The sequence below is a fragment of the Lactuca sativa genome, chromosome 8, assembly GCF_002870075.4.
Source record: "Lactuca sativa cultivar Salinas chromosome 8, Lsat_Salinas_v11, whole genome shotgun sequence".
Lineage (NCBI taxonomy): Eukaryota > Viridiplantae > Streptophyta > Magnoliopsida > Asterales > Asteraceae > Lactuca > Lactuca sativa.
In genome coordinates, this window is record NC_056630.2 from 654,541 (window position 1) to 798,719 (window position 144,179).

The window sequence follows — 144,179 nt, forward strand, 5'->3', positions numbered from 1 at the left end:
GTTCCTAGAGATCTTTGTAGCGACTGCCAGAACCTCGAGGTGAATCTACTATCTCGGTCCGAGATAATGGATATTGGCACACCATGCAGTCGTACAATCTCACTGATGTATGTTCTAGTTAGCTTTTCCAGTTTATCCATTTCTTTGATTGGTAGGAAGCGCGCGGATTTAGTTAACCTGTCGACGATCACCCAGATGGTGTCGAGTCCGCTTGCCGTCTTGGGTAACTTGGTTATGAAGTCCATGGTTATCCGCTCCCACTTCCATTCGGGTATTTCCGGTTGTTGCAACAATCCCGAGGGCTTTTGGTATTCCACTTTGACTTTGGCGCAGGTCATACATTTTCCTACATAGGTAGCAATTTCGGCTTTCATGTTTAGCCACCAATGCAGTTTCTTGAGGTCCAAATACATCTTATATGAACCGGGATGTTTGGAGTGTCGTGTCTTATGGGCTTCGTCCATGACAACTTCTCTGAATCCGCCAAACTTCGGCGTCCAGATCCGATTCATGAAATAACGAACTCCGTCATCCTTCACTTCAAGATTCTTATCCATTCCTCTTAAGGCTTCCCCTACCACATTTTCAAAATTCAAGGCTTCTATTTGAGCTTCCTTGATTTGCATGGACATGTGTGAATGGATTGTCATAGTTAATGATTTCACTCGGCGGCCCGAGTATTCCTTCCGGCTGAGTGCATCAGCTACCACATTAGCTTTTCCGGGATGATAAAGAATTTCGCATTCGTAATCGTTTAGTAGTTATACCCACCGTCTTTGTCTCATGATGAGTTCTTTCTGGTTGAGGATATGCTGGAGGCTTTTATGATCGGAGAAGATTGTATACTTCGTGCCGTAGAGATAGTGCCTTCAAATCTTTAGAGCGAAAACGACTGCTCCTAGTTCGAGATCGTGTGTCGTGTAGTTTACCTCGTGCGTCTTCAGTTGTCTTGAGGCATAGGCGATGACCTTCCCTCGCTGCATTAGAACACATCCAAGTCCTTGGTTTGACGCATCACAGTAGACCACAAAGTCTTATGTTCCTTCTGGTAAGGTTAAAACAGGTGCACTGCATAGGGCTTGTTTTAGTGTTTGGAATGCGATGTCTTGTTTTTCTCCCTAGTTGAAGGTTACACTCTTCTGAGTCAGGGTGGTAAGCGGCTTAGCAATCTTTGAGAAGTTTTGTATGAACCTTTGATAATACCCGGCGAGGCCTAAGAATTGCCGGATTTGCGTTGGAGTCCTTGGAGTTGTCCAGTTCTCGATTGCCTTGATTTTGGAAGGGTCCACGTGTATCCCCTCCTTGCTGACCACGTGACCTAGGAAATCTACTTCCCGAATTTGAGATTCGCACTTTGAGAATTTTGCGTATAGCTTCTCTGTCCTTAATGTTTTCAAAACTTGTTGGAGGTGTTGGCTATGTTCTTCCTTGCTCCTTGAATAGATGAGTATATCTTCTATGAACACGATCACAAATTTATCCAGGAAGGGACAACATACTCGGTTCATCAAGTCCATGAACACCGCTGGTGCATTTGTCAATCCAAAGGGCATCACTACAAACTTGTAGTAACCATAGCGAGTTCGGAATGCCGTTTTGGGAATGTCTCCTTCCAGGACTTGTAGCTGGTGATACCCAGATCTTAGATCAATCTTTGAGAAGTAGCTTGCACCTTGTAGTTGGTCAAACAGATCGTCTATGCGCGGTAAGGGATATCGGTTCTTGATCGTGAGTTTGTTCAGTTCCCGGTAATCGATGCACATGCGAAAAGATCCGTCCTTCTTCTTTACGAACAGGACTGGTGCTCCCCATGGTGAGAAGCTCGGTCTAATGAAGCCTTTGCTCAGTAGCTCGTTTAGTTGACTGTACAGTTCCTGTATCTCGGCTCGGGCTAGACGGTATGGCGATTTTGCTACTGGGGTAGCTCCGGGAATCAAGTCGATCTTGAACTCGACTAGGCGCTCCGGTGGGACTCCTGGAAGATCTTGTGGGAAGATGTCGGGGAAATTTCAGACTTCTGGAATGTCTTTAATGTCTTTCGATTCTTGTTTCTTGTCTACCACGTGGGCTAGAAAGGCATGATATTCCTTGCGAAGGTATTTTTGGGCTTTGACGCAGGAGATGATTTGTAAATTTGTACTGGGTTTATCACCATAAATGACAAGAGTTTTGCCGCTTGGCAGATTGAGGAGAACGACCCTTTCGTGACAAAGTATATTGGCATGGTTAAGACTTAACCAGTCCATACCGATGATGACATCAAAACCTCTTATAGTAATTAGCATCAGATCAATTTGGAACGAGTGTTCATTTAAATTTAACGTATAGCCTATGTACATATCGTTTGCGCTTTCCGTTTTACCGTTTGCCATTTCTACTATGAATATTTTATTGAGCGCTTGGGGTTTTTGATTAAGTAAGTGTTTGAATTTATGACTCACGAAGCTTTTCTCCGCACCACAGTCAAAGAGTATGCATGCATAAATGTTGTTGAGGAGAAACGTACCCATAACCACTGTGGCATCGGCTACTGTCTCGTTTTGCCCTATTGCCAGTACTCTTCCTACACCGCCGTCATTCTTTGCTTTAGGGCAGTCCCTCTTGTAGTGCCCAGCTTCCCCACACCCATAACATGCCTGGCTTACTCTGGCACCAGGAACTTGGGTGATTGGTCGCGTCGGTGCCTTATAGAAACGGGCAATGTGCCCTTTCCTGCTGTAGTTTTACAGTGTATCTCCCGACAATTACCTTGGTGATGGTAATTGCATTTGTTGCACTTTGGTAGGTTCCCAACATATTGTTTTGTCAGTGCAGGGGTAACGGGAACAGCAGTGGGGGCAGTAGCGGCATGGACCGCCACTATTTGTTTCTTTGAAGGTTCCTGCGAAGTTTGACCTTTCCTTTTGTTCCAAAAATTCTTGTTGTTGTTGTTGTTGTTGTTGTTGTTGGCATTGCTGTCATTGTTGTTGCTCCCTTTGGTTGGTTCCAGAATGATGGTTGTGACACTTTGGCAGACCCCATGATCAACGAGAGATTGTGCCAGTTCCTTGGCGCTGTTGAACGTTGTGGGTTTGGAAGCTACCACACTTCCTCGAAGCTGGGGTGACAGCCCCCAGATATACCTTTCCACCTTTTGGCTTTCCAGAACCATCATTCATGGACAAAGTATCGTCAAGTCACTGAATCTATTTGTATAGCTTGTGATGTATGATCCTACCATCGTAAGGCCCCAAAGCTCCTGCTCGAGCTTCTGAATCTCACCCCTTGGGCAGTACTCTCGTAGTAGCATCCGTTTCAGGTTCTCCCAACCCATGGAGTTTGCCACCACCAGAGTTAGTGACTTGACATGACCATTCCACCACGTTAGGGCTCTCTTAGAGAAAGTACAGGCATCAAATTTTACTTTTCTTTCTTCGGGGCATGAGCATATCTCAAACACAACTTCCGTTTTCTCTATCCATTGGGATAGAGCCATCACTCCCCAGTTCCATTAAAGGGGATGGGTTTGCTGTTGGAGAAGTCTTTATAGGTACATTCCCCAGAATGACCTTGGTTTTGGCCATTTGTAGAGCTGTTTATCCCTCTTCCTGATCCGTTGTTACTCATTTGTGCCATTGCTATGGTTACGGCGGCTATTACAGTAGCCTGAAAGGTAGCAGCATCCATCGATGGAGGGGGTGGTAGAGGTGGTGCTGGTGCTTCATTTGTATTGAAACTTCAGGGATTTCTTCTTGGTGGCATGATTCTGCCACAAATTAAGAGACGAATACTTGATAAGTCATTTGAAATGATTAAGGAAGGTTGATAAATTTTAGTTTTGAACATTTCTGGTTTTTGTATGTTAACGTAAACTTTCAAAAGAAAACAAGCGTATGTTTAATGGGATACTTAAGGAAGTAATAAATGAGTGTCAATTTCATTGATATTAGTATATGATACAATGATCAGGAAAATTTGACCTTTTATAGGTCTAGGGTACATCAATGAAAATGGGAAAATTTGACAGCATTCCGGCCTCCGAATTGTGTACTCACAATCCATCGGGTTTACATTTATACAAGAAAAGGTAACACCAACACTTAGCTGATAGATATAAATATAGCATCAGAAGTACGCGTTCTACTCCGAGCGGGTAGGGCGCTGCGGACCATGGTAGGTGGTTGTGGAAGTCTTAGCTCGGACTACTTGACGTTCAGCCTCGATGATACGCCTCTCCATTTTGGCTTGTTTCTCATTGAACTCCCTTACTTCGGCTCTAGCAGCAGTAATGTCTTTCTGAAGGGAAAAGGTGTGCTCTATTGTCCGATCGTGTTCTTCGTCCAGACGACGAAGACGTACCGCAGTGACAACAGCGGTGGCCCCAATGTCCAAGAGTTGGCTGGCATTTGCTCTTGGTTGCTCGCCTTGGTTGGCAATGCGACGACCCATGACAGGGATTTCCCTGTCAGCCGAACCCCCGTTGCAAAGGTTATAAAAGCTTCACGCCATGCCGTAGGGTGGGCGTTGCCCTTGTTCTCTGCTCCATTGCTTCAGATCCATAGCCCAGCGGGGCGTCGGGCCCTGAAAGTCTCGTCGGGGAATTGCTGCTTCTCGGGGAGGGTTGTAGACCTCAGGCTCCAAGTCTGTGCTCCCACCATCTCCTTCCTCTTTTGATCCTTCGTTTGGGTCTTCCTCAGGATCCTCTTCGGATTCCTCTTCTGGTTCTTCCTCGGGAATTTCCTCTTCGGAATCCTCTTCTGGGTTGTCCTCAATCCAACCTCCATTTCCTTGGTTGGGATAGTAGGGGTCCATGGGAATGTGAAATCCTGCCATTTTGTCTGGTCGAGAAGTAGAGGTAAGAAAGCTTGGGAGTAAAAAAAAGTAATTTTTGATAAGAAAATATTTATTTGACGATTTCCTAATTTTAACTAAATATTGAGGTTTGCACAATTTCTATAGCTCTTATGGTTCTATAAAATACTGCTATAATATTTCAAATTTGTAAGTTTGATTCTAGTAATTTCTTTGGTAAGTTTTCGACTTGTTACTCACTACGACCATTCCTCGACATATGTTGGTCACATCCAGGATAAATATAGGTGATCATGCTATATTTATTCTCGATTTGATTACATATCCCGAGGCCTAGTTGTAGTGTCGCAACATTCATTAATACTTTTATAAAATTTTGCTATGATACGAGACCGATGCATGCGTGTACTTATACTTTTATAAAAAAAATGTATATCACTTTAATTTATTAAAAGTATCGTTTATGAAAACGTTTTGTCAGAGGGTTTTTGGTCCCTTTGCATTTATAGTTTGTATATCTTATGTGGTTCGATATACTTAGTTCACTATAAACAATGCTCTCATACCAATCTATCACACCCCCAAACCAGAATGGCGGAAACATTCGGGGGTGGGTGACTTCACGTAGTATCATAACAGTTGAATATTGTAAAGAAAGTAAACACAACCATCATATATATATAACAAAAACTTACATTGTTGCGTGTAATACATGTTTCAAAAGAATATTACAATATAATGATTTAACAAGTTTTGATAATAGACGCCTTAGCATTCCTTCTCCAAAAGATGATGGTTACCTGTATTACTGATTCCCTGAGAAATACAAGTAGTTTTGAAAAAGTGTCAACAATTAAGTTGGTGAGTTCATAAGCGTTTTTGTACTGAAATTTGTATGTCCTTTAGTAAAAATAACTGAACGTGTTTTCCAGAAAATCCAATATTTTCTTCCCATAGTTTGAAAAAGTTCCAAAGGCTGGAGTGCAATAGTATCTTTCGTGCTCAAATGGTGAAAGTGAATTTATACTCAAAATAATGTATTTACTGAATGCATTCAAGAGTCTCATAAATCAAACTTATTTAATACTTCCGTGTGAGTTTTATAACCAAGCTATTGACCCATACTTCCTATAACAACGTTCTTCAGGCGTTGTAGTGTTATGAGGTTTGTCACCCTAGACCTGTCGGTCTAACTGTAGCTAACAGTTTAGGTGCGGGATTGTCAATCTCGTATAGATCTATACACAAGTATCACACTCTCCCTCCAAGAGATTTTGGTTTATAATACAGGGCTTGAAATGCGTACTTGAGAGTACGTCGAAGCTGAATGTCTCATAAGAAAAGTCTATGTTTCGTGTAGATGAAAGTATTTCATTTTCATAATGTTTACGTAAAGATGTAATGAATAACTTGTAAACTATACATATTATAGTTTTTCCGAAAATGTGTACCATTTGGTGATAAAAACTCGATGTAATATTAACTTTGTATATAGATTATACGTTGATATTGAAGTAATTTAACATTTATAAAAATGTAGGTGGTGTATTTGGATCTGTATAAAATGATAAGTTTTTATCGTATTAAACTTGTATCCCCCCCCCCCCCCTAAAATATGAAAAGACGTGAAAAGAAAGTAGGGGTATGAACTCACTTGGAAAGTGTGGCGATTCGAAGAAAGTGAGCTTTTTCTCGGGCGGCACTTCGACCGAAAAGTGGCGAGATTCTCGGGAATCTTGGGGCTTCGGAACCTCGTCGGGGCTGAGGTATGAAACCGGGGTGTTGGGGTCGTCTCAGGATGCCAAACGGGGAGTAAAAGTGAGATAGAAGAGAGAAATGAGCAAGGAAATTCGGAGGTCTCGCAAGGTATTTATAGGTGGGCTGCCAGGCTTCGTACGCTGGGCGAACTCCAAAGTACGCTGGGCGTACCCTCGTACGCAGGGTGTACGCCAGCGATGACGTCTCCGGTCTCTGGTCTTTGGATGGGACTGCCGTAGAGGGTGTAGGGGTGACGTGGTTGGTTCGAGTTTGTGCATTACGTACGTTGGGCGTACTCCTTCGGATAAGTCTCGAAGTGTGTGCCAAAAACTTCAAAAATGCATAGCTTTCGCATACGATCTCCGTTTTTTTATGTTCTTTATATTCACGCGTAGGTGAGAATATACTCTACAACTTTCATTTAGACTTCATTGGCTAATTTTGAATTTAATTTTTAATATTTTATTTTAAATAGGCCAGGACAGGATAATTTCGTTAAAAATCCATAACTTCTTTATCTGATGTCCGTTTTCGTCTGTCTTTTTACCAATGTACTACTATTGTAGAGTTCTACAACTCTCGTATAGGTTGCGTCGGCTAAAAATCGCACGATCTTTATCCCGAGTTTTTAGCTGTCTATCGCTGTTCCGAAACTTAGAAAAATCGCAACTTCTTTATACGAAGTCAGATTTAGGTGTTCTTTTTATGCATGCTCACGGTTCAACGTAATCTACGACTTTCGTTTAGGTGTCTAGGGCTAAAAAGTATTTTATTGAAATTTCACTTTTTACGTTTATCAGCGTTTTACCGGGTGTGTCGTGGATTTTCGATTGGTCATAACTTCTTCGTTATAACTCGGATTTGAGTGTTCTTTATATTTTTGGAAACCTTGGCACGATATCTAACACTTTAGGCATCCCAATTTAGATTTTAGAACACTTCATTTTTTATGCCGATTTCTTTGATTCTAAATAGTTCAATATATTTGACTTTTTGAATGTTACATTGGTTTGAAAAATATCGGGTTGTCACAAATTTAGTCGCAATCAACTTAGAATTGGTGGGTCTGCCTTACTTCATGTTCCTTGTTTGGTTGTGGACCTAGGGTAGACCCATTATATTCGACGGTTAACTTAAATTATATATAACTTATATACACTGGGTGATTATAGAAGGAATCTACGGGTCTTTCTAGGGTACATTATTGCATAACATAGGAGCTTTCATTTCAGATTTTATAAAGAAAATATTGGATGTTCTGGAATCATACTCATTTAGTTTTACAAGGAAAACGACATCTTTTTCAAATAAAACTCTTTTGAACTCACCAACTTAATTGTTGACACTCTTTCAAAACTACTTATGTTCTGAGGAAATCAATGAAACAGGTAACCAAAAGCTTTTGTGGATGGAACGCTACGGCGTTTAACAATTATTTTGACATCATGTTGTAAACAACTATTGAAACATGTAGCATTTGAAACTATGTAACTTTTTTGATTATATTTATGATTGGTTGTATTTACTTTGAGCACTATTATACTCGTTCTTGTGATACTATACATGAAGTCCTCCACCCCCGGATGTTTCCACCATCCTTGGTTTGGGGGTGTGACATATATATATATATATATATATATATATATATATATATATATATATATATATATATATATATATATATGTGTGTGTGTGTGTGTGTGTGTTTGTGACATCCCCATTTTTACGACCAGAAAAGACCGATTTCGTTTCTGCTTTTTAATAAAAACCAGAGTAACTTCTTAAGAAAAGTATTGCGGAATTTGTTCCCAAAACAATATATGATATAGATTTTATCAAAGAATTTCTTAAAGAAATGTATTTCCATTACATTACAAAAACTCGGGATGTCAATCATCGATACAGACCATAAGCATAAACTAAAAAGATATAAACATCTTAGGCCACAAAACACTATCTGGCCTCAAATCCGTAATCTCTCGTCAAATCATCCAACTATGCTTTTGCCACTACCTGTAATACAAGAAACTGAGTAGGTCAGGATGGGGAGCCTGGTGAGGATATAGGGTTTTCAACCCACAATAAATAAGTTTATTATTTTCAACAATCATTAACCCGATTATCCGTTCCCGTTATCTTCACCTTACGTCCTTAAAGCATCTATCATAAGGGACCTATCCTAAGGAATTTCATCGGGATGGACACTACCGCTAAGGGGATTCCTCAGCCATAAGTGTCCGTAAGGCAACCGTGGGGGGATGGAGTACACTGGTGAACACTTCATTCACAAACACCTACAGGTTGTGAGCCTGCTAGCATTCCACTGGACTTTCTAGAAAAGTCCGTGGTCGTCATCCATACTCCGCTAGATGAATGGAACAACGTCAACATTGAGGCCACTCATCATTTTATTTCACCACACACCAACTATTTTATCTATCAATGTTCTACCCAACGTATTTGTAGATATAAAATACATACATGGTCTAGATCTATAAAATAAAGCTTACATCTTCTATTCAGCATAACTTTTAAAGCATAAAATACATATATAGTCTAGATCTGAAAAACAATGTTTACATCCTTCATCCAACATAACTTTCAAAGCATAAAATATTTTTACGGTCTAGATCTGAAGAAAAATTTCAGATCTGAAGGAAAGAAGTTCAGATCTTTCATCCAACATAGATCTCGAAGTATACAGTTTAGATCTGAAGAAATAAAGTGTAGATCTAAGATGAAAAAGTGTAGATCTGAAAGAAAGAAGTATAGATCTTTCATCCAACAAACATCTCAGGTAAACAGATAACATATATTTACACATAGCATATAATTTATATAAAATACTGTTGTAATAGTGTCTAAGGCTGCAACTATATTAGGCAAGTATTTGACCCGGTTGTGCATGATCCTTTTGGGTTGCCTTCACCATAGCAACTTGATAGGATGATTTATTAAGAGAGAGTAAATATTATTAGTATATTATGAGAATAATATAAAGAATAATATATTGTTATTTGATTAATATAAGTCATAGAATTAATTGGAATTAATTTGGTGACTTAAAGAGATTAATTAAATAAAGGGGTATAAACTGTAAATTGTTTGATAGTTAAGCTTTAGACTGTAAATCCATGTAGATATAATAGGGACGGATTCTAGAAGCTAGGATAGCTTCAAAATCGTCCAAGGAGTTATCTATGGAATGGATTTGGATAGCCTTAAGAGAAGATTATCCAATTAGGGTTTACGTTGTAACCCTTAAGGAGCCTACAAGTATAAATAGACCCCATGGGCAAGGGGAATCGGCACCTCTCCTAAAGTAAGAGAACCCTGGCCGATTTCCTCCCCTCTTCTCTCTCCTAAATCATCTTTCTTGCTGTTGGTGTTTGTAAGCCATTAGAGGAGTGACATTTGTGACTCTAGAAGCTCCAAGACCACAAGATCAACAAGGAACTCAAAGGTATGGTTCTAGATCTGTTTCAATGTTGTTATTTAACCTAATTAGCCATTAGAAGTCTTGGGTTCAAAGCATGTTTTATTAGAAAGCCTAGATCCAAGCATTAGGGTTTTGCATGCGCACATAGGAAAGTTCTTATGGCTAAAATCCATCAATGGTATCAGAGCCTAGCTTGGTTTTCTTTAAAATTGTTGCTTGATTAGCTGAAACAAACCTGCAAAATTCGATTTTTTGGTTTCTGAGTCATGGACTCGGCGAGTTCCCAAGTGGACTCGGTGAGTAGGCCTGACTCGGCGAGTCCCTTTGTGAACTCGGCGAGTCCAGGCGTCAGGAATGGCCAGATTCTGGATTTTTTCATAATTATCTTATGGAAACTTACCTTAATCATAATAGATCAACCTAAATCCGATTTTTTGATATATATGACTATTATCTTGATCTAGTTAAAGGTATTTATCAACTAATAAAATATTTAATTTCCTTATATGATAATTAATTAATTATTTTGATTATTTTGGTAATTATCTTGCAAGAAATCTTGAATAAATCAAATATAGATAATTAGGATATTAATTGTTAATTGGAATTATTTATAATTTGATCCTCCATGTTTTAAATGTTTAAAACTTGCCCTCAAGTTTTGAAATTTATATTTGTGATTAAAAGTTTTAATTTAGACAACTTAAATTTCAAACCCTAGATTTTAAAAGGTTTAAAATACAACCCTATACTAATATGATATTACTAGAATAATATATATATATATATATATATATATATATATATATATATATATATATGTATGTATGTATGTATAACTAAATGCTAGTCTTGCCGTTAGTAGGCCTCATTCACGAAGCCGATCTATAAGGTGGGTATAAGGTTGCGGCCTATAAAATGGCGCTTAATGGGTGTACACTCACACCCACCGCTTGCTTGATTGGTGGAGGGTCGTTAGCCGAACGGGTAGGATAGGGCAACCTCATACTCTCATTAAAAGTATAATAAGTAATACAAAGTAACTGAATTTTAAATTTCCCAATCTTAGTTACTTTAGGAAAAGTGAATTGATGCAATCCCATGAAATTACACTTTGCACCCTTGCTAAGAAGTTAGTGGAGCGTGTGTGGTTTACCGGCACGCTAATTGGTTCTAAGCAAAGGTGGCAAAGGGTGATTCATTGTTTATCATAGTTCGATGGAGCGTGTGTGGTTTACCGGCACATTGAATAGGTGATCGTTACAATGAAGGCACCATGTGAATTTGCATGGTAATTCACACCCGCTTTGTGATCCTCGGTATCCCAGTCACAAACAAGAGGGGCATATCGAGATTTAAACATGCCATTGAATAGTTTCAATGAATCTCATTCGAACCTAGGAATTCTCAATACACTTAGGACTAATAGTTAAGTTATGTGATGGAGAATTAGTGAATCGTCATTCACTTACCTTCAATTTATTTGCATGTTAGATTACGGCATCCCTTTTCTAGTATGTAAATGTTATTGTTGGATCCTAGCCCTAATTTTCTTATTGGGTGATAATTAGGGATTCTTATTCTAATCTATCATTGTCCTTTTTCCTTTGTAGATGTCGAACGCAAACAACGTTGCTGCTAGTTCTTTCACGTTGATGAGCCTTTGCCAAAAGGTCTCCTTCGATGGAACGAACTTTAGCGAATGGATAAGATACATTCACACCATTGCTCGCTATGAGGACAAGGAGTATGTCCTTCATGAGAAGCTCGAGAAAATCAACCCCGAAATCGCTACTCCAGCCGAAATCACCGCTTTTTAGACTCATGAGCGAGAAGCAACGAAGGTACATTGCATCATGATTGCTACCATGAACTCCGAATTCCAAAAGTCCTACGAGGACATGTACCCGTACGAGATGCACCAAGACTTATTGGAGAGATACCACCAAAACGCGAGACAAGAGCGTTATGAGATTTTCACCAACATGATTTCTGCTAAGATGGGTCATGGAGAATCTCTTACCGTGCACTTGCAAAAGATGCAAAGGTATGTCGACCGCCTTCGCAAGTTAAATGTTGACTTTGGGGAAGACTTGGCGATCGACATGGTGCTTCACTCTTTGCCTCCGATGTACAACCAATTTAGGATGACCTACCACATGAACAAAGAAGAGGTCACCCTAAGCAAACTCCAAGGTCTCTTGAGGGTTGCTGAGAGCAACTTCAAAGACAAGTCTGTTGCACCGACTCCCAATCCGCCTGCTGCTCCTGTCTTGGCTATTGGTCAAGGAAAGGTAAAGAAGAGGAAGGCTTCATCGAAGAACCATCGCAAGGTCAAAGCCCGAGATGGTGCCTCTTCTAGTGGGACCAAAGTTGATCCCGCTAAGCCCTGTCCTAACCCGAAGGAGGCAGAGTGCCACCACTGCCACAAGATAGGACATTGGAAGAGAAGCTGCCCAAAGTACCTGCAAGCAATCAAAGAAGGAAAGATCAAGCCATCTTTCGCAGGTATATATACAATTAAATCTAACGATTCTAGTCATGCTATTTCTTGGGTTCTTGATACCGGTTGTGGTTACCACATTTATTCTAATGTGCAGGGACTAAGAAGAAGTAGGGATGTGGAGCAAGGAAGGATCAATCTAATCATGGGGAACAGAAGATCGTCGCCTGTAATCAAGATTGGAGTGTATTCTTTAGTGCTTAGGAATAATTTAGTTTTAGATTTGAACAATTGTTGCTATTCGCCAGAAATGGCTAGAAACATCATTTCATTTCATGGTTTATATAGACAAGGATTTAGATTTTCTTTTTATAATGAGAATGGTTCTATTTTAGCTTATCTAAATGGTGTCTTTTACTTTGAAGCTATACCATGTAATGGAATATATGAAACTGTTATGATTTTTGATAACTTAGAAAATGATGTTTTGAATATAGATTCTTCCACTAGTATGGATAAAGCATCCTTGTGGCATTGTCGTCTTGGACACGTCAACAAGAAACGCATAGCCCAACTCCAAAAGGATGAAGTGTTGGAGTCATTCGACCTTAGGGAAGATGACACATGCGAGTCTTGTTTGCTTAGAAAGATGACTAAATCACCCTTCACGAGTACATGTGAAAGGGGTGAGGGTCTATTGGACCTAATACATATCGATGTATGTGGACCGTTTAGATCAACCACGAAGGATGGGAACCGCTTCTACGTGACTTTTACCGATGATTATAGTAGATATGGGTATGTCTATTTAATCAAGCAAAGGTCAAAAACCTTTGAAAAGTTCAAGGAGTTCAAGAATGAAGTGGAGAATCAATTGGGCAGGAAAATCAAGATGCTTCGATCCGATCGAGGAGGAGAGTACCTAAGTCTTGAATTCCACGATTATCTCAAGGAGTGTGGAATAGTTTCGCAATTAATGCCTCCTAGGACACCGCAGTTGAATGGTGTGACAGAAAGGCGTAATCGAACCTTATTGGATATGGTTCGCTCTATGATGAGTAGTGCTTCATTACCTATCTCTTTCTGGGGGTATGCCTTAGAGATTGCCGCCCATATCCTTAACCGAGTGCCTACCAAGAAGGTTGCCAAAACGCCTCACGAGATGTGGACAGGGAAAGCTCCCTCGTTGGCACATATCAAGGTTTGGGGTTGCGAGGCTTTCGTAAGACGAGATACTCACGACAAGCTTGAACCTCGAAGTGATCGATGTATTTTCATCGGCTACCCGCAGACATCCTTTGGATATCTCTTCTATAGACCGAAGGACAATGTTGTCTTCGTTGCGAGGATAGGAGTTTTCCGAGAGCGAGAACTCATAAGCCAAGGAGACAGTGGGAGGCAAATCGAACTTGAAGAGATTCAAGAGTCGATAGATGAAGGAACCTCTACCGCTGGCACTCAACCCGAGGAGGAAACTCCGGTTGAACCGATTGACGAATCCTTACCTCTTAGACGTTCCGATAGAGTTAGAGTTCTACCCCAGTTTTATGGTTTTCATATTACTACCGAAGGGGAAAAGTATATTAGTGATGGTACACTAATAAATCTTGATGAACCTAATAGCTATAAGGAAGCCATGGCAGGCCCGGAGTCTGCAAAGTGGAAAGAGGCAATGGATAGCGAGATCCAATCCATGTATGATAACCAAGTTTGGAATTTGGTTGATTATGTGCCCGGACGTAAGACCGTTGGGTGCAAATGGATCTTCAAGAAGAAGACCGACGTGGATGGGAACGTACACACATATAAAGCGCGATTGGTTGCGAAGGGCTTTACTCAAACTCCCGGAGTTGACTATGATGAGACCTTCTCGCCAGTTGTGAAGATTAAATCTATTAGAGTGATGCTAGCTATTGCCGTATTTTATGATTATGAGATTTGGCAAATGGATGTCAAGACCGCTTTCCTTAATGGAAAGTTGGCTGAGGATGTTTACATGGCTCAGCCCAAGGGGTTTGTGGATCCGAAGCATCCGAATAGAGTGTGTAAGCTTGAGAAGTCCATTTATGGACTTAAGCAAGCGTATCGCAGATGGAATCTTTGCTTCGATGAGAAAGTCAAAGAGTTTGGATTTGTACGAAGCGAAGACGAGTCTTGTGTATATGTCAAAGCCAGTGGGAGTGTAGTAAGCTTCCTCATTCTATATGTCGATGACATATTGCTCATAGGAAACGACATCCCGACTCTGCAGGAGGTTAAGTCCTGGCTCGGGAAGTGCTTCGCTATGAAGGACCTCGGAGAGGCTTCTTACATTTTGGGAATAAGGATAGTAAGAGAAAGAAGTAAGAGACTAATTGGACTTAGTCAGAATACTTACTTGGATAAAGTACTAAAATGATTTAGTATGGAAAACTCAAAGAAGGGAGAATTACCGATACAAAGTAATGCCAAGTTGAGTAAGACTCAAAGTCCGAGTACCGAAGCTGAAATAGCAGAAATGAGCCGAGTACCATACGCTTCCGCAGTTGGCTCAATCATGTACGTTATGACTTGTACTCGCCGTGATGTAGCCTTCGCTTTGAGCATGGTTAGCAGATATCAAGGGAATCCTCGCAGAGCACATTGGATTGCGGTGAAGAATATCCTTAAGTACCTTCGGAGGACGAAGGAATGGTTCTTAGTCCTCGGAGGGAGTGATGACTTGAAGGTGCGAGGACAACTACCGTTCGCAGTCGGGCTGGGTCTTTACCTTAAATGGAGGAGCAGTGACATGGAAAATTTCCAAGCAGGAAACCGTAGCTGATTCAACGTGCGAATCAGAGTACATTGCAGCGAGCGAAGCGTCGAAGGAGGCAATATGGCTGAAGAACTTCATCGGTGATCTTGGAGTTGTACCTGCCATAAAGGAGCCCATGGAGATTTTCTGTGATAACGAAGGAGCGGTTGCCTTGACCAAGGAACCGAGGGATCATGGTAGATCAAGACATATCGACAGAAAATATAACTTCATCAGACATCGTGTAGAAGAAGGACAACTCGTAGTGAAGAGGATATCATCAGAAGATAACCCAGCAGATCCGCTTACGAAGGGACTGAGTAGGGTTAAGCACTTGCAGCATGCTAGGAGTATTGGGCTGAAGGATGATATTAGCATAGATTAGATAGTATTAGAAACGTGTAATAGATAAATGTAATTAACATTTGATGATTAAATAAATGAGTTTTATTTATGAGTAATGTTACTATCTTATGTTAATTGTTTAGCTATTGTTTCACTTTGCATGTTTTGACTTCCAGAATAATTGAAATTATTAGGAATAATAGAATTGTTCAAATTGCCCACAATCGTTCATATGTTGGAAGTAGATATGAATGAAGATTGTCATGAATTGGTGTGTAGATTGTCTAAATGGTTTTAGACATAGCAAAGGGTTGCTGCAACGTTCATGAGTGCTTATGAACTAGTTTTGAGCATTGGAACAAACCTGCGCTTGCTGGAATCACCTTATGGAATATGATATAAAAGGGTGATCGCAAGACGATAATATCATATAGTCTTAAAACCTAGATATATGGTTTGTTATTTGTTAATTGGTTGTACATTGATAATGCGAAAACGCATTAGTAACTCGGTGTTATAAAACGCATTGTTGTGTATCGTTGGTTAATGAATAAGTAAATGCATATAAGTCGAAGTTTATCTGTAACTTTTATCTAAGGAGGTAAAAGTGATATCTCGGCCGCTCGATGATTTGTTTTGACTTATGTGCCGGGCCCGGTCAGAACTGAATTGATGTGTTCGATTAAGTTCTATGTCAAATAAATCAGAGATCGATAAACCTAAATGCTTGACTAACTATTCCATAGGATTGTCAGCATGATATCTAACAGAGGACTGTACGATCCCTTATCTAAAGGACAAGATTGATTAGATCAGAGTTTGACAGCGTCTTTGAGAGCTACGATTGCAAACCAAATTGTACTTGTGCATATAGTTACTAGACTTATCCAAGTGGGAGACTGTTGGAATAGTGTCTAAGGCTGCAACTATATTAGGCAAGTATTTGACCCGGTTGTGCATGGTCATTTTGGGTTGCCTTCACCATAGCAACTTGATAGGATGATTTACTAAGAGAGAGTAAATATTATTAGTATATTATGAGAATAATATAAAGAATAATATATTGTTATTTGATTAATATAAGTCATAGAATTAATTGGAATTAATTTGGTGACTTAAAGAGATTAATTAAATAAAGGGGTATAAACTGTCAATTGTTTGATAGTTAAACTTTAGACTGTAAATCCATGTAGATATAATAGGGACGGATTCTAGAAGCTAGGATAGCTTCAAAATCGTCCAAGGAGTTATCTATGGAATGGATTTGGATAGCCTTAAGAGAAGATTATCCAATTAGGGTTTAGGTTGTAACCCTTAAGGAGTCTACAAGTATAAATAGACCCCATGGGCAAGGGGAATCGGCACCTCTCCTAAAGTAAGAGAACCCTGGCCGATTTCCTCCCCTCTTCTCTCTCCTAAATCATCTTTCTTGCTGTTGGTGTTTGTAAGCCATTAGAGGAGTGACATTTGTGACTCTAGAAGCTCCAAGACCACAAGATCAACAAGGAACTCAAAGGTATGGTTCTAGATCTGTTTCAATGTTGTTATTTAACCTAATTAGCCATTAGAAGTCTTGGGTTCAAAGCATGTTTTATTAGAAAGCCTAGATCCAAGCATTAGGGTTTTGCATGCGCACATAGGAAAGTTCTTATGGCTAAAACCCATCAAATACTTCATATCTATGTGTAAGATGAAAGTGACTATTCACTCACCTGATACGGAGTGATTCGGACAGCACCCGGCTTCTATAAATAACCTTCTTTGACGAAACCGGTAAGTTTGCTTGAAAACCGGACGCTGCGTGGGCAGAGTTTCAAACCAAAAAACTCTTTTTCTTGGAGCCTTCAGGCTCTCCAGGACTCGCTTCTAGCACTTAGGAAGTACTAGGGAATGAAAGAGGGGTTTTGGGGGTAATGGGAGAGAAAGGGTATGAAAGGTGTGTGTTTTGGCGGTGATTTACGCCTCTATTTATAGGCTATCTGGGCTGATTCACATCGTAAGAAAGGGTGCTCACGTCGTGAGCTTTGCGTAGGCTCCAAGGCTTCGCCTGATGCTGACACGTGGCGCCGAACACATCAGGTAAAACAACCAATCTTTAAAAATTCATAACGTTCGCATACGAGCTCCGTTTTTTACGTTCTTCATATCCACACGTAGGTAAAGACAGGATCTACAACTTTCCTTTTGACTCCATCGGCTAATTCTCGACCGATTTTAAATTTAACAGTATGAGAAGTGTATACTGTTAGATGATTGCGTAAAATTCATAACTTCTTCATACGGAATCAGTTTTCGTCTGTCTTTTTATCGTTGAGTTCCTATTAATGAGATCTTCAACTCTCATTTAGGTCGTGTTGGCCAAAAACCGCTCGATCTAAAATCCGAGTTTCGGGTCGTGCACTGCTATGCCAAATATTAGAAAATTCATAACTTCCTCATACAAAGTCAGGTTTGGGCGTTCTTTTTTTGTATATTCTCGGTTTAACATATACTAAAACTTTTGTTTAGATCACTAAGGCTAAAAAGTATTCTATCATAAATTCACTATATACGTCTTCCTGGTGTCGCGCCGGTTCCGTCGCGAAACTTCGACGGGTCATAACTTCTTCATTATAACTCGGATTTCGGCGCTCCTTATATGTCCGAAATCCTTGTCACAACCACTACAACTTTGTGTAAAGATATCAGGTTTATCTCACATTTTAATTTTGACGCTTATTTTTGTCCTTTATTTATTATATTACTATAATCAAGTAATAAGCACACAAAAGCACATAATTCGCATAATATTCAAGTAATTCATCTTTATTACCTTAAAATGAGTTACAATGGTTGACCTAGACTATTACATCATCGCATCAATGCTTAGTCTCGAAACACGAGCGTTACAATATATATATATATATATATATATATATATATATATATATATATATATATATATATATATATATATATATATATATATATATAGTTAGGTTCATATGTGACGGCCTAATTTTGTGAAACCGTGAGACGTAATCATAGCTAATAATTTTGTAAATAAAAAAACATTCTAAATTGAAAAATAATTGAAAATTTTTGAATTTTTTTTGTAAATGTTATATTTGTTTTTTATATTTTTCCAAAAAAAAATAAAAAAATAAAAAATTTACCCTTTTTTACATATTCTAGTAGAATATTAGAATATGTTATATATTTGACAAATTTAGTAGAATAATAAAAAATATTCTAACATTCTAAAAATCAAATTAGAATATTTACAGTGTAATACTCTTTTAGACTATTTCACGTATTTTTTGAAAAAAAACGGTAATTTTTATTATTTTATTTTATTTTATTTTATTATTTTTTATTTTTTTAGGTAAGTAAAATGACGAAAATAATAATTAAAAAAAGAATTTTGGATTTTTTCTTTTATTTTGCATTTTAAAATTATTTTTAGATTGCGTCTCACGGTCTCACAAAATTAGCATGGTCTCAAATTAACCTGAACCTATAAATCATGTGTGCCTCCATTTAATTTTTTGGAAACGATAAACGAATTAAGCGAAAACCTACTCGCAATATTTCAACGAGCACCCCAGGTTCGAGCTCATTTACATGGCAAATCCAGCCTCCATAGGGATTTTCAGAGAAAATTTTTCCATATGTGACACCACAAAAAATAATTTATAGGAATCAGATTTCCAACCTCTATTATATCAATGGAAAAAAATATAAATAAATTGTTGGGACTTTAGAGCCCATAGACTACTTAAAACTAAAATTTCTTACCAAGCCCACATCTCTCTCTATATATCCAACCAAAATTCATATGAGATTTTGCCTTTTAATCATTTTTTCCCAATAATAAATAGATTTATTTTTAATTTTTAAAGTATAGATCAAAAGATCGTTCGAGGTAAATTGAAAATTGATCCGAATAAACCAAATTACAATTTAATTGAATGAGTTTTAGATTCTAAGGGTAGAAGGATGGTTGGTCACTTAGTTGTAAGTTCTGTTTGTATATTTATACCAAAATGTGTTGGTTGAGAGGACGGATTTCTGAGTGTTTAGGATGGGATGGTTGTAACTTGTACGTAAGATTTGAGAAATGTGACACCTACATCACATGTAGATTGGGAGGAATGAAATCCCTCCATTGCAAGACTCAAGACATTCTAGAAATATATATCCATGGTATTAAAAACTAAAAATAAAGATATATGAAACTGTTCTTTGGATTTTTGGATTATGAATTTCTCAATTTAATAGATAAAATGAATTCAAATTCCAAATATTCAAACCATATATAATGCCATTCAAATATTTAATACAAATATTCTCCGAATTTGTCCATATAGACCCTTCATCTTCTACAACATATCGATTTGAACCAAACATGGCTTCTAGAGTCCAGACTGTTTGCCTCAACAAAGAGGAAAATTTTGCTATGTACCCACATATATTATCTTTTTCTACACTAAAGTTTATGAAACATGATGAAGTTAAACTATTACAATCAGGCTAAGCGCCAATACAAGGGTACATAATTAGGAGGATTAGGATCTGAGTCCCACACAGAAAATGCACTTGAGCATCTCATCCAAGTTTTTGACATATTAGGGAAATGTCTGTCAATAACGCATTTTAGGCTTTCAGTCTTATTGATCCACTGTAGTCCTTTCTCAGTGTACGTTTGTGGGTTAAAATTAGTGGTAAAGAAGCGATCTGCTTCAAGCCTCCTGTAACCACGGTTAAATATCAATATCACGAAACATATGACTAGCTAACCAATTTCAAGAAAAAGGGCATCACCTTGAAGCAATTAGTATGAAGATGAAGAAAGCAGTCTCACTAATGGCAAAACCTTGTATCTTTTTCTCTGCATGTATCCCCACCAGTAGATCAAGCTTCTCAACATCATCTCCATATATTTCATAGAGCGCTTCAATAACCTCTTCATCATCAGTCATATCTTCCCATTTTCTAATAGGAATCATTAGCAAGTTCCTCCTAAACTCATTGTAACGAGGAACCTTCCTTTCTCTATCTCTATAGACTGTTCATGTCATTAGCATATATATGTTAAAGTTAGATCATATATATAAATGGTAAAGAATTCTATGGGTACATACTTTCTATGGAAGCCATGTCCACTAGATCTGTTCTCTCTTCACCATTGATATCATGAGCCACAAGGTTTCTCATCCACAATGGATAATTCCATAATGTGACTGCTCCACAAGATTGGTGACCCATGGATACCAACATCTTCTCCATACCAATTTTAGACAATCTTCTTTCTCCTTCTTTCCCAATCATATCCTTCATATTCACCCTATAAATATTATATAAACCTTTAAGCAATATTATTTACAAGTGGCTCAAAAAATCACATGAGTGTGTATATATATATATATATATATATATATATATATATATATATATAGCACAGAAAGATTAGTACTCTTCTTGGATTGGTGGGGCTGATTTGTGATTTGAAATATCATTAATGTCTCGGAGAAATATTTTGTCAGGCAATGTTGTGTGCATTCTGTAGACGCTTACAAACTCCTCTGTCAAAGAATAAGGGACCCCATGATCTTGTGGCCTTTTAAGACCCACTAATCCACTTAGTTCAGCTCCGAATATATTCCCAAACAGATCCTTCACTTTCTTCCCAAAAATGCCATACCTACAATAAACCTATAAATGATCAGTGTAAATTGTTTTTGATCAAGCACACTTGTACCAAAAATGATGTTGTTCACTGTTAAAAAATTTATCCTTTCAAATTCTAGAACAAAATATAGAAACATAATGAAGTTTTACACTTGCATCCTTCATTTGTGTCAGTTTTGTTTTGTGACCTGCTCGCTTACCAATTGATTCTCATTGCTGCTAATAGGGTATTAGTCTTAAGGAGTTCAACAGTCCAATCAATGGTGTGGATCTTGGCAATAATTGTTGAGGTTACTAATCTTGCATGTTGGTAGAGCTTCTCGTCATCAAATTCTGGATAATGCTCCTGCAAACAAGATTGTCAAAAACTCAAGGAGAAACCCTATTTTGGACCAATGCTACTAACCGAGTTTCTTGAATACCCGTTTTGAAAAACAAGATGGTTATATATATATATATATATATATATATATATATATATATATATATATATATATATATATATATATGTGTGTGTGTGTGTGTGTGTGTGTGTGTGTGTGTGTACAGAGAGAGAGGGAGAGAGCTAGGTTCGAATGTGTATTGACAACTATTGTGTGGATGTATGGACAGTGCTATTTTGTGAGAATGACCAAGAAAATATGTTGTTTGATAATATGAATACGTTTAAACTTATATAACTATTGTCATTATCACACAATCTCACTAATTAAGTCGTCTATAAGGTTATTATATATATACTTTTTATTATTATTTTCATTCTGTCAGAATGTTTATTGACTCGTATTTTGTAAGAATGAAAATGAGTGAAAAAACGATGCATGAGAACAAAAATGAATAAGAATTAGTGAAAATGCATGAAAATGAGTTGTGTGAAGTTGAACGTATTCACATTACAAAACAACATATTCTATATGTAATTCTCATAAAATAACATTGTCCACACGATAGTTGTCAATCCACATTATAACCGAGTCATATATATATATATATATATATATATATATATATATATATATATATATATATATATATATATATAGACTTAGGTTCAAATGTTTTCACTATCTATTGTGTGCATGTATGATCAATCTAGACCAATCATTTTAGTTATTTTAAGAATGTAATTAATGCATATTAAATGTTGAAGATGTAATTAATATCCATTATATCTTCAACATGTAATATGCATTAATTACTTTCTTAAAATAACTAAAATGATTGGTACAGAATCAATCATAGATGCACACAATAGATACTGAAAACATTTTAACCTATATATATATATATATATATATATATATATATATATATATATATATATATATATATATATATATATATATATATATATATATATATATATATATATATATATATATATGATGCACTTACCTTGAGCATATCAGAAATAGCATTATGCTCTTTGACAAATAAAGCTTGCAACAAGGAGAAACCAGCCCAACAATTTCGTATATCGCCCGATATAGGAATCCATATGTCATCATGTTCAAGAAGTCCATCTCTCGAAATCTTTAACTTCCCGTCTTTGTAGGCTCTTACCTTTCGCATACCCGCTTCGTCATTTCCATAAATAACACTTCCATCCCTGCTCAAATCAGTTCCTAAGATATAACATAAGCTTTATGTGATTTGACTTGCATAGAGTCAAACCATAAATCATTCACATATGGCCCACTTACCACCATGGTGTCCGTCTATTAATGAAACCAGTGTTAGGTTGAAGCGATACTGTCGAAATTTCTTTGGTTTGATAGAACTTGAACGACTTCAAGGGACATTGACCGACAACCTCCGCAGGAGCTACAATTTCAATCTGTCACATGGGCATTGTTGATCAGAAAACGTGAGTTGGACTTTGATGTGTAGAATACAATTTTCCGATATGATTAACAAGATTTTTTGAAGTAGAATGATGGAGAAGTAATTTAAAATATCGTTGTTATCAATCCGATAAATGGGACCTGATGGGTGTCCTCCATATGATCAATCCAATCATGAATCATGAACTGTAACCAAGAGCAAGCTATCATGTTGAATTGCTTTCCGCAGTCTCTAAATTGCCTTCTTTCCAGTAGCTTTGTGGCCACCACTGATGGATGAGGATCTAGCAACTTGAGATTTGTACCACTTCAATAATCTTGAATATGCAAATGTTAACAGATTTTGGGGAAGATTTTCTAGAAACAAAATATTAACATGTGATCGGTGTAAGCTTTGGTTAAAGATCATTGGCGAGCAAAAAAAATATTATATGAGTAATGCCCTATTTTTTTGTCATTTTTATTTATTTGTTTATTTATTTTTATATTAAAAAAAAAGAGTTTAGCGTATTAAAATGGTGTCTATATAAATTAGAAGGCTAAGTGAAATAAATAATAAAATAATAAATCTTAAAATACAAATCTAATAGATTTTGATATTTAATATTGATAATAAATAAAGTAAAACAATATCTACTAAGTAGAAATTAAACATATAAGCGTAGGGTTTAAACTGTAATTTTCAAGAAATCAGTTTTGATGAGATGTTTCTTTTTGTCATAAGGCTAAACCCGAGGGACCATAACTGCCAGGTCGTGGTTTCTATTTTTCCTTCCTCCCAGCTACCCGATAGGAACCGGTGCTTCCTTCTCTTTTTGTATTGTGCGAGAAGCACGTCTTCTTGAAAGCAATCTGATGTCCAACCACAATTTCTTATATATACTATTGTAATTAGAGCTAGGGTTAGGAGGGTGCGCCGCACAATTAATGAAACCTTGAGAGGAAGGGTAAGGCTACCATAGCCGTGTTTCACCGCCGACCTCAGCTATCGCTGGAAGCAACGAGAGAGAGAGAAAAACTAAGGGCTCCATGCTAAGTGCTAATTTCGGGTTCAAGGTCATCGTTTCTGACATGTTCGAATGGGTTTATCATCAAGTTATTTAGAAGGGATGCAACCATCATTTCTGGTCCGCTATCAAGTAATCAAGCTAAGTATTCGAATAAAAACAGTTGCCGTTTCCAAAAAAAAAAAGAATAAAAACAGTTAGGAGAACCATTGGAGCGGGGTGATTTCCATTGATCTTTCACGTTTTTGAGATACGCATCTAATGACCCCACATCAGGCGGAGTGCTCGGATTATTTCGTTGTTACCGGAGAGGATAACGTCTCTAGTGAGAAGGCATCAAAGGAGGAGCTGATGTCGTCGGAAAAGCTGATATCTCCGGTCCCGGAGTGGAAGGAGGATTCCGATTACGAGATGAAGAAGCTCATGTTTGACATCCATGTTAGGAGTATATGGCTGTTTGACTCTCTTTCCTACTTTTGAAATTAGGTTTGACTTAGTGGGCTACATAAAGGTCTGACTAATAAAATTGGGCTTATTGGGTTAAAATGAATGTTAATATGATGGAGGCAAGGTTTTATGGGCTAATTAAATTTAATTGCATGATCATTAAGATTTCAAAAACATGGAAATATTGTGAAGTTAGGTTGTGGTTTAATTATTTATAAGATAAGTTTACTGACTAATTAAGTTGTGTGGATTAAGATAATATCTATTTGATAGCTATTGGGTAATATTAGATAACAAAACATGGATTTTATTATTTAACGAGTTGATTAATTATAATTAATGTGCCTTATCTAAAGACTAGGTTATTCTACTGGTCAAAGAGACAGACAAGCTTAACCTAATAATTGAAACACATAATTATGTACGAACCGCTTGTTATAAAAATAATAATTGTGAATAAGGAAAATATTATGAAGTATTATTAAGTGATACTTGTGTTACGAGCTAAGTATAGATGATTAATATGGGATGTACGTTTTCAGGGAGATGGGCAGTCTTTCAACTACTCCAATGGCTTTACTATGTGTTAACTGCTTCAAGAGAGTTTCGTCATTATGTTTAGCGGGTCGAAGGCACCAATGCCGGCTCATGGTTTTTTATGCTTAGTATGTTTGTTGTCTGCATGACTATTGTATGTGTTATGTGTTTTATGTGTATCGGGCAGGGCATGATGATTGTATTGTATGCTATTTATCTTTGTTATTTGCATTTATCTTTGTGATTTATGCATGTGTTTATGTGTTTGTATGTTTACCGGGCGGGGCCCGATGCAAGGCGGGGCCTGATGACTGACATATATGTCTACCGGGCGAGGCTGGGTGGGGCCCGATACCGGGCAGGCCCATTATATGTTTGATATGTAAGGTATGTGGCATTTTCGGAAACTCACTAAGCTTCGTGCTTATGATTTCCAGTTTATGTTTCAGGTTCTTCTGGTTCAAAAGGAAAGAGTCTGGGATGATTGCAGTGCACACACCACTTTGTTACGCATTTTATGATTTCTCTGATGTTTCAGGATGTATTTGATATACTTTGTTCCACTTTGGCTTATGATGATGTTTTGGATTACAGTTTTATTAAATTAAAATTCAAAATTTTTGGTCTATATTTTTGGGACATTACAAGTTGGTATCGGAGCCTTGGTTTGAGGGATTCAGGAACACTCTCGGGTGTGCCTGAACTCAAATTGAGGGTGGTGAATTTTTCATAAAATAAACATTTTATCAAAGGATTTTCTAATAAAATAAAGGGGTATGGTGCGTGCAATCAGCTGAGCTCAAGTAAATGATTCCCAGAATACCCATACATGTTTGTTAGGTTATATACTTATATGTTATGAGAATTTCATGCTAGATTAGGGCTAATGATCTAGGAGAGATGCCTTTGTATGTCCGATGTATGAGCTTGTTGACTTGCATGGTAGTATTGATCAGTCAGTGATAGGATGTTATGTTTAGGTTATTCTTGATCTCCAATTACTTGCTGCCCTAATGTTGATTGATAGTGCTTTCTAGGAGTTTTTTTTTCACTAACATCAGTTAACTAGTAAGTGAATATGCTAAGTTACACATTGTTGAAGACTAGATAATTTTAGATGGTTAGGTTTTAACTATGTTGCGCAACTCTTGTTTGAGTCCAACCATTGTAGTGTAAGACCTCTCATTCGAAGAATTATCTGGTTTTGGTGATATGTAATTGTATACAGGAGCTAGTTAAAGGGTGTTAGAGGGAGTTCCTTCTACAACTGATGGCGGGGAGTAGTGTGGTGTAGCCCTAGGAAAACCTAGGAAGGAAATTAATGCTTAGATCATTTCATTGAGAGGGCGTTGTATGGATTGGCCAGAGATGTGTTGCTTTGTAGCCTAAGAGGAATTGAATGATGTGTTAAATTCGAAATATTTATTGGTGGTAGGTGAGTTGAGATGTCCTCTGTTTGGCTTGTGGTTTGGAGTGTTACTACACGAATGTTGCTTGCTTTGTGCTTTGTGGGACTCGTAAGTAATGTGAGCTAACCATTATGTAAATATGTTAAGTCACATGTGGCTAACGTTAAATAATCTCAAAGTGATGGATTTGGCCATATTATGCTACTTTCGTTTGAGTCCAACCATTATAGGGATGAGTCTTTTATTCGAAGGATTATCTAAGCTTTGTTGCATGTGGTTTATTCATGAAGTGGTTAGCTGATGTTAGTGGGAGTTCTTCAACAGCTGATGGCAGGGTGGGAATGAGGAACCTAGGAGAGCCTAGGAAGTGTTTAGCGGGTTCGGATGCATTGTTTAGTGAGTATGTGGAGTACCAGTTTGAGAAGGTGACCTAGAGGATTCAAGATGATTCTTGAGGAGAGTATGGATAAGTGTGAAAGGTAGTATTGGGCCGTACTATAGAAAGCACAGGATCCACACTCGAATCGAGGAGAGTCACGGAGAGTCTGGGAAGCCTGTTGGATGAGGATTCTTGGGCATGTTCTGGTCGTGTATACGATTGTTTCCATTATGGTGGTGAGCACACATGGATGATGTTCAAGTTCTGGTTCAGGCTCAAGTGCAGGTACTGAAACGATGGATAAGCGGATGCGGGATTTCATCTCGTCAGAGATCACCCACGATATTTTGGAGCAGACTCTTATGATTTTTGGTACGGTCAAGGAAGGTATCCTGGAGATTTTGGATGAGCGCTTGGACGTTTTTCGTTATGAGACTGTGGCAGTGATCACTGCCAAGTTCTGGGAGAAAGAGAGCTTTGTTGGTTCCACAGTATGCAGCGGACAAGGGGATGATAAAGGTAAAGTATCATGATATGTTGAAGGATGACATCAGGGAGTTTGTGAGTTTGTCGGGGTGTGACCTGGATGATATTATTGCTAGAGTTCGAGAGCGGGATATCGATTTGGAGCACCTCAGGAAGAGGAGGCCGCAACAGACTCAGATTGCAGTAGGCCAGGTGAAGAGGCCAAAGACTCAGGATTCACATCTGGGAGGCCATCAGGGTCGGGGCCGTTGTGCCAAGTATGGGAGGAACCATAAGGGAGGATGTTGGGAGACATGACTGGGATGCCTTAGTTGTGTATAGATGGGTCATTTTAGTAGGGATTACCCCAACAGATCAGTTCCGATGTGTTTTTCACTGCAACTAGGTGGGCCACAAGAAGACCAATTGTCCGAAGTTGAGGGGTGGACCAATGAGTGCGCTTGCCCCAATTAATTTGAGGATAAATGACAGTCGTGAGAGTATGGAAAGAGCCCCGACATCAAGAAGTCGAGCATTGTAGTGTCAGTCAAGCGAGGCCAGAGTTTCATCAGATGCTATCGCAGGTACGCTGTCTTTTTTTTCTTCATGCCCTATTTTATATATATATATATATATATATATATATATATATATATATATATATATATATATATATATATATATATATATATATATATATATGTGTGTGTGTGTGTGTGTGTGTGTGTTTTGGAATAAGGTACTGGAATGAGTAAGCATTATCTTTGGTTTAGTTCTCTGTTATTGCCTGGTTTATATTATCAAGGGTTATTATATGCCATTTTTCATGTCGAGAGTTATGAGTGGGACTCATCTTGGTGAGCTGGATTTACTTTGTCCGGTTGTCGTTCTAGATCGTTGATGGAAACAATTCAAGTGTATCACTTGGGGAGATCAATATTTTAATTTGACTCGCCTTAGTGGATAAATACTCTGCAACATTCGAGATATACCGATAATATTTTCCCAATAAATAATTCCTCATTATCTCCACATTATTATCTTAAAAAGGGGATAATTAGTCTGAGACATTATATGTATGTATGTGTATATATATATATATATATATATATATATATATATATATATATATATATACATATATATATATATATATATATATATATATATATACACACACACACACACTAGGTGTAAGACCCATGTATTACATGGGTTCATTTTAAAGAAAAAAATATGAAATTCTAAATATTTGATTAGTTTGAACTTATAAGAAAAAAATAGAAAAATATTGAATTATTAACCTTTAAATTGTTTGTTTTCCTTTTAAATTTAAACAAATAATTTATATAAATAAACAAAGAAAACTAATGAGATTTTAATTTAGAAAATTTGAAATTAGAAGGAAGTCAATTAATAAAATTCATATTCATTTATTATTATATTTATTGCAATTATTACATTTAAATATTATGTGGAAATTAATAAAATGAAAAAACCACAAAATGCCATGTGGAAAAAAAATTAATTGAAAATAATCACAAAATGACATGTGGTCAAATCAATGAGAGTGTGATATATGACAAAAAGTTCTTTATTTATTAGAGAGGATTTAATATGACTCGCCTTAGTGGATAAATACTCTGCAACATTCAAGATATACCGATAATATTTTCCCAATAAATAATTCCTCATTATCTCCACATTATTATCTTAAAGAGGGGATAATTAGTCTGAGACATTATATGTATGTGTGTGTGTGTGTGTGTGTATATATATATATATATATATATATACACACACACACACACTAGGTGTAAGACCCATGTATTACATGGGTTCATTTTAAAGAAAAAAATATGAAATTCTAAGCATTTGATTAGTTTGAATTTATAAAAAAAATAGAAAAATATTGAATTATTAACCTTTAAATTGTTTGTTTTCCTTTTAAATTTAAACAAGTAATTTAGATAAATAAACAAAGAAAACTAATGAGACTTTAATTTAGAAAATTTGAAATTAGAAGGAAGTCAATTAATAAAATTGATATTCATTTATTATTACATTTATTGCAATTATTACATTTAAATATTATGTGGAAATTAATAAAATGAAAAAAACCACAAAATGCCATGTGGAAAAAAAAATTAATTGAAAATAACCACAAAATGATATGTGGCCAAATCAATGAGAGTGTGACAAATGACAAAAAGTTCTTTATTTATTAGAGATGATATAAAAGTAATTAAGTTCAACTAAAAACAGTAAATAATGTGAGAACGTAAAAACACTACATTTTGTTGTATATTTTTACCTTCTATATGGATAATACTTTCCTAGTAAACAAATCCCGCTAATATCTTTACATTATCCCACATTACTTTGTTAAAGAATAGTCAAAATTATATGAATTCTTTTTAGTTTTAAATCGTCTTATCATAAAGATGGTAATGATTATTTACCATTTCAAGTGCCTAATACATTTTGTTACATATTTTTACCTTCTACTTTCATCTTCACATCTACTTTATCTACTTTGACTACTTTTCTCTATAACATTTAGGCCTAGGAAGAAGGCAAGATTTTATCTTACCAGATTCATGATCATGAAAAAGGTGCTACAGAATGATAATGACAACGAGAACAACATCAAAGAAAAGATCAGGAAGGGTTTTAATGACGTTAGGAAACAGAATGATGAGAAGGAGAGATTATTGGCAAAAATCAAGAACTTCTCAAGCTCTCATAACAAGTTGGTGTCTTATTTGTTTCTTATTGGTGGAAAGTAGACAAATTTGCAGACCATGAGGTCTTTGTTGGATGTTCTTTAATCCATTGAAAAGGTAACCAAGGAGCTAGAGATTTTGATTGAAAGTTTAAATCAGGTTTGATTCTTATGGATATATGTTGTGGTATATTGTCAGTAGAAAGTTGGTTTGATTATGTTTTTTGTGCATGTTTGAGAAAGTTGTCCATTGATATTTAAGAGCTATGTTCTTTTTGTTTTTCTTCTTTTGGAATATGATCAAGGGTTTTTGTAGCCAACAATGGATATAAAAGAAGTTTATCGTATTTAGAAGTTTTTGATTTGTTCTTATTTTATGTTAATAGAAGCTATAAACTATTAATAATCTTCCATAAATCAATAACATTTACCATAAAATACTAAATTTTATGTTTTATCTTAATCAAACACACATTAGACACAAATCTTCATCATGAACATTGATTGGAAAACTTTCTCTGTTATTAAGCAAGTTTCTCATCCATATTTGTTGTGATCTTGAAATTTTTCTTCCCGTTTGACAATGGAAAGTGACAGACGTTGAAATCCTTGACACCGGACATAAGTTTTCGGAATAGAATATTAACTTGTCTAACACCACACATAATAAAAAATCAAGATAATTTCAGTTTGAATTGTTTGTGGATAAATAGTGTGCGACATTTTATATATGTTTTTGGTATCAAATTTAGTTTTCCGTCAACATGGTCATTAGATCGAATCGAACATGATTTGAAGAATGTTCAATAGCGAATGCATGTGTGGGGACCGAATAATGGTCATTAGATCGAAGTGAACATAATATGAAGAGTGTCCAATTGCAAATGCAAGTGTGGGGACCAAATATATTTTATCAGTGACATTAATTTTGGATTAAAAAAAATATTATTTGAAGGCGGTTAATGTCATTTGTATATTGATAACATTGACATAATGTATATAGTCAAAATATTGTAATAATAACTTCAACAAATTCATTGGTAATATGATTTATGTTAGATATAAAATTAATAACAAAATATTTTATGCTAAACTCAATAGTCTTCAAAAATTCAACTTTCTTTTCTCCAGCAGCTTGATCATGATTAAAGAAATACATATAGATTAGAATATCTATTATGTTATTGTTCGTAGAGGGAAGCCATAGAAAAGGTTGTTGTTACTAATTTCTTAGGTGTAAATTTTTTTCTAAGTGCAGAAATCGTATGATGTATAGACTTTTTTTTTTATTATAAAGACATGTGTAAAGATATTAGCGAATATTAGGCAGGTGTATATTTTCCATTTATTATGTATATTTGCAATTAAATTTGTTGCAATGTAAGAAATTGGATGTCATAATTATTGTAGGTGTTTGTGTGTTTGTGTGTGTGTATTGGGGTGGGGGGGGGGGGGGGAGGTTAATGGTCATTATGATACTAATAATTAAATATAACCATCTATATTGTACTGGAAATTGAAAAGACTTTAAGATGTATTTGTGTGTCATGTATTATATCTTATCAGTTTGTTATCTTGTAACCTAAAATCAGTAAACATAATTTTATCCTTTACAAGCTAATCAACCAAGCATTCATATGAAATTGCAATTTTTATATCAATGGCATAGACTACAACGACAACCATCATATGCTTAGATTAGTAGGGAAAAATACGGATAGGAAATTATTCTTAATTTTTTTGGTCTATGATATTATTAAAGACCATAAAGATAAGATCAAACTATTAAGAGATGTAGAAGGTTTTGAACCGTCAACCATTTGTGTCAATGCATAACTTTATCTCTCACAGTCAAGCTGGAGAGACACTCGCCTTTTGTCCACTTTGACAATGTTACTTGAATTTATTGATAAGAATATCGATAAGAAAATGGAGCACATAAGGTTGGTCGTTGAAAATTAAAGATTAGGTTTTGTTGTTGATCTTTTTGATATTTGTAGTAGGTTTGAATATTTGTTTTTTTGTATGTTCATTTTTCTTAAAGATTTTTATGCCAAATAGTCATTATATAATGATATTGTTAATGATATTTGATCATATAGGGTCACACCTTATAGAAAGTTACTACTAATTATTAGAGTAATTTTAAATATTAATAAATATCAACACATGTATTTAAATTGGAAAAACATTATTTTATGAAAAAAAAAAATTCAAACATATTTGGAATTACTGTTTCCAGGAAATAATAATAAAAGAGAACATGAAACTGGTTATATTTATATGGTATAAATATATATGGCATGCATAATTAAATGGTCTATTTGAGAAATCATTTTAGTTACAAATGAAACTAGTTAATTAGATGCTAAGTGGAAGACCAAACTAGCATGACCAATTTCTTGGTGAAAGTCATGAGTCCCTCTCTTTAAGAGAGGGGTTGCATGTTGGTTGATCACTTACACATCTTACTTCTTACATGTATCAAATCTTGAATTTATGGAAGACATGAGACTTATTGTACATTATATCTTGGTATATAATGAAGAGTATGGACATAAAATAAAGGTAGTTGTTTTAAACATCTCTCATCTTCTCTTCTTTCCATCTTAAAAGTCGAGATCATGAGGAGCTCCCCTCTCATCTATCTTGCAGTCTTGTTGCTTGATTTTTATTATTCTTAGTTGCTTCTCCTTTGAAGTTATATTTGGCATATACTTCTAAGACTTAAGAACAACTAATACACAAATGAATACTATCATCTTTGGTGATATTTTCTTGCTTGGTGGATACATTATAAAGCTTATTCTTTGGATTTTAGTGCATCATTTCATCAACTTCCAACTCTCATGAGAATCAAAGTCTTCAAATGCTGTAACACTTTCCTTTCTATGGTTGTTTTAATCTTTTCTATCTTTACAAAATGATCCTTGGTGGGTAAATGTTGGGTCAATATTTTAGTTTATACTTTGCTTTTCTAGGAAATTGTATTTTTATGTAATATCTTATGTGTTCACGGTCAAGTTTATGGCCAAGGGGGTGTTTACGGCCGTAAACCATGTTTACGACTCATGTTTCCCGTGTGTATATATAGGGGTGAGGGGTGTGAGGAAAATGGTGATGAACACCAAGGAGCTTAAGTGTGTGCATTTGAAGGTGTTCTTGAGAGAGAAAAGAGAGTGTGTGTTAGTGTGTGTGTGACTCTTGTATCCGGATCTTCATTCATATCAATACATACAAGATTCATCATCTTCTTCTTCTCTTTCTCTTTTATTTGATCTGACATCATCCGTTTGATTGGGATTCCGCACCATCAAACGGATCTGATTGATACACAAGCAGATTAGGGACTTACAAGTGGTATCAGAGCTTGATTGTATCAATCAAATTTTTTTAGATATGGACCTTATTTGATCTTATTTTGAAGATATTTTTGCGTTTTTGGATAGATCTCGCAAAAATAAAGGGGGTTTGTTCTTCGCGTTTTTCCTAAAAACGAGTTTTTGATCGAGTTTTGGAGCAAAAAGGGTGAAAAAACGCTGTTTTTCGTCAAGAACAGCGATTTATGGAGAGTTTACGGTCTTTGAAGGGTTTACGGTCCGGAGTTTACGACCGAAAATAGGTCGCCAGAGTTTGCGGCCTTGGCTTGGAGAACGGCTCGGCAGCATCAGTGGACTAGCGCGCTTCAAATAAAAAAAAAGGACGCAAAGCTTGGGGGAGGCGAGGATCGAACCCATGACTTTTCATTCTTTAGTCAGCGTGCTTAGCCAACTCGATCAACCGATCACTTGTTTCAATCCTCCGAAATATTAAATTTAACCACTCCCAGTCGCACCAAATTTCGCATTTTAACACTTTTAACACCAAAAATCAATTTCTTTCATTTTTAAATTTCTTTTTCAACCAAAAATTTTAATTTTTAATTTTTGAATTTTATTTTTGACTTTTTACTTAAATTTTTGACTTTGACTTTTAAAATTTGACCTTTGACCTTAAGCTTTGACTTTCTCATTTAACTTTTAAATTTTCAAATTTAGCTTTTCGGTTTGACTTTTAAGTTTGACTTTTCAAGTTTGACTTTTTAAATTTGACTTTTAAGGTTGACTTTTGAGGTTTATAGTCAAAGGGCATTTTTAAATTTAAAGTTTGACTTCTAGTTGTGTTTTTAATAGTTTTTGAAGTTTACGAGGGAATTGAAAACATGAAAGAGAGTCGTCAGGAGATGTTAAGACAAAACTTCAACATATTCGATTATATCCATGGAGAAACCCTCGAAACTCAGTTGCAGCGATTTACTACACTCATTACTGAGATGAATATAGTTGGGATCTTCTTGACCAAGTCTGAGATAAAAAAAAAAGCTGTTGAATGCACTTCTGAAATCGTGGAATATGGACATGGCTGACATCAAGAAGACAAAAGATCTCAATCGTCTTAGTCTTGCTGATATAATTGAAGAACTTGACACTTCGAATTGTCGAAAAACAATGAGTTCCACAAACCTCCCGGTCAATGAAGTTTCATGTTCTCAATCATGTGAAGTTTCATGTACGATATCTAGTGAAGATAAGATTAAATTTCTTCGGGAACAAATTGATTTATTAAAAAGGGAAGTTGAGGAAAGGATATCAACTCAGGAAAGGACAGAAACCCCTGAAGGCTGAATTAGAAGCAAAAACCAAAGACTTTAGGAAACTTCAGGAAGAGTATAGCAACAAGTGTGAAAATTATAACTATATTAAGAGACAACTTGCTGTTGTAACTGAAGAACTTGACGCTTTAAAAATTAAGTGTGGCAAAACAGACGTTAGTTTTAAAAATTATATTGCGTCAAGTCAGACAGTCGAGTCCTTATATGAAACCCAATTAAAATTCAAAGAAAATCAAAACAAGGGTCTAGGGTATGATAGTGTTCCTCCACCTTTCAATCTAACTACACATCCATTCCTATGACACATGACGAAATTGACAGGGAGGCACATCTTTAATATGGCAAACCAGCTGGATTTGTGTCAGGAGGCATTCAAGTTGAAAAATATTAATGCTTCTACTTTATGTGCAGGTAAAGTAGCAGAGGATGAGAACAAGGAGAACACCATTAAACAAACCAACATCTCCTTGAACTCTGAATCTGTTGCTTTGAACTCAACTACTTCTGATCAACCTGCCGTTGAGAAATACAGGCCACCAATTCCAACGCAACAGAGTTCTTGTTGCAAGTGTGCATGTGGGAACAACAAGAGACAAGTCAAGGATACGCCACTAGGGGCAGGAAGAAACAATTTCCCAGTGAAGAAAAAGACTTGTTTTCACTGTGGAACACCTGGTCACACTGCCCGAAATTATCCAAATTGTGCATACGTTCCTTACTACGCACAAGGCTGCAGAACGCGCCAAGAGGGAGATACTCCAAAAGATACCCCTCGAGATCACGATCAGACATTGACGATTGGAATGCCAAGAAGGCCAAGAATGCAACTCCCAAGGCCAAGAATTCAACTCCCAAGGCTAAGACTCAAACTACAAAGGCCAAGAATCCGAATCCCAAGGGCAAGAAAGGAATGTCGGCCAAGAAGTCCAATCCAAGAGATGCTCCTGTGAAGCCAAAATCAAATTCATCTCAAAGGCCGACATCAAGATTAAAAGAAAGTACTGAGCCACCCATCAGATCGAACAAGAAATGGGTCAAACCGAACTACAAATGGGTTCCAAAGGCTCACTCTCCCAAATCAACTAATGACTCTAATATTTCTACATCTTCTGTTTGTGATAAGCAGGACATGTCATGGGAGAGAGTACTATGCAAGGATGACAAAGGTCGACCCAATTTCAAAATGGACTGGGTTCCAAAGACCAACTGATCCCGCTCTGTGTCGGAGCAGCTATGGAGGCATATCATCAGACTTCGGTTTGTTGGTAGTGGCTGTTCCTGGCACTTGATAGGAGACATCTCTCAACTGTACAACACTCAGAACATTGTTTGGGAGAATGTGTCCTTTGCGGGAAGGGAAGAAAAGAAGTGGTCACTCACGGGGTTTGTGCTTAATGACATGAAGAATTTCCGGATCTGTTCTGAGTTTACGCGTGCTGTTCTCAGACCTTCTGGATGCAAATTCAATCGGTGACTTACGATTTACGTTTTCTTCTCTATACTCCTGAGTTTTTCTTAAGCTGATTCGCTTTAAAGACTAATTTTTGTTTTAAGATTGTTTAAATTTGCGCATTTACTTTTGTTTCTCTCCTATGCACAAATTTGGGGGGGGGGGGGGGGGGGGAGAAATAAAAAGAAAACAAAAATTAGAAAATTTTAATTAAAAAAATCCAAAAACATTAGAAAATCAGAAAATAAAAAATAGGTCTGTAATGGAATGTGCTTGCAGGAGATGTTTTGGGAAGTGATATTATAAAGTGATAACATGCAACCTGAGTCTGCGTAACGTACCCAAAGTTGGTTTGATGTGTCGGTAGGCACGAAAGATTCTAAATGGATTTGACTAGGAAGAGTTGAACTTAGGAAATTTATAAATTTGACAAATTTTGACCTAGTTAGATCCGTTCAGCCTGACAATACGATGCTCGGATAGGTTGAGCATATATGGGAATCTACTCATCACATTAATTGAACCCGTATCTGGAACCGTGGTTTAACTTTTCCTCAATATGCTGATTTTTTCCTTAATTCCGGTATTGATGGGGCAACTGGTAAATTCCGATAAATTAGGTCTGTAGAAAATCATTTTCTTTCTTTCTATCTGTTAGTCATATGTTACCTCCTCTGCGTGATTGGAAGAGATTCAACCTGGACTGTAACATATGCAACTCTATTTCTCTGCATATTATACATATATATATATATATATATATATATATATATATATATACATATGAAATTCCTCTTATCTGTTAGCCATATGTTGTCTCCTTTGCGTGACTAACAATCTGACCTGGTACACAACATATGCACTATAATTGATAATACTATGAATCTATCTTCTCCCCTAATGATGGTTTGCTCATCCGATGTAAGGAGTACTCTGGAAGTCCTTGATTACCAGGGCATATCTGGAAGCGGGAAACATGTTCAAGTACAATTAAAATTGAACACTCAAAGATTGTCTATAGATCTCGCTGCTCAATTTCGGTGGACAACAATATCCCTGGTCGTCGTCAGCTGAATGGTCCTTAAGATATAGTATCTAAGAAATTAGGATCATATATAATATCTAGGAACTTAAGTTCACCTTGTCTTGTAACAAATAGTATGTCCTAAATCTGCCATAATTTTTCGTGTTTAAGTGGACCACAATACCGGCGATCGACCAGACAAAGACGTGAAGATAGAAGGTACCGACAAGTGGATAAAGGCTGTCTAAAAACTTTGATCCCAAATCACTCTTAACGTTAGATATCATTTTTATTTTGTTAAATATGTCATAGTTTCTTCTAATTTAAATATTAGGGGAGAATTAAAAATTAAAAATAACCAAAAAAAAATCAGAAAAATTCAAAAATAAAAAAAAATCAGAAAAATTAAAAATCCAAAAATATTTTTGTTTCCTTTTTAATTTGTGTGTTAAGTTTTCTTTTAGTTTTGTTTTGTCTTGAAAAGTAATTTCAGGTATAGATAAGACTCATGGAGTTTGTGTTGAAGATTTCTGAGCCAAAGCCTCGTCCGTAAGCATCGAAGAATTCGAATTCGAATGAGCAAGAAATGAAGATTATTCTTTCGACATTCAATCCTTCAACCCCAGAAGAAAGGTCAAGTTGACTTGAAGAATATGTGACAGATTGCATTGAAGCCTCCTCAATCAGTCTGCTGCTATCTTAAAATTGTTGAAGTGATCTAGAAGATTTGTTCTCTCTGATGTTCTCTCTGAAGATTCTCAAGCTGAAAGGACTATCTTTCAAGAATCAGTACGTAAAACCTCCTCACCCAACGTGCGTTCAATGCCAAATTCTGAAGAAAAGCCCAACCGCTCAAGATGAAGTCATTCATTGAAGATTCATCAAGTTCATCTTGAAGTCATGAAGAATTTGAAGATTAATGCTGAAGCCAAGTTCCCAATGAAGATTATAAAGAAAGCCAACTACTTTTTAGGGGGAGTTTGTTGGGTCATTTAAGAAAAGAAAAGAAAGCTATAAACCAAGGGGGAGATTGTTGGGTCAATATTTTGGTTTATACTTTGCTTTTCTAGGAAATTGTATTTTTATGTAATATCTTATGTGTTTACGGTCAAGTTTATGGCCAAGGGAGTGTTTACGGCCGTAAACAGGTTTACGGCTTATGTTTCCCGTGTGTGTGTGTGTGTGTATATATATATATATATATATATATATATATATATATATATATATATATATATATATATATATATATATATAGGGGTGAGAGGTGTGAGGAAAATAGTGATGAACACCAAGGAGCTTAAGTGTGTGCATTTGAAGGTGTTCTAGAGAGAGAAAGTAGAGTGTGTGTTAGTGTGTGTGAATCTTGTATCCAGATCTTCATTCATATCAATACATACAAGATTCATCATCTTCTTCTTCTCTTTCTCTTCTATTTGATCTGACATCATCCGTTTGATTGAGATTTCGCACCATCAAACAGATCTGATTGATACACAAGCAGATTAGGGACTTACAGTAAAATGATTTTAGTTTATTCAATGTAAAATTTCTTTCATTGCTAAACTTGTAGTTTTGACTATTTATTTTAGACTATTTCTGAATAAAATCCAATATTTTTAACATGAAATAGAAATGACAGTATTGATTATATTGTTTTATTTTAAAGTTATTAATATTTCTCATAGTTTTTTGTGCTTGTTTTAACAAAAAATGAAAATGATCGTATTAATTACATGGTTTTTATTTTACAGGTATCAAAAGTTATAATAGTTTTTGGTTATTCTAAGTAATAAGTTCATTAATTAAACGTAATGGTTATATATATATATATATATATATATATATATATATATATATATATATATATATATATATATATATATATATATATATATATATATATATATATATATATATATATATATATATATATATATAGTAACTAAAGGCAAACGATTAGATTTTATGTTGATAAAAAAATATTTGGTATAAGATTTAAGACAAATGATTGCTTGATCACAATTAATAACTTCAATATGAAAATGTGATGATAATATTTACAATTTTACATAGAAATTAATATCATTGTTAAGTGAAACCTAAATTTCAACATTAAGAGCCAAACAAAAGTTGTTATTCTTTATAAAGGGATTTTATTTTATAATATCTATCATGGGTTGGAGCTAAAGTTTAAAAAAACCAAGAAGATAATCGTCGTGATGTAAACAATATTTATATTTATAACATCTCTATTTTTGAAGTGTTCACCTGCAATATATGAATATAGGTACGACATTGTTGTTTACAAATGTACGTTGTTAATCTCTTATTGTATTAGTGTATTTCATTTCATTTGTTAGAAAGAAATATGTTGTTTATTTGAAGAAATGATGGTTTTAGATCACACTAGACGAAATCTCATGTGTTGCGCATGTTAAAACTATTTAGTTATAATTTTTACGAATATATGTCGTTGACAATTATTAGTCATTGACATCAAATGCAATAACAATTTATACACTAAGTTGATATATAAAATCCAACTTTAATAGTTTAATGTTTGGAAAAGTTTCTAAAGATAAAAAATAGTTAATGAATTATGTAACTATTTTAACTTTTAAGGAGAACTTTATTTATAGAATAAAAGAGTTTATTAAGTTTATTTACCATGACGGTGTGAGATCAAATTCGTCTTTATCACGTGTCTTTTTGTGTCGTGTTTTTATTATCCCACATCGTTTAAGAAAAAAAGTTGAAGTGAAAGAAATCAACTATAAATAAAGATGCTAACACATTTTTTATCTCACTTTGTTTAAACAACAAAACTCAAAGGAAAAATACACATCTCTAAGTAAAGAGGTTAAAACCATTTCTCTAATATCTTTGTTCTGTTATGTTCTTGATTTTGACTGGTTTAGGTATCAACTGCAACATTTCAATAACCATTTTTGTTTTATATTATTAGAATTAAGTTGCATGAAAATAAAGTAACTTTAATTTTCAAGCTATTTTGCTGAAAATGGATACTTTATACTCGAAATCAACTCATTGTGTAAGCCCAACATTGTTATAATCAAATAACAAAATGTTTAATTATATTTTTTCTTTGAGCTTTAATATTTGGAAAAGTTTCTAAGGATAAAAATTATTAATGAATTATTTATTTATTTGAACTTTAAAGGGAAACATTTATTTATAAAATAAAAGAGTTTATTAGGTTTGTCTACAATGATGATGTGGGATCAAATTCACCTTTATGATGTGTCCTTTTGTGTCATGGTTTTTTTTTATCTCACATTGCTTAAGAGAAAAAAGTTGAAGGGAAAGCAATCAACTATAAGTAAAAAAGCTATAACATTTCTTACCCCGCATTGCTTAAAAAACAAAATTTGTCAGAAACACACATATATAAGTAAAGAGACTAAAATCTTTTCTCTTATATTTTTGTTGTCTTATGTTCTTAACTAGGTGTAAACCCATGTATTACATGGGTTGATTTAAAAAAGATTAAACATTAAAGTGTAAATAAAAAATATTTTTTAATGTACAACTTTAAAATAAGGAAAAACATATTTATTGCAATTCAATATCTTATATATGATATTTAATACTTTACATATATAAGTATATGACTTTAATTTTAAAAAATGAAACAAATCAAAATTTGACAAGTGGATAATATTTATTTCAAAAATTCCATAAAATGACAAGTGTCAAAACTGATGAGAGATTGACATGTGGCAAAAAAAATTTCATTTATTAAGGTGAATTTTGACTAGTTTAGGTATCAACTATAACATTTTATGAACCATATGGATGACCATGAAAGTTTTTTTTAATTATTATTATTATTATTATTATTATTATTATTATTATTATTATTTGAAGAATTATCATATTTTCTACTTTTTCTGATGTCTCATATTGATACAATATAAACGATGATATCAAAATGAAACTATTTAATGAAAATGATATCATCATAAACTTTTGACTTGTTTTTTTAACCTCCACCGAAAGCCTTAAGAAAAAAGGTTCTTTTATTTCCGGGTTTCAGTATATAATATTAAGCTTGACGTTTAAATAAAAAGTTTATTTTTTTTAACATTTATATAAATACAACGTTCAATTTAATGTTTTTAAACAATGTTCAAACGTTTATTGTGAAAAAGAAATTATGTATATGTATTGTGATGATTCGAAAGAAATTTACATGTATCACTATACACTGGACTGTGGAAAATGATATACAATAAACATACAAACTTAATCATTTTTTTAAGTGTTTAACTATTTTTTTAAAATAGTTTGAAAATTAATGTTACTTGATTTTCATGTAATTGAATTATAATAATATAAAACATAAATGGTTCTTAGAATGTTGTAGTTTATGCATAAAATGACCACTAATGGATATAAATAATAGACATTGAAAGCCATATTATGGTCATGAATCAAAAATCAAGAGTGAAGGATAAGAGAAAAAAATTATTTATATTATATAAGGGAAATATGAAAGGTTAGATATATGTGTGAAGCAATATGGGACAAATTGAAAAGAAATCGAAATAATATGGTAAAAGATAAATCATTTATCTTGAACCACATTGAATTGGATGGCCTTCTTTATAAGATATATATATATATATATATATATATATATATATATATATATATATATATATATATATATATATATATATATATATATATATATATATGATACATACTTATAAAGCTAGCATTTTTCCTTGAACCTTATGCATTTGAAACCCCCATAAAAATTTGCAAACACCATTTGAAACCTCCTATTTTAATGAATACCACTCAAAAGTCTCTTAATAATGATTAAGAATTCAAAGGTTTTATAACTTATATAATAAATTTAATAAACAATTAATGGATAATCTACTATAAAAAGGTCAATCTTTTTTAGTAGACATACAAATACAAATCACATACAAAATTTACAAAGAAAACAAGTTTAAAGTTTTTTGTGTTGGTTTGAGGGATTTGAACAATTTTTCGAGCCATGTTATATATATATATATATATATATATATATATATATATATATATATATATATATATATATATATATATATATATATATATATATATGTTCATGCTATTGGTGAACATCCAAAAAGTTTCACTACACCGTTACACAGTTATGCTTATGCATTATGTATCCAGTTACTTGTATGTGAAATGATTCATTGTAATCCAACGTACATAGGTAACACAATAGAAGGAATAAAATAGGATTCATAAATTGGTTTTTGTGCATATAGTCAAGGAATCGGTACAAGTTTTGTTAGAATGTATGATCTCTAATTCCATTAAAAAATAAAAGCTATATACATCTATGGGAAGGGAATAAGGTTTATAATGAAGCTACATTGTGACATCCCCATTTTCACGACGATAAAAGACTGATTTAATTATGCTTATTTAATTCAGACTATTCTTTTGAAAAGATTATATATGCGGAAATTTTCCCAAAACTTGGTAATGATATTATCAAATTATTTTCGAAGAAATGTGTTTTATTAAAAAACATTAGGATGTCATCGTTAATACAAAAACATAAGCATAACGAAATATTACAAGCCTCGTAGTAATTAAACTAGTGGCCTAATACTCCTTGAATCTCACAGCAAAATGTATCTTTTAAATCGCAACCTGTGATACAATAAACTGAGTGGGCCAGTTGGGATAACCTGGTGAGTACATAGGGTTTTCAACAAACAATAATATAGTTAATATGTTTAAGTATCAAACAATTAACCCAATTTCCCATCTCCATTTTCTTCTTTTTTCTTAAGCATCTATCCTGAGGATCATCTATGCTGATAGTACTAGTTCAAGGATTCTCAATGATACTTGTCGGTAGGTTTTCTTCTATATCTATTCCTAAGGATTTATCCTAGGGACCATCTTCTTTATTAACAATATTATTTTAGGAAATCCTACCAGTATACATGTTAATAGGTTTTAGAGTATACCAGGAGAACATATAGTTCAAAAACACCTACATGTTGCGAGCCTTCTAGCATTCCATAGAATTGTCTAGAATAGTACGTGTTTTCATCTATACTTTGTTAGATGATGTCATTGCCTAGTACAATAGTACTAGTAAATCAATGCATATTCTTGTTTTCATCTTTCAACACCTATCTCCCTCTCTATTCCATTCAAACCTCATTACCTATTTCTACCCAATACATTATAGGTAAAAAGTTATATATATGGTAAATCATATAAAAAGCATCTTATAATATTCCATCAAACATAGAACATTTTGGTTACAGATAATAAGCATATAGAGCATTTATTTATCTAGATACTTCATAGCTATGTGTAAGATGAAATTAACTATGCACTCACTTGACAAAATGTCCGGTGATTGGTGCATCGGGCAGAGCTTCGTCTTACACATTTTCCAAAAGACCTAGATGTAGATAACACTAAGTCTTAGTCTAATTTCATATTTCTTGGAACTTATTATCCTAAGGACTAGATTCCTCGATAATCCCAAAGTCTGCATCAAGATCTATCAAGGATCAGTCAGGTAGGATGGTCAAGAGGCAGGATCATTTTGTTGGATTAGTGTGTAAGGTTGTAACTATATTTGGTAAGTACTTGACCCGGTTGTGCATGGTCCTTTTGGGTTGCCTTCACCATAGCAACTTGACAGGGTGATTTATAGAGAGAAGAGATATTGTTATTAATATATTATAAGAGTAATATGTTAAAGGAGTAATAATATTATTTGATTAATATAAGTCATAAATTAATTAGGAATTAATTTGGTGACTTAAAGAGATTAATTGAAGAAAGGGGCATAAACTGTCAAATGTGTGATAGTTGTATTTTGGGCTAATGATCTTTATGGATAAGGGGGTGGATGATTTTAGGGATATGGATCTCCTAGAAATCGTCCAAGGCTTATCTAGAAGGATTATTGGATTGCTTTGAGGATAAGTTGTCCAATTAGGGTTTAAGGTGACACCCTAGAAGCTCACAGTATAAATAGACCCTTAGGGTTCAAGAAATCGGCCACTCCATGGATGAGGAAACCCTAGAGCCGATTTCACACCTCTCTCCTTCTCTCAAATCATCTTCTTGCTAGTTGGTGTTTGTAAGCCATTAGAGGAGTGACAATTGTGACTCTAATCTCCAAGAAGAAGAAGGTTTTCAAACAAGTAACTCAAGGTATTATTCTAGATCGTTTTCATATATTTTATTTGTTAGTTTACATTAGATCTAGCCATGAAAGTCTTGGATATATTGCATGTTCAATTAGAGAAACCTAGATCCAAGCTATAGGGTTGTATGTGCACATAGGAAAGTTCTTATGTAAAAAACCCATCAGTGGTATCAGAGCCATGATTGGTTTCAATTGAATGTGATGCTTAACTGTTTTTCTTGCTGGAAATCATTTTTCTTCACCTCTGTTCGACCCAACTCGGCGAGTCAGTATTTGGACTTAGCGAGTTGGCCCTACTCGGCGAGTCCAAAGCTTGACTCAGCGAGTCCGAGCGTCAGATAGAGGATAATTTAGGATTTTATTGCTGTTTTGTCTTGGACTGATACCTAAATCGTTTTATTATGTAAAAATCCGAATTTTAACTTAATTTAATGATTATCCTTGACATAAATATAGATAATCTCAAATCTTTCAAATATTGTTTATTTATGTGATAAATATGGACTATTTAAGATTATTTGGTAATTATCTAATGACTAAAATTGAATTAGGTCAAATATAGATAATTATGAAATTAATTGTTTAATTGGAATTATTTGTTATTTGATACCTATTGTTTTGAAAAGTTCAATTTTTATCCCGAAGTTTTGAAATTTGAATTTTGTGATTAATAGTTTAATTTAGAAGAATTTAAATTTCAACCCCTAGAGTTATACAAGTTTAAAATTAAACCCTTTACTATTATATTATTAAAAGCTTAATAAATATATAAGTAAAATTAAAATGCTAGTCTTACCGTTATTAGGCTTCATCCACGAAGCCTGTCTATAAGGTGGGTATAAGGATGCTGCTTATAAAATGGTGCTTAATGGGTGTACACTCACACCCACCGCTTGCTTGACTGGTGGAGGGTCGTTAGCCGAACGGGTAGGATAGGGCAACTCTCTCTCCTCATTAATAAGTATAATGAATCTATAAAGTAACTAAACTATTTTATAAAATTCCAATCTTAGTTACTTTAGGAAAAGTGAATTGATGCAATCCCATGCAATTGCACTTTGCACGCTTGCTAAGAAGTTAGTGGAGCGTGTGTGGTTTACCGACACACAAATTGGTTCTAAGAAAAGGTGGCAAAGGGTGATTCATTGTTTATCATAGTTCGATAGAGCGTGTGTGGTTTACCGGCACATCGAATGGGTGATTGTAACAATGAAGGCACCGCGTAGATTTGCATGGTTATTCACACCCGCTTTGTGATCCTCGGTATCCCAGTCCCAAACTAGAGGGGCATATCGAGATTTAAACATGCCATTGAAGAGTTCAATGAATCTCTAAAATCTAGGAATTCTCAATAAAACTTAAGGTTATGTTTTCGTGGTGAAGAATTAGTGTATCGTCATACACTTACCTCCAAATTATTTGCATGATTGGATTACGGCATCCCTTTTATAATATGTAAATAATGTTGTTGGGTCCTAGCCCTAATTTTTAATTTTGGGTGTTTAATTAGGGATCCAATTCTAATCAAACTTTTTCCTTTCTATTTGTAGATGTCGAATGCAAACAACGCTGCTGCTAACTCATTCACGTTAATGAGTCTTTGACAAAAGGTGATCTTCGATGATACGAACTTTAGCGAATGGATAAGATACATTCGCACCATTGCATGCTATGAGGACAAAGAGTATGTCCTCGATGAAAAGCTCGAGAAGGTCAACCCGAAAATTGCTACTCCCGAAGAGATGGTTGTCTTTGAGACACACGAACGGGATGCAACGAAAGTCCATTGCATCATGATAGCCACTATGAACCAAGAATTCCAAAAGTCCTATGAGGACATGTATCCCTATGAAATGCGTCAAGACTTGATGGAGAGATACCACCAAAGCGCGAGGCAAGAGCGCTATGAGATCATCACCAACATGATCACCGCCAAGATGGGAAGTGGAGAATCGTTAACCGTGCACTTGTAAAAGATGCAAACATATGTTGATCGTCTTTGCAAGTTAAATGTTAACTTTGGGGAGGATTTGGCTATCGACATTGTTCTTGACTCCTTGCCCTCATTCTACAATCAATTTAGGATGACCTACCACATGAACAAGGAAGAGGTCACCCTAAGCCAACTCCAAGGACTCCTAAGGACTGCTGAGAGCAATCTAAAGGACAAGTTTGTTGCACCAACTCCCACACCAACCGTTGCTCCTGTTTTGGCTATAGGGAAGGGAAGGGGCAAGAAGAGGAAGGCTCCGTCAATGATCCACCGCAAAGGAAAGTCCCAATATGGTTCCTCTTCTAGTGGGACCAAGGTTGATCCCGCTAAGCCCAACCCTAACCCGAAGGAGGCAGAGTGCCATCATTGCCACAAAATAGGGCATTGGAAGAGAAGCTGCCCGGAATATCTGCAAGCCATCAAGGATGGAAAGATCAAGCCATCTTTTGCAGGTATATACAAAAATAAAACTAGTAATTCATCTCATACTATTTCTTAGGTTCTTGATACAGGATGTGGTTACTGTTGGAATAGTGTCTAAGGCTGCAACTATATTAGGCAAGTATTTGATCCGGTTGTGCATGGTCCTTTTGGGTTGCCTTCACCATAGCAACTTGATAGGATGATTTATTAAGAGAGAGTAAATATTATTAATATATTATAAGAATAATATAATGAATAATATATTTGTTATTTGATTAATATAAGTCATAGAATTAATTAGAATTAATTTGGTGACTTAAAGAGATTAATTAAATAAAGGGGTATAAACTGTCAATTGTTTGATAGTTAAGCTTTAGACTGTAAATCCATTAGGATATGCTTTGGACGAATTCTAAGAGTATTAGGATAGCTAAAATCGTCCATATGCTTATCTATGGAATGGATTTGGATAGCCTTAAGAGAAGATTATCCAATTAGGGTTTAGGTTGTAACCCTTAAGGAGTCTACAAGTATAAATAGACCCCATGGCATAGGGAATTCGACACCTCTGATTAAGTAAGAGAACCCTGGTCGAAATTCCTCCCTTTACTCTCTCCTAAATCATTCTTCTTGCTATTGGTGTTTGTAAGCCATTAGAGGAGTGACATTTGTGACTCTAGATGCTCCAAGACCTCAAGATCAACAAGGAACTCAAATGTATGATTCTAGATCTGTTTCAATGGTGTTATTTAACCTAATTAGTAATTAGAAGTCTTGGATTCAAAGCATGTTTATTAGAAAGCCTAGATCCAAGCATTAGGGTTTTGCATGCGCACATAGGAAAGTTCTTATGGCTAAAACCCATCAGTTACCACATTTGTTCTGATTTGCAGGGACTAAGAAGAGATAGAGATGTGGAGCAAGGAAGAATAAATCTAATCATGGGAAATAGAAGATCGTCGCCTGTCACCAAGATTGGAGTGTATTCTTAGTGCTTAGTAATGGATTAGGTCTAGATTTAAATAACTGTTGCTACTCGCCAGATATGGCAAGAAACATCATTTAATTTCATGGTTTGTTTAGACAAGGATTTAGATATTCGTTTAACAATATGAATGGTTCTATTTATGCTTATCTAAATGGTGTTTTATACTTTGAAGCAATGCCTTGTAATGAAATTTATGAAACTGTTATGGTTGTAGATAACCTAGGAAATGATGTGTTGTGTATGGATTCTTCCAATAGTATGGATAAAGCATCTTTGTGGCATTGTCGTCTTGGACATGTCAACAAGAAATGCATAGCCCAACTCCAAAAGGATGGAGTGTTGGAGTCAATCGACCTTAGGGAAGATGACACGTGTGGATCTTGTTTACTTGGGAAGATGACCAAGTCACCCTTCACTGGCACTTGTGAGAGGGGTGAGGGTTTATTGGATCTCATACATACCGATGTATGTGGGCCCTTTAGATCCACCACAAAGGATGGAAACCGCTTCTACATTACTTTCACCGATGATTATAGTATATATGGGTATATTTACTTAATCAAGTAGAATTCTGAAACGTTTGAAAAGTTCAAAGAGTTCAAGAATGAAGTGGAGAATCAATTAGGCAGGAAAATCAAGATGCTTCGATCCGATCGAGGAGGAGAGTACCTAAGTCTTGAATTCCACGACTATCTCAAGGAATGCATAATAGTTTCGGAATTGACGCCACCTAGGACACCGCAGTTAAATGGTGTGGCAGAAAGGCGCAATCGAACCTTGTTAGACATGTTTCATTCTATGATCAGTCGTGCTTCACTACCTATCTCTTTTTGGGGGTATTCCTTAGAGACTGCCGCCCATATCCTTAACCGAGTCCCTATAAAGAAGGTTGCCAAAACACCTCATGAGATGTGGACAGGGAAAGCTCCCTCGTTAGCACATATCAAGGTTTGGGGTTGTGAAGTTTTCGTAAGATGAGAAACTCATGACAAGCTCGAACCTCGTAGCGAGCGATGTATTTTCATCGGCTACCCGCATAAATCCTTTGGATACCTCTTCTATAGACCGAGTGACAATGTTATCTTCGTTTCGAGGAGAGGGGTTTTCCGAGAGAGAGAGAGAGAGAGAGAGAGAACTCATAAGCCAAGGAGACAGTGGGAGGCAGATCGATCTTGAAGAGATTCAAGAGTCGAGTGATGAAGGAACCTCTACCGCTGGCGCTCAACCCGAGGAGGAAACTCCGGTTGAACCGATTGACGAGTCCTTACCTCTTAGACGTTCCGAAAGAGTTAGAGTTCAACCCCAGTTATATGATTTTCATATTACTACCGAAGGGGACACGTATATTAGTGATAGTACACTAATAAATCTAGATGAACCTAATTGCTATAAGGAAGCCATGGCAGGCCCGGAGTCTGCAAAATGGAAAGAGGCAATGGACAGCGAGATTCAGTCCATGTATGACAACCATGTTTGGAATTTGGTTGATAATGTGCCCGGACGTACGACGGTTGGGTGCAAATGGATCTTCAAGAAGAAGACCGACATGGATGGGAATGTGCACATGTATAAGGCAAGACTGGCGGCGAAGGGCTGTACTCAAACTCCAGGAGTTGACTATGATGAGACCTTCTCACCAGTTGCTAAGATAAAATCCATTAGGGTGATGCTAGCCATTGCCGCATTTCATGATTATGAGATATGGAAAATGGATGTCAAGACCGCTTTCCTTAATGGGAAGTTGGCTGAGGATGTTTACATGGCTTAGCCAGAGGGTTTTTTCGATCCGAAGCATCCAAATAGAGTGTGCAAGCTTGAGAAGTCCATTTATGGACTTAAGCAAGCATCTCGCTGATGGAATCTTTGCTTTGATGAGAAAGTCAAAGAGTTTGGATTTGTACGAAGCGAGGATGAATCATGTGTATATGTCAAAGCCAGTGGGAGCATAGTTAGCTTTCTCATTTTGTATGTCGATGACATACTGCTCATAGGAAACGACATCCCGACTCTGCAGGAGGTAAAGTCCTGGCTCGGGAAGTGCTTCGCTATGAAGGACCTTGGAGAGGCTTCCTATATTTTGGGAATAAGGATAGTGAGAGAAAGAAGTAAGAGACTAATAGGACTTAGTCAGAACACTTACTTAGATAAAGTACTAAAACGTTTTAGTATGGAGAACTCGAAGAAGGGAGAACTACCGATACAAAGTAATACAAAGTTGAGTAAGACTCAAAGTCCGAGTATCGAAGCCGAGATAGCTGAGATGAGCCGAGCACCTTACACTTCTGCAGTTGGCTCAATCATGTATGCTATGACTTGTACTCGTCCTGACGTGGCCTTTTCTTTGAGCATGGTCAGTAGATATCAGGGGAATCCTGGTAGAGCGCATTGGATTGCGGTCAAGAACATCCTTAAGTACCTTCGGAGGACCAAGGAATGGTTTCTAGTCCTCAGAGGGAGTGATGACTTAAAGGTGCGAGGGTATAGTGACGCCAGTTTCCAGACCAACAGGGACAACTACCGTTCGCAGTCGGGATGGGTCATTACCCTTAATGGAGGAGCGGTAACTTGGAAAAGTTCCAAACAGGAAACTGTAGCTGATTCAACGTGCGAATCAGAGTACATTGCAACGAGCGAAGCGTTAAAGGAGGCAATATGGTTGAAGAACTTCATTGGCGATCTTGGAGTTGTGCCTGCTATAAAGGAGCCCATGGGAATTTTCTGTGATAATGAAGGAGTGGTTGCCTTGACCAAGGAACCGAGGGATCATTCTAGATCTCGACATATCGACAGAAAATATCACTTTATTAGACATCAAGTAGAAGAAGGACACCTCATGGTTAAGAGGATATAATCAAAAGATAACCTAGCAGATCTGCTTACGAAGGGACTGAGCAGGGTTAAGCACTTGCAGCATGCTAGGAGTATTGGGCTGAAGGAAGATATTAGTTTAGATTAGATAGTTTTAGAAACGTGTAATAGATAAATGTAATTGACATTTGATGATTAAATAAAGGAGTATTATTTATAAGTAAAGTTACTGTCTTATGTTAATTGTTTAGCTATTGTATCACTTTGCATGTTTTGACTTCCAGAATAATTGTGAATAATCAAATTATTCAAACTGTCCACAATCGTTCATATGTTGGAAGTAGGTATGAATGAAGATTGTCATGAATTAGTGTGTAGATTGTCTAAATGGTATTAGACATAGAAAAGGTTTGCTACAATGTTCATGAGTGCTTATGAACAAGTTTTGAGCATTGGAATAAACCCACGCTTGCTGGAATCACTTTGGGGTGATCGCAAGACGATAATATCATATAGTCTTAAAACCTAGATATATGGTTTATTATTTACTAATTGGTTGTACATTGATAATGCGAAACCGCATCAGTAAATTGATGTCATAAAATGCATTGTTGTGTATAGCTGATTAGTCAATAAGTAAATGCGTATAAGTCGAAGTTTATTTGTTACTTTTATTCTAAGAGGGTAAAAGCGATATCACGGCCGCTTGATGATTTGATTTGACTTATGTGCCGGGACCGGTCAGGACTGAATTGATGTGTTCAATTAAGTTCTATGTCAAATAAATCTGAGATCGAGAAAATAGTTGCTGGACAATAAGTATGACAATGTTTCATGAAATCGTCTGCACGATATCAAAACAGAGGACTGTACGAGCCCTTATCTAAAGGACAGGTTACTGATAAGATCAGAGTTGATAGTGTCTTTGAGAGCTACGATTGCTAATCGGATTGTGTTTGTGTTTATAGTTACTAGACTTATCCAAGTGGGAGACTGTTGGATTAGTGTCTAAGGCTGTAACTATATTTGGTAAGTACTTGACCCGGTTGTGCATGGTCCTTTTGGGTTGCCTTCACCATAGCAACTTGACAGGGTGATTTATAGAGAGAAAAGATATTATTATTAATATATTATAAGAGTAATATGTTAAAGGAATAATAATATTATTTGATTAATATAACTCATAAATTAATTAGGAATTAATTTGGTGACTTAAAGAGATTAATTGAAGAAAGGGCATAAACTATCAAATGTGTGATAGTTGTATTTTGGGCTAAGGATCTTTATGGATAAGGGGGTGGACGATTTTAGGGATATGGACCTCCTAGAAATCGTCCAAGGCTTATCTAGAAGGATTATTGGATTGCTTTGAGGCTAAGTTATCCAATTAGGGCTTAAGGTGAAACCCTAGAAGCTCACAATATAAATAGACCCTTAGGGTTCAAGAAATCGGCCACTCCATGGTTGAGGAAACCCTAGAGCCGATTTCACACCTCTCTCCTTCTCTCAAATAATCTTCTTGCTAGTTGGTGTTTGTAAGCCATTAGAGGAGTGACAATTGCGACTCTAAGCTCCAAGAAGAAGAAGGTTTTCAAACAAGTAACTCAAGGTATTATTCTAGATCTGTTTTCATATATTTTGTTTGTTATTTTACATTAAATCTAGCCATCAAAGTCTTGGATATATTGCATGCTCAATTAGAGAAACCTAGATCCAAGCTATAGGGTTGTATGTGCACATAGGAAAGTTCTTATGTATAAAACCCATCACATTTCAGCGTATAGCCTTTCTGAAATCAAACAACCAACCAGACATGAACATTCCAGTCACCTATCCCATAACTAGATCAATTTGAATAACGACTTTGAATCGTTGATAAATCTTAATTATAAGTTCCTAGTAACGACTTATAACACATAAATTATACAGAACCAGAGTAAGTGTAGTTTACTTATATAGTACTCTTGACGAAAACCGGGAATCTAAACGGGCATAACATTGACTCAAGAACTCTTACTCGAATATTACAACTATCTGAGCACTTAGGGGTGTCGTAGGGCTTCGTCGCAGTCTAAAAACGAAGGAAAAGGGCTAAAACCGAATAACTTTAGAGAGAGAGAGAGAGAGAGAGAGAGGCTCTAGGGGTAATGGAAAAAGATCTTCTATGCTAAGGACTATTTATAGGTCATTTTTCAAGGTGAACGTCATGCATCAGGGGTGCACATCATGCGCTTCTGTGATGTCCCTCCTCCCGGCTCGTGCCACATGTTGTAATATCGGTGGTCTACATACACATCTTCTATAAGGTACCACATGTCACATTCCCATGGTGCCACGTGTCAAAATTTCATGTATCCATGTCGACATGTCTATTGGAGGAAGGCAGATCCTGACCATGTACGTGTCGCCCTCTCATGGTGCTACATCATCGCCTGCGTCGCGCACTTTGCGCGTGCGATTTTTTTGATTTGCAAAATGGTGTAACGTCTTCTTATGAGCTCCATTTTTGATGTTCTTTGTATCCTCATGAAGCTCTCAATGAGATCTACAATGTTTCTTTAGATACCAAAAACTAATTCTCACTCTATCAAAAATTTATATTTTTCATATGCTTAGGCTGTTAAATTCGTTGCGGAAAATCATAACTCTCTCATGCGACGCCCACTCTCGACTATATTGATATTGTTGGATTCCTATTATTGATATTTCCAATTCCCATTTAGATTGTTTTTTCTAACAATCAACCTAATAGATTTTCGATTTCTACACCCGCGCTATGCGCTGAAACTTCGAAAATTCATAACTTCCTCTCAAGAAGTTAGATTTGGATGTTCTCCACATGCACACTATCGGTTTAAGGACTATTATGACTTTCATTTAGACTACATAAGATATAAGTTATTTATCAAAATCTCACTTTTTACTATACGCGAAGTCGTGCCGGTTTAATCATGAAAGTTCGAAGAAGCATAACTTCTTCATAGGAGTCAGGTTTTAGCATTCTTCGTATGTACAAAATCCTTGTCATATACACCTTAACTTTGTTTAAGGTTATTTTATTCTAAATAAAATTCTATCAAAAAGTCATTTTTAACGCTTATTATCTCTAAATTGACTAGATCGAATCTACGGGTGTTACAATTATCTCCCCCTTAGGATGATTACGTCCTAGAGTCATCAACAAAACAAGGATTGTATAATGAATCCACATGTTACCTTTGCATCGTAGGTGGTAATCACAAATCTTATGTCCTTTCTATTGACTTTCTATCTCTTAGACTTATTGGCCGCTGTCGGTATTGTACATACTCTTCATTCTAAATTTGATGTCCATTGGAGGCTCCTACTCCTAAGATAAGGGATTTTCTTCAATTGTGCTAACAGATTGATGGGTCATGTCCTTAATGGCCTCTTATCAATGATGCAATGGTTAGAATCAGGTCTCTTTGATTCATACTTTATCATGAAAGGTAGCTTCTTTCATGCTATAGTGTGATATAATCATATTTTAGCAGGTAGCATTTTGTAGCTACTGGCTAGTAAGCCCTAATGATGATTTTCAATATGTTTGTCGATTGCCTCGATCCTTTCCTTCTTCAATCTTACAACTAAGGTTGGATACTATGTCAGGCATGGTTCTATGAACCCAATAACATACTTTGCCGATTACTATTGATCAGGCTTGATTCGTTATGACCATCGGGGTCGGAATGGAAATCATCACTGAAATGAAGGTAATGATGGAAATGAACAAAAATGAATTGAACTACAAGTACCTTGGTAACCTTGTGACTTTCCGTGATCTAAGTACGAGTGTTGTGCTTCTGGTAGTATAGGCCTCTACTACCTTTCACACCTACTCATACCCGTCCCAAGTATTTCCTTGCAATTCACCAAGTCAAAATCACCTAGACACTTAACACATACTAATGTGTTCAAACAAGCACATATGAAAATAATTCCTAGATTCTACTGGAACGTCATCTTCTTTTGGCAGGTTATGCTCATTTGATCTAACATAATTTTAATTATCTTCGGATGTCTTTGTATAAATTCTTTCTTGTGTAGCGCCCTGTCTACAAGGTATACTAGACCAGAATTTGTCTTAGTAGTATACGGTAAATGTTTTCAATCTTGTTCTACTCAAATTAGTCTGAGATGCTTGAGCTGCTTCTTCCTTCCTTGGGCAGTCCTTCATTACATGCCTTTCTTGTCTACACTCAAAGCATACCTTCTCGATATATTTGCATTCTTTGTCATAGTGTCCGACTATTCCACACTTGTAGCATATCACATCTTCCTTGCATTGTCCAAAATGCTTCCTTCTGCATTTTTCACACCATTTTGGCTCCTTGTTACCCCCGGTCATTTTGTCGTTAGGTTTGAAAGCTTTTTCTTTTTGTTGGACTCTAAAGATCTTTCATTGATCCTTTTTTCTTCGACTTCAGCTTGGGTGGTGGTCCTTTTTTTGATCATGCCTTCAAGCTAGTTGCTCTCAGAGTAGTTGCTAATTTCACAACTGGATTGAAATCCATTGGCAATACATTAGTGAATCCTTCTATCCTGGAGTGATTAGTATGGAACAAGTGAGGGATTAACTCCATCTTCTTAGTAAAGGCTTCAACATACTCGTCGACACTCAAGACTCCTTTCTTTAGATTCTAGAATTCTTTGCTTATTTTTCCAAATCCTTTTCTGAGTAGTACTCTCTTTTTAACTGCACAAGGAAGTCTTCCCAAGACATCTTTGATGATTTGTGTTTTAGAATATTGATGACCACTCGTTTCCACCAACTTAAAACACCATTCTGTAGTTGTCTGGCTGTGAAGATTGTCTTATGTCTGTCGCCACAGTCGCAACAATTAAATGTCATCTCTATTTCATAGATCTAATCCATAACTACCCGGTGTTGCCTTTCCGGAAAGGCTTGGTGGTTGGGATTCCATTAAGTCTCCATACTCGCATGCATCTCTATCAACCTCTTCTTTGCTATTGCCATTCTTACTCCTTCATGGTTTAGCCTATCTATTGGCTCTACTATAGTTTCCTCCTTCTAATTGTTCCTTATTCAACTTAGATTACACAACTTGTGCAATAAGTTCACCCTTATTATTCTGAATTAGTTTTTTTCTCTTCCATTTGATGATCTAACATTTTATGTATCTTTTCCATCGTGATTGGATCGGGTGCGGTTACTACCTTTGGTGCATGCTCGATCACTTGAGGCTCATGCTGGCAACTTTTGTTATAGTTTCCTAATCCACTTTGTATCCTCACCATGACGTTCTATAAACCAAAGCAATCATTCAGTGTATCGAGACGAGAATATAGATTGGAAATGTTTAGACACATAATTTTCCTTCTTACTCCGAAAAGTTACATGTCAGTTCTAATATCATAATTGAACGTTTAGAATTTTGAACACATAAAATTTCCTAATTCTAGGTTGGAAACAGACCTTAAAGTAATCTAGATATGCAGCCTACGACATGTTATTATATAGATCATTTAGCACAAAAAAGTAAATTAGGCATCTTATACTAAAGTAAACTAGTATAGGTGCCTATTCAAGCATGCTTCCTATATATAGTAGACACTCATCTCCCGATCATCGCTTAACATTCTATGTTTAAATCCAGAAATAAATCTCTACTCCTAGTTTGCTTAAACTAATGCTATGATACCAAGCATGACATCCCCATTTTCACGGCCATAAAAGATCGATTTAATTATGCTTATTTAATCCAGAGTATTCTTATGATAATATTATTTATGCGGAATTTGTCCCAAAACATGGTAATGATATTACTGAAATATTTTTGAAGAAATGTGTTTTTATTAAAACCTCAGGATATCATTGTCAATACAACAACATAAACATAATGAAATATTATAGGCCTTACAATAATTAAACTAGTGGACTAATACTCCTTGAATCTCTCAGCAAAATGTATCTTTTAAATATTATAGGCCTTACAATAATTAAACTGAGTATGTCAGGTTGGGGAACTTGGTGAGTACATAGGGTTTTCAACCCACAATAATATAGTTAATATGTTTAATTATCAAACAATCAACCCAATTTCCCATCCCCATTATCTTCTTTATTTTTAAGGATCTATCCTAAGGATCATCTATGCTGATATTACTAGTTCAGGGATTCCTCCATGATACTTATTGGTAGGTTTTCTTCTATATTTTTTCCTAAGGATTTATCCTAGGGATCATCTTCTTTATTGACAATATTATTTTAGGGAATCCTCCCATTATACATGTTAATAGGTTTTAGAGTATACCAGGTGAACACATAGTTCAAAAACACCTACAGGTTACGAGCCTACTAGCATTCCACAAGACTGTCTAGAATAGTACGTCGTGGTCATCTATTCTTTGCTAGATGATGTCATCGCCTAGTACAATAGTACTAGTAAGTTAAGGCATATTCTTGTTTTCATCTTTCAGCACCTATCTCCCTCTCTATTCTATCGAACCCTCATTACCTATTTCTACCCAATACATTATAGGTAAGAAAATACATATATGGTAAATCATATAAAAATCATCTTATAATATTACATCTAACATGGAACATTTTGGTTATAAGCACATAGAGCATTTAATTATCTAAATACTTCATAACAATTTGTAAGATGAAAGTAACTATCCACTCACTTTCCAAAATGTATGGTGATTGGTAAATCGGGCAGAGTTTTGACTTACACCTTTTCTAAAAGACGTAGATGTACATAACGATAAGTCTTAGTCTAATTTCATATTTCATGGAACTTTTTATCCTAAGTAATTAGATTCTTCAACAATCCCAAAGTCTACATCAAGATCTATCAAGTAAGGATCAGCCAGGCGGGACAGTCGGGAGGCAGGATCATTCCGGCGTATAGCCTATATGAAATCCAACAACCAACCTGACATGACCATTCTAATCACCTCTCCTGTAAGCAGAATAAGTGTAGCTCTCTTACAGAGTACGGTTGATGAAAACCGGGAATCTAAATGTGTAGAACACTGACTCGGGAAATCTTAATCGAAAATTACAACTAGATGAGCACTCAGGGGTTTCTCAGGGCTTTAACGCAGGCTAAAAGCAAAAGAAAGAGGGCTAAAACCGAAGAACTATCGAGAGAGAGAGAAAGGCTATAGGTGTAGTGGGAGAGGAGCTTATACGCTAGGGACTATTTATAGGTGATTTTTCCAAGTGTGCACCATGCATTTGGGGTGCGCTTCTGTGATGTCACTCCTCCCAGCTCATGCCACATGTTTCGATATCGGTGGTCCACATTGTGACAACCCGATATTTCAACTCTTTGTAATGACCAAAATGGGTCAAGTATTGTAACCACTTTTAAGTAATAAAAATTTACTTTCATAATAAAATGTGCAAATAGTTCTATTTTATTTCCTTCTATGTTTAAATGTCTTTGAACCATGATCGCACGTAAAAAGAACGCCCAAATCCGACTTCATATAGCGAAGTTATGATTTTCCCAAGTTCGGCTTAGCAACAGACAGCTAAAAACTCGAATCGGAGATCGAGCGAATTTTGGCCGGAATGACCTAAACGAGAATCGAAGGTCTCGACAATGGTATTCCAGCGGTAAAAAGTCTGGCAAAAACCGACATCAGATAAAGAAGTTATGAATTTTCAAAGAAATTCCTTAAACACGATGAGTTTATAATAAATAATAAAAAAAAAATAATTTCGGAATTTGCCGACGGAGTCTAAACGAAAGTTGTAGAGCGTAGTCTCACCTATGCGTGGATATAAAGACCATCGAAAACGGAGTTCGTATGAAGAAGATATGAATTTTTGAAGTTTATTAAATAAATTATATATTTATTTAATTCAAAATTCAGACCTTATCCGAAGAGGAGTCAGCGTCCTCATCCGGGTACGCGCTGCGTACCCCTGTACGCCCAGCGTACTCGAAGGACTTGGCCTCTGATCGTCCACGTCGCCATATCCGAGGAATCCGACCCGTCCGACCCGTCCGAAGCGCCGACCCGTCCGACCCGCTGTCCCGTCCGACCCGCCGTCCCATCCGACCCGCGTACCCAGGAACCCGTCCCATCCGAAGCCGAGGCAGTCGAGGCTTCGGTCATGCATGACGTACGCGTACGCGCTGCGTACGAGCGTACGCCCCGCGTACCGAGGCAGACCAGCCTTCCTATAAATAGGATGTGAGGGCTTCCGAGAAAAGGGCTCATTTCTCTCCTCTCTCTCACAATCTTGCCTCGTTTTCCGTGTCCGTTCAAACCCGAAGCTCTGGTCTTTTTGGCTCAAGTCCCGAGGGTCGATTTTACTCCCGAGATTCCCGAGAATCCCAAGGAAAATCCGTTTCCCGAGACGAAACTCTGCCCGGTTTTCCACCTCGCTATCTCCAAAACTTTCAAGTGAGTCTCATACCCTTAATCAACCTTTTTAATATTCTAAATGCTTTTATATGCTTTCAAGGGGGGATTACAAGTAAAACACACGAGTAATATCGTGTGTTACATAAAGAAACTCATTTAAATGCTGTTATAGATTCAAATCACATGCGATTTATAAACCTTTAAGGAACTTATATATATATATATATATATATATATATATATATATATATATATATATATATATATATATATAACATATGTTAAAATAGCATTCTATCTTTTGAAATATAAATTTGTTGTGATGCATGTATAAACTAAACTTTTCTTAGATTATTCTTGTCTATCTTAGACTCTACACCAAAAATCTATGCTTTCACAAACAAGTGATTCTTTTTCTAAGTATTTCTAAACAAACAAGACACACTTTTAGAAAACTATAATAGGTATTGTTTTACGAACAAATTTCTAACTCTTATGTACTAGAAACATGAATTTCAAGAAGTTTACTTTCGTATACAAAAACAAACGTAACATTTTAACAAGTAGATCTGTTTTTATACCACGGTTTTGTGAGACACTAACTTCATGTACGTTCGAGTACACATTTCAAGTCCTGTATTATATACCAGAATCCCTTGGAGGGGGAGCATGGTGTTTGTGTATAGATCTATACGGGCTTGACAACCCGCGCCCTGACTGTTAGCTGCAGTCCACCGTTTGGGGTGACAAACGTCATAACATTCCAACACCTGAAGAACGTTGTGTATAGGCATTCCGAGTCAATAGTATGGTTATAAAACTCACAAGGGGTATTAAAAATGCATTGATTTACAAGGTTTTCAAACTCATTGGTTATTTTACATGTACATACATTTTGGAAACAAACATTGGTCTTGTGTGAAGGCTACTTTTATACTAGTAGAAAATATAGGATTTTCTAAACACAAACAAACAAAGATAAAACATTTCATTTCATTCAAACATTGTCACTTAAATACTTATGAAATTCACCAGCTTAAATGCTGATCTACTCTTTCAAAATTACTTGTATGTCCCAGGAAATCAGTAATTTCAGGTATTCATTACGCTTTTGATGAAGGGATGCTGCGGCGCCAGTTTAATCTCGTATTTTTGACATCATATTGTAATTGAGTTTTGAACATGTAACTCTTGACAAATGTAAACTTTCAATTATATATATGATGGTTGTATTGCTTTCTTTACTATGTATTCATTTGTTACGTTACCACATGAAGTCATCCGCCCCCGAACGTTTCCGCCGTTCAGGTTTGGGGGTGTGACACACATACGCATCTTCTAGAAGGTTCCATGTGTCATGTTCCCATGGTGCCACGTGTCAAAATATCATGGAGCCACGTCGACATGTTTCTTAGAGTAAGGCTGTAACACCCCATTTATTAAATAAATAAATAGACAAATTAATGAATGAATAGTAGCCCTAAAATCAATAATAGTTTAGCAAGGTGTTGGTTCAAGGAGTTAATTGTCATAATTTTATAAGTTGGGGGTTAAAATGTAAATTCCATATTAATTTGTAAAGAATTTTGAGGGTTGAGGGCTGTTTAGTAAATTATGGGTTTAATTTGAATTTTTTAAGACAGGGGCTGCTTGGTAGTTATTATGGCTTACTATGAAAGGAATTATGGAAGCAAGGGCTAAAAGGTAAAAATTGGACTTAAATTGAAAAAAAATCTCGTGAGGAGGGACTGAAGTTGGCAAATGGCACACAAGTTTGGAAAGAACACGAGATATACCCGATGTTCCTTCCCTTGTCGTCTAACCCTAAACCTAAATGCGCCATTCAGCAGCCACTCCCATCAAGGAGCTCCCTCAGCCGCCACCCCCTTTTTTCATAATTGATCGCCACCCTACCACTAGCAACATCACCGTCGGACGCCACCACAGCAGCCTTGCTGCCAGAGACATGTGTGCAACCGGAGAATCGCCGAGACCGGTGTACAAGCTCTGTTCGTCGTGTGTGGGTGATGAGCGGTGGCTGTGTGGGTGTGTGTTCGAGTATTTACATTGTTGTCGGTTTTTTGTGTTGTTGTTTGAGCCATTTCTTTGTTCGGAGATCCATGGAAGACCCACCACCACCATGAGGTGGTGGCTGCCACCGTTTTCTGCCGCCACCAACAACCGTGAAGGGTGGATGTGTGTGTGTGTGTTTTTTGTGTGTGAGTGTGTACTTTATGTGTGTAAAGTTGTATATGCAATTTTTGGCAGGAACCACCACCACCACCATTGCAAATGGTGGCTGCCACCACCGACCACAACTGCCCGAGGTGGCAGTGGATGGTGCCCGACCTAGTGGAACCCTAATCGGCCTAATAGCTTAATCTTAGACGTAGTTGTCTTGTGATTTGGTTGAAAACCCTAATTAGGGTTTAAAAAACCTTAATTAGGGTTTAAAAAAACCATAATTCTGGGAATGTTAGTTTGGGAATTTCCGGGATCCGCATTTGGATTGTTAGACTGGAATTTTGATTGTTATCCAACTACATCATATGGATGGCCTAGTGGAGTGATGGACTTAATGGATTAAGTCCTTAATGGGTTAAGTGAGAACACTTTACCCTAATCTTCATTTCATGTGAGAAACCCTAATTTTGGTTGGGCCTTGAGTTGAGCCTTTCTGTTGGGATTTAGTGATTGGGCTCCTGATGGGCCATCCAAGAACAAATATATGGACTATAATATTTGGATTGGGCTTTAGGATAAGGCCCATTAGACAGGCTTGGGCCTAATTAGGAAAACTGGGCCATAAATGGGCTATAACTGGGCCTTGATGATTATGAGATATTGGACCTCCGAAATGCCAAATGTTTGGACTAGAATAAATGGTTGGGCCTTAAGGTAAGACCATGTAGAGGTTTGGACCCAATTTGGAAAATTTGGTCATATGTTGGGCCATGACTTACTATTTGGATATTGGGCCTCCAGAGTTTGAGTTTGGGCCTTGGCTTTGGACCATGCTAGGTTAGGGGTAAAATGGGTGATTCTCCTCATTGTTTGTATGGTTTGAAGGCACCAATGCCAGCCCATTTGATTTGTGTATTGTAGGAAGACCCAGGGGTTAACCCTAGTCATTATGTATGAAAGAACAGGAGGCGGCTCCTGGCAGACTATATGTTATTATGTATGGTAGGAAGACCTGAGGGTTAGCCCTAGGCAATATATATGAAAGACCAGGAGGTGGCTCCTGGCATACGGTATGCTGATTAGCTAAATAGAACAATATGTATGCTAGTTTTCTTTATGATGCTTGCATGGAAGACCAGGAGGTGGCTCTTGGCACTTGTCTGTAAGACCGAAGGGAGTGGCCCCCGGCTTGGCAAGAAAGACCACGTGGTGGCCCATGGCATAATGGCAAGACTATGTTTTGTCACATAGCATATTATTTGATTATGATATATGATCTTTTTGTATGGCTCATAGTTATGTATGGTAATATCCGGTTGAAAGAGACCGAAGGGGTAGGCCAACACCCAAATATGCTAGGCAGTATGTTGATGTGTATGGTATGTGGTATTTGCGGAACTCACTAAGTTTCGTGCTTATGATTTTCAGTTTTGGTTTCAGGTACTTCGTTTTCAAAGGAAAGGATCTGGCAATCGCAGTGCATCACACTATGTTTTATGTACATGAGATCTTTGGGATTACACTCTGATATTGTTTTATGGTAACATGTTTCGATTATTGACACTTTGCTTTTGACATGAGATGTTATTATGTATGTTTTTAAACGGGTGTTTTTATAAGAACTTAATTATAAATGAAATTTTTGGTCTTAAATTTTGGGATGTTACAAAGGCAGCTCCCAACTAAGCCACATTGCGCCCTCTCGTGGTGCCACGTCATCGGGCACGCTACGCACTTCACGCACACACGATTTTCCAGATTTTCAAAATGGCGTAACTTCTTCATACAATCATCGATTTTGATGTTCGGATATCCCTGGAAAGCTCTCAACGAGATCTTCAAGTTTTCTTTGGATCCCAACAACTAACTCTCACTCTATTAAAAACTTGTTTTTTTCATAGGCTTAGGCTATTGAATTCGCTGTGGAAAATCATAACTCTCTCATCTAACACCCGCTCTCAATTGTATTTATATCGTCTGATTCTTGTAAACGATATCTTTGATTCTCATTTAGATTGTTTCGGCAAACAACCAGCCGAATAGATTTTCGATTTCTGCACCTCATTGTTGCGCTAAAACTTTGAAAAATCATAACTTCCTCTCACGAAGTCAGATTTTGATGTTGTATATATTCATGCTCTAAGTTTAACGACTACTACGAGTTTGATTTTGATTACTTAAGCTAGAAATTTATTTATCAAAATCTCACTTTTTACAATATGCGGAGTCGTGCTGGTTTAATCGTGAAACTTCGAAGAAGCATAACTTCTTCATACAAAGTTAGATTTCAACGTTCTTTATATGTACATAATTATTGTTGCATATACTATAACTTTGTTTAAGGTTATTTATTCATAAATAAACTTCTATCAAAAACTCATTTTTAACGCTTATTATCTTTAAATTGACTAAATCGAATATGCGGGTGTTACATACAATATTATCGAAATAGTAGGAACAAGACTGGAGCACAAACTAATCATGTAGATTTGAAAGGTGATTGAAAGTATTTCAAAGAAATTACAAGAATGCGGATAGGGAATTACATGTCGCTCAGAATTATTATAGACTCCTTGGGTTACTTGCAAATAGAATTTGATGTTTATTAAGTAAAAGATACATGTAGTTTGAGAAGTGTGTATTGAGAAAATGATTTATAGTTATGTGAGGTTTTTGTCGCATGTCAATATATTTGTTTGTCTTCTTACTTACATGTCATGGTTTTTATAAGACTGATTTATTTAATTATGATGCAAAGTGGAATACTTTCATAATGTGATATTGTTAACTTAAATATATTGAATAATATTCACAAGCAGTGAAGCTTGTAGTATTGAATTCAAATGTGATTAAATTGCATACATGGTTTAAATCGGTATCTTTTCCATAAAAATCTAGCATATACTAAAGTATATTACAAATGTACGTCACGAGTAGTTTAGTTGTTTTAGTGACAAACTAATCACTTTTTGGTACAATATACCTATTTAAATGGTCACTTTATGTGGAAACATGTAGATCAATGGATGTCGCTAGGTGGAAACATGTAGCAGATCTTGCATGTTAAGCAAGGTTATTTAAGCTCAGAGAGAAGCAAAATAAAACATATCATGGTTACAGTAAAAGCGAGTTAGTTAATTATTGTCACAACTAGAAATTTCCATGAACAAACTAGGTCTAAATTTCAAACCATGTACAAGTAGATTCGTAATGTAACTTGATACAACAGGATTATGACTTTCATGAATCATACTTATATGGGTTATATTTAAGTATATGTGTTGAAATCCCTATTAATTTAAGTTATAATAAGCTACTGCAACATAACAAGACATTAAGGAGTAAAAATGGGTCAACAAAAGTCAAAAGTCAAAAGTCAAAAATAACTTAAATAAGTAAAAAAAACTTTATTAACATTTATTTAATTGTAAAAGTTACTTAATAGTGAAGTATTCTTAAGTGTGAAGTTTTCGATTTTGTGGGGACCAAAACCATGTGGGTGAACCGAAAACTCAAAAGATTGGACCACTTTAGAACCGAAAACATGCGAAAGAGGTTTCTCGTCGGACTGAAATCAGATTTCGGTCAAGATCGAAATTATGCGAGACCAAACCTTTGGACCAAGAACCACTTCGGACCGCAAAACTTTGACCAAGAACTCCCTTTTCGGTGGACTTTAGACTGAAATCATTGCTTTTCGGTTTGGAGGATAAGCTGAGAACATATTCCAATATGATAAGTTACACACTCCAATGCATATGTCACTTCAAGATTTTTCCTAATATAAGTATCTAGAACCGAAAACCCTCCCCATTTCTCTCATTCACGTCCCCAAAACAACCCCCATTTTCCCCTCAAAGTTTAAAGATCAAAAACTCCCTAGAACTTCTTTTCTTCAAGCAAGATCATTAAGGAATCATTGTAAGCTTTATAAACTAGTGTTATTACAATCATATTTATGTTAGATCATAATATTTACATATTATTAGGTGTTTAAAAGCATTAGGACACGAATAGCTTCCTGTGTTCTAGCTCGAAGTCATCGTTACTATCTTATTAACTAACCGTGACTACAAATAAGGTGAGTTCATACGCCTACGTTTTCACGATTTTTCAATGTTTTAGTGGGGGTGGGGGGAATACAAGTGTAACACAATAAATTTTGTATTTATATCTACTTAATTTCAATATTTTGTCTCTCTCTCTCTCTCTCTCTCTCTCTCTCTCTATATATATATATATATATATATATATATATATATATATATATATATATATAATTAAGGTTCAACATGCTTAGAATTGACAATTTTTCTCTATTCCCTGTTCCTTGTTTGGTTGTGGGCTTGGGGTAGAATTATTTATTCGACTGACTTTTAATCATAATTATATAAATATTATATTTATATAAGTATAAAACCATTTAAACTTGTTAAACAAAAATATTAATTTTTGCAATCTATTTTAGTACCATTTGGACACAAATGTTAAATTTCGTGGAATAACTTTATCACAGGCTTTACGATTTAAACTTGCCAAATCATTAACTATACAAAGGTTTTCGTTTCAGTAGAACATTTACATATAAACTATAATAGATATAGTTTATGGAACTTACATATCATTTAACACACTAGAGATACAATACGGAAAACCAACATATAAACTATAATAACTATAGTTTATGGATCATATGTACTATATTACTAAGTTCAGAATACATTACAAAAAACAAAGATATAAACTACAATAGATATAGTTTATGGAATATACGTATAGTTATTTATCATAAAAGGACTTTTCATTATTCTACATGTAACCGTCAATATAGCATTTGTGAGACACACTTCACGTACTTATTGAAGTACCAACCAAGTCCTGGAATTACAACCAGAGTCTCCTGGAGGGAGAGCGTGACACTTGTGTATGGATATATATAGGACTGACTATCCCGCACCTTAACTGTTAGCTACAGTTAGGCCGGTAGGCCTGGGGTGAAAAATGTCATACAGATTGCGACGCATGAAGAACGTCGTGTTCAGGCCATCTTAGGTCATTAAGCATGGTTATGATAACTTACAATTTGGTATTGAACAATACGATTAGTGTATGAATAAATAAATAACTTCACATAGTTTTATTAAATAAAAAACGAGAATAAATTATTTTACAGTACAACTGGTGAATCCAGACACTTACAATTACACAGTTTTCATACAAGTACAAATACAAAATACTATTCCGGTACAGAGAAAACATACTTTTCATGGTTTTATGTGAATCAAAACTACATCATATTATCTCAGAGTACAATAACATTTACACGTTTTGGTCTTAGCGTATTAAGACAACAACACATTACAACAGAAAATATAGGATTTTCTGGGAAAAACATACTTATATTTTCAAGGAACAATTGACAGATTTCAATTACAAATATGCTTATGAACTCACCAACTTAACTGTTGACAGTTAAACATTCTAGGTCCATCAATAACATTCTAGGATTTTCTGGGAAAAACATACTTATATTTTCAACTTAACCTGTATTCTCAAGAAATCAGTAAACAGGTATCCACAGGTTTTGAGAAGACGAAGCTTCATAGACTCATGTCTTTAGTTTTTGCTATACAGTTTGGTGTCAAGTATACATAGATTTAAACACGAATGTAAAACGATACTTTATCAATGTAATGGTTGTTGTACTTTGATTACTATTATGCAATTGTTGTGATACTATACATGACGTCATCCTCCCCTGAACGTTTCCACCGTTTCGATTTGGAGGTGTGACAATTATGATGCAAAGTAGATTACTTTAAATATATTCCAAACGTCTGTCATGAGCAGTTTAGTTGTTTTTAATTAGAAATCACTAAGTTGTTAATACAAGATACCTTTTAAATGACTAGTTTATGTGGTAGCAGGTATATCAATGGACGTCGTTAGGAGGAAATATGAAGTTGTTCTTGCATGTAAAGCAAGGATAGATAAACATAGAGAGAAATGAAATAAGATAGGTAGTAGCTGTTTTTTTTAAATGATGTTATTGTTATGTATATGCAGACTAGTGTCTAAGTAGAAGGCGAGGTGATACACTTCATTTTTATTTTCAATTGTGAATAATATGTTGAAATTTAGTTGTAGATTATTAGAGATTCTTATGGTAACATACAGGTTGGATGAGTACTCCATCAGAAAGTCTAAAGGAAATCTTGCTAGGAAGGCAAGTAAAAGTAAGCTTGATTCAAAGAGAAACATATCATATATTGACTTTGCTGAATACACGAGGTAACTGTTTTCTATGATGCTCTGATGTTCAAAGTAAGTTATATTACTATTTGTAATAATAGACTATAACATACAAAATTCCACCTTTCCAATATTTTCATATAAAAACATGTTTTTATGTAATGGAAGATGATTAGAATAAAATGAAGCATTAGTCTAATTGATGCAAGCAAATGAAAATATGGGTCGACAAGAAACAACATACGCTATGCAAACAATCTGGTATATATTTTTGATGTAGTTGTCAATAACCGATGATTTCTTACATAACAAATTTTGTTTCTTTTCGGATGGAAGCTTAAATATTATTGATGATCTACATGGTTTATTTATTGATATAGAGTACAATAAAGAGTTAAACATTCTAGGTTCATCAATAACTCATGTTAATTAGGTAGTGAGGTTGAATAAATATGTCGTGAATCCAACCAAGTGAAAAGAAAGAAATGATACAACAATTTTTGTAGACACTTATTCATCTTATAATCTTTTGAAGCGTAAACAACTTATACATACTATATCCTCTAATATGTCCAGAGAGCATGTCAAAGGATTATCTTTAGGTATATATGTGATCAATGACAAATTGAATTTGTTTAATGATTGCTTTAAAGAAATTATATATCTACTATTGTCTGTTTCCACAAAGAGATGGTCAATTGAAAAGACGATACTGGAGGGAACATAATAAAGCATTTGTCCTTTGTTTTCTTCATAGGAACGTGATAATACCTAAATTGAAAAATCCTCCCGTAGAGTTAAAACAACTATTATAGAAGCAATACGGACAAGGCAAACACTTTATGGAACATATCATGATATACAATATGATGTTTGGGTTTACATCTATAGGTGGAAAAGTATACACTTTTTCCAACACGGGTAAGGGATTTATACATAGAGAATTCATGGACAAAATTATCATAGTGACGATAGTCTATTGCCACAATGTGATGACCAACCAAAATTTGCTCAGTTATACATATAAAACACTGCTAATAAGATCCAAAATCTACTAAAGTGCATGAGTTAAATAGTAGTACATTTAGATGGTTTAAGATTCATGGAATGCATTTATATAGCATAGTATTTTTGTCCTATGTAGGAAATAGTAAGATGAATCGACAAATGAATATGACGCGATTGATACATTACACGCTTCAAAACTGATGGATATTTTTAATAATTATAATGAATTGGTAAAAAGTTATAGGATGGTTCGATAAAGATTCCAAGGTAATGGATTTGAGGACATCAAACTCGTGTTGGTGGCTAAATCTAATATAGAAGGTACTAAATACAATCTGCTTACAACATATAATTGCGATGTTGATACATTTGTTGATAAAAGGGATATTGTCGTTGAGACGAAAAATGGATGGCCGCAACGCATTAATGAACTACACCCATCATACCTACCATTACAATATATATTGTTCTTTCCTTATGTAGATGATGCTACATGCCTGGCATTTGCCATAAAAGTGTGATCACTTTTAGCTCAACAAAGTAAATAATGTTTACAATATGTGAATTCTTTTCTTACAAAATTCAAGAACGTGAAAATGAATGTTCACTTCTTCTCAACGGCAAGTGTTTGTTGCGATAATTTCTTGTCGATGCATATACGACAATTAATTCTGAAGGCTGACGTACATATGAACACAACAATGACACTTGTGATGCAGTTAGTATGAGAAACTCCATACATTGATAGACAAATAGGAAACCGATGCCTCTTAAACAAGAAAAAGAGTAATGTTTCCTTCCTATTTCACAAGATTAATGCCATACATGATGCATAATTATCTTGATGCCATGGAAATATACAAATGGTATGTTTATCTTAAATTTTGTCACATTTATATGCAACCCAAAATGGCCTAAAATAACATGCTACCAATATGAGAAAGGTTTGAAAGTTGAAACCAGTCATATATACTCATGTATTTTCAAGATTAAAATTAGATGAACTTATATATGGTTTGAGAAAAAGATATCTTTGGGCATCTAAAAGCAGGTATATTTACATATGCGCTTTAAATTACCACTCTAAAATCATTTAATATATTATTACGTTAATATACTTATGATTTATTGTTTTGTATTATTATGTTAATACATATAGATTCTTAATTATGCCTAGCGATAAACACGAGCATAACAGTTATCTCCCATTTAGGATGATTCCGTCCCGGAATCATGCATCATCAAACAGATGTGGATAGAGACTCTTCATGTCGCTTTCTGTCTCCTATGTGAGGTTTGGCCCTGCCGAATATTTCCATCGCACAAGCACTAAGTCAAACATCTTATTACATAATTTCTTCCTATTGCGGTCAACGATGGCTTTTGGTGTTGGATTAGTGTCTAAGTCCATGACTATAATTAGTATGACTTGACCCGACCCGACATGGTCCATTTAGGTTGCACTTCACTAGAACAATTTGTATGGATAGACTTATGAGAAAAAGGATATTTATGATTTATTAATATATTATAAGTTATAATATCTTAATATGAAATCATATTATTTAATTAGTATTGATCAAAAATTAATTTGGAATTAATTTAGTGATCAAAAGAGGCTAATTAAATATGGAATCTTTTATATATATGGAATGGGCCAAGGTTTATTTAGGATGGGCTAAAAGTGTATGGAAGTCCATGGAGCTTTTAACCCATGGATCCTATGTAAATGAAAGGTCATGGGTATTAGGGTTTACATGGATGTAACCCTAATCCTCCATAATATATAAAGGGGTCCTTGGCTCACAAAATGAGTACTAGTGTGTGTGAAAGAAAAGGTGGCCGATTTTAGTGAGTTCCATATTCTCTCAAAGTTCTTCCAAGTTGTTTTGGTGATTTGTGATTCCACTTGAGGCATTCACATTATTGGTGCTAGGCTTTTAAAGCTCCAAGGAATCAACCACAAGAAAAAAAGTATGTAATTCTATCTAGTTTTATTATGCAAGTAACATATGATTGTATGCTAGGTAGGGTAATACATTGGAATATTCAAGTTTGCATGTATAATAGAGAAAACATAGATCCAAGGTATTTAGGGTTGTGTGTATACTTTAGGAGTGTTAGAATGCTCTAAACCCAACAGTGGTATCAGAGCCTAGGCTTATTTTCAATTATACTTGATGCTATTTGTTGTTTAAAGTTGAAAAAAATCGAGTTTTCTGCGTTCTGGGTGATGAACTCGCCGAGTCCACTGATGGACTCGACGAGTCCATGTATAAAATGTGCGACTCGACTAGTCATGTTCATGGACTCGCCGAGTTGGCTGGGCAGAGTGTAGAAAAACGTTTTTTTTGCCCCAAATGGATAGGATCATTATTCCAAACTGTTTGGAATCATAAAAAAATATTTTTTTAGAAGATATGATAATGATCATGCTAATCCATTTGAAAGGTGATTGTCAAAATTTCATGTTTTCTATTAGTTTATATGATTAAGTCTAATTGCATGGAATTTATTTAACTTGAATTACCTAGTTCATATGAGTATAATCTAGAACTTGTAACATTCTTGGTTGAATTGTTGGTTTTAATGATTTTAATGAACTCCATAACTTGTCCTCAAGTTATGGAATTCCAAAGGCTTTTTTTAAATGGATCATTAAAAGTCATAAGTTATAAAACATGAAGAATCTCTTTTCCTTAAATTGTTTTATGATCTCCTTAACTTGTCCTCAAGTTATGGATTTTCAAGAGTCTTGTCATTAAAGAAACATTAAACTCATATGTTATGAATATGAAAGGTTTTGAATAGTTTCAAAACTTGCCCTCAAGTTTTGAAATTTGTAAGGTCTCACACACATTAATGCTTTAATTCAAAACTCTAGAATTTTAAAAGTTAAAATTCAAACCTTATGGACTTCATTAAATTAATTAAAGTGTTTAATTAAAAGAGTTAATAGTTCCATAATGATATGGTTTAAGCTTAATTAAATTAAGAGTATAGTTTAATTAATAAGATTAAACCACCAAGTATTTTAATTGTGTAAAATACACCCTTATACTATTATAATATTCAAAGTTAATACTTATATATATGTATAAGAGTAAAGTCAATCTTACCTTTAGTAGGCCTCATTCACGAAGCCATTCTCTAAGGGGGGTATAAGGTTACTGCCTATAAAATGGCACTTTAATGGGTGTCCACTCTCACCCACCGCTTCCTTGACTGGTGGAGGGTTATTAGCCAAACGGGTAGGAAAGGACTATAATTCTCCATTCATTAAAAGTATAATGATAAATACTAAGTAACTAATCACTTATAAATTCTCAATCTTAGTTACTTAGGAAAATGTGAAATGGTGCTAACCGATGAAATTACACTTTACACCTTGTTAAGTCGTTAGTGGAGCGTGTGTGGTTAACTGGCACACTAACATGGGACTGACAATGTGTGGCAAAGGGTGACTTAAGTTTTATCATAGATCAGTGGAGCGCGTGTGGTTAACGGTACATCGATTGGGTGATAAAATTAAGGATACTAAGTCAATTTGCATGGTTATTCACACCTTTTTTGTGATCCTCGGCATCCCAGTAACAAACTTGAGAGGGCACAATTGAGATTTAAACATGCTATTGAAAGTTCAATGAATCTTAAAAGATCTATGAGTTTCAAATCCAATTAAAACTTAATAATTTGTTTTGTTTTTCGTGGTGGAAATTGGTAAATCGTCATTTACCTACCTTCAAATATTTTGTAGCTTGGATTACGGCATCCCTCTTCCAAATTATAAAATATTTTGTTGGATCCTAGCCTTAGTATTTCATATTGGGTGTTATATTAAGGACTTTAAATCAACTAAACTTGAATTTCTCCCATTATAGATGTCTATTTAAGACAACTATGGTCTTCCCAAAATCTTTAGGAACAAGCTATCCTATTGAAGATGATATCCCACATGGCAATCAAGGTGAAAGATTAATCCCTTTGTTGTGTATTAATGGGACTGGAAATCATGCTTCACTTCTTCCACCTCGTCCAATTATTCTCCCTATCCCACAAGATCAAATACTTGAAAAGTTCAAGGTCACTCAATCCCTATTGGCAAGCCGGGAGAGTCGGGTGTCGAAGTCACGAGGTAACTGGCTGTTGACTTGGTTCTTCAGTTACACCCTGATGACAGATCAAGACATGACCCTTAATGATCTTACCTATTTGCTTGATGCTGCTAAATCAACAATAATTTGGGGCATTGGTAAAGCAAAATTTGATAGTAAGATCAACTTCCCAAACTTCCATGGACATTGACAATGGTAACATTAGAAGTCCAGAAAAGCTTTCTCTTCCCAATGGAAAGGGATCGGCCATGGTCAAGTCATTTGACCTAATGGTAAAGAGAATGGATAAGTCTGAGATAGTCTCATGTACCATTTCCAAAGAGTCCATATGTTTCTTTTGCTAAACGAAGGGGCATTGGATTCGAAGCTGCCAGATTTACCTGAAAGATCTGGTAATGTCAAAAGTTTGACTCTACTTCAGGTAAAGTCCATTATCTAACTCTGTTTAAGTATCTTTTGGAGATTCTTAATACATAATACAATCTAATTACATTTTGATGTTTTAGAAAATCAAATGAAGCTTAAAGAAAGAGTATGCCGATTTTGATTGCAAAAATGGTTCGGTGATCAGAATGTTGAGCAACTGCTTAAGAGTTACGATAAATTTATTAGGAATTGATATCAACATAGTTTTCATATCTATTTGCATTGTAAGGATAAGATTTTTCCGCAAGTTTTAAAATAATAAAAAAAGTTTTGATTTGTTTATTTTAAGTATCCTTACAATGGCATTTGTGAAAAATTGTTGTTTATATGTTTCCATTGAAAGCAATATTGGAAAATAAAATTTGATTCTTTCATTTATGGTAGTGTCATAATTTACCAAATAATGAAAGATTCTCATCACCGAAGTTTCAGTTGGATAGAAACTTGGAATGTTGCAAGTTGTACTATGTGATGAATGAGAATTTTCATCTTGGGGAAATTAAGACTTAGACCTTGTTCACATGTATGTGTGAGTCGAGTGAAGGACTAAAGGATTGGGTACACTTGGTTGTGCGCTATTCAGGTTCACCACAAAGGTTAATACAATTATTCGTTATGATTTACTAAAGTTTAGTAAATATGGTTATGCTTAAAATTTTAAGTGTAATTCTAAAACATTGGAAAAGTTTCAATGTATGGCCGAACGGATAAGAAGAATCAAATAAGGCAGAAAGATAAAAGTTTCTACATTCTGAAGAGATGGGAGAGTACTTGAGTATCTTGTTTTATGACTATCTTAGTGATTATGAAACCATATCACAATTGATTCTCTAAGGACACCTTAGTGCATTTGTTTGACTAAGGAGAGGAATCATGAATTGTTGAAATGGTTAAATCAAAAGATAAAGCATACTTCGTTCCAAAACAAGTTTTAGAGTCATACTCTAAGATTGTAACTTGAGTGACATAATTTTAAGAAAGGTTTCTAACACTTGTCAAATGTAAGAGTAACATGTTTCTTAATCTTGTGCATTTGAAATTGGAAAGTTGTGATGTTTTGGATAAAACAGAGACCAACTAAGACCAATTGTGAGAAGTGTTTATTTTAATAAGAATCCACACTAACTCTTGAATATTTGTTTTGTCAAGGAATGGTTATCGACAAGAGAATCTCATATGTCAAGAGGACAGTGGGAGTCTTAAAGATCTTGGAGAAGTTTCAAGGGCTAATCAAGAGTAAAGCCTATATTTTAATTGCTAGCACACAACTTGAGGTTTGTAACCCATCGTGTTGACATATTTCTGTTTTTGTGCCCATTCCAATTTAAGTTGACTATGCTTGTGAGTTGTATAAGTTCTCAATTGTTTGCATAACAACCTGAAAGCATTGGTAGGCACTTGTGCTGCCTGGTGGCAACAAAATGAGATTGGGCAAGCTCAGTCCATATGAGTTTGGATTTGTCACTAACCTTGTCTTATGATTATGGTTATGAAAAATTCACATGGATAGGAACACTTACACCATAAAAAAATCTAAGTGTCATAAGGTTTCTCTCCGATTCATGAAAATGATGGTGAGGAAACTCTTCACTAAGTAGATTTTAAGTAGATAGCAATTGTGATATTTGCATTCTCAAAGTCATTAGTGGAGCGCGTGTGGTTAACCGACACACTAGCATGGACTTGTGAGAATGGCAGAAGGTCTAAACATTATGATTACGACATCCCTATTCATAATTATTTAGACAAACATGTGAGATATCTAAGGAAAGGTGTATGATTTTGATAAAGTCTTATCAAAGCATCTCGTATCAGAACGTGAATTTTGGTAAGAAAGTCAATAAACTATTGATTTCAAGAAGTCCAGCTGATTTCTGGATACATGTTAGAGCTAGTGGGAGCATAAGTGTTATGTTAATAATCATCATGTTAGTGGGAGAATGATTATTATGTTAAGTGTTGCAAGTTAGCAATGTTAATTATAGAAAACAAAAGTTTCAATTCGGGTTTGGAAAGTTGTTTTGCTATAATTAAGGGAGAGGATTTTATACTTCATTCTAATTCTACAAACTTAGATTGAGATTTTAATCAACTTTAGTCAAGGATATATATGAATGTTATGTTGGAATGGTTCAACATAAGGAAATTATATATATCTGGCCTTCTCAAAATGTGATTATGATTATGGCATCCCTCTTTATAGTTCGAATTGTGAGAACATGGCAAATAAAATTTTTTATAGCATGAATCGTGTCTCGTATGCTTCGGGTATAGGATCGATTACATCCATTTTAAATTTTCCAAATGCTTAGGGCATTAAAAGGGAAAAAGGAATAGAACCAGATACGACTAAAATGATTAAGCAATTATCGAGGACAATCTGAGGCTTACCAAAGATTGGTTGCTCGTGGACAATTGGAAGTATAGTTTTAAACCTTGGAAAGGACCATATTGACATATTCTGAAAAGAGCCAAATCTTATTTAGAAGTGATAGTCATAATGGTAATATGGAATTGTTTCCATAGGTGGAAGTTATTCTCTGAATCTGTGTATGATTAGAAAACTTAATGCAAAGAAGGATGTTCAAAGAAATGTACTTTGAATATGAGACATCGTTTCCATGGAATTGATCTCCATTGGAATAATTTGTAATGTCTATTTCCAAGTCTTTGTGACTTTTGTGCATAGTCATTACAAGAGAATCATTGCATATAACTTTAGAATCTAACAAATTACAGTAAATGGCAAGAGTTTGGTATTCTTACATTTACAAAAGGGATCGGGATTGTGAATTGAGCATCATTGGAATCGTGTTGAAATGATCTACTTCACAAAAGAAAGTACCATAGGTAAACATAGTATGCATGCTTGGCGCATGGTATGACTATTTTTTCAATTCAAGTATTAAGTTGATAAATCGAAACAATGAATAATTAGTAATCAATATCGTGCTTAGATAAAAGGGTTTTTATTTACACTCAAGAGTTTGGGTCCATATAGGATTAAATATTATTCTAGTGGTTCACTTTTCATGTTTTGACTTCCAGAATAACTAGGTTGTTCTTCCTGAATGACTAAGTTATTCAAACCATCCATAGTCGGTCATATGTTGGAAGTAGATATGAATCAAGACTATCATGCATGAATCTGGCTTGTAAGATTTGTCTAAGATGTATTAGACATAGCAGTGGTTGCTACACCATTCATGAGTGCTCATAAGTTATGAGTATTTGATTAAATCCACACTCATTTGAATCACTTCATAGATTTTATCATGAGTGAATCATGAGACGATAATATCTTATATTCTTTAATCTTAGAGATATGAGTTGTTGACTATGAGTTGGTTATACATTGATTGCATGAAAATGCAATGGTAACTCGATGTTATAAAACGTGTATTTGTGTATGATTCAACAAGTAGTTTGTACAAGAATATGAGTCGAAGTTTATCCATTCCTTTTACCTCATAAGGGTAACAACGATATCTGTAGGCCCCTCGATGATTTAGTGATGACACCCCAAAGTGCTTAGCCAAGCCTGGACTGATTTGATTTGTTCAATTAGTCAGTTGTCATAAATCAAAAATCGGGAAACAATAAATGGACACATAGAATGATTATAATCCATGTCTCAGTCCATATGATATCTAGAATGGAGGAATATATGATCACTTATCTAATGGACGCGTCATTTGATTTGTTCAGAGTTCGATAACAGCTTTAAGAGCTACGATTGCTAGTCGGGTTATGAAGTCGTACTTGCAATAATAGTTATTAGACTTATCCAAGTGGGAGATTCTTGGATTAGTGTCTAAGTCCATAAATATAATTGATATGACTTGACCCGAGCCGACATGGTCCATTTGGGTTGCACTTCACCAGAACAATTTGTATGGATAGACTTATGAGAAAAAAGATATTTATGATTTATTAATATATTATAAGTTATAATATATTAATATGAAATCATATTATTTAATTAGTATTGATCAAGAATTAATTTGGAATTAATTTAGTGATCAAAAGAGGCTAATTAAATATGGACTCTTATATATATATATATATATATAGATATAGATATATATATATATATATATATATATATATATATATATATATATATATGGAATGGGCCAAGGTTTATTTAGGATGGGCTAAAAGTGTATGGAAGTCCATGGATAGTCCATGAAGATTTTAACCCATGAATCCTATGTAAATGAAAGGTCATGGGTATTAAGGTTTACATGGATGTAACCCTAATCCTCCATAATATATAAAGGGGTCCTTGGCTCACAAAATGGGCACTAGTGTGTGTGAAAGAAAAGGTGGCCGATTTTAGTGAGATCCATAGTCTCTCAAAGTTCTTCCAAGTTGTTTTGCTGATTTGTGATTACACTTGAGGCATTCACATTATTGGTGCTAGGCTCTTAAAGATCCAAGGAATCAACCACAAGAAAAAAGTTATGTAATTCTATCTAGTTTTATTATGAAAGTAACATATGATTGTATGCTAGTTAGGGTAATACCTTGGAATATTCATGTTTGCATGTATAATAGAGAAAACATAGATCCAAGGTATTTAGGTTTGCATGTACACCTTAGGAATGTTAGAATGCTCAAAACCCAACATTTGGGTCTTCTATTAGCTTTTTATTCTCATTGATTCTTAATTCTTAAAGTGAAATCATATTGGGTCCTTCTCCCAAGTACTTCCTCAAATAGAAAACATGGAAGGTGTTGTGGATACGTTCCATTTCAGGTGGCAATTCAAGTTTGTAAGCTTATTCCCTAATCTTCTGAAGTACTTTTAACGGAACAATAAAATGAGAACTTAACTTCCCATGTTTTCTGAATCTAATAATTCCCTTCCATGGAGAGACTTTAAGTAGAACTTGATCACTGAGCTCAAACGTCATATGTCGTCACTTGTTATCTTCATAGCTCTTTTGACGACTTTGAGCATCTAACATTCTCTCTCGGACGATCTTTACTTTGTTAGTGGTTTATTGAACCATCTCATGACCCAAAAATTGTTTATCTCTTTCTTCTAACCAACAAGATAGTGTACAAAACTTCTGTCTGTACAATTCTTCGTAAGTAGGCATCTTGATTCTTGAGTGATAACTATTATTGTAGGTGAATTCTGCTAATGGTAGATGATCATTCCAACTACCAGTGAATTATAAAGAACATGCCTGCAAAATATCTTCCAATGTTTGGATAGTTCTTTCACTCTGTTCATCCGTTTATGGATGATAGGTAGTACTCAAACATAATTTAATACCCATTTCTTCTTGGATACTTCTCCAGAATCTAGAGGTAAATCAACTGTCTCTGTCTGACACGATCGACAAGGGTACCCCATAAATCTTGACAATCTCCTTTATGTAGGTTTATGCCAACTTCCCCGGAGAACAGTTTTCTTGGGCGGCTACAAAATGCACACTATTTGTCAATTGGTCTACTATAACCCAAATCATTTCATGGCCATTCTTTGTTCTTGGCAATTTAGTTATGAAATCCATGGTAATGTTACCCCACTTACCCATGGGTGTTGGTAGAGGTTCCAAGTCTCCATATGGCGTATGATATTGTGATTTTACTCTTAAACAAGTCACACTTTCAACCACTTAAGTTGCTATATCGACTTTCATAGTTGGCAACCAATAGTAGGGTTTCAAATCCAAATACATTTTAGTGTTGCATAGGTGTATAGAATACATGGTCTTATGAGATTGTTCCATAAGAAGATCCCATATTCCTCCTCCAAATACAATTTTTTAATAACTTCAACCCTTGATCATTTTCTTAGAACACTAATGTCTTGCCTAGACATTCTTCTTTCTTTGCATCTTCAGTTAAGGCTCTAGTCTGAGCCCATTTGATCTTTTCTATAATCATTGAAATCATCTCAATCTTCAATGATCTAGCTATTTTCCATTTTGGATTCACCATCCGACTTAACGCGTTGGCTATAATATTTGCTTTACCATGGTGGTAAAGTATCTCACAATCATAGTTCTTGAGTAGCTCCAACCATTGTATCTGCCTTATGTTAAATTCATTCTGTGAAAGGAGATATTGAAGGCTTTTATTATCTGTAAATAGTTTGCATTTGGTTCCATAAAGATAATGTCTCCAAATCTTTAGGGCAAAAACCACTGCTGCAAGCTCTAGATCATGTTTTGGATAGTTTTACCCATGAGTCTTCAAATGTCCTGGGGCATAAGCTACTACTTTGTCTCTTTGGGTAAGGACGCATCCCAATCCAACTCAAGAAGCATCCCTAAAAACTACAAAGTCATCAGTTCCTTCCGGTAGGAAGAGGTTTGGTGCTTCACATAACCGCTTCTTCAATTCACCGAAAGACTTTTCTTGCTTCTCGCTCCAAGTATAGTTAACTCCCTTTTCGGTCAGGGCTGTCAGTGGAGCTGTAATAGAATAATTTTTTTGGATGAATCTTCGATAGTAACTCGCCAATTCCATAAAACTATGAATTTTAGTGGGACTCTTTAGCGTCTCCCATTTCATAACAACTTTTATCTTTGCTAGGTTAATCATTATGCCCTTCTGGCTAACCATGTGACCCAAGAAGTGTATCTCCTGCATCCAAAAGTCACACGTAGAGATGTCTACGATGATCTTAATAGTTCTTGGAGTAAATCAAGATATAATCGATGAACCCTATTACTGATTTATCGAGAAAAGGTTTGCAAACTCGATGCATCAAATCCCTGAATGCTGCTGGAGCAATTGTTAGTCCAAATGTCATAACAAGGAATTCATAGTATCTATACCTTGTTCTAAAGGTTGTATTTTCGATCTCTTGCTCGCTTACATTCAACTGGTGATAGTCTGGCCTAAGATAAATCTTGGAGAAGATCTTTGCTCCCTTCAATTGATCAAATAAGTCATCTATCCTAGGTAAGGGTATCGTTTCTTTATCGTAGCCTTGCTTAACTCTCGATAATCAATGCATATTCTCACCATACCATCCTTCTCATTTACGAACAGTAGGGGAGCTCCCTAGGGTGATGAACTAGGTATTATAAAACCTTTTTCCAACAATTCCTGGAGTTGTGTCATCATCTCTTTCATCTCTATAGGTGCTAAACGATATGGTGCTTTTGCAATCGGCGTCGTACCTGGAAATAAGTCTATTGTAAATTCTACCTGCCTCTCTAGTGGTAATCGTGGTAGTTCATGTGGAAATACCTTAGGAAAGTCACATACCACATGTATATCAGTTATTGTCTTTTTTTTCCTTCTCTTGCATCGATTGCATATGCCAAGAATGATGAAAATCCCTTGGTTAGGCGTTTTATGGCCTTCATGATCGCGATGATTCCAGACCTTATTTTACTTTTATCACCGTACACCACAAATGGCTCTCTCCTAGGGGGGTTGATACACACCATCTTCCTTCCGCATAAAATCCCCGCGAGGTTTTCACCCAACCAATCCATACCTAGAATTACGTCGAATTCGTTTAACTCGAAGGGAAATAACACTTGAAATTAACTCCACGCTCACTTGACAAAAGTAGGTGATTCGAGGTTAGGGCAGCCCTTCGGTTTAACACTTTATCCTTTCAATAGACCTAGATTTAAATGACACTAAGTCTTAGTCTATTTTTGTATTTCTGGTGACTCTAATAATGATCGTCTAGATTCCTCAATAATCCTAATGTATACATATAGATCTATCAAATAAGGAATAAACAAGTATGATCATATCGAAGGTAGGGTCCGTTTGGTATATATAGTATATTGTTTGGAAATCCAACTTTAAACACCTCACTAAATACTGTCTAGACATCACTCTCGTAAGTAGATCAATCATTATAATGATGTAAAATTGCTGATAAATCTTATTTATAGGTTCATAATAACAACTATGACTATAAATATAAGTAACACTTAAATTAAAATAAGTGTTCCCTAACTTACAAAGTTTTTTAGCGAGAACCGACAACTGTGCAAACATAACTCTAATTCGGGATGTTCTTTTTCCTTGGCTCTCTGATGTCGCAGGGCCCTACTAAAGTGGTCGGGGATTAGGGAGTAAAAGGGACCAAAGATACGAGAGAATTCCAAAGGAAAGTGTGAGGAAAATCGAGTGAAAATGAAAACTATATATAGAGCCAGAAAGTGGAGGCACGTCGCACCTCCTGTCTGGGTGTGTCATGAGGTCAGTTGGGGGTGGTGATGCGGCTACGTCTGTGCGCACAAAAACCTTATTTTCTTATAAATTTCATATCTTCTTCATACGTGCTTTGTTTTCTATGTTCTTTATATCCACGCGTATCTATCGACGAGTACTACAACTTCCGTTCAGACTCCGTCGGCTAATTCTCACTTTCTTTTTAAAGCTATATTTTTAATAGGCTTAGACAACTAAAGTTTGTGCAAAAATCATAACTTTTCTCATACGATATCCGTTCTAGATCGTATTTATATCGACGCATGGGTATTGACGTGATCTTCAACTCTCGTTTATATTGGTTTTCCTAACAATCAACCAATTTCAATTTCGGTTTCTGAGTTGTATACTGCTACGCTGAAACTTCGAAAAATCATAACTTCCTCTCACGAAGTCAAATTTGGGCATTCTATATATGCACGAGTTCGATTTTTCGATTACTTTGACTTTTATTTAGTTTATTTATCAAAAACAATCTTTTATTTTTAATTTATTTTTAGCCATATTTATTACATTTTGACATAAGATTTCACACAGACAACATATACACCTAATATCTATAAAATTCACATAAACACACACACACACACACACACACATATATATATATATATATATATATATATATATATATATATATATATATATATATATATATATATATATTTGAATAATTTACTTTTATTTATTCGTAGAAAATTTCAATCGTGGACGACATACATATAAATTCTTAACTAGGCCTAGCAATAAACGTGGGTGTTACAGAAGACAAATGAAAGAGTTAGTTTTTTGTGCTTTTAATATAAGACTAATTGTGTTTAGTTCTTAAAGGCTTAAGAAATACCTAATACAAGTTAAAGACTAGCATTCTTGGTGACTCAAATTTGTTGGTGGATACCTTTGGAGAAGTGCATCATTTTTGTCTTTGTCATCTTCATCAACTCCCCTATTACGAGTGGGATCAATAGCTAGAAAGGTTGCTACGCTTTAACACCCTATTGTTTTTTTATCTTTCTAACCTATATAATCGAATCCTTGATGGTATTGTTTTAAATGGTCTTAAACTAATAATTATTTTTAAATAATGCTTTCGTTGCCATGATAAGAAATAGTTCATTTTTAGGTACAAAATTCCATCATGATGAACTGGTAATTACCTACGTTAATTTTTTTTCACCCTTCTAATGTTATATACTCTTTCACAACCTGCTAATTATTGGAAATTAACATTGAAATTGCAATCTGAAAACAAAAATATCAATATATTGAATCTACCTATCTAAAGAGGTAAACCAATTTCATATGTTCACCTTTATTAATATTCAAATTTCTTTTGATGACTTAAGATATGGTAAGTATTGATATGAACTATTCATATAATCTATTTATTTGCTACTTTTTTAGGAATACAAGTTTCATATGATGTTATTGAAAATCATGCGTTGATAGAGGTGGAATTTTTTTTGAAAAGAAATGGTAGCAGCTTACTTAGATTCCTTGAAATGCCATATTTAGTTGTCTTTGTGAGATCAAAATAGTTTAATCCATAATCGGTTGGCATGTGATTGAACAAGTTTGGAAATGGAAATTGAAATGTTAATGGCTCAATTCACACGTGAATATAAGGATGCATACAATATAATCATCAAATTTGTAGACAATAATAATAGAGGAAGGTTCTTTATTTATGGATATGGTGGAATTGGAAAAACATATGTTTGGAGGACCTTATCTGCAAGCATATGTTCCAAATGACATATTGTTCTTACTGTTGCACCAAGTGGAATAGCTTCGTTATTGCTTACAGGAGGATGCACCGTTCATTTAAGATTTGTAATTCCGATTAATATTGACGAAGACTCAGTGTGTCCCAGTGTTATAAACAGTGCGTTATGTTAGTTGCTTAAGGAGACAAAGCTAATTATTTGAGATGAGACTCTGATGGTGCATAGACTTGTGTTTAAGCTTTAAATCGGACCTTGTTGACATTTTAAGTGTGTAAAACAAAGGCATCAATGTTCCACCATTTGGTGGGAAAGTTCTTTTGGAGGGAATTTCAGGTAGCTATTGCCTGCCATATCAATATGCACTTACGAGTAGGCTGTGATCTGAAATAGTTGTCCAAAGTTGAAGAATTTATAGAGAGGATATTGAAGATTAGTTATGGTGTCATCAATGAGGATAATGTTGGGCAAGCAAATGTTGAAATTCCCGATCACATGTTGATTATAGATGTTTGTGATCCTATTCAGGCAATTATTGATTTAGTATACCCTTCTTTCATATCAGAATTACAAAGTACTAAAATCAGAACCTATTTTCATCAATGTGCTATTTTTCCACCTATAAATTAAGAAGTAAGCCATATAAACAAGTGTATGCTTCATCAGACGCCCGATGATTCACAAATATATTTAAGCTCGACAAAAATGTGCAATTTAGGACAATATAATTTTGTAACTGAAACATTGTACTTACCTAATGTTCTAAAATCCATCAAATTATCAAGAATACTGAATCATGAATTAAAGTTGAAAGTAGGTGCTCCGGTAATGTTGTTGTGTAATCTTGATCAGTCTATAGGGCGATGTAATAGAACACACATGCATGTAAAAAACCTAGCAACATGCAAGATTGAAGCAAAAATCATTTATGGAAATAATGTTGGAGCTTGAAAGTTCATACCCATGATCCTTTTAGCTTCGTCTGACAAATGGATTTCATTTAGATTTACCCCCAAACAGTTCCCTTTGGTATTGTGTTTGACAACGACAATCAATTAAAGTCAACGCCAATCAATTTTTGGAGTTGAGTTATGCTTCCGAATACTCACGTTTACCCATATATAACTGTATGTTGCTTTGTCTAGAGTAACAAGCAAGGATAATATAAAGGTGGTAATCATGGATGAGGAAGGACCCTATTAAACATAACGACTAACATTGTCTACAAGGAAGTACTTCAATATTATAAATACTACATTGGTCATCAAGACTAGGTTGATGATGTTTGAATATATTTCACCAAATAGGGTACATAGATTTTATTGTTAGATATTTCTATTTGGGTTATGTAATCTACATCTTTGCATTAGTTATTTATGGATCTTAATTTTATTGGCATGTGTATGTATGTGGTATAACTATTTTGAATATTAGTATTCTCGAGCTCCGTGTTCACACAAGCCTATCACCTAGTATAAATATATATGACTTAAGGCGTTTTTTATTACACAACATCAAATGCAAACTCTAAGCCATAGCACGTTTTGAGAAAGCTACACGCCTTTTAGAATATTGATTGAGAGTATTTTCCTTTAAAAAACAAATTATGATGTTATGACTTGAATTGCACATGGTACACCATTGTATAATTATTTTAATTTTTGTTATTATAACATTATATTTTGAAAAATATCAAAAGAGCTGAAACTCTCTATCATGGATTAGAAACTCTCTATCATGGATTATAATTCTTGCTACTTCAATATTCTACCAACCAAATAAGGATTGTTTGATCTGTTAAAACGACTGACTAAAGTAAGGCCAAACAAAATTTGAAATCGTCATGAGGCAATCCAAAATATAAAATCTTTAGCTGGGGATTTTGCTCTAGTCGAGCTAATAAAATTCAAGCTAGCCCTAAAATTATGCTATAATTGGTGGTCTTTAATCTGGTTGATACTTAATGAAGTCTAATATATAACAATTCAAAATTTTAGATAATTTAGGGAAATATTATTGTTTATTCAAAAGCTAGCTGTGAAACTCATGTATTACATGACTTAACTTAAAAAAAAATATAAATGTCAAAATATTTGAGAATCTTGAATTTATAAGAAAATAAAAAAAAAATAAATTATTATAATTGAAATATTTTTATCTTTTAAATTTAAATAAATAAACAAAATAAACTAATGAGTTTTAATTTGAAAATTTTGAAATTAAAAGGTAAATTCATTAATGAAATTGATATCCATTTATTACTATATTTATTGCAATTATTAAATTAAAATATTATGTGAAATTTAATAAAATAGAAAAACTTATAAAATGACATGGAAAAAAAATTAATTCAAAATAACCACAAAATACATTTGGCAAATGTTATAAATTTTTTTGATGTGTTTGTATTCATCTAAAACTATATTTTGTTTCGATATTATATTTTATTTTCTTTTTGATGTATATGAATTTATGTAAAACATTAAAACTTATGGTTATGTATTATTTTAATATATTTGGATTCATCTACAATTTATTTTTATGTGTATTTTTAATGTTTGAACTTGTAAACATCAAATTCATGATTTATATATGCAGGGGTTGCACCGATTAAACCAGTTGAACTGAAAATCGGTCACTATAGTTCAACTAAAACAACCGATTTTAAAACATTGTTTTTTTAGATACAATGTATTAATAAAAGAAATTTATTAAAAAACATTTGGTTTAATAAATAGATATTAACGTAGATTACAGCAATAAAAACTTAAATGCTGCACATTGCTACATTTGAGTATGTTTTTCTTCAAATCATATCTGGTTGAAATTGGTAAGAATGCTATAATTTCTTGGAAGGATTTAGGGGTAACGTAGGAATAGGTTTGATTTTCAGTTAAAAAAATAATTTTTAATGTTAGGTATTTAATGTGTTGGTAGCTAAGATGATGCTAAAACACAATTTTGATTTTTTATTTTATTCTGTTTGAGTCGGTCTTATTACAAGTTATTCATTGGCCTTAAACGAGACGTGGTCCATTACATCAAAAAAAAAAATTAATTAAAAAAATGGGGTTATCGGTTGTCTTTTAAATAAGTAATTTATAATTAGAGAATTTGATAGATTTTTTTAGATACAGTGTATTAATAAAAAAATTATTAAAAAACATTTAGTTTGATAAATAGATATTAACGTAGATTACTGCAATAAAAAATTAACCGCAACACATTGCTACATTTCAGTATTTTTTTTTTTCAAATCATATCTTGTTCAAATTGGTAAGAATGCTATAATTTTTTGGAAGTTAATTTTCTATTCAATATTTTCAAATTAAGCAATACTTAGCAACTTTTCACAATATAAATGCATCAAACATTTAGGAGAGATTACCCCGAACTTGGTAGTAGATGGAGGCATATTACGACCGAAAAACGTTCCTTGGCTGCCTACAGTATCATCCGTTGGATGATTGCACTTCCCATCAGCCGTACGATAAAAATACTTTCCAACGTCATATTTGTTGCCACTCATGCTTCCAACATGTAGGAGATTATATCTCTGGTGCAAGTGCCTTCTTAGAATTAAATAACACAGCCCCAATGACACCGGTAGCCTATGCCATAATCCAAACTTATCCACCATATGCACAATCTAAAATCGTAACACAACAAGGAAAACCATATCATTTATAATCTTTTTCAAAAAAATAATGTATCTAATCTGTTAAATCCAAATGTCCTTTGTAAAAAAATATTTTCATATGGAGTAAAAATTATTTGAAGAGGTATTTCAATCAACAAACATAATTTAGAGAGAGAGAGAGAGAGAGAGAGAGAGAGAGAGAGAGAGAGAGAGAGACTTACAATAAAGATGATTGTGTCACGGAAAGACATTTTCGTGACGAGAGGTCGTAATTGAGGATGAATGAAGAGGAATGAAGGAACTGCGAGAGTCATGGTGTAAAGAAATTGTGGGCTCATTTGTGACGGGGAATTTGATCATGAAAGGCATATGACTTACTCTCACATTAAAGACTGAATCCTACAAAATACTTCTAAGACCATTTATAATGGACATCGGATACCCACCCCAAAACTACTCAGCCACTTGGTCGCTTATCATATAAGGTATAACATTTCGTCCTACACTTCCCTAACAGTTGCATGAGAAAAGGAATACATGATTGTTATCTATGTAATATTAAGTATACTAGGTGTAAAACTCGTGTATTACACGGTTTATTAAAAAAAATATCAAAGTTTAAATATTAAGAATTTTTTAAAATAAAATTTTAAAATAAATAGATATATTCTAATGAATAAATAGAATCACTATTAAGAAGATCATCCATAATATCAATGATTACTTTATCATATTCATTAAATTTATTATCATATTCAATGTATTTTAATATATCATATATATCTTCATTTAGCCAAATGTCATCTTCTCATTAAATTTGTCACATGTAATTTTGTAAATTTTTTTATTAAATTTAAATCCACATGTCATTTTGTGGTTTTTTTGAATTAAATCAATTAATATGACACATAATACTAAATTTATATATGTAAAGTATTAAATATATTTAATGTGATAATAAATGCAAAGAATTTTAAATATATATATATATATATATATATATATATATATATATATATATATATATATATATATATATATATATTTAAAATTCTTTGCATTTATTATCACATTAAATATATTTAATACTTTACATATATAAATTTAGTATTATGTGTCATATTAATTGATTTAATTCAAAAAAACCACAAAATGACATGTGGATTTAAATTTAATAAAAAAATTTACAAAATTACATGTGACAAATTTAATGAGAAGATGACATTTGGCAAAATGATCTTCATTTATTAGGATAGATATGTAATATGAGGTATATAACTAACAAAACTATATGGTTTCAATTAAAATTACTTAGTATGATACATATCCTAAACTTTAAAAATACTCCGTTTCCTATTTTTACTCTCGTTTCCTTCATTTTTGATTAAAATAGTGTTTTTGGAAGAAAAAAAACATTTAACAAATAAATGTAGTTTCATATATATATATATATATATATATATATATATATATATATATATATATATATATATATATATATATATATATATATATATATAGTTAGGTTATTTTGTTCTAACTATCTATTATGTACATGTAGGATTGATTGTTGACTAATCATTTTATTTATTTTAAGTAATTAATTAATGCATATTACATGTTGATGATATAATGAATATACTTCATCCGTCCCAAAATTATAGTTCATCTTTTCTTTTTTATTTGTCCCAAAATAATAGTCTACTTTTAAAAATAAACAACATTTTTACCAAAATACCCCCTCATTATTAGTTAACCAACTAATTAAGGACAAAACTATCATTTTATTAAATAAAGTTAATGACAATTAATGTTTTTCTTAATCTGTGTGTTTTTTGTCTATGAACAATAATATTAAGACGAATGGAGTATTAATTAAATATTCAACATTTAATATGCATTAATTATTTTCTTAAAATTATTAAAATGATTGGTACATAATCAATCATACATGCACATAATAGATAGTAGAAACATTTGAACGTAACTCTCTCTCTCTCTCTCTCTATATATATATATATATATATATATATATATATATATATATATATATATATATATATATATATATATATATATATATATATATATATATCCAATAAAAAGGAACTATTTGGTCGGAAGGGTAAGAAGTGCATCATTTGGATGATTTTTGGCAAATCAATAGATGAAATCTTTAGATAAAACAAAATAATATAATTTGCAAAAAAAAACTTACAAAGAAAATGCATCGATAATTCATTTTTGCGATGATTCACTAATATTGTCTGAAAAGTGAATCAAAACTTGATTCAGTAAAAAAAAATAATCGTCAAATATTTTTCCTATATTTTTTTATGAACCATGTTACTTTTATCTAATCTAATGATTGTTGGTTGAGCAAAAAACATGCAAATTGCGTACTTCTTACCTTTCCTACCAATTATTTATGTCTTATTTGATCTTTGATTATATATATATATATATATATATATATATATATATATATATATATATATATATATATATATATATATATATATTGAGATTCAACCTCAACCATATATTTTATTGACCACTCTAACGGTCCAGCTACCGACGCGACGAGATAATGTGTGACTTCTTCTAATTTTCAGAACCAATTAAAACTTTTCTTTATGTTTCTTAAATTATATTATCATTGATGTGGAATTTACCAGTACATTTGAAATAGTTTGAGTACAAGTAATTGTTTCAATAAAAAATCCTAAGGATGTGATAATCGATACAGAAAGATATGTTACAATGTAAAGACGTAATGATCCTGAACTCTATTGCAGACTGACTCTTAATCACTCAACATCATAATCAAGTTCCAATAACTTAGTCTTGATACATGTGATGCATATAAACTGAGTGGGCCAGGTTAGGAAACCTGGTGAGATACATAAGGATTTCAATCCGATAATATTTTCATGATAATATTCCTTAATTATCAGACTTGCAAAACCAATGGTTACCAAATAGTATAGATAAGGTTTAAATATCTATAGAATGCTCTACCCATCCTAATTGATCCTCACAGATCCAAGTCTACGAGTATCAGGAAGTTTTATCTTACTCGATGAATCGTTTAAAGGGGTTTGACTACACAGCTTGGGGCTTCCTTGGCCAGTGTAAGTCATAAAGGCACATGATCTATTAGAGTATTTTGATGAATATGGTATTAACTTTAATACACGTCTGTAGGTTGTGAGCCTACACTAGCAACATCATTCACGTCACGACCTAAGTTTGTGCGCGCGAGAATTTCTGTTTTCTTAAATGATTCATAACTTCTCCATACGAGCTCTGTTTTCGACGAGTTTTATATCCATGCAGAGCTATCCAGTTTTGAATTTATTTGTAAAGTTATATTTTTACAAAATTAGACTGTTAACGTCCGTGCAAAAATTACAACTTTCTCATATGATATCAGTTCTCGACTATCTTTATATCTATGGATAGGTATGAACGAGATCTTCAACTCCCGTTTAGATTGTTTTTCCTAACAATCAACCGTTCTAAAATTTGATATCAATGTTGCACACTGATGCACTGAAACTTAAAAAAATCACAACTTCCTCTCACCAAGTCAGATTTGGGCGTTATTTATATGTATGCTCTCGGTTTTACATCTACTATAACTTTTGTTTAGATTACTTAGGCTAATAATCAACCTATCTCCAATTCACTATTTACGATACATTGTCGAATTTGAGTGTGATTTATGTGTACGGGATTCATATTGCAACTCCTACGTTTCATGTCAAGATTATTTGTCCTAAATAATCTTCTATCAAGATTGTCATTTTGTCGCTTATTGATAAATTACTAAAATGGATTTATAATAAGTAGTTTGCAATGTGTATGACTAATGATAATGGTGGGGAAGGTGGCAACGGAAAAGGAAGGAACGACACTGCATAATCATTTTTAATTATAACTCTCCCGTTACGCGGTACGCTGGAGCGGCAAATGAGAAATATACGGTTGAGGTTGAGTCTCAACGACACCTATATATATATATATATATATATATATATATATATATATATATATATATATACACACACACACACACACGAAGTGGCTAAGATTACAACCATAAAAGGTTAAAAATTCTAAGACCCATTTTTTGAAATTTTTTATTAACGTTATTTTGGACAAATCAAATGTAATGTCTGGTTCCTGGTACGCATTTAATTATAATTTATTCACTTTTGTAGAGCTACTCGATGAGTTGGGAGCCCCTGACTCATCGAGTAGAAACAAGATTGGCTGCGGGATTTTAAGTCGCCTACTCGAGGAGTTGAGAAGCCTAGACTTGACGAGTAGGGCTGCCACGAGGAAACCCTAATTTTGGGGTTTTACACCCTATTTAAGCATCCGAATCCCCACTTGCTGACCTCATTTCCAGCCTCCAAGTCCCAAACCCTAATCCACGAAACCCAAGAGCCTTTTGTGAGCTTATGAGCCATTTTTAGTGAACTTTGTGTACTTGAAGCTTGTAAAGAAGAGGAGAGGCTTGAGGATTCAGAAGGAAGCTAGTAGATCCAGAAAACAACATCTAATCCTCTTCATTTTCTGGTAAGCAAGTCTCAACCTTGCTTAGTAGTTTTTATATCTCCTTCTTATCATGTTATGGGGGTTTTTAGTCCAAGAAACATAATCTTTGGGACATGGACGTCCCAAGTGAGTATACTTTCAGATCTATGACCTTGAGGGGCTCACATGGCATAAAGGTGCAAACTTTATGGCCATGGAAGCCCCATGCAAGCTATAAGTGGCCATTTTAGCCTTTTAATCCCCAAAAGGCCATGCATGGAGGAAAAGGCAGGAACTTTATGTTGGATTAGTGTCTAAGCTCGTAACCATATTTGTCAAGTACTTGACCCGATTGTGCATGACCTTTTGAGTTGCCTTCACCATAACAACTTGACTGGAGAAATAATAGAGAAATAGGTTATTATGATTTATTAATATGTTATAAGAATAATATATTAAAGGAGAAATCATATCTGTTTAATTAATATTGGTCAATAATTAATTAAGAATTAATTTAGTGATCAAGTGTAATTAATTAAACTAGAGGGGCTGAATTGTAATTATGTGATAGTTACAAAATTGGGTAATGGTTATCCTAGATATAGGTTGGACGAATTCAAGGGATAAGATATCCTTGAAATCGTCCAAAGGATAAAGGATAAAGGGTTTTCAAGGCTTATCTTATTGTTACTTGGTGGGCAAGCAACTAGATAAGGATAAGGACTGATACCCTAATCTCTACACCTATATAAACACCCCTTTGGCACATGAATTCTTCGATGCCTTCTTAAAGGGTTCTTAGGGCCGATATCATACCTCCTTCCTCTCTCTCTTGTCTCTCCATTTGCTCTTGGTGTTTTTGAGCCATGAGAGGTACTACACTTGTGGTACTTGCTTTCAAGACTTAGGGTTTGAAGATATGAGTTTTTATTGCAATATAACAACAAAAGGTATGTGATCTAATCTTCTATGTGTATTTCGATAATACTAGGGCATATTAGGGTTTCTTTATGTGTTCAAAATGTTGTGTAACTAATAGTGAAAACATAGATGCAATTCTAGGGTTACATGCACACATAGGATTATTTGTACAAAACCCATCAGTGGTATCAGAGCCTTTGGTTAACTTGTTTTCAATTAGTATTATACAATTGTATGAACTTGACATATTAGGGTTTATAGCCAATAAACCCTAGGAGGCTAGAATTTCGAGATTAGGGTTTCTAAACCCTAAATTTGTGAAATTTATGAAAAGGTTTTTTAAATCCTTTCCTTTGGTTCAAGATTTCCAAATCTAGGGTTTGCAAACCCTAGGATTTTCGAGATTAGCCTCCTCCCTAAGATAAGATCCTAAATTTTAGGGATTTGGATTATCCTATATCTTGTAATTATCCTTTAATGGTTATATATGGTAATTAAAGACTTTGAATTATCCTATCCCATGATTTTCGAAATTTAGAGGGATTAAAAGGATTAGGATAAATTAATTGTTTAATTGGTAATTATCCTTCATGATTTAATTAATCCCTTATGATTTAATAATTTAAATTAATAGTTTAATTCAAGATACTTATTATATCAAGAGTTTTAATATTTAAAATTTTAATTTAAATAGTCTTAAATTTCGAAAATTTTAAAGTGAGATTAAAACCTAATTGTTTTGAAAAGTTTCAAAACTTGCCCTCAAGATTTGGAATTTAAATTGTTTGATTAAAAGTTTAATTTTGAAAAATGTTAAATTCTAAAACCCTAATTTGAAAAGTTCAAATTACACCCTTATGGTTTTATTAAATTAATTAAGTGTATGATTAAAAGAGAGTTAATAAATCCATAATGATAAGGTTTATATTTTAAGTGTAATTTATAAAACTTAAACCACCTAGTACTTTAAAAGTGTAAAATACACCCTTATACTATGTATAACATTAAAAGCCTAATATTATATATATATATATATATATATATATATATATATATATATATATATATATATATATATAAAACTAAAATGCTAGTCTTACCGTTAGTTGGCCTTATTCACAAAGCCGATCTATAAGGAGGGTATAAGGTTATGGCCTATAAAATGGTCATTTAATGGGTATCCATACTTACCCACCGCTTCCTTGATTGGTGGAGGGTCATTAGCCGAACGGGTAGAATAGGACAATCCTTTCTTCCTTAATAAGTATAATGAATCTATGTAAAGTAACTAAACGCTTTTGCAAATTCCCAATCCTAGTTACTTTAGGCAAAAGTGAAATTGATGCAATCCCATGAAATTACACTTTGTACCCTTGCTAAGACGTTAGTGGAGCGCGTGTGGTTAACCGACACACTAATTGGGTTCTAAGAAAAGGTGGAAAAGGGTGACTCAATGTTTGTCATAGTTCGATGGAGCGTGTGTGGTTTACCGACACATCGAATAGGTGACTGTAACAATGAGGACACCATGTAGATTTGCATGGTTATTCACACCCACTTTGTGATCCTTGGCATCCCAGTCACAAACGAGAGGGGCATATCGAGATTTAAACATGCCATTGAAAAATTTGATGAATCTCAAAGGAAATCTAGGAATTCTTAATACATTTAAAACTTAAGCCTTTATGTTTTTCATGGTGAAGAATTAGTGAATCGTCATTCACTTACCTCTGAATTATTTGCATGTTGGATTACAGCATCCCTCTTCTAATGTGTAAATAATGTTGTTGGATCCTAGCCTTAATGTCTCATTTGGGTATTTCATTAAGGATTCAATCAACTAACTTGAAATTTCTCCCATTTTGTAGATGTGTGATTCTAACCGTGGTCTTCCTGGATCCCAAGGAAATGGTGTTCCTGTTGAAAGTGAAAGCTTGTTCCAAAGTGAAGGATCAATGTGGACTAGCTTGATTTCACTTCCTCCTCCTCCTCCCGTTGCTCTCCCTGAACCAGAAGAACGAAGATTTGAAAGGTTCAAGATCACCGAAACCTATTGGTAATGGAACATGAAGATGGTAAACCCGTGTGTGCTCACGTCCTAGGAATGAAATCACACATTGATAGGTTGATTATGTTAGGTACGTCTTTCCCCAATAAGTTGGCTGTGGACTGGGTTCTTCAGTCACTCCCTAAATCATATGATAAGTTCATAAGAGAGTATTATATGATGGATCTTGATGCGACCCTCATTGACTTAACTTACATGCTTATTGCTGCTGAATCAGAAATGATTTGGCGAAGTAATGGAGCATATTGGTCTGATAATTCAACCAACCATGCTTCCGTGGACACTCTAGAAGAACCCACCTGTTTCTGCTGCCAAGAAAAGGGGCAATGGATACGAAGCTACCCAAAGGACCTGAAGAGTCTAAGAGATGGGAGAGTCAAGAAGTATGGCTCTACTCCAGGTATAAAATCCACTATCTAACTTCATTTAAATTCCTATTCTTTATACATAATGTGATACGATTACATTTGCATGTTTTTACAGGATTAGAGAAAAGTGAGGAAGTTTGATGAAAGAGCAAGATGAGTCTGATCACGAAGAAATGGATTACGATCGCATGGATTCGAAGATCAGATTTTGAGCTTAGGAAGTTATGATAGATTTGTTAGGAGTATTTGATTACATAGTTTTTCATTCAAATTTTGCATTGTAAGGACATGTTTTCTGCTGCTTTTATGAATAAAATAAATTTTGGTTTTATCTTATTTGTTTATCCTTACAATGGAATATATGAAAAAATTGATGTTTGTGTACTTCTATTATTAGCAAGATGGATTTGATTCTTAATTAGGTTATTTGTGGAAGTGTCAAGAGTTTACCAAATAGGGAGAGTTTCTCATCGCCCAAGTTTCAAGAGGATAGGAACTTGGAATCGTATAACAAGTATTATATGATGAATGGAAACTTTCACATTTGGGAAATTTGGACTAATTCGTTGACAAAGTGTCAATTGAAGGACTAAGGAGATCAAATACACTAGGTCGTACGTTGATCAAGTCTACCACAAGAGTGACAAAGATATTCGTCATGATTTAGGGTTTAGGGTTTAGGTTATACCTATAAGATTAAGTATAATTCTAAGTTGATTGAAAGAGTTTCAATCAATAGCAAAACGAATAAGAAGAATCAAGTAGGCAGAAAGATAAAAGCTTCTCTATTATAAGAAGAAGGGAGAGTACATTTTATTATGTTTGATGATAAGTCTTAATGATTAAGAACCTTATCTCAATTGATCCTCTAAGTGAGTCTTAGTACAATTTGTATGTCTAAAAAGAGGAATCGAGAATTATAGAAATGGTTAAATCAAGAAGTGAATCATACTTTGTTCCAACATCAAGTCTTAGAGTTATACTCCAAGATTGTGAATTGAGTGACAAGTCTTAAGAAGGTTTATAACATTCATCAAGTGTGGAATTTGGAAAAAGGATTTTCTTATTCTTGCACATTTGAAATTGGTAAGTTGTGATGTCTTGGATAAGACGAAGACCAACTAGGACCAATTATGTGAAGTGTTTGTCTAGATAAAAGCTACACTAACTATTAAATATTTGTTTGTCAAGAAATGTTTCTTGACAAGAGAATCTTATATGTCAAGGAGTCAGTGGGAGTCTTAATGGTCTTGAAAGGTTTCAAGAACAAATCAAGAATAAACCTTATCAATCATCCCTAGCACACCACTTGAGGTTTACAACCTATCGTGTTGACACTAATTTTGTTTCTGTGTCATTCCAATTGAGTTAATTATGCATGTGAGTTCTACAAGTTCTCAATGGGTTGTATAGGGGCAAGGCACCTTGTTCAATGGAAAGTACATTGAAATGAAGGGGTGGGCTGTTCAATAACTTGGAAGTAATGGTGGGACCCTTGATGGAAAGAAATTAAGAAGAACAAGTTCTATCCATAAGAAGTTTGAATTTGTCACTAACATTATCTTGTGGTTATGGTTATGACGAATTCACATGGATGGGAATGTATACACCACAAAATCTAAGTGTCATAAGGTTTCTCTCATTCATGAAAATGATTGTGAGGAAACGCTTTCAATAAGAGAGATTTTGAAGATAGCATTATGTGATTTGGGTTTCTCAAATTCAACTATGATTACGACATACCTCTTCATAGTTCGAATTGTGGGAAATGGCAAATGGGTCTGAACATTTTAGACTTATTGATATGAGTCCTAGAATCGTTTAGACATATACATATGAGTTGTCCAAGGAAAAGTGTATGAGTTTGAGAAGCTTAGATAAAGTCTTATCAAAGCATCTAGTATTAGAAATATGAACTTAAGAAATTGTTTTCTAGAAGTTCAGCTGATTTCTGAATACATGTCGAAGCTAGTGGAAGCATAAGTGCTATGCTGGTAAAGAAATAATCATCATGTATGTGGAAGCATGATTATTATGGTAAGTATTGCTAGTTAGCAATATTAATTATAGAAAACAAGAGTTATACTTTGCAAAGTCGTAAGGGTTGAAAAGTTGTTTTTATATAATTAAGGGAGAGAATATTGTGCTTCATTTCAAATCTAAAGGCTTAGATTGTGGAATGTTAATAAATTTAGTGAAGGATACATAGTGTGTTCTCAAATTTCGATTATGATTAAGGTATTCCTCTTCATAGTTCGAATAGTGAGAACGTGACACATAAAATATTATGGCAGAAGATTGATAAAGTATCATATCTTTATGTAAGACATTATGCATCATGTCCCATACACTTCGGGTATAGGAATAATTACATATGCTATAATATTTGACCATTCTAAAATTTTCCAAATGTATAGCGCATTAAGAAGGAAAAAGGACAAGAATCGGTTTTGACTAAGATAATTAAACAACTATCAAAGGTCGATCTAAAGTTCGTTGAGGATTGGTCGCTTGTGAGTAGTTGGAAGTATGGTATTGAATGGACCATATCGACATTATTATTATGAATAGATAAGATTCTATTAAGAATGAGTTGTCATATGGTAAATATGGAAATGTTTCCATAATTGGGAGTTGAAAATTAAGAATTCATGTCTAGATTAGAAAATTTTATGCAAAAGGATGTTCAAAGAAATGTACTTTGAGTAAGAGACATCACATCTATAAAATTGTTCTATAACAATTTTGATAGAGTACCTTGTGATTTCGTTGGCTGAGTCTTTGTGTTTTTTGGGCTGTGACTTCACAAGAGGATCATTGCATAAAATATTAGAATTTGACATATTCTAAAAGGTGGCAAGAATTTGGTATTCTTACACTAATTATAAGGATTGGGGATTGTGAAATGAGTTGCATTTGAAAAGTTTCAATTGATCTATTTCACAAAGTATGGACCATAGGAAACCAAAGTGTGCATGCTTGGAGCATGGGACAATTGTGGTTATGATTCGAGTTATAAAGTTGATTATCTGAAACATTAAACAATGGATAATGAGTAATCAATATGGTGATTAAATAAAGGTGTTTTATTTATACTCACAAGTTTGGGGTCATATAAGATTAAGTATTATCATTGTGTTTCTCTTTGCATGTTTTGACTTCCAGAATAATTGAGTTTATTAAGAATAATCGAATTATTCAAACGGTCCGCAGTCGGTCACACGTTGGAAGTAGGTATGATTGAAGACTGTCATGAATTGGTTTGTAGACTGTCTAAAGTGTATTAGACATAGCAAAGGTTTGCTACAACGTTCATGAGTGCTTATGAATATGATTTTGAACATTGGATTAAACCCACGCTCACCTAGATTGCTTCATGAATTTTGTCACGAGCGAATCGGTTGCACATTGATAATATGTAAATGCACCAATAACTTAGTGTTATAAAACTTATTGTTGTGTGTGATTTGGTGAGTGAGTGCAAGCAAATATTGATTCGAAGTTTATCCGTTCCTTTTACCCAAAGTGGGAGAAAAGCGATATTTGTGGTCCCCTCGATGATTTAGTGATGACAAACGTAAATGCTCGGCCGGGCTAGGGCTAATTTGATTTGTTCAATTAGTCAGTCGTCGTAAATCGGAAATCGAGAAACAGAACATAGATTAAGAGAAAGATTTCAATTTATGTCTCACGTCTATACGATATCAAGAATGGAGGAATATATGATCCCTTATCTAAAGGACATGTTATTAACAAGACCAGAGTTCGACAGCGTCTTTGAGAGCTACGATTGCTAATTGGGTAGCGCTTATTATTATAGTTACTAGACTTATCCAAGTGGGAGACTGTTGGATTAGTGTCTAAGCCCGTAACCATATTTGTCAAGTACTTGACCCGATTGTGCATGGTCCTTTTGGGTTGCCTTCACCAGAGCAACTTGACTGGAGAAATAATAGAGAAAGAGGTTATTATGATTTATTAATATGTTATAAGAGTAATATATTAAAGGAGAAATCATATTTGTTTAATTAATATTGGTCAATAATTAATTAAGAATTAATTTAGTGATCAAGTGTAATTAATTAAACTAGAGGGGCTGAATTGTAATTATGTGATAGTTACAAAATCGGGTAATGGTTATCCTAGATATAGGTTGGACGAATTCAAGGGATAAGATATCCTTGAAATCGTCCAAAGGAAAAAGGATAAAGGGTTTTCAAGGCTTATCTTATTGTTACTTGGTGGGCAAGCAACTAGATAAGGATAAGGACTGAAACCCTAATCTCTACACCTATATAAACACCCCTTTGGCACATGAATTCGTTCATGCCTTCTTAAAGGGTTCTTAGGGCCGATTTCATACCTCCTTCCTCTCTCTCTTGTCTCTCCATTTGATCTTGGTGTTTGTGAGCCATTAGAGGTACTACACTTGTGGTACTTGCTTTCAAGACTTAGGGTTTGAATATTTGAGTTGTTATTGCAATATAACAACAAGAGGTATGTGATCTAATATTCTATATGTATTTTGATAATACTAGGGAATATTAGGGTTTCTTTATGTGTTCAAAATGTTGTGTATCTAATAGTGAAAACATAGATCCAATTCTAGGGTTACATGCACACATAGGATTGTTTGTACAAAACCCATCACTTTACCTTTTGATGGGGTTCTTAGAGTCTAGATCTCAGTGAATAGGTCTTAGTTTGGAGTATGGATGGTTTGTGGACCAAGATATAGGTCCTAAAGGTTGAGGGCTTGAGCTAAACGCATGAAACGTTTTTCAGTATGCATGAGAGATAAGAAGCTTGTGTTAGGCTTATTGTGTTGCATCATGGGCTCGGTACTTAGCCCAGTTTTGGTTGCCGGTTTGGGCCTGTCCAACCGTGCATTATTTTACTCTAGGGTTTTAGTATTTAAGGTGCATGCATGCATCATTAGTCTGTAACACTTTTATTATTTTTCTCATCAGTATTGTAAACCCTAGCTCGCCTCTACAGTGGAAGTTCTTCATCGAGCTCTGCTGAGGCGTGACTATATTTGAATCATAAGCTTTACATTGATTCCATACTGTGTTCATAATCATATTGTGTTTGAATTGTTTATTCTTCATCAATATACCTGTGAAAGATCTAAACGATCTGAGATTTATTCTCATCAATTGGTATTAGAGCAGGAGACTGTGTAATTTATACACATCTCTTTTGTTGAAGAAGTTGTTAGGGTTTTTCCGCATTGATTGATATTAATTGAGCCGTCATTCCATATTGGTGTATCTCATTAATTGTCGATCTTACTCTAACGATAAATTACAAGTCTGATCTTAAACAGGTTATCAATCAAACTTCATCACAATGTCCATGGATGATTCACAAACCAATCCAATCAACATCTCTAATAGTATTGGATCAACGACAAGGATTCCAATCTTATACACTCAGGATTATGAGGTTTGGACGCACCACTTCGAAGATTATGTGATCGGCTCAGAAGTAATGGGTACTTGATCTGGGAAGTAATCATAGTTGGCCCATTTGCTCACTCAAGCACCTCGAAGATTGTCAAAACTCAAAAGGAGTACAATCAGCTTGTGAATGATGTGAAATACATTCCTCAAGACGAGAAAGAGAAGTTTCAATGCAACATCAAGGCCTTAAGAATGATTCGGTTTGCTTTGCAGTCGGATACGTTTCGATTGGTGAGTTCATGCGCTACAGCTAAAGAGATATGGGACAGGTTCAAAGAATTGTATTCCACTGATGAAGATCTGGATCATTCGATTCAGACCTTGCTGCTTTCTGAATTTGGTGATTTCAAGCAGAAGCCCGAAGAGAATCTCGTTCAGGCTTTTGTTCGGTTTAATCATCTTCTAAGTAAGATGATAAATCACGGGATCGAAAGGAATGTTATTGAATAGAAAGTTACCTTCATGAACGGTCTTAGACCCGAATGGATGGAAGTCATGTCCACAGTAAAGGCACACGAACAGTTTAAATCATACCCTCTAGTGAAACTGGTGGGAATTTTGAACTCCCATGAAAATGCAGTGTCAAAGGAAACAAACGTGGTTTCCATTTTGGGTTCGTTAGCTCTTGTTTCAAAAGGAAAAAGTGTTGTTGAGGAAAAAGAAGAATTGGATCTTGCTGACTATGATTTAACCGGTGAAGAGTATGCCCTTATGGTTTCCAATCCTAGAAAGTTCATCAAAAGAAAGTTCCCAACCAACAAGAACCGAAACTGGAAGGGAAGTTATAGTTCTGAAAAAGTGAAGGAGGAACCGAAGATAGGTTCGAAGTCAAAAGAATCCAAGAAAGAGGTGAAGAGTGGTGGTGACTCAGGATTTGATTTCCATTATTGTAGAGGCAAGAATCACTTTGCCAAGGACTGCATGCTGAAGAAAAAGGCAGAAAAGAATGATGAGGATGATGAGGAAGCGAACCTCTTGAGACGATTGGAGGAGATCAAGAAAAGAAAATTAGCAGCTAACAATAAAACCATGAATGCTTTGAATGTATAGGATACAGGTAACAATGATGAATTCTGTGGAGTGGAAGTATGGTCCACAGATTTAGAGGACGAAGAAGTAAGAAAACCGACTCATGGAAAGGCGATGCTGGTGAAAGAAGAATATGTTGCAGGAAGGTGTTTGATGGTGACAGAAGGGGTATCTCAGATAAGAGGATATTCAACAGATGGTGGGCTGAAAGATGAGAAGGAGTGAGAGGACAAGTGTTTTTCTGCGAAACCTGTTAGTGCACAAATCAACGAATGTGATGAGTTGATCAAGAAGGTACAAAATATTCTTGCTTCTCTGAAAATACCTGTTACTAACTATGAAAAGGAACTGAATAGCTTAAAATCTAAATTTTCTAGTATAAGTAGTAGTCTTACCCAAACTCGTGTCACAAACTCTAACCTGACAGATCAAATTAGCAGGAGATCGTCGAAGAGTGGGGAGAGGAGGATGTGGATTGAGCAGAAGGAGAAAGAGTTAATTAGGTCTAAGGATTAGTCAATCTATTTGCAACGAGACAATCTTAAGCTGTTAAAACAACGAAACATTTTTTGTTTAATTGCTAAAAGACTCTAGTTTAATATCACTCAATTGCATCTCGATTGTGAAATAGGAGAGAAGATACATCGCATGATTTTACCCTTCCTTGAGTTAAAGGAGGATGAAGTCGATGCCGAAGCTAACAACTGTGAGAATGTTGTATCTTCTGACGAAGTCTCTCCTACCTACAAAATTGGTCTTGAAAAAATAGAGTCCTACATAAAGTCCAAAGACCACAAGGACATGCTCAAAAATCTATTAGACGAAAATGATCGATTGAAGTTAAGAACCGAAACTGTACAGAAATTTGACTCATTGAATGCCAAACTAAGTTCATAAAATAAAATTGATGTTGAAAATGCATCTGAACTTAATGAGGATGATGACATGAGTGAAACTTTGTAGAGGATGTGGTGGACTGTTCGGAATTTGTCAAAAGCGAACCTGAAACTCACAAAAATCTGATTTCTGAAAACTCTGTTGAGTTCGCTCGCTCGTCGACAGACAAGACCAAAATTCTCAAGGCAAAAGCTGTTGTGTATCAAAAGGTTCAAACCACTCCAAATCAAGTCTACACAGTTCAAGGAGTCAGTCCTCAACAAACAGCAGAACTGACTGCTATGGTAGAAGAAGATAATGCAGCTGGATGTGAAGAGTTCTTCTTGTCAGCACCAATAGATAACGCTGATGAAACAAAAGGCCTATCTCAGAAAACCTCGTGGAGAGTTACGGGTAGGTACGTGCCGGGACCACTTAATGAGCCTGCAAGATATGATGTGCCAAGCACAAGTGGAACCAAAACATCTTTGGGTGAACCAGTGATAACTTCCAGTGAGACATCTTCGTCAGAGAGCGAAAGCCATGCTCAAGTTCCAAAGAAAAAGGCCAACATTCATAAAAATCCAAAACAGGTAGCAGAACGAAAACACCAAAGAAATCTGAGATACAAGAAGAATCTCTTGGAAAGAAAACAGTTTTGGAGATCTCAAAATTCTCATTATGTAAGGTATGAAAGGACGCATAAGCCACGAGGAGAATCAAGAAGCAACTGACAGGAGGGTTTCGGTCCTTGGAATGAAAGGAACCGAAAGGAAAGCTTCGGTCCGCAGCAGGTAAGGAACCGAAACAAGGGTTTCTGTCCACAACAATTAAGCAACCGAAAGGAGAGCTTCGGTCCTCAGAGCGTATGCAACCGAAAGAATGGCTTCAGTTCTCAACATAATAGCAACCGAAAGGATGGGTTCTGTCCCAGGTTCAATCAGACGAACAGAAGGGAAGAGTGTTCCTGTTCTCAACCAAGGAAGAGTAATAATCGACGATCCGATATCACTTCTATACCCTATTCTTCTCATTCTCATTCTAATTCTTATCCTTCAAAAGATTTAAAGGGGAAAGGAAAGCTCTTTCCAGAAGACAACAAAATGCCCGAAAGAGATCCAAAAGAATGCAGACGTCAAAATCTCAAACCCTACATCTAATGAATCTAAACCAAACAAAATTAAAGTTTTCACAATAAAGAGAAAAGATGAAACAACTCTAACTAAAAGAACTTATATGGTTGATGTTTCTCTTATTATTCCCTGTCCCGTAAAAGGCTCACAAGGACCCAAGAAACTTTGGGTTCCTAAATCTGCTTAATATTTTGCAGGTTATACGTGACAAGCAGTTTGACGAAGAATTGTATATTGATAGTAGCTGGTCGCGTCACATGATAGGACGAAAGGAAGAACTGAGGGAGTATCGGTCTCTCAAGGATGGTGGAATTATGAAGTACGACAACAATTCGTTTGGAACTATCAAAGGCTATGGAATGATTATGAATGGTGATTTCTCAATAAGAAAGGTCGTATACGTGGAAGGATTGCAGCACAACCTTATCAGTGTATCACAACTGGTAGTTGGGACCGGATTGAAGGTCTCGTTTGATAATGAAGGCTCAAAGATAGTCGAAAAGAAGTCAAATAACATTCTGTTGAAATCAAAGCGAAAGGGGGAAGTGTACCCTTTAAACCTCAATCCAATTCGAGGGAAACCAACAGTCTGCTTGCTAATGAAGGCTCACTTAGACGAAAGCTGGTTATGGTATCAAAGGCTCTCTCATCTTAATTTCAAGGATATCAACAAGCTTGTTTTAGGTGATCATGTTCGAGGTCTTCCAGTTCTCAAATTCGACAAAGAACATCTTTGTGCAGCTTGTGAAATGGGAAAGCAAAGTAGACAGAACCATCAGAGCTGGTGCATATCGATCTATGTGGTCCCTCCTCTATTGAAAGCGTTGGTGGGAATAAGTACATTCTGGTCATCGTTGACGACTTCTCTCGCTTCACATGGGTGTTTTCCTTGAAGCAAAAATCAGAGGCTACTCCTAAGCTGAAGCTCTTCATAAAACAAGATGAGGTTCAACTGAGGAAAGTGGTACGTAACGTAAGAAGTGACAATGGCTTGGAGTTCAAGAACAAGGAGTTCGAAGATTTTCTAGCTGAGAAGGGAACGAATCATAATTTCTCGGCTCCATATATTCCACAGCATAATGGAATCGTCGAAAGGTGAAACCGATCTCTGTATGAAGCGGCTCGAACTATGTTAAGCTTTGCTTCATTTCCTTTGTATTACTGGGCTGATGCTATTTCTGCTGCTTGTTACACTCAGAATAGATCATATCTAAACAAGCAATTCTCTATTACTCCGTATGAGATCTTGAACAATCGCAAGTCGAATGTGAAATTCTTACATGTGTTCGGTTCAAGATGCTTCGTCTTCAACTCAAAAGATAATCGAAACAAGTTTGATGCTAAGGCTGATGAAGGAATATTTTTAGGCTACTCCTTGCACTCGAAGGCACATAGAGTTCTGAACAAGCGCTTTAAGAAGATTGAAGAAACATACTATGTCACTTTTGACGATAGCTATGTTAAGAAGATGAAGACAACTGAAGGTGCAATGCAGGAAATCTTTCCAATGACCAGACAAGTTACAGCTCCTATCTCAAACCTTTTCGAGCAATATATGCTTCTTTTTGATGAACCTGAAAAGGCTATCGATTCTAAATCAAAGGCGGAAGATAACAATGTTGATAGTCTAAAGCAAATCATTGACGATGCTGCACAGAATGTAACGCCTGTGTTTCCGGGCTTGCCATTTGTAGCAATATAATAGTCTAGGTTAACCTTTGTAACCCGTTTTGAAATAATAAGATTGTATTATTTGAGTATTATGTGTTTTGTGCTTAATTGCTTAATTATGTGGTTTGACTAATTAAGAATAAAAATAAGCGTCAAAATTTAAGTGTAAAATAAACTTAATATCTTTGGTTAATGTTGTAGTAGTTGAAACGAGGTTTCCGAATATATATAGAACGCCCAAATCAGACTTCGTATGAGGAAGTTATGATTTATCGAAGTTCCGGCTTAGCGGTATACAGCCTGAAATACTCGATTTGAGATCGAGCGGTCCTTAGCCGAAGCAATCTAAATGAGAATCGAAGATCTCATTGTTGGTATCGAAGCGATAAAAAGTTAGGCGAGAACGGACGTCAAACGAAGAAGTTATGAATTTATAACCAAAGTTTCTGTCCCGGCCTATTAAAAATAATTAATAAAAATAAAGTCAAAATTAGCCGACGGAGTCTAAACGAAAGTCGTAGAGCATGGTCTCACCTTTCCGTGGATATAAAGAACGTCGAAAACGGAGTTCGTATGAAGAAGTTATGAATTTACGAAGTTTATTAATCATTGTGTAATTTAATTTAAATCAAAATCGGAAGCCTTATCCGAAGCCGAGTCACCGGTGTGATCCGGAGTACGCCCCGCGTACGTGAGTACGCTATCGCGTACTCCGATAGTGTCGACACTTCGGATGACGCATGCAGTGACGATTTTGGAAGCAGTACGCGCTGCGTACTGCAGTACGCCCCGCGTACTCCGAGGCTCCAGCCTCTATATAAGGGATCCGAAAGCAGCCGAGAGTTTTCTTCATTTCTTCTCTTCACTCTCCCGTTTTGCATCGTTTTACGTGCCAGAAATACCCCGAAGCCCCGGTATCATACTCTAGCCCCGAGGCAAGTCCCGAGACCCCGAAGATCCCGAGAAGTGCGGTTCCCGAGTCGAAGCTCTGCCCGCGAGAAGTTTGATTTTCGAGGAGATCTTCCAGATCTGCTGAGGAATACTACTTCTATAAGCCGTAGTGTTGTCCGATCATCTTCTGATCATGTGAGTGTATACTACCTTTCATAAACACGATAATAATACAAGTTTGGTCCGAGTGTATTAAGTGTATTGTTGTTTATAAGTGTGAGTGTGTAGTTATTTTATTCCAAATACAATAATACGAAGTATTATATATAAAATACGTGCTATGTGTATATATTTGGTTGTGTTATGTGTGAATGAGTATTCACTCTCTTCTATCTTATAGATCTGCTTATTTCTTTATGAGATATGTGTTATGTGTGTGTGTGCCTCATCTGTTATGTGATATATGTGTTGATTAAAGCATGCTATACAGGTTTTCTTTAAACTATGTATACAAATGTATATTTTTATCTACTAATATGTTGGGTAGAACATGGGTAGACAGTTGGTGTGTAATAAACAGATGAGAGGCCTCGTTGTTGTTTGATTGAGTCATCTAGCGGAGTTTAGATGACGACCACTGGCTATTCTAGACAGTCTTGTGGAAACGTTAGCAGGTTCGCCACCTGTAGGTGTTAATGAACTTGGGTGTTCATTCGCTGTACTCCAATCCCCCTCATGGTTGCCTTATTTGACTTATATTGCTGAGGTACCCCCGAAGCATGTGTTGTCGCCCCGATGAAATATTCTTAGACTAGGTCCCTTATGTTTGTTGTTTTAGGGACATTAAAGTGAGAATAACGGGAATGGGTAATTGGGTTATTGTTGGTTGGTGAAAATTAAATATGATATTTATTGTGGGTTGAAAACCCTATATGCTCACCAGGCTCCCAAGCCTGACCCACTCAGTTTTAAATTGTATTACAGGTAGTGGCGGAAGGGCATGAGATGGATGATCCATCAAGTTGTTTTGTTTACAAGTCTACATATGTTTATATTTGTTATATGACTTGTAATGTATTCGTTTATGCTTATTGGTCTGTATTGGAACATGACACCCCGAGTTTTGATTATAATGAAAATACATTTCTTTTATGAAATGCTTCGGTAAACAATGTTTTATCATGTTTTGTTTTTGGGAACAAATTCCGCAACTCTTTCAAATCAAAAGGATTTACTCTGAAAATATTTAAAAGCATAAATGAAAATCGGTCTTTTCCGGCCGAGATTTTGGGGATGTCACACAGAAGATGGCTACTGATCAACCAAAGGCAACTGAAAGGCCTGACTTAAGTGAAACTTCTGGTGACCGTCCTTCTGTCCAGGGGGAGGGTTCGTCTCTACCAAAGGATCAAGGTCCTTCATTCTAGGGGGAGAATTCAACGTCACAATCATCTATCTCAACCGAAAATCCAAACGAAGGGGAACATTCTGATCCAGATATTGAACTCGTGTCATCATTCGAGGGGGAGAATACACATGTCAATGATGATGATACACTATCAGAATTGGAAGAAGAAATCAATGCAGAACTGGATCCTTCTTGTGATCCAAATTGCCCACCTCTCATTAAATGGACCAAAGATCATCCTCAAAGTCAAATCATTGGGGAATATTTAGAAAAGTATTAACTCGATCACAGATCAAAGCGAAACACGCTGCATTATTCTCTCAAGTCGAATTTTGCATGTTCAACTCTTTTTTCTCCAAAGTTGAGCTGAAGACTGTGAATTCGGCTCTTGATCATTCTGATTGGGTTCAAGCCATGCAAGACGAGTTGAATGAGTTTGAAAGAAACAAAGTATGTCGTCTAATTCCAACTCCAAATGATGCTTCAGTTGTCGGTCTCAAGTGGGTATTCAGAAATAAGATGGATAAGGAGGGGAATGAGATTCGTAACAGCTCGGTTGGTTGTAAAAGGCTACTGCCAAGAGGAAGGTATCGATTATGAAGGGACCTTGGCTCTAGTTGCAAGATTAGAGTCGGTTCGTATCTTTCTTGCTTATGCTGCACACAAAAACTTTGAAGTCTATCAGATGGACGTAAAGTGTACCTTTCTCAACGGAGAACTTGAAGAAACTGTGTATGTTGAGCAACTGCCAGGCTTCGTGAACGAGAAGCACCCACATCACTGTTACATCCTAGACAAAGCGGTATATGGCCTAAAGCAGGCTCCTAGAGCATGGTATGAACTCTTACTCGTTTCTTAAAAATGTCGAAATTTAAACAAGGCTCGGTTGACCCAACCTTCTTTCGTAAGAGATAAGGTAACCACCTTATGATAGTTCAAATTTACGTTGATGACATCATCTTCGGCTCCACGAATCCCAGCTTAACAGTTGAATTCAAGAAGTTGATGGAAACTAAATTTGAGATGAGCTCAATGGGTCCAATTAACTTTTTCCTTGGCTTAAATATTAGACAGGGACCCGAAGGCATTTTTATCAATCAGGAGGCATATACAAACACATTGCTCGCTAAGTTTGGCATGATGGGAGACTCCAAAGTGAAAGTTCCAAGGGCTTTTGGGACAAAGCTTACACCTTCTTTAGAGAAGCCAGCCGCTGACATGACGCTTTATCGTCAAATGATTAGGTCACTAATGTATCTAACAGCTAGCAGACCCGACATCATGTTCTCAGTTTGCTACTGTGCCTGATTCCAATCTAACCCACGCGAACCTCACTTTCTTGTCGTGAAAAATATCTTTCGCTATCTGAAGCGTACCTCCTCTCTCGGTCTATGGTATCCAGCAAACTCATGATTCTTTGTCCAAGATTTCTTAGATGCTGACTTAGGTGGTTGTGGATTGGATCGTAAAAGCACCACTGGAGGATGCCAACTTCTCGATGGTAAATTGGTCAGCTGGCAATCAAAGAAACAAACCTGTGTTTCTCTCTCCACAACAGAAGCTGAATACATTGCTGCCGCCTCATGCACATCTTAGGTTGTATGGATATAGAGTCAACTTAGAGATTATGGGCTGAACATGAAGAAAATCCCACTATCTTGCGACTCTGAAAGTGCAATTAGGATTTGTTATAACCCAGTGCAACACTCAAAGACAAAGCACATAGCATTGAGGTGTCACTTCATCAAAGATCACGTGGAAGTGGCAACGTGGAGATTCAATTCGTAAGGACAACTGATCAACTGGCAGATATATTCACTAAGGCTTTACCTGAAGCAAGTTTCAACAAAATCTTACAAGGCCTAGGAATGATGGAAGCAGAATCAGTACCAAAATCGCATTCGCTTCAATAAAGGTAAGAAGCGAAATAGAGCGAACCGAAATGAACGAACGTTCAGTCTATTTCGGGTTCTATTCAACCAAGAACCGAAATGAACCGAACGCTCGATCTATTTCGGGTTCGGTCCTTCTGAACTCGTTAGCTTCTTTTTCATAGCAAGGAATTTTGGTTGTATTCTTTTGTACCCTCTTTTAAATACTCATTTTTATGTTTCTTTTCATTTTTTTTCATTTTCATAAAATCCAAAAATATTTTTCTTATTCGTTTTATTAAAAGTTTTCACAAAATACAAAAATATATTTTATTTTATTTTATTTTTATGTAAGGACTTCCTTTGTATAAATGTTATTCTCGATGGTAAAGCTCAAGCATGTATAACCTCTTTTCTATTAACTAGTTAAGTGTCCCTAGATGCATGCTGCTGCATGTTGACTAAAGCCTCTACAAATTTTGAGTGAAGCCTTAATAACATGATATATACAAATCATGTTCCCAAACTAGGCTGTTACATTCACTCTCATCATGAGCTACCTTACTCTTCTCATATTGAGCTTAGAGTTTTCTGCTTGGTCCTTCTTTTATAGCAGAGGTACATTCGCTTCTTATACCACCTATATCATTTTTCTTCATTACACTTCATCTCACTAATGTAACCCTTGAGACTCTCAGCATTTACCACTGAGGTTTATGGTTATACAAAAATCCGTGTTCATGATCTTAGTTTCGTGTCACTACGTACTAAGTGAAACCCACAATTCAACACCTTTAATGAATTGAAGGTGCACCATTACTATGATAAAGTTCTTGAATGAAATCTCTTTTTATTTTGAGTGATCCGTCTAAAAATGTCTATTACCAAGATTTTTCTTCCACAAGGATACTGTTAAGTTTTTTTTTGAGATTTCTCAGTTGTCAACAAGTCACCGAATATATTACCTATGTACTTGTTTAATAGGCCACATTGGTCTCACAAGTACTTCGCTCAGTTTCGGTCTCATATCAAGTATCGAAATCATGAATTGAAGCGAAAACCAACCTTTATAGCTTTAATAAAAAAGATGCCTTTCAATTCTTCTTAATAAGTACTTGATCATTATTTAATGGGAAGCCACACAAGCACTTTGAAGTCTCTCTTGACTTTGAAGGAAGAGATTTATGCCCAGAATCAGTCGCTTTATGTCTTAACAAGACATCACAAATTCCCATAAAAAGTTTGCTTTATTTCTTTATCATTCACACTCTATGCACGAAAATCTTTGATTTTCCAAAATCTGGTTCTATTACCAATGAGCTAATTGTTCCAGTTTCGTTTCTAAAAGTATTCTAGTGGTCGATAAAAATGAAGGTGATGACGGTTCATGTAAAATATGTAGGTGACGTTTGGGATAAAGTTCTTGGCTGAGTCAACAGTTATCCAATCGTGTTGACGATTTGAAAAAGGCACTTTTTATGGAAAGGCGTGTAACAGTGAAGCGTCCTTTCTCTCTCCTGCGTCATCATCGGGGTTGCCAACTGTTCACTCCGTCACATCAGGAACGGTTCCTAATAAATCCAAGATTTCAGCTGGATATTTCTCTCTCCTACTTGTACGCATAAAAGGATTTGGCACGCTCCTCTTTACTCTTTTATCACTTACAAATCCTCTCAAAGAAAAAGGGCGATTTCTCTCACTGTTCATCTTCTTCTTCTCAAGCTTCATCAATGGCAGAATCATCTTCTGTTCAAGATACATCTGCTCACTCCAACCTTCTCACCATCAAGCCTCAACAAAACCTCATCATTGATCTTACACCCTTCATCTATGAACCCTATATGTTGTACGTTGTCAAATGCCTCAAGTGCTCTCCTCTTGTTGTTTCTCTCAGAAAGGTGGAAGTAGTTCCCATGACCTGCCTCTCACACATCTATTCGATTGCTTATTATGACAAGGTCGCTGAGAGGATTCACTTTGAAATTCACAACGAGAAAACCTCCATCTCCAAGAAACGCTTATATGCCCTATTTGGTCTTGCTCATGAATCCAATTTGGTAAACCCTGACTCCATTACCACTGGTCAACTGTTCTCCATGTTCTATCAAATGGGGTACATAGAAACCCTAACCACTGTTACCAAGTTTAAAAAGTCTTGCCTTCCCCCTCAATGGAATGGCCTCTTCAATCTCCTTTTCAAGGGTCTCTCAGAGCGTAGCGTTGGTTCAAATGGCGTAAGCAAGTCATTTATGACTGTACTTTATGGTTTGTATAATGGCGTTACTCTAGACTTTGGGGCAGTCATCTGGAAACAACTGGTTCAGAGCTTATCTTCTTGTCAAATGGACCAGAGATCATCCTGTTTCACAAGTAGTGGGAAATGTCTCTGAAAAGGTCCTGAACCGATCTCAACTGAAGGCAAAGCAAGCATCTCTATTCTCAAAAGTAGAGTTCTGCATGTTTAACTCTTTCGTCTCAAAAGTTGAACCGAAGACAGTAAATATTGCTCTTGATCACTCTAATTGGGTTCAAGCTATGCAAGACGAACTTAATGAGTTCGAACGAAATAAAGTTTGGCGCCTCATTCCAACTCCTCAAAATGCCTCGGTTGTTGGTCTCAAATGGGTCTTTAGAAATAAAATGGACAAGGAAGGCAATGTAATAAGAAACAAAGCTCGTCTGGTTGTGAAAGGATACTGCCAGGAGGAAGGAATCGATTATGAGGAAACATTTGCTCCTGTAGCTAGGCTGGAATCTGTTCGAATATTTCTTGCCTATGCTGCACACAAGAACTTTGAGGTCTACCAAATGGACGTGAAGTGTGCATTTCTAAATGGAGAACTTGAAGAAACGGTGTACGTGGAGCAACCTCCAGGATTCGTGAATGAAAAGTACCCCAATCACTGCTATATTCTGGACAAAGCCGTATACGGACTGAAACAAGCACCTAGAGCCTGGTATGAAACGCTAACCAAGTTTTTGAAGATGTCCAAATTCATACAAGGTTCGGTTGACCCAACCTTCTTTCTTAAGAAGGAAGGTAACCACCTTATGATTGTTCAAATTTATGTAGATGATATCATCTTCGGCTCAACGAATCCTAGCTTAACGACTGAATTCAGAAAGCTGATGGAGACTAAATTTGAAATGAGCTCAATGGGTCCTATTAACTTTTTCCTTGGCTTAAATATTAGACAGGGACCCGAAGGCATCTTTATTAACCAGGAAGCCTACACTAAGACTCTCCTTGCTAAATTCGGCATGATGGGAGACTCAAAGGTTAAAGTTCCATTGACGTTCGGCACCAAGCTCACTCCATCCTTGGACAAGCCAGCAGTCGATATTACGCTATATCGCCAGATGATCGGTTCTCTAATGTACCTTACTGCTAGCAGGCCTGATATAATGTTTTCTGTTTGTTACTGTGCTAGATTTCAGGTGAATCCTCGTGAACCTCATATGGTTGCAGTGAAGAACATTCTCCGGTATCTGAAACGAACTACCTCTCTCGGATTATGGTATCCATCAAACTCAGGTTTCTTCGTTCAAGCCTATTCAGATGCAGACCTTGGAGGTTGTGGACTAGACAGGAAAAACACTACTGGAGGCTGCTAATTCCTTGACAGGAAGTTGGTTAGCTAGCAATCAAAGAAACAGACTTGTGTATCTCTGTCTACAGCTGAAGCAAAATACATCGCAGCTGCCTCCTGTACATCTCAAGTGATTTGGATCCAATGCCAACTCCGGGACTATGGACTCAATATGAAAAAGATCCCACTATATTGCGACTCTGAAAGTGCAATTAGGATCTGTCATAACCCAGTGCAACACTCCAAGACTAAGCACATAGCACTGAGGTATCACTTTCTTAAGGATCATGTGGAAGATGGGAACGTCGACATTCATTTTGTTCGAACCACTGATCAACTGGCTGACATCTTCACCAAAGCTCTTCCTAAAGCTTCTTTCAACAAAATTCTACAAGTGCTTGGAATGATGGAATCGGAGTCAGTACCAAAGATTACCTCTCAAGATCAAACGTAAGAAGCGAAATAGACCGAACGTTCGGGTTTGGGTCTTGCTCTGGTGTACCGAAATAGACCGAACGCTCGGGTTCGGTTGTATCATCTGATTTTCGCCTATCACTCAAAGGTAGTTTCTATGGTTGTAAATCTTTTGTATAATTTTTCTTAATTCATTTATCTTATTGTCAAAGTTCTTCTCTTTTCCAATCTTTTTTTTTGGCAACCGAAATAGACTGAACACTCGGGTTCGGTTACAAAAAATTTTCTCACCCGAAATAGACCGAACGCTCGGGTTCGGTTCCAAAGTTTTCTCAACCGAAATAAACCGAACACTCGGGTTCGGTTCCAACATTTTTTTGGTATAAATTTTTTTATGTCTTATTTATTTCGATCAAAATTCCAAAAATATATTTTTTTCGTAAATTCAAAAACTCCAAAAATATTTTTTTATTTTTTTATTATTTATTTCATTGTGGGTAATTTATTTCACTAGCTAAGTGTCCCTAGAAGCATGTTGTTGTATGTGACCAAAGCCTCATCTGATTCTAAATAAAAGCCTTACTGACTTGGTACAAACAAACCTTGTCTTCCCAATTAGGCTCTCATATTTATTCTAATCATGAGCTACCTAACTCTCTTCTCACATGAGATAAGAGTTTTCTGCTTAGTCCTATTTTTCATAGCAGATGTACTTTCGATTTCTTTACACCATCTACATCATTTTTCTCCATCTCATTCATTTCACAAACGTAACCCTTGAGACTCTCAGACTTTACCACTGAGGTTTATGGTTGCACAATTTCTGTGTTCATGATCTTAGCTTCGTGTCACTACGTGCTAAGTGAAACCCACAATTCAATACCTACTATGCATTGACGTTGAACAATTAACTTGCTCTAGCTTTCACTAATGAATTGACAGACTTATCCATGGGAGTACAGCATGAAATCTCTATTTTTTCTTTTGAGTGATTCCTATGAAATTGTTAAATCCAATAACATTTCTTCCCTTCGGATCCAATTTTAATTTTTTTTTGAGATTTCCCATACATTAGTTTACCTTGCCACTTAAATTATCTCCAACCTACTTGTTCAACAGACTACACTGGTCTCGCAAGTACTTCGTTTGATTTCTATCTTATATCAAGATCAGGAATTATGCATCGAAGCGCAAGCCTCCTCATAAGCCTAATTAAAAGAAGTCTTTCAACACTTCTTAATAAGTGTCTGATCGTTATTCAACGGGAAACCACACAAACACTTTAAAGTCTCTCTTGACTTTGAAGGAAGATATTCGTGCCCAGGATCCACTGTTTCGTGTCTTTATTGACATCACATAATCCCTCAAAAGTATTGCTTTATTTCTTTTTCTTTTACACACTCAGCACGAAAATCTTTTTGATTTTCCAAAATTCTGGTTTCATTAATTCTAAGGAATTTTAATTGGGTTGGCTATTATAAAAAGTTGTGGTTAATATTGATCCACGTGGGGATTTTACTTTAAAAGATGTCGTTAATCTATAAAGGGATAAGATGACGAAATGATTTCAAATGGCAGAAGTCCAATCGATTTGATTTCAAACGGCGGGGAAAAGCGTGGGAATAGGAACCATTTCATCTCCAAATGGCGCCTGATGGGAAGGCGTGTAATTAGGGACTGACACTCTCTCTCCTGCGTGATCATCGTCAAACCTAACTGTCACGCGTCAGTCACCTCCGAAAAACCCTTCGTTTTTCAATTGAAGATTTGGAAAAGATTTTTCTCTCTCCTTTACCCACAGTATAAAAGGTAATGTGATCCACCATTTACCTCTTTACTGCACCAATATTCCCAGAGAGCAAGAAATTCCTCTAAACCTCTACTGTTCATCATCTTTCCCACTTTCATCTCAACAATGGCGGATTCTTCATCTGTTCACACGACCTCTCACATCTTGCCCATCCGTCCCCAGCAGAGTTTGATTATTGATCTCACTCCTCAGGTGTACGACGCTTTCATGTTTCCCATCATCGAATGCCTGAAGTTCTCGCCAATCGCTCCTGCTCTTACCAGGGCTGAAGTTGTTCCAATGGAGTTCCTGTCACAAATCTTTGCCACGGCTCACTACGACAAGGTCGTCGATAGGATTTTCTTCAATGTCTTTGAGCACAAGGCGTCGATTTCCAAACAAAGGTTCTGTACGCTGTTAGGGTCTTCCCCTGATTCTTCGAGGGTTAATCCGGAAACCATTCCAATGGGTCATCTGTTCAACATGTTCTACAACATGGGGTACACTGAGGTGCTTACTACTGTCACGAAATTCAAGAAGTCGTGCTTGCCCCCACAGTGGAATGGGATGTTCACTGTTCTTTTCAAGGGCTTATCTGAACGAAGTGCTGGATCCGATGGGGCTAGTCGTTTATTTCTCTCCATCATGTACGGGATCTACAATGGCATCAACATGGACTACGGGTCGGTCCTATGGCAACAACTCATTCAGAGTCTCTCTTCGACTTCGCGACACTCAGAGATTTCTTATGCCCGATTCTGGACTATTGTCACGAAATAGGTGATGGACAAGTACCACGTCCCCATTGTCGCTGGTGCTCCAATGTCTTCGATTGGTACTTTCCATACCACGAAAATCATTGTGTCGGATGCTTCGGAATTTCCATTCAACGGGTCTATCCCGGAAACGATGTACGGTGACGTTCCTGCTGACAGCCGGATCATTCAAACGTATAAGGAGTTCAGATGTTCTGGTCCGAGGGATCTTACTCCAGAGATGTTGAAATCCATTCATGACGCTGACAAGCCTGGTCCTAGAGGCAAGAAGGCTGATAAGGGAAAACAGGTGGCAAAGGGAGCAAAAGGCCCATCTCCCAAGAAAAGGAAACCCACTAAGGCTGCTCAGTCTCCACCGCAGAAGAGGAGAAAAACCCAACTGCGACGAATGTTGATTATCGCTTCATCCTCAAGCGAATCTGAGGACGAGGGTTCTGATTCGGATGGATCTCAACGTGGCAACACTCCACCACGTTCGCCTACCCCAGAGATACATATTTCTACCTCTTCTATCTCTTCTCCACCCGTTACAATTCCTATTCCTATTCCCCCTATAACCTCCACCACTCAAATACCACCTACTTCCATCCCAATACCACCACCAATCTTTACCGAAGCAGCAACCACCACCACTGCAGATGTTAGAACCAACGTATCTGATACGGGAGTTCATACTGACGCACCAAAAACCACCTCAGCACCCACACCAACAACCGAACACACCACCCAACCCGAAACTACTACTACTACCGAGCCTACAGTTTCACCACCACCATCTTCTCCTGCTCATGCTTCAGAGGACGAAGAACCACTCCTTGGCGGGGAGAATATGACTTTTGATTCGGTCTATTATAGTCCGTTTCAAGTTCAAAGTGACGACGATAACGATGCTCCTATCACAAAGAGGCATCTCAAGGAGCTACATGACAAAATCGATTCGCTCATCGCTTCGTCTTCCACATCTTAGTCATCCATATCTGAAGCTGCAATTCAGAAAATTGTTGAGGCTTTTTCCAAAGCTCATCAAGTTTCCCTTGATTCCGCCACTGCAGCCATAGATGCCTCAACCAAAGCTTGTGAGGCAGCGACAGAAAAAGTCCATAAACTATTCACTGATGCTTCTTTCTTGTTGAAATCTTTACAGGAAAGTGCTGAAGCCACCAAGACTACGCTGGAACCCATTATCAACCAGTTGGCTACATCAGTCGCTTCTGAGCTGAAGTCGTTCGCTTCGCTTTGTCATACCATCTCTGACGACAACTCAGCTTTCAGAACCACCATTGAGGAGCGTCTCTCCAAGATTCAAGAAGACTTAGCTTCCGAGAACTCTCTCATGGATGCTCTCGCAAGGAAGACTACCGCTCTAAAGGTCAAGAGTACTCAACTCTCCAACTGTCAACAGGAGATTGACTCTCTTCGATCTGAAAGAGAGGTGGTTAAGTCATGTGTTTCGGATGTCCACTCTGCTATCTCCAACATCCTTGAAGCACATGATCCAATCATCAATTATTCAGTACGAAGTACCCTTGTAGAGAAGCTCGCTCCCTCCCTTTCTCTACTTAGCAAAATTGAGGGGCTCCTTGATTTCGTGTCCATTCCGAAACAAGGGGGAGAAAAAGAACAAGTGTCTTAACCACCTCCTACTTCAGCAACTCACACAACCGAACCTCCTCCAGTAGGCCAAGCCTCCGGTTCTGGTGTGAAAGACAAAGGCAAAAACATTGCTGAGGAGAGTGATGATGATGATAAAGAGACAATTGCCGACCTACTGAAGCGTCAAGGTCGAGATAAAGAGGCTGACATCAGTGCTCGTGTGGCTAGAGAGGCTGAAGAAGCCGAAAGAAGACAGAATGAAGCCCACGACCTTCTTGAGAGCAGGAAAACTCTTTTTCCTCCGTGGACTCTTGAGAGGCTGATTAAAGAAGACATTGACACACCAAGTATCTTGTGGCTAGAACCTGTGATCTCTTTAGATCGTTCCAACACTGTCGACTCACAGTTTGACATGCCACTGACCCGAAAGGCGTTTGTTTTTCATGCCTTTGACAACATTGCAGAGTTCCCTCATCCTCATCCACAGGTTGATCGGGACTTAATCAAATTTTATCTAAAGGCGGCTCAACCCCAATACCAGACTTAGAGCGCTCAGAAAATTGTCAATGTTCGGGTCCTGAAGCCGTACAGGGAAGGCAACTTCACCAACGTTCGGTTCAAGGTACTAAGGGGATCTGCCAAAGCCGAACATGCCATCTCACTTGCAGATCTTCCCAACCTTAATCCCCATGATTGGATTATCTTGCACAACATCCTTCTTAAAAACGAAGCTGAATATGGTCCGATCATCGACCATTTTAAGAGGATGCTTGTATGCTATATCATGGAAGTTGCTTTGATGGATCAGGAGATTGCGAGCGTATTTAAGAAGAAGCCTACCATATCTCCTGTTGGCTGTGCCAGTGATCTCAACATGATGCAGATGGGGAAGATTGACACAAAGAGAAACTCTGTCATGTTTACCAGGAACGAAGGACAGAAATGCCTTTTCGCCTTGACAGACAAACATCTCTACACCACTTCATGTTGGGAACACGTTTAAGGGATCATCCATCGATGCAAGCAGAACACAGCGGATGATATCAAGTACTTTGATGATATGATTCAATGGTACATTCGTTTCAGACAGACTATTCTTGCTCTTATCACACGTCTGTTTGATACTGTAAAGAAGGCTCCCGTTGCTGGCCCAAGCAAGAAGAAGAAGTAGTCTCGCTCCAATTTGACGCAAAGGGGGAGATTGTTGGGTCATATTTTGTGTTGCGTCTATTGGGCTCGTTAGCTAGTCCAATATGATTCTCCGGTATGGGCCTGTCCATCCGTGAGTTTTGTAGGGTTTAGTATATATATATATATATATATATATATATATATATATATATATATATAGATGCTTGCATGTATTCTAGAATAAGAGTACGATTAGTAACGATTAGAGTTTGATTATTCAGCAGATTTATCGTTCTTGTTTTTGTAACCTTAGAATCCTCTACAGTGGAAGTTCTTAATCGAGCTCTGCTGAGGATCGAGTAATCTAATCATTCGACACATCTTGATTCATACTTGTGTTTTGTTTACTGTTTTTACGTTCATCGCATACCTGTTACAAAGATCTAATTGATCAAAGAGTTAATTAATAACTCATCATAAGTGAATGAAGATTCACTAGTTTCCACCATGAAAAACGAAAAAAAAGAAATTTAAGTTTTAAATCTATGAAAACTCCTAGATCCTATGAGATTCATTGAACATTTCAATGGCATGTTTAAATCTCGATATGCCCCTCTTGTTTGTGACTGGGATGCCGAGGATCACAAAGCGGGTGTGAATAACCATGCAAACTACATGGTGCCCTCACATGTTACAGTCACCTATTCGATGTGCCGGTAAGCCACACACGATCCACCGAACTATGACAAACATTGAGTCACCCTTTGCTACCTTTGCTTAGAACTATTTAGTGTGCTGGTAAACCACACACGCTCCACTAACGTCTTCGCAAGGGTACAAAGTATAATTTCATGGAATTGCATCAATTCACTTTGCCTAAGTAACTAAGATTGGGAATTTAAAAAAAACATTTAGTTACTTTAGTAATTCATTATACTTATAATGGAAGGTTTCGTCCTATCATACCCGTTCGGCTAACGACCCTCCACTAGTCAAGAGTGCGGTGGGTAAGAGTGGATACCCATTCAATCACCATTTTATAGGCAATTTCCTTAAACATCCCTTATAGACCAGCTTTGTGAATGAGGCCTACTAACGATAAGACTGAATTTTACTCATACATATATATAATGTTAGACTTTTAATGTTATATATAGTATAGGGTATATTTTACACTTTTAAAATACTAGGTGGTCAAATTTAATAATTATACCTTTAATTCAATTAAATTTTAAACCAAAAACTTTTTGGATTTATTAAACCTCTTTTAATTATACACCTTAATTAATTAATAAAACTATAAGGGTGTGATTTGAACTTTTCAAAAACAATACTAGGGGTTTAGAATTTAACATTCCTAAATTAAACCTTTAATCAACTTTTAAATTCCAAAACTTGAGGGCAAGTTTTGAAACATTTCAAAACATTAGGGATTAGAATTTAAATATACATCAAAATTAAACAATTAATCAAAATTTAAATTCCAAAACTTGAGGGCAAGTTTTGAAACCTTTTTCAAAACATTACGGTTTCAACTATTTAAATTTCAAAACAACAAAACTTTTGAGGTCAAATTTAAACTATAAAACCTAAAGGGGAAAATATGAAACATTTCATAACACAAGGATCAAATAACAAATAATCTAAATTAACATTTAATCACATAATTATCCATATTTGATTTATTTAATGATTTCTTGCAAAACTATTTACCAATTTAATCAAAATAATTAATCAATTATCACATAAGGAAACAAATATTTTATTAATTGATAAATATCTTCAATTAGATCAAGAATATAGTCATATATATCAAAAAATCGGATTTATATTGATCTAATATGATAAGGCAAGTATCCTCAAGCAAAAACAGCAAGAAATCCCGGTTTTCCCTCATTCTGGCCAGCTGACTCGTCGAGTCACGCATGGACTTGTCGAGTCAGCATGAACTCGACGAGTTCATCTAGAAACTCGGCGAGTTCAGCAATCAGAACCACAAAAAATGATTTTTTTCAACATACAAGGCATCAATACAATATAAACCAATCTAGGCTCTGATACCACTGATGGGTTTTGGTCATAAGAACATCCTATGTGCTCTTACAAACCCTAATGTTTGGATCTAGGTTTCTCTATTGTACATGCAAGTTATCCAAGACTATAAACCCTAGATCTAGAATATGATAACCAAAATAACATATAATTAGGGTTAAGATCATACCTTGATTGTTATATAACAATAACAATCCCAATTCCTCCTTGTATTGACTTTAGAAAGCTTAGAGTCACAAATGTCACTCCTCTAATGGTTCACAAACACCAAGAGCAAGAGGATGAAGAGGAGAGAGGATGGAGGCTACCCTAAAACGTGTGAAATCCTAAAAGGATGCTTAGCCACGTTTTTGGGTCATAAAGGATGTATATATATAGTTAGGCTATTAGGGTTATCTAACAAGGAAACCCTAATTTGGATGCTTAAGCCCTAAGCAACCCATGGATCCCTTTCCTTAAGACCTTGGACGATTTCCTTATGGGTTTCCCCATAGAATTCGTCCACTCCTTAATATAAGGCAATCCATGGCCCAATTACAATTATCTTATAATTACAATTCCAGTCCCTTAAGTTTAATTAATCTCTTTTAGTCACAAAACTAATTACCAATTAATTATTGACTAATATTAATTAAACAATATGATTTCTCCTTTAATATATTATTCTCATAATATATTAATAAATCATATTAAATCCTTTCTCTCCATAATTCATCCTATCAAGTTGCTTTGGTGAAGGCAACCCAAAAGGACCATGCACCATCGGGTCAAGTACATACCAAAATAGTTATGGACTTAGACACTAATCCAACAGTTAGCACCACACCACTCTCTCCTACCCAATCCAGTGAAACCAACATAGTTCTTGGAGGTGAGGACTTGGAGTTTGATTCCACTTACTTCAGTCCCTACCGTGTCCAAAGTGATGACGACGAAGATGCTCCAGTAACCAAGCGCCATCTCAAGGCTGTTACTGAAAAGCTTGATCAGCTGCTTTCCTCCTCCTCCTCCACGAGTGCTTTTTCTAAAGCCGCTCTTAAAGCTCTGTTCTCTGAGGTTGTTAAAGAGCATGATGCTTCTCTTTCTGCTGCAGCAAAGGCTATCGAAGTGTCTACTTCTCAATGTCAGAAGGCCTCGCTTGCTGTTGAGGCTTCAACGAAGGAATGCAAAGAAGCGACCGCAAAAGTCGATAAACAAATTTATGAGGCTCAACTATTCCTTGATTCTTTGCAGGCTGTTGCTAAAAAGAACTCTCAGACAGTGAATGATTTGGTCGATAATCTTCAGTGTTCTCTTCAAGCTGAAAGGACTAATCTTGAAGCCGCTCGTAAGGCCATTGAAGCTGCCAATGCCACCCTTCACGCTAATGTCAAAGATCGTCTGACTCAACTGGAAGCAGAGTTGGCTGTAGAAAATTAAATAATGGATGAGTTAGACAAGCGTACATCTCAGCTGAAAATGCAAAACCTCAATCTTCGCACTGCACCAAACGAGCTTAGTGATTTCAAGTCTGAAAGGGAGGTAATTCGAATCTCTGTAGGTGACGTTCATTCCATTCTACTTCATCTTCTTGACGCATATGATCCCATTCTGACTATATCCATTAGATGCCATTTGGCTGAAAAACTCCGACCTGCATTGGATATACTTAGTCGGATTGAGGGTGTTTCGGTGACTGATGTCCAGCCAAAACAAGGGGGAGAAAAGGCAAAAACTCAAGCTCCTCCCGAACCTAAGTCAATAGCTGAACCAAAGGATAATCAAGCTTCGGTCAGCAAAAGGGATAAGAGGAAAAAGAAAATTGGTGAAGATGATACAGACAATGATGATGACATTTTTGAAGATACTTTGGGTGAAAATCCCTTTAAGCCTTTTCAGAAAAGAAAACTTTCTGACAAAGAGCTTGCAGAAAAGTTCAAAAAGGAAACGGCTGAGCTGGAGAAGAAGCAAAAAGAAAAGGAGCTATTGGAGAAAAAGAAGTCCATTTTTCCAGAGTGGACCATTGATTCGCTTCAAAGAGATGCTATAGATGAACCGAGTGCTTATTGGCTCGAACCTGTCATGTCGTTCGGCTTTGGAAACTCGAAGGATGCGCAGTTTGATATGCCAATCACTCGAAAGGCATTTATCTTTCATTGCTTCAACTCAACTGTTGTCATCCCTTCTCTGGACCTGAAGGTGGATCGGGATCTGTTAGAGTTTTATCTGGAGTTAGCTCAGCCACAATACTTGACCTGGAATTCACAGAAGATTACAACTGTCAAGGTATTGAAGCCTTATTCAACCGGGAAGTTCATCAACGTCAAATTTAAAGTGACTCGAGGCTCTGAAGGCTCGGTTCATAATTTCTCCCTGGTTGATCTACCGAACCTCAACCCTCACGACTGGATACTCCTCAACAACATTTTGCTGTCGAATCCTCAGGAGTATCAGCCGATTATAGACCATATCAAGCTAATGCTTGTTTGCTATATTCATGAAGTAGCAAAGATGGATCAAGAAATCGCCTCTGCTATTCACAAGCGAACCACGATCAAACCAATGGGAAGAGTTGGCGATATAAACTCAATGATCAAAGGCAAAATTGACATAAAATATCACACTCTGATGTTTCTCAAGGGTGAAGGTCAAAAATGCCTGTTCGCTCTTGTTGACAAGCACCTGTTCTCAACTGCTTGCTTGGAGCATATTTTAGAGATCATTCAGAGGTGTAATCAGAACTCAGTAGCCGACAAGAAGTTCTTTACTGACATACTGAGATGGTATATTCAATTTCGACAGACTCTTCTTGCTATCATTCCTCGGCTGTTCAAAGTTGTGAAGACAGTGAAGCGTACGCAAAATAAATAATATCTCGCCTCATTTGACGCAAAGGGGGAGATTCTTGGGCTTATTGTGTTGCGTCATGGGCTCGGTCCTTAGCCCAGTTTTTGTTGCCGATTTGGGCCTGTCCAACCGTGCATTATTTTACTCTAGGGTTTTATATTTAAGGTGCATGCATGCATCATTAGTCCGTAAGGCTTTTATTATTTTTCTCATAAGTATTGTAAACCCTAGCTTACCTCTACAGTGGAAGTTCTTCATCGAGCTCTGCTGAGGCGTGACTATATTTGAATCATAAGCTTTACATTGATTCCATATTGTGTTCATAATCGTATTGTGTTTGAATTATTTGTTCTTCATCAATATACCTGTGAAAGATATAAACAATCTGAGATTTATTCTCATCATCTTGGATCTAAAGAGTAGGGGCTTAATCCTTTAAGATAGCCCAAACAGACTAAGGAACTCGTCGAGTCCAGAGAAGTACTCGACGAGTTAAGATGTTATGTCCGGATTCAGTTTAATGTAGAACTTGACGAGTCTATGAAGGGGCTTGATGAATTGACTCGATTTATCGTGACTATGAGTAGCCAGGGAACTTGGCGAGTTAGGGGGATGAATGGACGAGTTGGATCACGAGTTCAATACTTTTGATTCATAAAAATCGGCTAGTTGACGGGTTAACTTGGCGATTTGAGTCAACCTAGAATGTTGACTTGACCAGAATGTTGACTTTGACTAAGGGTAATGTAGTCATTCTACCCTAAGAAAGATTTTGGATATTGATTAAGTGTTATTATGATGAAGTTAGCTGAGGAGTCGCAGAAGCAGCTGATAGAGACCCCTTACCGAGAGATTCAACATCCAGGTTTGTGAGGTGAGTTTCCTCCAGTATAAATGGATCGAAGGCACTAATGTCGACCCGTTTATAAATGTTAGCGTATATCGGACTTATGTTTGATGTCGGGGTTAGCCCGATGTAGATTATATGTTTCCGGACTATGGTCCGATGCCGGGGCAAGCCCGCAGAATGTTTGTATGCTTGATGTCTTCGTGATTCTTGCATGTGTTTGTTTATATGTTCCAGACTTCGGTCCAATGTTGGGGCAAGACCGAGGAATGTTTACCTTATATGTTATGTGTTATATGTTCCGGACATCGGTCTGATGTTTGGGCAAGCCCGAGGAATGTTTATATGTTTATGTTATGTGTTTATACTATATGTTTGTTAATATGTTATATGTATACCAGACTTCGGTCCGATGCCGGGCAGGGCCCGATGCCAGATTTGTCCGATGCTGGGAGGGGCCCAATGTAGTGGGAAAGGCCCAATGTATGCTATTATGTGTTTATTTGTATGGTATGTGGTACTTTGGGGAGACTCACTAAGCTTCGTGTTTACAGTTTTCTATTTTGGTTTCAGGTACTTCCGGTAGCAACGGGAAGAGCTCACGATGATTGCAGTGCACAAAGCATTTGTTTAGCCGGAGATGTTCAGACTCTAATATTTAGACATGTGATTTTGATACAGTATTTTAATACGATTGTAACAACACAAATTTTCAAACATTTTTTTTTCATTTTTAAATCACAAAATTCTCATAATACATTTCACAAAAATCCCAATTATCAAATTAACAAAACACAACTCCATAATTGTTTGATTAATAATCCAGGATCCTCCAAAACATAACTCTTATCTCGGGTGTATAATCAAGCCGACGCCTTCCCACGACTCTAAGAAGTACCTGAAACACATATCACATAACACGGTAAGCACGAATCGTAGTCAGTTCCCCAAAATACCACATACAACACATTAGTCACTCGAGGCTATAACTCGGTAAGACCCTCCGGTCTATGTGTCTCTGTGGGACCCTCCAGTCCCATAGCTCGTTGGACCCTCTAGTCCGGTCTTAGTGAGGATCCATCGGTCTCATAGCTCGTTGGACCCTTCGGTCCGGTCTCAGTGAGGACCCTCCAGTCTCATAGCTCGTTGGACCCTCCGGTCCGGTCTCAGTAAGGACCCTCCGGTCTCAAAGCTCGTTGGACCCTCCGGTTTGGTTTCGGTATCACATAATATAGCATACATATATCACACAGACAAACGTACAACTCAATTAAGGACACAACATAAACATATACACAAATTACTATAATAACATAAGTCACAAAGACAGTATGCACAATAACACATAACACATTATAAAAAATAAGACCCTCCGGTCGATAATGTACTAAGACCTTCCGGTCTACAATGTACTAAGTGATGGGTTTGAGCCATAAGAACATTCCTATGTGCACATGCAAACCCTAATGATTGGATCTAGGTTTCTCTAATGAACATGCTTATCATGCAAGACTTGCAAACCCTAGATCTAGAGTAAATAATTCGAAATTGACATAATAAAATAGATCTAGATGATTGCCTCTTCTTGAAAGAATGAATTTTGTTATCCTTGGAACTTAGAGTCATAAATGTCACTCCTCTAATGACTTACAAACACCAAGAAGTAATATGATGGTTTGGAGAGAGGTGGTAGGCACAAAATTGGCTCTAGGAACTCCTTAGGGTTTTTGGTAGCCGATTTATATAGCCCTTAGGGTCTTTAAATACTTGAGCTGCTAGGGTTATAGCTTGAAACCCTAATTTGATAACTTAGGCGTTAAGCAGTCCAAGGAACCTTCTAGAATAAGGCTTGGACAAATTCAAGGAGTCCATACACCTTAATTTCGTCCACCCTATGATCCATAAGGATCCACAACCCAAAACCAACTATCACACAACTGACAGTTCCACTCCTTTATTTAATTAATCTCATTTAGCCACATAATTAATTCATAATTAATTCTTGTCTAATATTAATTAAACTATAAGATTTCTCCTTTAATATATTAATCATATAATATATTAATAAATCATAATAAGCTCTTTATTTATAAATCATCCTGTCACGTTGCTTTGGTGAAAGCAACCCAAAATGACCATGCACAACCGGGTCAGGTACTTACCAAACATAGTTACGGGCTTAGACACTAATCCAACAGTCTCCCACTTAAATAAGTCTAGTAAAAATAAATGTAAGCACAATCCGATTAGCAGTCGTAGCTCTCAAAGACGTTGTCAAACTCTGATCTTATCAATAACCTGTCCTTTAGATAAGGGATCATATAGTCCTCTATTCTAGATATCGTGCGGACAATTACATGGAACATAGTCATACTTATTGTCCATCAGTTTTTTTCTCGATCTCTGATTCGTTTGACATATAACTTAATTTAAGACATCAGTTCAGTCCTGACCGGGCCGACACATAAGTCAAACCAAATCATCTAGGGGCCCTGAGATCGCTTTTATCCTCTTAGGATAAAAGGAACAAATAAAATTCGACTTATATGCATTTATTATTCACTAACGAAATCATACACAACAATGTGTTTTATAACATTAAGTTACTGATGTGTTTTCACATTATCAATGCATAACAAATTACCAAACAATAAACCATATATCTAGGTTTTAAGACCATATGATATTATCGTCTTGCGATCACTCGAGCTAAATTCCATGAAGTGATTCCAGCAAGCGAGGGTTTATTCCAATGCTCAAATCAAACTCATAAGCACTCATGAATGTTGTAGCAAACTTTTTCTATGTCTAATACATTTTAGACAATCTACACACCAATTCATGACAGTCTTCATTCATACCTACTTCCAACATATGAGCGACTGTGGACGGTTCGAATAATTCTTATTATTCTGGAAGTCAAAACATGCAAAAATGAAACAATAGGTAAACAATTAACATAAGACAGTAACATTACTAATAAATAATAATCTTTTATTTAATCATCAAATGTTAATTGCACTTTATCTATTACATGTTTCTAACTATCTAATCTAAACTAATATCGTCCTTTAGGCCGATGCTCCTAGCGTGCTGCAAGTGCTTAACCCTGCTCAGTCCCTTCGTAAGTGGATCTGCTGGGTTATCCTCTGACGATACCCTCTTTACTACGAGGAGTCCTTCTTCCACCCGATGTTGAATAAAATGGTATTTTCTGTTGATATGTCGAGATCTGTCATGATCCCTCAGTTCCTTGGTAAAGGCAACCGCTTGTTCATTATCACATAAAATTTCCATGGGCTCCTTTATGGCTGGCACAACTCTAAGGTCTCCAATGAATTTCTTCAAACATATCGCCTCCTTTGATGCTTCGCTCACTGCAATGTACTCTGATTTGCACGTTGAATAAACTACTATCTCTTGCTCGGAACTTTTCCACGTCACCGCTCCTCCATTAAGGGTAAAGACCCAGCCCGACTGCGAATGGTAGTTGTCCCTGTCGGTCTGAAAACTGGCATCACTGTACCCTTGCACCTTTAGGTCATCACTCCCTCTGAGGACTAGAAACCATTCCTTGGTCCTCCGAAGGTACTTAAGAATGTTTTTGACTTTGGTCTAATGCGCTTTTCTAGGGTTTCCTTGATATCTGCTGACCATGCTCAAAGCGAAGGCCACATCAGGGCGAGTACAAGTCATAGCATATATAATCGAGCCAACTGCGGAAGCGTATGGTAGTCGACTCATTTATGTTATCTCGACTTCGGTACTCGGGCATTGAGTTTTACACAACTTGGCATTACTTTGGATCGGTAACTCTCCCATCTTTGAATTCTCCATACTAAAATGTTTTAGTACCTTGTCCAAGTATTCTGACTAAGTCCTATTAGTCTCTTACTTCTGTCTCTCACTACCCTTTTTCCCAAAATATAGGAAGCCTCTCCGAGGTCCTTCATAGCGAAGCCCTTCCCGAGCCAGGAGTTAACCTCCTGCAGTGTCGGGATGTTGTTTCCTATGAGTAGTATGTCATCGACATACAATACGAGGAATGCTAACTATACTCCCACTGGATTTGACATATACACATGATTGATCCTCGCTTCGTAGAAACCCAAACTCTTTGACTTTCTCGTCAAAGCAAAGATTCCATCTGCGAGACGCTTTCTTAAGTCCATAAATGGACTTCTCAAGCTTGCACACTCTATTGGGATGCTTCGCATTGACAAAACCCTCTGGCTGAGCCATGTAAACATCCTCAGCCAACTTCCCATTAAGTAAAGCAGTTTTGACATCCATTTTCCATATTTCATAATCATGAAATGCAGCAATGGCCAGCATCACCCTAATAGATTTTATCTTGGCAACCGGTGAGAAGGTTTCATCATAGTCAACTCCGGGAGTTTGAGTGAAACCCTTCGCGACCAATCCCGCCTTATATGTGTGCACATTCCCATCCATGTCAGTCTTCTTCTTGAAGATCCACTTGCACCCGACCGTCTTACGTCCAGGCACATGGTCAACCAAATTCCAAACTTGGTTGTCGTACATGGACTGAATCTTGCTGTCCATCACCTCTTTCCATTTTGCTGACTCCGGGCTTGCCATGGCTTCCTTATAGTTGTTAGGTTCGTCCAAATTTATTAGTGTACTATCACTAATATACGTGTCCCCTTCAGTAGTAATATGAAAACCTTATAATTGGGGTTGAACTCTAACTCTTCCAGAACGTCTAAGAGGTAATGACTCGTCAATCGGTTCAACCGAAGTTTTCTCCTCGGGTTGAGTGCCAGCGTTAGAGGATCCTTCATCGCTTGACTCTTGAATCTCTTCAAGATCGATTTGCCTCCCATTGTCCCATTGGCTTATGATTTCTCGCTCTCAGATAACCCCTCTCCTCGCAACTAAGACAACATTGTTACTCGGTCTATAGAAGAGATATCCAAAGGATTTCTGCGGGTAGCCGATGAAAATACACCTCTCACTACGAGGTTCGAGCTTGTCGTGCGTCTCTCGTCTTACGAAAGCCTCGCAACCCCAAACCTTTATATGTGCCAACGAGGGATCCTTCCCTGTCCACATCTCGTGAGGTGTTTTGGCAACCTTCTTCGTAGGGACTAAATTAAGGATATGGGCGGCAGTCTCTAAGGCGTACCCCCAAAATGCGATAGGTAGTGAAGTACAACTCATCATCGAACGAACCATGTCCAACAAGGTTCGATTACGCCTCTCAGCCACACCGTTCAACTGCGGTGTCCAAGGTGGCGTCCATTGCGAAACGATTATGCATTCCTTAATATAGTCATGGAATTCAAGACTTAGGTACTCTCCTCCTCGATCAGATTGAAGCATCTTGATTTTCCTGCCCAACTGATTCTTCATTTCTTGTTTAAACTCTTTGAACTTTTCAAAGGTTTCTGACTTGTGCTTGATTAAGTAGATATACCCATATCTGCTATAATCGTCGGTAAAAGTCACGTAGAAGCGGATCGCATCGCTAGTGGTTGATCTAAAGGGCCCACACACATTGGTCATCTTTCCAAGTAAACAAGACTCACACACGTCATCGTCCCTAAGGTCGGATGACTCTAACACTCCATCCTTTTGGAGTTGGGTTATGCGTTTCTTGTTTACATGTCCAAGACGACAATGCCACAAGCATGCTTTATCCAAACCATTGGATGAATCAACACACAACACATCATTTCGTAAGTTATCTACAGCCATCACAGTTTCATATATTCCATTACAAGTTAATGCTTCAAAATAAAATACACCATTTAGATAAGCATTAATAGAACCCTTTTCATTATCAAATGAATATCTAAAACCTTGTCTATATAAACCATGAAATGAAATGACGTTTCTTACCATATCTGGCGAATACCAATAATTGTCTAAATCTAATCCTAATCCACTATTAAGCATTAAAGAGTAAATTCCAATCTTGGTGACATGTGACGATCTTCTGTTCCCCATGATCAAATTCATCTTCCCATGCTCCACATCCCTATCTCTTCTTAGGCCCTGCAAATCAGAACAAATGTGAAAACCACATCCTGTATCAAGTACCTAATAAATTGAATGTGATGAATCATTAGATTTAATTGTGTAAATACCTGCGTAAGATGGCTTGATCTTTCCATCCTTGATGGCCTGCAAATATTCTGGGCAGCTTCTCTTCCAATTCCCTATTTTGTGGCAGTGGTGGCACTCTGCCTCCTTTGGGTTAGAGTTGGGTTTAGCAGAACCAACTTTGGTTCCACTAGAAGTGGTACCATCTTGGGGTTTACCCTTGTGGTTGCTCTTTGACGGAGCCTTTCTCTTCTTACCCCTCCCTTTCCCAATTGCTAGAACAGGGGCATCGGTTGGAGCAGGAGTTGATGCAACAGACTTATCCTTTAGATTGCTCTCAGCAGTCCTAAGTAAGCCTTGAAGCTTGCTCAAGGTGACTTCTTCCTTATTCATGTGGTAGGTCATGCAGAACTGGTTGTAGCAGGGAGGTAGGGAGTGAAGGATAATGTCAATCGCCAACTCTTCATAAAAGTTAACATTCAACTTGAGAAGACGGTCAACATATCTCTTCATCTGAGCGGTAAGGGACTCTCCACTACCCATTCGGGTAGTGATTATCGAAGTGGTGATCTCATACCTCTCTTGTCTCGCACTTTGATGGTACCGGTCCAGCAAGTCTTGATGCATCTCATAGGGATACATGTCCTCATAGGACTTTTGGAGTTTGGAAGTCATTGTCGCCAGTATGATGCAATGGAATTTCGTGGCATCACGCTCGTGGGCCTCAAAGGCAGTGATCTCTTTGGGAGTAGCAGTGTTCATGTCGATCTCCTTCAGCCCCCTATCTAGGACATACTCTTTGTCCTCATAATGGGTGACCATTCTAATGTTACGGATCCAATGGTTGAAATTTTTTCCGTCGAATATCACCCTCCCACACAAGTTCATGAGTGAGAATGAGCCAGAGGAACTCGAGCCAGAAGCGTTGTTGTTGTTGTTGTTGTTCATGTTCGACATCTGAAAAAGAAAAGAAAAAAGTTTGATTATAAATTAATCCCTAATTAAGCACCCAAAATGAGAAATTAGGGCTAGGATCCAACAACATTATTTACATATTAGAAGAGGGATGTTGTAATCTAACATGCGAAAAGAAGATTAAGTTTTAAATGTATTGAAAACTCCTAGATCTTTTTGAGATTCATTGAACTTTTCAATGGATTGTTTAAATCTCGATATGCCCCTCAAGTTTGTGACTGGGATGCCGAGGATCACAAAGCGGGTGTGAATAACCATGCAAATGTACATGGTGCGCTCATTGTTATAGTCACCTATTCGATGTGTCGGTTAACCACACACGCTCCAGCGAACTATGACAGACAATGAGTTACCCTTTGCTACCTTCTCTAAGAAACCAATTAGTGTGTCGGTTAACCACACATGCTCCTCTAACTTCTTAGCAAGGGTACAAAGTGTAATTTCATGGGATTGCATCAATTCACTTTGCCTAAAGTAACTAAGATTGGGAATTTTGTAAAAATGTTTAGTTACTTTAATAATTCATTATACTTATTAATGAGAAAGGATCGTCCTATCCTACCCGTTGGGCTAACGACCCTCCACCAATCAAGGAAGCGGTGGGTGAGAGTGGACACCCATTAAATGGTCATTTTATAGGCCATAACCTTATAGATCGGCTTCATGAATGAGGCCTACTAATGGTAAGACTAGCATTTTATGTTATATATATATATATATATATATATATATATATATATATATATATATATATATATATATATATATATATATATATATAGTAATCGTATAATATTATAAAGTATAAGGTTGAATTTTAAACTTGTAAAATTCTAGGGTTTGAAATTTAATTAGTTCAAATTACACATTTTAATCATAAAATTTAAATTTCAAAACTTGACGACACATTTTAAACTTTTCAAAACACAAAGATCAAATAGCAAAGAATTTTCAATTAAACATTTAATTTAATAATTATCTAAATTTGACCTAGTCAATATTACTTGCAAGATAATTCAACAATTAATTTAAATAATCAAGTATTATCAAATAAGAAATTTATTAATCAAACAATTGGTAATTATCTTTTGTTTTGATGAGGATATTGACAAAAAGGTAATAAAATTCGGATTTTATTAAACTAAAATGATTTGGGTAAGTATCCATAAGCAAAACAGCAAGAAATCCCGAAATTCTCTCTGTCTGACGCTTCGACTCGCAGAGTCCCCTTATGGACTCATCGAGTTCATCCTACTCATCGAGTCCACAATGGGACACACCGAGTTCATCAGGCAGAGAGGAAAAAAACAATTTTTTTAAGCAAGAATCAAATACAAAGCATCAAATTCAAGAGAAACCAATCAAGGCTCTAATACCACTGATGGGTTTGAGCCATAAGAACATTCATATGTGCACATGCAAACCCTAATGCTTGGATCTGGGTTTCTTTAATGAACATGCTTATCATCCAAGACTTGCAAACCCTAGATCTAGAGCAAACAATTCGAAACTGACATAATAAAATAGATCTAGATGATTACCTCTTCCTGAAAACTTGAATCTTGTTATCCTTGGAGCTTAGAGTCACAAATGTCACTCCTCTAATGGCTTGCAAACACCAAGAAGCAAGAGGATGATTTGGATAGAGGTTGTAGGCACAAAATTAACTCTACGAAATCCTTAGGGTTTCTGGTAGCCGATTTCTGTAGCCCTTGGGGTCTTTAAATACTTGAGCTGCTAGGGTTATAGCCTGAAACCGTAATTGGATAACTTAGACCTTAAGCAGTCCAAGGACCCTTCTAGAATAAGGCTTGGAAGAATTCAAGGAGTCCATACACATTAATTTCGTCCACCCTATGATCCATAAGGATCCACAGACCAAAACCAACTATCACACAACTGACAGTTCCAGTCCCTTTTATTTAATTAATCACTTTTACCCACAAAATTAACTCTTAATTAACTCTTGTCTAATATTAATTAAACAATATGATTTCCCCTTTAATATATTAATCATATAATATATTAATAAATCATAATAACCTATTTATTTATAAATCATCCTATCACGTTGCTTTGGTGAAGGTAACCCAAAAGGACTATGCACAACTGGGTCAAGTACTTACCAAACATAGTTACGGGCTTGGACACTAATCCTACACTAAGACCCTCCGGTTAATAATGTAATTAAGACCCTCCGTTCAATAACACGAATAAGACCCTCCGGTTACACATAAATTACCACATAGGTAAGTTTGGTGAGAAGACTCACCTCAGATGGCGGACATATCCTATAAATGTTGCTGCTGTACTCCGACCTCTAACACTGAGTCAATCCCAAAATCAATCTGATTAGGATCTAAGATCAAACATTCACATATTAGGTCTAAATATGGTCCACTAATCCGGCCCATAAATAACTCAATCCCATTGGGCCCACCAAGGCCCAATACCAAATGGGTTTACAACGGTCCACTAATGGCTCTACTATGGCCCAAATTTTCAAATTGGGCCCAAACCATCATATGGGCTTTACCCCAAGGCCCATATAAATATTCTTGTCCACATAATTGTTCATGGATGGCCCATTAGTAGCCTAATGACCAAAGCCCAAAAGAAAGGCCCAATCCAAGGCCCAAGAAAAATTATGGTTTCACATGAAATGACGATTAAGGTTAGGCGTTCTCACTTAATCCATTAAGGACCTCACTAATTAAGTCCATTTTTCCATTAAGCCATCATACAACGGAATCGACATGAGTCATAACTTCAGTCCACTAGTCCAAACACGGGTCCCAATAGGCCCAAACCAACAAACCCAAAATTAGGGTTTTCTAAATCCTAATTAGGGTTTCTAGCCCAGTTTTCATCAAAATAGACCAGATCAATCATTTGGGCCGATTAGGGTTCACTATGCCAAGCACCACCCATTATAACCTCTGGTAGTGGTGGTCAGTGGCGGCTCATGGCGGCGGCGGCCACCTCCTGGTGGTGGTGGTGATTTTTCCATGAATCCCTCCACCAAAAATGCTAACAAAAGTCCCATTCCACAGACATACTCATAATCATCACAACAACAGTCACCACCGTATGGCGGCTGCTGGTGGTGACGTGGTGGCAGGAGGCGGCAGCCACCATGGTTGGCAATCATGGTGGGTTTTCCACGCCAAACACAACTGTATAGTCCTCTTGAACACGTAACTCAAAAAAGTTCTCGAATATGCAACCACACAGTTGCCGCCTAGGCGGCGGGAGTCACCGGAAAAATGCACACAGCAACCCTACAGTTATCGGCGTCGGCCATGACACTTCCGGTGTTGCACCATAGAAACAACGAGAGAGGGGAAAGAAGGTGGGTTGCGGTGACCTACCGATGGCTCCCCAGTCGTTCTTAGCCATGCATGACGATCCAGCTCCAACTTGATCTTGGCGGCCCTTCCAGCCGCCCATGACATCTTCGGCCAGCAGCAAGGTTTTGGCGGCGTTACAATGGCAAGGTAGCCGTTTGGCTGCTTCATTTGATCGAAAAAGCGAACGGGAAGGAGGTGGCTGCTGTAAGGCTGTCATGATGGTGGCGGCTGTAGTATATGCTTCTAGGTTTAGGGTTAAAGGACGAGGAAGGAGTGCCGAGTATAACCCATGCCTCACTTTCAAACATTCCAGTTTTTTTTACAAATTCAGTCCCTCCTCACTAGATTTCCTTCAATATTAATCCATTAATTACACTTTTGCCCCTAATTCCAGAATTTCATTTCATAATAACTCCAAAATTACGAAACATCCCCTTTTCTATAAATTATTTACAATTGCAGCCCCCGCCTTCATAAATATTCACAAAACCAATTCGGAACTTATACTTTTAACCCCCAAATTCTAAAATTATGACGGTTAACTCCTCGAAACCAACACCTTACTAAATTATTAATTATTTTTGGGTTTCTACTGATATTAACCCTTATCTATTTATTTATTTAATATACGGGATGTTACAACTCTCCCCCACTTAAGTTAGATTTCGTCCTCGAAATCATTCCTTACCATCCCTTACACGCTCTTCAACTTGAACGGCATGGCCACAATTCTGAGCATAACCCCAGCCGTTCTATCCAATAGTGTTATCTCAACTAATCCACATTGTACATGCAACCACTAAGTTCGCTTTACTCCAATTCGTATTACAACCGATCTGTAGTCACACATCGTTTCCGACCTTAGTCGTCTAAGACTCACTAACTCCATACATGTTGTAGTTCTTCTCAAACCAATCGAACCGACCCTCCCAAGTCTAGAACATCAGATGCAACCCATAACCACTAAAAATGAAAACCATCAGGAATCTGAAATCTCAACTCATCTATCCTTTACACAAATAGGGCCAAACTGAAGCTCGAGAGTCTGGTTCGACAAGAAAATTGGGACCACTCATATCCAATCTGATATTCAAATCACGACCCATGATCCACAAATTTATGCGTACATTACTTCTCCAATTCCTTCCGATTTGTGAAAACCCCTTCCCCCCCCCCCCCAATTCGAGATTTAACGGATCCCAACCATCATGGTGACCCCAATCTCCCCCCTGGCCCAACCACCAAGTTCCCAAAGACTCAATCGTCAAGGCTACCTGAGCCGAAGAAGTCTTATGTGTCATGCTCTGACTAGTGAATACCATGGCTCCCCGCAGTGTTATAACACTCTATTACTAACTAATGAGTGCTACGGATCCCCACACTCTTGCGGCACTCACTCATTGACTCGTGAATGCTACGGCTCTCCGTAGGCTTACATCACTCACTTACTCGCCATGGGATCTCCCCATGGTTTTCCCTGATATTATAAAGTGATTACTCCCACATGGATCTTTCCACTCTCTTATCACGCCACAATCTCATCATTAAGCCATCAGCATATTGTGTTCACTAAACTCATGCTCCACGATCCATCATGGACAGGTGCACCCACCCACTCCTAACGACAATTGTCGCAACAACGAACTTTCTCTCGATACAATTCACATTCTTGAACCGTCGTCGTCTGATGACAATTAGTTGATGGGTTTCCACTGGAACGGTAGCTACTCGATACTCCACTTATCATATCATAAACTCGAGTCTCAAAATAATCCAACAACATAGGGCATCATACTCGGATACCCCAATCCCCCATCACCAAATCTCACTCTAGCTTGCCTCAACCTATGATCTTCTACTCACGACATCATACTCGGATACCACGATACACCATAACAGAATCTCATGATGTCTTACTACGACCATTGATCTTCTTCTCATATAACTCATAACCTCGAATTACTCCACTTAGAAATTGAAACACGGAGAAATCGTCAATGACTGAGATAACATTGACGATCATCCGAAACCCCATCATCTTACTGATCAAACACAAGTCGCATGTGTGCATACCGTAGATCTCCATAACCAAATATTCTAGCCGCAACTTGAACAGATTGTTGATCCTCTCAACAAAATACCCTGTTCTCCCTGACTCAGGGTTCAACTACACCAATTGACATGTCAACAGTCTACTCCACATACTGTTTCACCAGATACACCACACTTGACTCTGGGAATGTACTACGTAACACATGATGTTCTTCCAAAGAAATACCAAGCAACTCTATAAATCCCAAGTCTCAGATGAACTCCTCGGAACTTCCCAATGTGACTGTCTACAATGACCCAGAACCTTGTCCGACTGCACATGCAGTTATTCTGACAGTCCTGGAATAACACTTCCTCCCTTTCCAGAAATATTGGACTATCCCACACTTCATTCCCTGAGTCCTCAATCATCACCCTACTGCAAGAATCATCATAACATGGGAGACCTCACTCTTATAGTCGATCTACTGCATAGCCACGAAAACCATCATCTCAATATACTCCTCTTGTTTTCCTGAAACAGTTGATGGTATACGACTTACCAAACTCAAACAAGGCATACTTGGGCCCTCATTGGTCACAGTTCCCACTGATGAATCCTTACCGACATAAGAATGTAACCCAATGCTCTCATACAACAAAAATACTCTTGGTTCCAATATCGCAACTACCTGGTGCCCCACAGGTCTTCCTCTAATTTCTGACATCAGGATCTCACTCACCCATCCTCTCAAAATGGGAAGCAGGAATAATATAATCCTCAATATAAAACTTTGACATCACAGACCATCGCCCGACCACTCAACTCAGATTGCAATCCTCCACGATGCACCATCTCCACCCCCTATTTGAGTCTTGCGACTCCAACTGGCACCTCGCAAGTCAAAACCCTTGAGATCTAAACTCAAATTTTCCCACCCAAGGCTTACTCCTTGTAAGCTCAACCGACAAGGCCCTTTTTCCCTACAATCTCCCATACCGACTCCCAGTCTGAATAATCACAACCGGATAACTGACAATGGCGAAATCACACTCTGCTACAAATGATGGTACCCGAACCATGTTATTTCTCCTCATCCTTCTACCTAGAACCTCACTACTAGAAAACAGCCCTTTAATGACGCGTAAGCAATGACACGCGCTGATAGAGGACGCGCATTTGCGCGTGCCATAAAAAATAATGTTTGTTTTGCAAAATTTGAAGGATAGAAGACATGTATTTGTGTGTGCCCTAAAATTAATGTCCAACAAAAAAAATTACAAAAACGGAGGGCGCTTATGTTAAATGTGTGTGTCATCTAGAAATGCCGCTTTATAATTTTTTAGTTAGACGTGCGTTTTTAAGTGGGGAAAATGAAATCTCTAAAATTCTAAAATTTTTAAGTGCCCGCTTCTCCACTCTATCCTCTTGATCTCCTTCCATTCTCTCCCTCTATTCTCTCTGCAAACCCTAAAATGAAAAACCTTGTCTCTTTTGAAGGAAGACCTGTGCACTTTCCCTTTGGCGGTCCATCGCCATCTTCCTTGTATCTTAGGGTTTTATTTTATTTTATGCTTAACTTCTCCTGATTTACTCTCTCTCTATCTCTCTCTCTCTCTCTCTCTCTCTCTCTCTCTACCACCTATTGCTCGACAACCACCCACCACCCTTTATCTTCTCTTTGGTTCACCACCGCCTCCAATAAAGCCCCATTATACCACCGACACAGCATATCACAAGATCACCACCTCTCTTTCGCACCACCATCGTTGGTTACTAACACCACCATTTGTATAAAAACCCTAGAACCACCAGGCCACCCTTTTCCTCCATCCATGTCCCTCCTTTCTGTCTATCTCTAACAGACCACTGCAACATCACATTCACCTCTCCTGGCATGCGACTGCGACTCCCAAAAGATTTAGTGTTATGCTCGATGCTTCTCAAAAAAATCGATCCAGGTATCGTCGCTCCTATCTCATAGAGATTTAGGGCTTTCTTGGTACAAGGTATCAAATCTCAGACATCGACGACTTTTTTTGCTGACTCGGTCAGATAAAGACGTTTGATGAGCTAAATTTGTGTATCTGACTCGGAAAGCTTAATCTGATCGGGTAAGATGTAAAAAATCGACTGACTGAGAAAGGAGGAAGAAAGGGAGAAGGGTTTCCAATTGTACCCTTTCCCTACCGAAGGAAGAAATCAGCGACTCTATCGTTTCTTCTCCTACTTCAGCACCGATTTTCTTCTCCCGCAACAAGCAATCGTCGACGATCCTCTTCTCATATGTTCCAATCTTTTGAAGTCTCCTTCCCCTTCTCATCAGGTACGCTTCTTCCTTTTTCCTCTTCTCATCAGGTCTGATTTTTTGATAATATATAGGTTTTGATTTATGATTTTTCTGTTGAACATGTATGGTTCTTCATTGAATTCTGAAAATTTCTCAAAGAATTTAGGCGATGTGTTCAATTTCATCATATTTCTTTTGTTTTAGACTTGTGCTCAATTTCAAGGAGGGAGAGAAACCTGCGATATTTGTTGCTCTTATTTTCTTGATTTGTAGCTGCAATTTGTATTAGATAACAAAGAAAACATGTTACTAAGGAATGATCGATTGCAACCTGCTGGTAAGTCCAATTGCATATTCTGTTTTATAAATCCATGTTTATAATCATAAAAAAGTTTGTTGGTAGTGCTATAACAGATGATTGATGTGAAATTGGAAAAATTATATCGTTGAAAAAGTTTTATGCTTTTGGAGCTCCTGATGCATGTTATATGTTTGATAAAATGTGTGAACCAATATTTATATTTTATTAATAGCTATACAAGATCCTGCTGTATGCTATATGTTGAGGCATTTGTGATTGATATATAATTGTCTATTAGGGACACCAATTCTGTCAATTTTATCAAAAAATGCAAAACATGGTAATATTTGTTTCTTTTTTTAGTTTATCTGAGTTTGAAAATGAAAAGACTATATTCTTTTATTGAATTTTTTAAAACAGGGGTAATGTGAGCAAGAGAATTGGCACTATGATTGGGTTTCATCAAAAAGCTATGCGTGCTCCAGTTTCAAAAGATGCTAAATTGTTTGAATTTAGGGTTAAAGAAATGTCTTTAAAACTTCAAAACTGATTGTTAGACGTGGTCTTGATATGGATCAATGTCTGGTTCTGTAAATCAGGTTCCTCCTGCAACAACTCTTATAGGGCAAGTTCAACTAACTAGTCACCAAAAGGTTGTAGAGATTGCTGCTCCATGAGAAATTGGTCATCTTATCATCCTCAAACATCAATAAACAAACACACAAGGACCACTGTCTAATCCTCTTTCAACTTGTGTCTTTCCTTCTTATGATATATTCTTGATTGTGAGGAAGTATATAGTCACTTAGGAACCATTGGTGTTACCAGAAAGTAGGTTCCCCTGTTCTGCTGTTAAACTTTTCACCATTCCTTTAAAATTACACATACTAGTTAAACTTTTCACCATTCCTTCCATGTTTTGAATTTATTCAACTTTACTTTTTCCCTAATCTGTTTAAAAGACTAAAATGCCCCTTATTGATATTACAACCCCTTCATACATTGGCGAACCTGAACCTGAATCATTTGAAAATGTTTTTTAGCATTTTACCATTACTTGACATACTCACACACAACAACCGAAAACTAGAGGTTATTTTAATACTGTTAAACTGTATGAGCTACTATTTTTGAGGTATTAGCATTTTAAATAACAATAATAATAATAATAATTGTTGTTGTTTCTATTTTTCATCATTTCCTTCTCTACAGTAACCTCAATGTAAGCTCAGATCATCAGAAGGGAATAGGAGGGCTTAGTGATGTTATGACTACTCTTTCTCCCGCTGTTCAGGATTTAAACAATAATGCAGGTATCATTCTTCCAAAGTATAATTGCTTGAATCTTAGCAATGTAAGTAAGACTCTTATAAGCCTTTCTTGAATGCTTATGATTCTTGAATCAAAATTGGAATCTAAACTTTTCTTGTAGCTATACTTTTTTATGAGCATAAAAACTTTTCATGTAGATATACTTTTTTATGAGCATAAAAAGAATCAAAATTGGATTCTAAACTTTTCTTGTATCATCAAGATGTGCCATTATTGATACATTTCAAATTGGTGATATCTTCTTTTGGTTCTTATCAGGTGGTTTCCATTGAAGTGCCAAAGAATGTATCAGTTTCTAATTCATCTTTGCAACCTCCTGTTCCTGGATAGCTGCCACATCATGTTGCTTGGAGATGTGGGGTTCCAGGTATAGTTTATGCCAATGGGTTCTTTTTTCATATTTGCAGTGCTTCCAGATACTTGCAAACTTATAGAAGAGTGGATATCTACACGTAAATTCAGCAGATATCCAATCAAGGTAGAATGTTTCTTTTTCTTTTAACTTATTTGTAATTATATAAGGATGTGTCTTTTTCACTTTGAGTTGTATATTAACTTGGATAGTTAAAAGTTTATTTTTTTGTGGACATCTTCAGGATACAGACAAACTGATTAGCATCACTTGTTTTTCTCTTAAATTAACGACATCCATTTTTGGTCAACTTCTCATATTTTTCTTATTCATGTTAACAGGGTTCAGAAGTAGCCAACATATCTACAACAACTTCCCCCCAAACATTTGGGATTTCTTTTTCTTAATATGAAAAGTGATGTTATATATTTATTTATTTGTTGGATAAATATTGTTCAGGATGAATATGCTCAGCGGATAGTGTCAAGCCAAAGAAGCCTTCTTGAAGTCATGGAGGCTTTCCCTTCAGCTAAACCTCCACTTGGTGTTTTCTTTGCATTTGTTGCCCCTCGCTTACAACCCATATACTACTCAATTTCTTCCTCCCCTAAGTAAGTTTATTTCCATAATCTTGATTTTATTTATTAAAAATAATAATTCAAGAATGTAATAATATTTAAATGTTATTAATCTTACAGAATGGCACCTGAAAGGATTCATGTTACTTGTGCATTAGTGTATGAGAAAACACCATCAGGACGTGTCCACAAAGGAGTTTGTTCCACCTGGATAAAGGTATCAATTATCAATTACTTTTTCTTTTCTTCCTATAAATAGCAACCAAAAGGGTAAAAATGAGATTTGAAGTTTATGGTTTTATTTTTCAGATGCAGTGCCAATGACAGAAAGTGAAGATTGTAGTTGGGCACCTATTTTTGTTAGAACATCAAATTTTAGACTTCCATCTTCTTTCAAGAGGAAAAAAACTTACAAATTTTTTGTCCCATACTCATGGTAAGACCTTTTTCGCCTATTTTTGTTAGATCTCAATGACTATAAGATTCTATATTCTTATCCAAAGCACATGTCTTTATGGCGTTTCTCGTATGCTTATCTTCAAAAAGATCTTCAGTTTTATAGTTTCAAGAAACCCCGAGTAGTGGATTTTGCTTTTTCATTTCTAGATGTTCTTTCTTTTTTATTATCCATAGCTTTTAGAATTGTAACTTTTGTTTAGTTATAAGTTGGTTGGAGTTCATTTTTAGTTGAAATCATGTCAAACTCGACTTATTGATAAATGTTTGGATTCCAGCTTTTTTTTACTGATAAGGTTGTTCTTGTTGCTGAGAAGAAAATGCCATTTAAAAAATGATGTCAGACTCGATTATAAAAAAAATCATGAGGTTGTTGTTGTTGTTGAGAAGAAAATGCCATTTAAAAAAAATTATAATAACTATAGATTATAAAATTATCTCGATCCAATTCAAATTATAACTTTTGTGTGCTTCTGATCTGATTCTTATCGATAACCAAAACTGTTGGTTTTTATTTTATTGGTATGTTATATTTTAATTCCCATAGAAATGCATGGCATGTCAGGTATTGAGTTGACCAGAGTAGCTGAATGAGCAAGGTCGTGCACAGGAGGTGGCTATAGAAGCAGCAGTGTCAACAATTATTCATCTCACTGATAGTTTAAATGAGTGGGACCGCAAAGTGGGAGATGGTGACTGTGGATCAACAGTAAGTCTAAGTCCACATCCAGATTTTGGTATTATCATCTAAATCCTAACTTATATATATATATATATATATATATATATATATATATATATATATATATATATATATATATATATTATAATTTACATATGTATAGAGGTGAAACAACTATTCTTCAATACTAACTATGCACAGTGAAAGTGAGATTGGGTGATTATTATCTAGGTTAACTAAACAGGATATTTATCTAATTAATACCTAGATTTTGTCTACTTAGGTTTGCTTGCAGATGATTCTCAAATATTCTTAATGATCTTTATATAACTTATTTGCTGCATGAAATCAGGTTGTTATGATCTTCAGTATATTAAGTTTTGTAAAAATGTAACTTTGTGCAGTTTCTGAGTATTTACTTAAAGTGTGGATACAAGGAGACAAAGCTTCAACTCTGAAGCCTTATAAATGAGTTGGTAATTTTAATTCAAGATAAAATTACAACTATAGTAGTATATATAAAACAAACTAATGAGTTATTAAAACAGAGACATGTGGAAGACATCAATGAAAGTTCCTGAATCTGGCTGAAGAGGTCTGTTATTTTTGTTGCTTTTTTAGTTGCTAATAATTTTGATATGTATTATTTGCAGCTTGCTAGGACATGCTATAAATTTTATCAGTCCACACCAACAAAGTTGGTTGGAGAAAACTACTTCCTCCATTAAGGGTAGGTTAGTAGTTTCTCATGATGATGTGTTGTTTCTTGTGTAATTAAAAGCTTTTTGGTTTCAGCTTTTTGATTTTGAGATTAATAAAAGTTTTTTGGTTTTAGCTAATGTTCAAGTCATTATTTGTCATCTACACTCGATGGACAACAACCAATTTTTTGACATGGCGGATTTGTTTTTTACATGATATCTGAAACAAGGTGTCCCTTAATAGCAATGTAATAATAGGTTAGATAGTTAGGGATTGTATTTTATGCAATGGATTGTATTTTTTGTATATGATTATTTGTATGACATTAAATTTTATGCAATGGATTGTATTTTTTGTATAGGATATTTTATTTTCTGTTATGAGACATTAAATACAAATTTAATTTGAAAATTAATAAATCTATAAATAATATATTTTTTTAAACATTTAAAATTATGATACGCAAAAATGTGTGTCATCTTCATTTATGACATGGCCTTTCTTGAGAGGGGCTTTCTTGATACGCATTGCGTGTCATTAACACGCGCGTCGTAAGGTTATGACACGCGAATACATGTCGTCTTCCTTTATGACAGGGCCTTTCTTGATACGTATTGCGTGTCGTAAACGCGCGTCATAATTGCGCGTCGTAAATGAGCGTCGTAAATGCGCGTCGTCTCTTTTTATGACAGGGCCTTCCTTGACGCGCATTTGCGCGTCGTCTGAGCCCTTTACGACGTGCAATGAGAGTCGTAAAAGGCTGTTTTTCTAGTAGTGCCTCTAGAATTCTCCCTGTTTCGAGTATGGGTCCTCTGCTTTCAGTAGTACTGGCCCTTACTACCTGCCACATCTACCCATACTTTCCAAATGGATCGTCCCAAATTTTCTAAGTAGTTACTCAACCTTCTCGATCCCCATTCCTATTACACATGTTATCTCTCTAGCGAAGACTCACCTTTAAACAACGTACTCCTCGGACTAGAATTACTCCCTGTTTCTCACACTTCTCTACCATCAGCTGTTGAGGAACTCCTCATGATGCCAATTATCTACCTCCTAAATATCGTTATATTCACTTAGTAGCTGACTCCCATCATTCAGGACTTCCATAAAGCACGAAGCAAGCAGCATTCGGGCATCGAATAACCAACACATGAAACCATTCTCGCATACCACTCCACTCGCTCTTTTCATAACTCAAAAGGCATCACTGAGCTCAGGTAATCCTAACTCTCGTGAATCTCTAACTACTCGCTTAGTTGATTCCTCAAATGCTCGTCTAGG

The 144,179-nt window shown here is 36.1% G+C and overlaps 1 protein-coding gene across 1 annotated transcript; it reads right to left on the reverse strand.

The window, feature by feature from the left end:
• Positions 1-19,835: 19,835 nt before the first annotated feature.
• LOC111915138 (alpha-dioxygenase 2) lies at positions 19,836-86,876 on the reverse strand. The gene is made up of 10 exons (XM_023910815.2): positions 86,734-86,876; positions 86,261-86,521; positions 23,208-23,357; positions 22,926-23,059; positions 22,618-22,831; positions 21,423-21,568; positions 21,008-21,235; positions 20,676-20,878; positions 20,356-20,599; positions 19,836-20,282 (listed from the first exon to the last, which is right to left on the reverse strand). The coding sequence occupies exons 1-10, from the start codon at positions 86,848-86,850 to the stop codon at positions 20,060-20,062; spliced, it is 1,920 nt and encodes a 639-aa protein (XP_023766583.1). The 5' UTR covers positions 86,851-86,876; the 3' UTR covers positions 19,836-20,059.
• Positions 86,877-144,179: the final 57,303 nt, after the last annotated feature.

Bases quoted from the DNA above. Each gene is read 5' to 3' on its own strand.
- LOC111915138 (XM_023910815.2), bottom strand. From the start codon at position 86,850: ATGAGCCCACAATTTCTTTACACCATGACTCTCGCAGTTCCTTCATTC. The intron at 22,832-22,925 runs GTAAGTGGGCCA...TGATTTGAGCAG, and splicing joins AATAGACGGACACCATGGTG to GGATGGAAGTGTTATTTATG. The intron at 21,569-22,617 runs GTAAGTGCATCA...TCTTGTTTGCAG, and splicing joins CTATTTCTGATATGCTCAAG to GAGCATTATCCAGAATTTGA.